Raw genomic sequence first — 126,420 nt, 5'->3', positions numbered from 1 at the left:
TTGTGCTTGGTGTCCATTGTCCCAATGACCGTTATCGGGGTCGGTACCTCCAAACCGCTAATGCTTTTCAAAAACCCAATGAGGTATCCTATGGTAGAAGCGATTTTTGGGCGAGTTAATTCTTTTTTCTAATTTTCCAATTTAACACATCAAAAACATCATGGTGTCAAAAACGCAATGACCGTTTACGATATATTTTCAGACTTTTTAAAATCACTTAAAACATTTTTTTTTACATAAATTGGTCATCAAAACTAAGAAACTGAGCCAATCTTCAATTTGGCAACACGGTCTCTTGTTTACCTTTCCTATGGACCAAGTCGTTAACTTCATTCCTTCATGTCAACTTCGGGAAGCTCCACAACGACTGTTACGGAGACATTTTACTTACTAAAAAATCAGCCCAAATCAAATGTTCTGACGAATCATCGGCCATCGATATAGCTCAAATCCATAAGATAATGTTCCGTTTAGATTACATTAGTGAAAATGTTTGGTTTTCGCTAATAATGTAACGTTCGTTTTCTGGGACACCAAACCTTTTACTGTCCACCGCAACGTGCATTTGTGTGTATGATGTGTAACGCGTGTTGCGGTGTCCACTCAGATGGATGTAGTATTCTACTACATGATCAGGTGAATTAAGTGGAAACGGTGTTTGCAATTTTATTGTTCCATGTGGTATTCATAAACATAGAAAGGAATAAGAAATACGTGCACTTACTGTGCCAACCAGGTCACTGGTGGACACCACGACAACCGTTACACAAAGTGTATTTGTACAAGTACAAGTACAAGTAAGTTTATTGTCATGTGTCCCTGTATAGGACAATGAAATTCTTGCTTTGCTTAAGCACACAGAAAAATAGTAGGCATTTACTACAAAACAGATAAATGTGTCCATATACCATGATATAAATATATACACACATGAATAAATAAACTGGTAAAGTGCAAATAACAGAAAGTGGTTATTAATAATCAGAGTTTTGTCCGAGCCAGGTTTAATAGCCTGATGGCTGTGGGGAAGTAGCTATTCCTGAACCTGGTTGTTGCAGTCTTCAGGCTCCTGTACCTTCTACCTGAAGGTAGCAGGGAGATGAGTGTGTGGCCAGGATGGTGTGGGTCTTTGATGATACTGCCAGCCTTTTTGAGGCAGCGACTGCGATAAATCCCCTCGATGGAAGGAACGTCAGAGCCGATGATGGACTGGGCAGTGTTTACTACTTTTTGTAGTCTTTTCCTCTCCAGGGCACTCAAATTGCCGAACCAAGCCACGATGCAACCGGTCAGTATGCTCTCGACTGTGCACCTGTAGAAGTTAGAGAGAGTCTTCCTTGACAATCCGACTCTCCGTAATCTTCTCAGGAAGTAGAGGCGCTGATGAGCTTTTTTGATAATTGCGTTAGTGTTCTCGGACCAGGAAAGATCTTCAGAGATGTGCACGCCCAGGAATTTGAAGTTCTTGACCCTTTCAACCATCGACCCGTTGATATAAATGGGGCTGTGGGTCCCCCTCCTACTCCTTCCAAAGTCCACAATCAGTTCCTTGGTTTTGCTGGTGTTGAGGGCCAGGTTATTGCGCTGGCACCATATGGACAGTTGCTCGATCTCTCTTCTATATTCTGACTCATCCCCATCAGTGATACGCCCCACAATAGTGGTGTCGTCAGCGAACTTGATGATGGAGTTCGCACTGTGGTTCGCTACGCAGTCATGGGTATAGAGTGAGTACAGCAGGGGGCTGAGCACGCAGCCTTGAGGTGCTCCCGTGCTGATTGTTATCGAGGCCGACACATTTCCACCAATACGAACAGACTGTGGTCTGTGGACGAGGAAGTCGAGGATCCAGTTGCAGAGGGATGCGCAGAGACCCAGTTCTGTGAGTTTGGTAACCAGTTTGGAGGGGATGATTGTGTTAAATGCCGAGCTGTAATCAATGAATAACAGCCTGACATATGAGTTTTTGTTGTCCAAGTGGTCCAGTGCGGAGTGGAGGGCCAGAGAGATCGCATCCACCGTTGATCTGTTGTGGCGGTACGCGAACTGCAGTGGGTCCAGGTTTTTGTCGAGGTAGGAGTTGATTTGCTCCATGATCAACCTCTCAAAGCACTTCATCACCACCGGTGTTAGTGCCACTGGTCGATAGTCATTGAGGCACGTCACCTTACTCTTCTTGGGCACCGGTATGATTGATGCCCTTTTAAAGCAGGTGGGGACCTCAGACCTCAGAAGTGAGAGGTTGAAAATGTCCGTAAAAACTCCCGCCAGTTGGTCTGCACAGGTTTTTAGAACACGACCGGGTATACCATCAGGACCAGGTGCTTTTCGGGGGTTCACCCCTCTGAAGGATTTCCTGACATCGGCCTCTGTGACTGAGACTGAAATGCCATCACAGCGAATGGGGGATCGGGAAGGCATATCAGTATTCTCCCTTGCAAAGCGTGCGTAAAACGCATTGAGCTCGTCAGGGAGTGATGTTACACCGACATTCGAGCTGCCTCCTGGTTTCGCCTTGTAGGAGGTGATTGCATTCAGGCCCTGCCACAGCTGCCGAACATCTGTCTCGTCCTCCAGTTTAGAGCAGTAGTCCCTTTTGGCCTTTTTGATGGCCTTACCAAGGTCGTATCTGGTCTTCATGTAGGCCACTGTATCATTGGAGGTGAATGCTCTGTGTCTGGACTTCAGGAGAGTGCGGATCTCAAAGTTCATCCAAGGTTTCTGATTGGGAAACACTCGGAAGGTTTTTGTAGGGATGCAGTCCTCCACACATTTCTTAATGAAGTCTGTAACGACTGTGGCGTATTCGTTCAAGTCCGTTGCCGAGTCCTTGAACATTGCCTAGTCTACAGACTCCAAACAGTCCTGGAGTTGTTCTTCTGCCCCCCCCCCCCCCCCCCCCCGACCAGCTCTGTGCTGTCCTCACTTCTGGGGGTGCGCTCTTCAATTGCTGCCTGTAGGCAGGAAGAAGCAGCACCGCGGTATGGTTGGACTTACCGAAGTGAGGGCGAGGGATAGAACGATAGGCATTCTTAATGGTGGTGTAGCAGTGGTCGAGGGTGTTAGTTCCTCTGGTGCAGCAGGAGACATGTTGGTGGAAGTTGGGGAGTGATTTCTTCAGGTTCGCCTTATTGAAGTCCCCAGCAATGGTGGTAAATGCCTCGGGGTAAGATGTCTGGTGTTTGTTGACCACGGCGTGCAGCTCCTCCAGTGCCAGACGGACATCTGCCTGGGGTGGGATGTAGACCGCGGTCAGGATAACGGAGGTGAATACTCTCGGGAGGTAGAAGGGACGGCACTTCACCGCCAGATGTTCGAGGTGTGGACAGCAGGAGTTGGACAGGATTGCCACGTCTGAACACCACGCAGAGTTGACCATGAGGCAGACGCCCCCTCCTCTCCCTTTCCCAGATGCCAAGGTACGGTCCATACGGTGGATGGAAAACCCTTCAGGCTGGACCGCTGAGTCTGGGGAGCTGGGGGTCACCGTTACACAACCGTTACACAAAGTGTATTTGTGTATTCTGATGCAATTTTCTGAAACTTGCCATCAAGATGCTATCTTTTCTTATATTTCTTGTTGATACTATGTTAGTCATGAACCCAATAAAGTGCTTGTCAACTTTTTTGAAGGAATTTGAAATTTGACCCCCTTTGTCACATTTTTGTGTGCAACATTGTAAAAAGACATATGCTCGTACTCCTAGATCCCTCTGCTCTTCAACACTTCACAGGACCCTACCACCCACTGTGAAGTTCCTACCCGGATCTGGCTTCCCAAAATGCAAAACCTCGCTCTCATTAAACTCCAATACCCTTTCCTCAGCCCACTCGCCCAGCTGATCAAGATCCAACTGCAATGTGATAATTATCTTTTTACAATACCACCTACTTCAGTGTCATCTGTAAACCTACTAATTATGCCATACATTCTCATCTAAATCATTGATATAAACCATACACAGCAATGGGCACAGCACCGTTCCCTGAAGCATACCACTAGTTAAATGCCTTCTGCCCAAAAAAACACCCTTACACCACTACCCTCTGCCTCCTTCCATTAAGCCAATTCTCTATCCGTATGGCTGTGTCAGGAAGGCTGAAGAGAAAGCCAGTTTCTATTGCTTTGCAAGCTATTATCATTTCAGGTTTTAAACTTAGATGTTCTTTCCAAGCAGTCTTTTTACGTTTTCTCATCTGAACCCTAACACACTGCACTCTGAAAGGAGGAAGGTGAAATCAAGGAAAGGCAAGAAATTGCAGCTGTCTTCGGAGAGATCATGGAGCTAACTATGTAGATAACTTGCCTGCCTAGATTATTGCGTTCCTCTGGAGTTTTACAGTTCGAACTTGGCCAATTTCCTTTTTAAAATGTTACCAAGGGGAATCCATAAGGATTGGTATTAGTGGACTTTACAATGTTCCATGGAGCTCAGAAAGGTAAAATCCAATAGCAGCCAGGGAAACTGCAAAATTTCAGGAGGCTGATCAAGGATCAAGGATAATGATCAACGATCTTGGAGAATGATTAAAGGATAATGATCAATAGAATGATGAGAAAGGACACACTTTTTATCGTGCCAAGTTGAGAACTAGAGCAAGAGGTAGAGGGGGTTTGAGGATTATTTTTCCCATCTAAATAAGAGCACGGTGGGTTTAAGTTACTTGAAAAGATAGGGAAGGCAGAATGATTTAGCATGTTTAAAAGGTTCCCTGAAAAAGAACAGGTTGTGCCATATTCTGTGCTGCCAGGAAGGGGGAATTTGGATTTGGCTGAACTCTCAGCTGGTTGTCCTCCGATAGAGTTAATTTCAATGGTTTTATGGTTATGCTGGTCTCAGCAATCACCTCTGGTCCCAATATACCTCAACATATTAAGCTCAACAGTCTAACATTACCTCTAATCGGGACGACAGATGGCACAATGGGCTAAGTGTTCGGCTGGCAACCGGAAGGTAGCCGGTTCGAATCCCGCTTGGAGTGCATACTGTCGTTGTGTCCTTGGGCAAGACACTTCACCCACCTTTGCCCGTGTGTGAGTGATTGGTGGTGGTCGGAGGGGCCATAGGCGCAGATTGGCAGCCACGCTTCCGTCAGTCTGCCCCAGGGCAGCTGTGGCTACAGAAGTAGCTTACCACCACCGAGTGTGACTGAGGAGTGAATTAATAATGCGATGTAAAGCGCCTTGATTATTAGAAAGGCGCTATATAAATCCCATCCATTATTATTATTATTAATCAATTTACAGCCCAAATCCAGTTCCTGACTTTCATATGCAAACCCTACCCTATCCTCTTCGACTCTCTCAACTAGGAAATAAACCAGGGAACAAATCAGTGGGATAGTTTACATGATGAATCAGAGAGACAAGCCGTCTGCTGCCAGGTTCCTTTGGCATCAATAACATTCAGACCCACTGTTTTACAGAAAACACTCTTTGACTTGATGTTTATTATTACTTTTGCACAGAAACTAATCTTTTCTTAAAAATACATCTAAACATCTGTAAAATTCTGCATTTATAAACAATCAATACAAAAAAAATCAGCTGTCACGCAGATAGAAGGAACCCTGCATACACCAAAGGAGCAATTCTACATCCAGAGAAGTGCCTACTTTTGATTATTGCCTTTTACATATCCAAGTTGCTTGCTGCTGCGAGGCACAGCTGCAATCCACATCAATCAAAAAAGAAACATGTAGCAATGCCTTTATCCAGGCCATGCCAAGGCAGTGGGGTTCACCAAGTGTCTGGAGATCTGACTAGACAGTGCTGGTACAATAATTTAATTACACCTGATCAAATGTCACTGATATCAAATAACACATTTACCATCTTCACACTTAATAATTAGATCATTCTATTTAACAATATATTAAAAAGTTATATTTTAGTGGAAAGGTAAATATAAATTAAGTGACCAAAAAGATCTACAAGTACAAACAGCCCTTCATTAAGTAATCTTACTTTATATCTAAATCAAATGCTGGATTTTTGATCACCTGAATTCAATGTACAAATAGCTAATTACGTTTTTGAAAGTCAATATTCTACAGGTTAGATGTAGCTCACAGGAACTGGGATAGAGGTCAGGCAACTCCAGCCCATCTGCACAATGGAGGAATGTAGGAAGTCTTTCAACTCCTGAGGGACTTTGTGTGCTGGAACTGAACATGCACATCAACTCTGGTCATCTAACTGAGCTCCGCTAATCTCTCGTAGCTTTGTGATCACAGTGAGAGGCAGTCGTCCAGGTTCAGTAAATATTTTCTAAAACGATGAGGGTAAAAAAAAGACATTAATCAGGACCTGTCATTACTAAAATGTGCTGTAACAAATAGTTTGACAGCAACTAAGAGAACATTCCCTGGAAAGGACACAGATTATTATTATCAGTCTGATGAAGGGTCTCGACCCGAAACGTCACCCATTCCTTCTCTCCGTAGATTCTGCCTGTCCCGCTGAGTTACTCCAGCATTTTGTGTCCATCAGATTAATATAGCATGGAATCAAGCTACTTGGCCCAACAATTTTAGTTCGCAAATTGTTAATGTGCTTTGGGCTAATTTTGCCGGCATCCCACCTTACTCCTTACACCTTCAATGATCTCAGAGACAGATTTATAAAACAGAAACAGGCCCTGTGTAGAATACTAATATGCTAGGGCAGTTTGACTATATATCTGTGTGTGTGCGTGCATGTACGCATACAGTGCTCTCCATAATGTTTGCCACAAAGACCCATCAATTATTTATTTGCCTCTGTACTCCACAGTTTGAGATATGTAATAGAAAAAAATCATATGTGGTTAAAGTGCACATTGTCAGATTTTAATAAAGGCCATTTTTATACATTTTGGTTTCACCATGTAGAAATTACAGCAGTGTTTATACATAGCCCCCCCCCCCATTTCACGGCACCATAATGTTTGGGACACAGCAATGTCATGTAAAAGAAAGTAGTCATGTTTAGTATTTTGTTGTATATCCTTTGCATGCAATGACTGCTTGAAGTCTGTGATTCATGGACATCACCAATTACTGGGTGTCTTATCTGGTAATGCTCTGCCAGGCCTGTATTGCAGCCATCTTTAGCTTGTGCCTGTTTTGGGAGCTAGTCCCCTTCAGTTTCCTCTTCAGCATATAAAAGACATGCTCAATTGGGTTCAGATCGGATGATTTGACATTTTTTTAGCTTTGAAAAACTCCTTTGATGCTTTTGCAGTATGTTTTGGATCATTATCTTGCTGTAGAATGAACCGCCGGCCAATGCGTTTTGAGGCATTTGTTTGAACTTGAGCAGATAGGATGTGTCTATACTTCAGAATTCATTATGCTACTACCATCAGCAGATGTATCATCAATGAAGATAAGTGAGTCAGTACCTTCAGCAGCCATACATGCCCAGGCCATAACACCCCCACCACTGTGTTTCACAGATGAGTTGGTATGCTTTGGATCTTGGGCAGTTCCTTCTCTCCTCCATACTTTGCCCTTGCCATCACTCTGATATGTTAATCTTTAATAAAATCTGACAATGTGCACTTTAACCACGTGTTTTTTTCTTATACAAATCTCAAATTGTGGAGTAGAGGCAAATAAATAAATGATGGGTCTTTGTCCCAAAAATTATGGAGGGCACTGTAAATTCAAAGCCCAGTGCATACCATAGGCTGCCTTTATCATATGACATATGATATATGTCATGCATTTTATATACGCAGCTGATGGAGGTCTTCCATGGCCTGCCAGTCCCTTTGTGATTAGTAAGCTCACCAATGCTCTATTTCTTCTTAATGATGTTCCAAACAGTTGATATTGGTCAGCCTAAGATTTGGCTGATGTCTCTAACAGTAACACTTTATCACACAGAGTTGTGACTCTATGGAATTCTCTGCCTCAGAGGGAAGTGGAGGCCGGTTCTCTGTATACTTTCAAGAGAGAGCTAGATAGGGCTCTTAAAGATAACGGAGTCAGGGGATAAGGCAGGAACGGGGTACTGATTGTGGATGATCAGCCATGATCACAGTGCTGGCTTGTAGGGCCGAATGGCCTACTCCTGCACCTATTGTCTATTGTCTATTTTATTCTTGTTTCTCAGTCTCATTATGGCTTCTTTGACTTTCATTGGCACAACTTTGGACCTCATCTTGATAAAGAGCAATAAAAGTTTCCAAAGGTGATGGAAAAACTGGAGGAAAGACTAGGTGCTGAGAGCTCTCTTATACCTGCCTTAAGGAGGCATTTAAACACACCTGAGCAATTACACACGCCTGTGAAGCCATGCGTCTCAAACATTATGGTGCCCTGAAAAGATTTTATTAAAGGATATTTTTATACATTTTGGTTTCACCATGTAAAAATTACATGGTCCCCCCATTTCAGGGCACCATTATGTTTGGGACACATGGCTTCACAGGTGTTTGTAAATGCTCAGGTGTGTTTAATTTCCTCCTTAATACAGGTATAAGAGAGCTCTCAGCACCTAGTCTTTCCTCCAGTCTTTCTATCACCTTTGGAAACTTTTATTGCTGTTTATCAAGATGAGGTCCAAAGTAATGCCAATGAAAGTCAAAGTAGCCATAATGAGACTGAGAAACAAGAATAAAATAGACAATAGGTGAAGGAGTAGGCCATTTGACCCTTCGAGCCAGCACTGTGATCATGGCTGATCATCTACCATCAGTACCCCATTCCTGCCTTCTCCCTATAGCCCCTGACTCCGTTATCTTTAAGAGCCCTATCCTAGCTCTCTCTTGAAAGTATCCAGAGAACCGTCCTCCACCGACATCTGAGGCAGAGAATTCCAGACTCACCACTCTGTGTGAAAAAGTGTTACTGTTAGAGACATCAGCCAAACCTTAGGCTTACCAATCAACTGTTTGGAACATCATTAAGATGAAAGAGAGCGCTGGTGAGCTTATTAATCACAAAGGGACTGGCAGGCCACAGAAGACCTCCACAGCTGATGACAGAAGAATTCTCTCTATAATAAAGAAAAATCCCCAAACACCTGTCCGACAGTTCAGAAACACTCTTTAGGAGTCAGGTGTGGATTTGTCAATGGCCACTGGCAGAAGACTTAATGAACAGAAATACAGAGGCTACACTGCAACTTATATCAGAGTGATGGCAAGAGCAAAGTATGGAGGAGAGAAGGAACTGCCCAAGATCCAAAGCATACCACCTCATCTGTGAAACATGGTTGTGGGGGTGTTATGGCCTGGGCATGTATGGCTGCTGAAGGTACTGGCTCACTTATATTCATTGATGATACAACTGCTGATGGTAGTAGCATAATGAATTCTGAAAAGTATAGACACATCCTATCAGCTCAAGTTCAAACAAATGCCTCAAAACTCATTGGCCGGCAGTTCATTCTACAGCACGACAATGATCCCAAACATACTGCTAAAGCAACAAAGGAGTTTTTCAAAGCTAAAAAATGATCAATTCTTGAGTGGCCAAGTTAATCACCCGATCTGAACCCAATTGAGCACGCCTTTTATATGCTGAAGAGAAATCTGAAGGAGACTAGCCTCCAAAATAAGCATAAGCTAAAGGTGGCTGCAATAGAGGCCTGGCAGAGTATCACCAGAGAAGACACCCAGCAACTGGTGATGTCCATGAATCACAGACTTCAAGCAGTCATTGCATGCAAAGGATATGCAACCAAAAATTCTAAACATGACTACATTCATTTACATGACATTGCTGTGTCCCAAACATTATGGTGACCTGAAATGGGGGAACAATGTACAAACATTGTTGTAATTTTTACATGGTGAAACCAAAATATATCAAAATGGCCTTTATTAAAATCTGATAATGTGCACTCTAACCACATGTGTTTTTTTCTATTACAAATCTCACAATTCTGGATAAGGCAAATTAAAAAATGATGGGTCTTTGTCCCAAACATTATGGAGGGCACTGTAAGAGTCAGGACATCATGATACAGCTTTATAGGACTTTGGTTAGGCTGCATTTGGAGTATTGCGTGCAGTTCTGGTCATGCCAATACAGGAAGGATGTGAAGGCTTTGCAAAGGATGCAACGGATATCGACCAGAATGATGCCTATATTCAGGGGTATTACAGAGAGATGTTGAAAACTTGGGAGGTACATAAAAAAGCTGGAGAAACTCAGCGGGTGCAGCAGCATCTATGGAGCGAAGGAAATAGGCAACGTTTCGGGCCAAAACCCTTCTTCAGACTGATAGGGTTGTAAACTTGGATTGTTTTCTGTGGAATGCCAGAGATTGATGGGAGACCTGATAGAAGTGTATAAAATTATGAGGGGCATAAATTGGGTAGACAGTCCGAACCTTCATCCTCGGGTGGAAATATCAAATACAAGGAGTCAAAAGGGCAAAATTCAAAGAAAATGTGCAGAACATGTTTGATGCCTGGACACACTGTCAGAGGTGGTGGCGGATGCAGTTACGATAGTGGCATTTAAGAGGATTTTAGATATGCACGAATGGAAGTATATGTATTATGTGCAGGCAGATAAGATTTGCTCTTGGCATCATGTTCTGTGTAGATATTCTGGGCCGAAGGACCTATTCCTGTGCTGTACTGCTTCATATTCTAGGTGTTCCAATCAGCTGTTAGTGTTCAATCACTGCATAAATTACTTTTTAATTTCATTAAATCAATTTCATTTTAATCCCATATACCCTTCTTGAGCCAATACCCCCTTCCTGTTTGTAAATATTAATAAGCTCCTTGTTTTAATCGCTCAACCCAGGAGTGAATATAACTATTTTTCAAACTCTAGTGTGTCAATTTATTGTACTGACCTCAATAAGGTGATTGGGGGAAGCCTTACAGACTGACACCAACCAGTGTTTCATGAGTTGTATCCCTTGCTGACCATCTATTTGGCTTGACTGTTAGGGTGAAGTGTTTAGAGTGCTGCCTAAGCTAAAATGCAAGCTTGTCAATACATCACATTCACATTTGGCATCCTGACTCACTGGGAAGAGCTTGTTACAGGTATTGAATTTTGATCTATGAATAATAAACTCAACAAGATCAGACAATAAACTCAAAAACGGCTGAAATAATCGCACCTTCATAAAACCATGACAGTCTTGGACCATAGGACCACGTGTGATCTGTTTGAATTTCTCACAGATTGCTGGGAAATTATTTGCTTCTAAAATTGAAGCCTGGTGGTACTTTATTAACGTCAAGGCCACACGAAACGTGATTTTAGATCCTTCATAGAACATACAGTCCCAGATTCGAAGGACAGTCTAGAATAATGGAAAACAGTTATCAGTCAAACAGCACAGGGACAAGGCCTTTCAGCTCAGCACACACATGGCAAACACTGTGCTGCCACCTATATTGTTGTACAATAAATAAAACTACCACAACCTCCCTGCTCTTATATTCTATGACACAACTAATGAAGGCTGGTACACCATTTGTGGCCTTCATCCCCTTTATCTACCTTTATCTTTGGACTAATATCGAGGTGCATAGTTCTCAATACTCTATAGGGCCCTACCATTCATTGCATATACTTGACCTTTAATAGTTTAGTTTAGAGATACAGCATGGAAAGAGGTCCTTTGGCCCACATCAACCATCGATCACCCATTTACACTAGTTCTATGTATCGCACTTTCGCTTCCACTCCATACATATTTGGGACAGTTGACGGAGATCAATTAACCTACAAACCTGCAGATCTTTGGGATCTGGGAGCACCTGGAGGAAACCCATTCGGTCATACCAAATAGTGGGGGGGAAGGGGTTGACAAATTGGGAGTATAAAGATGGAGTTAAAGGGGAAGTGAGTACAGGAAAAGTTACAAAAGACTCCCGAATTAATGGGAAGGAAAGTTCGAGAAGGGATAAGAGAGTAAGGTTAGGGCCAATAGTGACCGGTGTGAGAAGGGAGGTGAATACCGGTCAAAGTGTTGTATACGAATGTATAGGACATAAAGTGGATGAGCTTGAGGTTCAGTTAGCAATTGGCACGTATGATGTTGTGGGAATTACAGAGAATGGCTGCAAGAGGGCCAGGGCTGGGAACTGAATATTCAGGGGTATACGTCCCATCGAAAAGACAGACAGGTGGGCAGAGGAGGTGGGGTAGCTCTGTTGGTGAGGAATGAAATTCAGGTCCTTGCGAGGGGTGACATAGAGTCTGGAGATGTAGAGTCTGTATGGATAGAACTAAGGAATTGTAAGGGTAAACGACCCTAATGGGAGTTATCTACAGGCCCCCAAACGGTAGCCTGGATATAGGGTGCAAGTTGAATCAAGAGTTAAAATTGGCATGTAGTGGCATAATACTACAGTTGTTATGGGAGATTTCAACATGCAGGTAGACTGGGAAAATCAGGTTGGTACTGGACCCCAAGAAAGGGAGTTTGTGGAGTGCCTCCGTGATGGATTCTTAGAGCAGCTTGTACTGGAGCCTACCAGGGAAAAGGCAATTCTGGATTTAGTGTTGTGTAATGAACCTGATTTGATGAGGGAACTCGAGGTAAAGGATCAATTCGGAGGTAGTGGCCATAATATGGTAAGTTTTAATCTACAATTTGAGAGGGAGAACGGAAAAGTGTCAGTATTACAATTGAACAAAGGGGACTATGGAGCCATGAGGGAGGAGCTGGCCAAAGTTGACTGGAAAGATACCCTAGCAGGGATGACAGTGGAAGAACAATGGCAGATATTTATGGGAATAATTCAGAAGGTGCAGGATCAGTTCATTGGAAAGATTCCAAGGGGAGTAAGGGGCGACCATGGCTGACACGGGAATTCAGGGACAGTATTAAAAAAAAGAGAAGTAGTATAACATAGCAAAGATGAGCGGGAAGCCAGAGGATTGGGACACTTTTAAAGAACAACAGAAGATAACTAAAAAGGCAAAACAGAGAGAAAAGATGAGGAACGAAGGTAAGCTAGCCAAGAATATAAAGGAGGATAGCAAAAGCTTCTTTAGGTATGTGAAGAGGAAAAAATTAGTTAAGACCAAAGTTGGACCATTGAAGACTGAAACAGGTGAATTTATTATGGGGAACAAGGAAATGGCAAACGATTTGAACAGGTACTTTGGAACCGTCTTCACTGAGGAAGACACATACAATCTCACTGATGTACTAGTGGCCAGAGGATCTTGGGTGATGGAGGAACTGAAGGAAATTCACATTCGGCAGGAAATGGTGTTGGGTAGATTGATGGGGACTGAAGGCTGATAAATCCCCAGGGCCTGATGGTCTGCATCCCAGGGTACTTAAGGAAGTGGCTCTAGAAATCGTGGACGCATTGGTGATCATTTGTTAGCTAATGTTATCCCACCTTTTTAAGAAAGGCGGGAGAGAGAAAACAAGGAATTATAGACCAGTCAGCCTGACATCGGTGGTGGGGAAGATGCTGGGGTCAATTATAAAAGATGAAATAGCGGCACATTTGGATAGCAGTAACAGGATTTGTCCGAGTAAGCATGGATTTACGAAGGGGAAATCATGCTTGACTAATCTTCTGGAATATTATGAGGATGTAACTAGGAAAATGGACAAGGGAGAGCCAGTGGATGTAGTGCACCTGGATTTTCAGAAAGCATTTGATAAGGTACCACATAGGAGATTAGTGGGCAAAATTAGAGCACATGGTATTGGGGTAGGGTACGGATATGGATAGAAAATTGGTTGGCAGAGTGGAAACAGAGTAGGGATTAACAGGTCCCTCAGAATGGCAGGCAGCGACTAGTCGGGTACCGCAAGGCTCGATGCTGGGACCGCAGCTATTTACAATATACATTAATGATTTAGATGAAGGGATTAAAAGTAACATTATCAAATTTGCAGATGACACAAGCTGGGTGGCAGTGTGAACTGTGAGGTGGATGCTATGAGAATGCAGGGTGACTTGGATAGGTTGGGTGAGTGGGCAAATTTGAGGAAGGACATTCTTGCTATTGAAGGAGTGCAGAGTAGGTTATCGAGATTAATTCCCGGGATGGCAGGACTGTCATATGTTGATAGAATGGAGCGGCTGGGCTTATATACTCTGGAATTTAGAAGGATGAGAGGGTATCTTATTGAAACATATAAAATTATTAAGGGTTTGGACACGCTAGTGGCAGGAAACATGTTCCTGATGTTGGGGGGGGTCCAGAACCAGGGGTCACAGTTTAAGAATAAGGGGTAAGCCATTTAGTATGGAGATGAGACTGCCTCAGAAGGCAGTGGAGGCCAATTCTCTGGATGCTTTCAAGAGAGTTAGATAGAGCTCTTAAAGACAGCGGAGTCAGGGGATATGGGGAGAAGGCAGGAACGTGGTACTGATTGTGGATGATCAGCCATGATCACGGTGAATGGCAATGCTGGCTCGGAGGGCCGAATGGCCTACTGCTGCACCTATTGTCTCTGGTCACAGGGGAAAACATTTAGGTTTAATATTGTCATGTGTTCCGAGGTACAGTGAAAATGCTTTGTGTTTTGTCCGCTATCCAATCAGATCAGAAAATACTGTACATATATACAATCATGTCACACTCAAGTACATTAGGTAAAATCAATGTGGAAAATACAGAGTGCAGAATCTACTTCTTAGCACTGTTGCGCACCCGTTCCATAGACAAAGTCCAATGTCCGCAACAGGGTAGAGGTGAATCAGGCAGCACCTTAGCTTATGGAAGGAACATTCAGATGCCTGATAATAGAGGGAGAGAAGCTGTTCCAGAATCTGGTAGTGTGAAGAGGTTCATGTGTTGTATAAACACTCAGTTTAATATTTAAATGATACAGTTCAACAATTAGTACAAAAGGGCAAGGTGTGTTAACGTGTTGACTGTGACGTGAAGTCTAGCTCCATTGTCTGCTGATTAACCAGATTGGCATAGATTGGTCAGTCCAGATCACGCCAGGTCCACTCGAGAGCTCGAGCTCGAGAGTTCAAGTCTAAAGTGGCTCGGCCCGCCATACGACTCCCCCCCCCCCCCCCCTCCCCCTCCCCGAAGCGGAGTATTGGAGGCGGTTAGGCTGTCGAGTGAGGCGGCCTGATCTTTTGTACGCGTCTCCTGTGTTCGGGGTTGTAGCTGGTTGAGTTGAGGGCGGGCTTGGTCGTGATGGTGGATGCCCTCTGAGGCGGGGTTGTGCCACCTGCACTGCTTAGTCAATGTCCAAGTGCGCCGGCTTAAGACGGGCCATGGAGACAGTCTCGTGTCTGCTGCCCATGTCAATGATGAAAGCCGTGGCGTCGTTTTGCAGTACTCTGAAGGGTCCCTCGTAAGGCTTTTGCAGTGGTGTATGGTGGGAATCTCGGCGAAGGAAGGCGTACTGGCAGTCCTGGAGGTCGGGTGGGACGTTCGTGGTTGAGACCGTGTCAGGACGTTGGGACTGGAGAAAGAGTACCCACCTTCTCACGGAGGCGCGTCAGCATGATCGTGGGCCGTTCTTGATGTCCACGCTCCGCCAGGATGAAGTCCCCTGGGATCGTAAGCGGGTCGCCGAACACCAGCTCGACCGAGGAAGTTGCCAGGTCCTCCTTTGGGGCAGTGTATACCTAGCATGACCCACGGCAATTCGGCCATCCAGTCTGGGCCTGTGAGCCGTGCCTTGAGGGATGCCTTCATGTGCCGGTGAAAACGTTCCACTAGGCCGTTTGCTTGCGAGTGGTGGGCCGTTGTGAGGTGGAGCTTAGTGCCAAGCAGCTGGCCCATGGCTGACCACAGCTAGGAGGTGAACTGCGCACTCTGTCGGAGGAGGCATGCCAAAGCGGGCGATCCAGTGGGCGGTGAGGGCACGTGCATAGGTCGCAGTGAAGGTATCCGAGAGCGGGACAGCTTCCGGCCTTCACGTGAATCTGTCCACGATGGTGAAGAGGTGGATGACACCTCCGGATGGGGGCAGTGGTCCAACGATGTCAACGTGGATGTGGTCGAAACGCTGTGATGGGGCGAAGTCCTACAGTGGCGCCTTGATATGTTGCTGAATCGTGGAGGTTTGACAGGGGATGCACGCTCTGACACAGTTGCCGACCTGTTTGCGCAAATCATGCCACATGAACTTGGCTGCCATCAGTGCCTTTGTTGTCCGCATGGAAGGGTGAGCTAGGCCGTGAACCATGTCGAAAATCTGGCGGCGCAAAGCAGCGGGGATGATGGTTCTTGGATGTCCCGTAGACACGTCGCAGAAGAATGTGGTGTCAGCGGGCCTCAATTGCACATCCTCCAACAGCAGGCCTGAAATGGCGGCGCGGTACGCGAGCATCTCTTCATCCTCTCGCTGGGCGGCTGCCACGGCCGTGTAGTCAACACTTCGGGCCAGTGCATGGATGGCATTGATGGCGGTGCGGGACAACGCATCTGCGACCCGGTTGCTCTTGCCTGCGATCTGCTGGACGCAAGTTGTGTATTCTGAGATGAAGGTCAGGTGGTGCTGCTGTCGGGCTGACCAAGGATCAGACACTTTGGCAAGGGCAAACGTGAGTGGCTTGTGGTCGGTGAAAGCTGTGAAAACCTTGCCCTCGAGGAAGTAGCGGAAATGCCAGATGGCCAGGTAGAGAGCGAGGAGCTCCCGATCAAAACCGCTGTATTTCTGCTCGGGGGCTCTCAGGTGATGACTGAAAAAGGCAAGGGGCTGCCAGCTGCCATTGATCAGTTGTTCTAGCACTCCACCCACGGCTGTGCCAGATGCGTCAACTGTGAGAGCTGTTAGTGCGTTGGCCCGTGGATGTACCAGCATCGTTGCCTTGTCGAACGCGGTCATGGCCGCGTCGTCCCAAACGAGCACTTTCGGCTTGTTGGCCAGGGCCTTGAACAGCAGTTACATGATCCTGGCGGCTACTGGCACGAAGCGGTGGTAGAAAGTGACCATGCAGACAAACGCTTAGAGTCCCATCACAGTAAAGGGTTTGGCAAACTTGCGAATGGCCTCAACCTTGGTCGGGAGCAGGACCACTACGTGCTGTTTGATGTGGTGGTCGAGGAAGTTGATGGAAGTGAGGCCAAAGTGACACATGGCGAGGTTGATGGCCAGGCCATGCTCGTTGAGCCTCCGGCAGAGCTGCCGGATGTATGCGCGGTGTTCCTGGCACGAGCGGCTGCTGACGAGGATGTTGTTGAGGTAGACGAACACGAAGTCCAGCCCGTGGCCCACCGTGTCCATGAGCTGTTGGAAAGCTTGGGCAGCATTCTTGAGGCATGCGCAGGAACTCAAAGAGCCCGAACGGTGTGATGAGGGCCGTCTTGGGGATGTCGTTTGGGTGGACCGGAATCTGATGGTAGCTGCGTTCCAGGTCGATCTTAGAAAATACCGTGGCATAGTCCAGCTTTGCCGTGAAGTCCTGGATGTGAGGAACAGGGTACCGATCAGCTGTAAGGAACAGGGTCTCCTGCCCCCAGACGCTTAGGGGACCATGTGAAGCGAGGATGCCCACAGGCTGTCTGAGCGGGGGGGCAGCCTGGCGGTCCGGTGGTAGTGATTTGGTGCTTCACCCCATGCTTGGGACTGGCCATTGTAAACTGGGGAGTTATGATGTCAGGGAACTTGGCCAAGATCCTAGTGTAGTCTTCGGAAGTCACCGAGCCGACGTGGGGCGCAGTCAATTCGGTGTGGTGCAAGGCGATCGACTCGAACGTCTCAGAATTAACGAGACGTTGTCCTTTCAAGTCGACTAGCAGGGAGTGCGCACGGAGAAAGTTAGCGCCTAACAGCGGTTGTGGGACATTGGCGATGGTATAGGTCCATTTGAGTTGAAGTTGAGCGGGATCGTGCGGACCCCATATGTTCTGATGTTGCTGCTGTTGGCGGCGGTCAGGGGAGCCCCCTGCCTTCCGGAACGAGTGTCGTCCCCCGATGGGGGCAAAACACTGACCTCCGTTCCCGTGTCAACGAGAAAACGCCGACCCGAATGACAATCCCAGGAGTAGAAGAGACAATATTTTTGGCCGGCCCCAGTTGACGGCTGTCCGAGGCGTTTCCCGTATGTGTGGTACTTTGGTGGTAGTAGCACTACTTGTCCTTGCTGACGCCGTTCGTGACCGACGTCGCTGCCACTCCTTCCGTGGAGGCCAGGACCGCCCGTATGACCTGCCGAGGCACAGCTGCCACCCGACTGATGGTGGCTCCACCCTGCTGTTTGGCCTGCCACAGCACGTCTGCAAGGGCTGCCAGCCGTCGGTGAAATCGTCATCCGGGAGGAGCAGGCGGATGTCCTCAGGCATCTGCTCGAGGAAGGCCTGTTCAAAAAGGAGGCAGGTTTTGTGCCCATCCATCAGGGCGAGCATTTTGTTCATGAGCACGAACATGTGCCGGAGTTTTGCCACCTTGTCGCAGCGGCTGAGACCGAATATGTCCTTGAGCGTCTTGAGCCCTTCGTACTTGTTGTCGGCTGGTGGCTGGCGAAGGTAACCGATGAGGCACCCGGGGGTTTCCTGGTCCAGCGCACTGACCACGTAGTGGTACTTGGTGACATTGGCAGTTATCTGGCGGATGTGGAATTGGGCTTCAGCTTGTTCAAACCACACTTGGGGCTGTGATGTCCAGAAGGTGAGCAGTTGGAGTGAAACTGCGTTCTGCTAATCTGGGTTGTCTCCTCCAGGCATGATGAAATCCAAAAGAGGCTGTTTTGGATCGTCGGGGGTCACCACTGAAGAGGTTCACGTGTTGTATAAACACTAAGTTTAATATTTAAACGATATAGTTCAACAATTAGTACAAAAGTGCAAGGTGTGTTAACGTGTTGACTGTGACGTTAAGTCTAGCTCCATCGTCTGCTGCACCCCGTCAGCTGATTAACCAGATCGGCCCAGATCACGCCAGGTCCAGACGAGAGCTTGAGCTTGAGCTCGAGGAACGACCGTTCGAGACCAAAGTGGCTCGGCCACATGATGGCACCACAAGTGCATGGTTTCAAGCTTCTGTATCTTCTGTATACAGATCATGCTTGCTGCATTTCATAACTTTCAGCAGTGCACCTCATTTTCTTCAAGTACATCTGGACTGTGGAAATAGCTTTCATCACCCTGATGGAGCAGGGAGGGAGAGGAATGAACAGGACGGGACGTCTTTGATTATGATGGCTGTTTAGCCAATATCCAAAAGATCATTCACATCGTGTTAAAATGTTCTTACAAAATATAAAATGTTCCTCCCAAAATGCATAATCTCACATTTTTCAGGATTAATTTCCACCTGTCATTGATCAGCCCAATTTACCATCTCATCAATATCTTTCTGTAGTCTAAAATGACACCACAATTTTTTGTGTCTTCTGTGAACTGAAGGGCCTGTCCCACTTACGTGTCCTTGGCACGCAAATTACGCGACCTCGTGGTCACGTTGAGGCGTACGGGCATCGTATGGCCATGCGGGGCCGGTCCCACTTAGAAGCGCGGAGGGGTATGTAGTTGTGCGCGACATCGCGCGGGGCTCCGAAATGTTTGTAGCGAACAAAATCTTCGCGCGCCAACGGCCTGTCGCGGAACTGATGGCCAAAGTGGGACAGGCTCAAGACCCTGGCGTGACGCAACATCTCACCTTCAACAGCAGCAGAAGCAGGCAAACGATCGCCGAGCTCGGCCTGGGGCTCACGGCCGTTGCGGTCCGGATCCGCCCCCACTTTTACTCCCAGAGCGGGGCCAAGAAAATTGAAGATAGACACAAAATGCTGGAGTAACTCAGCAGGACCGGTAGCATCTCTGGAGAGAAGGAATGGATGACGTTTCGGGTCAAGACCCTTCTTTTCCGACTGAAGAAGAGTCTCGACACGAAACGTCACCCATTGCTTCTCTCCAGAGATGCTGCCTGTCCCGATGAGTTACTCCAGCTTTGTGCCCATCTTCAAATGACGTCACGCACTCCAGACGGCTGTGCGTATGCATGTAATCGCGCCCGACCTTCGCCGGACCATCGCGGCTCAACGCGACCACGAGGTCGTGTAATTTGCATGCCAAGGACACGTAAGTGGGACAAGTCCTTTACTAAACATACCTCTTACATTCTAAAATTGCTAATGGGTATAACAATAAGGTGTATTAATACTGATTTAAAAAATTGCAAATGATGGAAATCTGAAATAAAAACAGAAAATGTTGAAACACTTGTCAGGTCAGGCAGCATCTATGGAAAGAGAAAGGGTTAATATTTCATCTCAAAGATTCTTCTGTTTCATTGTAGATTTATCGTCCCTCAGACTCATTTTTTAATAATTTCCCTACAATTTACAGTAACTTCTAATGATATTATGTAGCTGTAGAGGGCAAAAAAGAGGAAACAGGGTTGCAACGGCAGCACAAATTTACCAATGGCAAATATCCAAAAGTGGGAGAGACTAGGAAACGTCGCTTTGAGTGCCAAGAATTCCAATTTCCAAGAGTTGAATGTCTCAGCAGATTCTTGTTGACTAGACGATACCATGTCACTTTTAGTCTGACCACTTTGACCTGCTAATTATGAGCATAAACTGAAAGGCAAAGTCAGGGTGAAGAAATAAATTTCCAGTCCAGATATGCTTGAAAAGGATACGCTACTGAAGGTTATGAGTGCAGCAAGCATGAGTCAAGAGTTTTATTGTCATGTGTCCCAGATGGGACAATTAAATTCTTACTTGCTGCAGCACAACAGAATATGTAAACATAATACAAAACGCAAAATAAAAGTTCAGTGAGTCTATAGACCATATATACACAATAAATAAACAGATATAGTGCAATAATAATAATAAACTTATTGTTAAGAGCATATTTGATGTTGTGTTTAATAGCCTGATGGCTGTGGGGAAGAAGCTGTTCCTGAACCTGGATGTTACAGATTTTAGGCTCCTGTACCTTCTTCCCGATGGCAATGGAGAGATGAGTGTGTGACCAGGTTGGTGTGGGTTTTGATGATGTTGGTAGCCTTTTTGAGGCAGTGATTGCGATAGATCCCTTCGATGGTAGAGAGGTCAGATGGTGAAGGACTGGGCAGTGGTCACAACTTTCCGCAGTCTTTTCCGCTCCTGGACGTTCAAGTTGCCGAACCAGGCCACAATGCAGCCAGTCAATATGCTCTCTACTGTGCACCTGTAGAAGTTCGAGAGATACCTCCTTGACATACCGACTCTCTGTAATCTTCTCAGGAAGTAGAGGCGCTGATGTGCCTTCTTTATAATTGCATCAGTGTGCTGGGACCAGGAAAGATCTTCCGAAATATGCATGCCCAGGATTTTTTTTACCCTTTCCACCATTGTCCATTGATATAAACAGGGTTGTGGGTCCTTATCCTACCCCTTCCAAAGTTCACAATCACTTCCTTGGTTTTACTGGTGTTGAGAGCCAGGTTGTTGTGCTTGCGTGACAAATGAGCTGGTGTGACAAATAGAGCAGCAATCTCTGTGTGGCAGACACAAGTTTCAGAGCTGCTGTCTCACTGTGACAGAGATCCAGGTTCGATTCGACCTCCGGTGTTGTGTCGAGTTTGCACTTTCTCCCTATGACTGTGTGGGTTTCCTTTTGTTGTTCTGGGTTCCTCCCTCATCCCAAAGACATGTGGATATGAAATTAATTCTCCCTTGTGTGTAGGAGGTGGATGAGAAAGTGGGATAATAGTAAGATTAAACGAGAACTTACCAGTTTGAAGTTTGATCTTGATTTTATGAGGAGTTACGATGAGCGATTACGTGAAGAAGGGCCATCCGTCTGCGTGCGATCTTCAAAGCAGCGGTGTTAAATCACAGATAAAAAAAGAAGACCTGAGAATAGTAAGATTGTGAAAAACTAGAACTTCCATATGACCTTGATAATATGAGGGTGGGAGCGGTGGGCACGTAATCGCTCATCGTAACTCCTCATAAAATCAAGATCAAACTTCAAACTGGTAAATTCTCGTTTAATCTTACTATTTTACTTCGGAGTCACGTGAGTGACTACGTGAAGATTTCAAAGCTCTGTGATTTCACGCTGGTTACGAATCCAGGCGTCACACACTGAATGGATTGACCATGGATGAGAGTATTATTAAAGCATTCAGACATAACGTAGTTAGTAAAGACACTGATGCTTTAAAATAAAGAAAAATAAATGTTTTATTAGCCTCCCCTCCGAACCTGTGGGAAAACTAGGTAACAGAACTTAAGATGGCACGAGCAAATACCCCTGGTCCGATAATGGGTTTGTTATAAAACCGCTGGAACGTTCTTTCGTTTACCCATCCTGCAGCCGCTAGGATGCCATCAAGGGGCACGTCCATCGTTCTTGCTGCCGACATAGATGCAGCCCTGGTGGAGTGAGATTTAAAGATATGAGTATTTATTCCCGCTACCACCATTACCTCCTTTTACCATCTGGAGATAGTTTGTGTTGACACCTTTCGGTGTGGTTTCTTGTGGCTGATGAGGACCGATTGTTCTGAGCCTCTGAGGTTCTCCGTGACTCTCAGGTAGTGGTGTAAATGTGTTACCACACACAATCGTTGGTCCTCTGGATATGCCAGGAACTGGATCTTCATCCCTGGCATTCCTGGCCTGCTCTGTTTGATCAGGTCCTTAACAACGAATGTTATGTTATTCGTATTGCTGGTCATGTAGTCCAGTCGTAGTTTTTGTAGTGTCTGGACTCTTTGGGCTGTTATTAGCGCCATCAGCATAACCACTTTCAATGTTAGTTTTGACAAAGATAAGGCCATTGGCTGTCCCCACTGACGAAGTAAGGTCAGTACCATGCTCACATCCCATGTGTCCGTGTACCTAGGCCTTGGGGGTATCGAATTGTAAATTCCCTTCATGAATTTTATTACGAAGGGGTGCGTTCCTATCGGCCCGTGCCTTGCCTCCAGTGTCAGATAGGAGGATAGTGCACATCTGGCACTGTTGATTGCGCTATAACTTAATTTATAGTCATAGTACAGGGCTGATAGGAACTCCAAGACATCCGTTATCCGAACTGTGTTGTATGTTATATCGTTTGCATGGCAGAAAGCTTCCCACTTCTTAATATGAGTGGCGTACTGTTTTTTGGTACTGTCCCTCCATGCCTTTGTGATGACATCCACAGTTCGTTTGGATAGTCCAATGTCTTGAAATGGCCTCCTCAGAATCTGCAAACCAACAAATTAATCGATTGATTGATTATACCTTTAATAATCCTTTACAGGAAATTAAAGTGCCACGACAGCTTCAAGACAGACATAACACCACACATTTCCTCAAATAGCTTCCATACTTAACAAGTTAAAATACAAGTTAAAATACAATGAATGAAAAAAAAAGTGCAGTTATTTATGCGCATTATATAACCTTATAGCAGCTGGTATACAAGACTTCCTATGTCTCTCAGTTTTGCACATTGGTGCAATCAGTCTCTGACTGAAGATGCTGCTCTTGATCACCTTCAGGGCATGGAGTGGGTGAGTGGGGTTGGTCATTATTGAACCCAGTTTGTTCAGAGTTCTGGCCTCTGCCACCTGCTAGACCGTTCGTTGCTCAGTCCCGACCACTGAGCCGGCCTTCCTGATCAGCTTGTCCAGTCTGTTTTTGTCCGCTATGCGGGCGCCATCTCCCCAACAGGCCACAGCAAAAAACAGAGCACTGGCCACCACTGAATGGTAGACACTGCACAGCAGGGGTTGGCAGATGTTAAATGACCTCAGCCTCCTTAAAAAATACAGTCGGCTTTGTCCCTTCCTGTATGCTGTATGACTCTTCCAGTCCAGCTCACTGTCAAGCTGCACACCAAGGTACCTGTGGTTGGCGACCACCTCCACCTCAGTGCCCTTAATGGTGATTGGTGTTGGTTGAGTCCTCCTCCTTCCCCTCCTGAAGTCCACAACTATCTCCTTGGTTTTTGTGGTGTTAAGATGGAGGTTATTGTGTGCACTCCACAAAGTTGCTTATTATGTCTCTACACTCCTCCTCATTGCCCCTTGATGAGGCCGACAACAGCTGTGTCATCCGAAAATTTCTGCAAAAAGCAGCTGTTGGTGTTATATTGGAGATCCGCTGTGTAGATGGTAAACAGGAATGGAGCCAGCAGTTCCTTGTGGAGCCCCTGTGCTGCTCAAGATGGTGCTTGAGACATTGTTCTGTAGGCGCACGTACTGTGGTCTGAGGGAAAGGTAATCCAAACACCACAGTACCAGTGATGGATCCACTTTCATCTTCATCTTCTCCCCTAGCAGTCGGGGCTGAATTGTGTTAAAGGCACTTGAGAAGTCAAAAAATGTAATCCTTACAGATGCATCAGTAGTGTCCAAATGTGTGTACACCCTCTGCAGCATGTAAATGAGGGCATCATCGACACTGATGTTAGGCTGATATGCAAACTGTAAAGGATCCATTTGAGTTGACACACTAGTCCTGATGTAGGAGAGGACAAGTCTCTCAAATGTCTTCATAATGTGTGAGGTGAGCGCTACTGGTCTGTAGTCATTGTGGTGAGTGGGATGGGTCTTCTTTGGGACAGGTACCAGGCAAGATGTTTTCCACAGCCTTGGAACCTTCTGTAGACGCAAGCTCAGGTTGAACAGGTGTGTTAGGATACCACACAGCTCTGAAGAGCAGGTCTTCAGTAGCCTTGGGCTGGTGTCATCGGGCCCCACTGCCTTCCCTGGCTTCAGTCTGTCCAGCATCATCTTGACCTGAGCAGTATGAAGAGTCATAGGTGGGGCTGCTGGTGGAGTGGGAGGTGGAAAGAGGGGACTCCGTACAGGTGACATCTCAGGAGTGTTGGAGAGAGGGAGGGGAGGTGGAGAGGAAGCAGCAATGGTCAGCAGACCAGGTGGGGGAGGCTGGGGTGGCGTGGGGCAGTCAAATCTGTTGAAAAATCTGTTCAGATCATCAGCCAGACTCTGTTCGCCATCAGGCAGTGTACCACCCTTCTGCTTCATGCCCGTGATCTTTCGCATTCCAGCCCATACCTGCTTCACTCCATCTTGCTGCAGCTGTCGTTCTAATTTGAACCTATATGCTTCTTTCCCCTCCTTAATCCTCACCTTCAGTTCCTTTTGAAGTTCTTTGATTTTATTCCTGTCGCCCTCCCTGAAAGCCTTTTTCTTCTCATTTAGTAAGGCCTTCAGGCTGCTGGTAATCCAAGGTTTGTTATTAGGGTAGCAACGAATTACCCTGGATGGCATGATGTCATCATAACAGAAATTGATGTAATGGGTAATGCATTCTGTTAGGCCGTCAATGTCTTCCCCATACTCCTCACAGAACACATCCCAATCTGTTGTCTCAAAACAGCACCTCAGGGCTTCTTCTGCCTCAGGATACCAGTCTCTTGATGTTCTGGTGGTGACAGGCAGCCTCTTGGCAGCTGGTGTGTAGGAGGGAGAGAGATGTAGCATGTCGTGGTCTGATCGACCAAGAGGGGGCAGTGCAGTACATTTGTATGCATTTTTCACATTTGCATACAAGAGATCCAGCGTTTTATCACCTCTGGTTGTACAGTCAATAAACTGTTTAAAAGTGGGCAAAGTCTTAGAGAGACAGACATGGTTGTAATCTCCAGACACAACAATGAACGCCTCTGGGTACTTGGACTGGAGTCTCGCTATAGTGGTGTGCAGCACGTCACACGCGACTTCCGCCTTGGCAGATGGAGGAATGTAAACAACAATGGCTACCACCACAGTGAACTCCCTGGGTAGGTAATATGGTCTTAAACTAACTGCTAAACGTTCAATGTCCTTGTTGCATATCTGTTCTTTGATAGTAGCGTGATTAGGGTTACACCACTTGTTATTGACGAGCAGTAAAAGCCCCCCCCCCTTTCTGCTTACCACTCGCTCCGGTGTCCCTGTCCGCTCGTATCGTCCTGAAGCCGGTGAAACTGATCAAAGAATCGGGCGTGTTTTCCGTCAGCCACGTTTCTGTCAGGCTAACGATGCTGCTCTCCCGGTACAATTTCTGGTACCTGACCAGGGTTTCTAATTCGTCTAATTTGTTCGTTAGACAGCGAACATTTCCCATGGTGATAGATGGAAGGGCTGGTTTGAAAGTCTCTCTCCATGTTCTCGTCAACCTCCTCTTGTTTCTCTTCACCCCTGCACGCGTTCCCCGATGTCTCCTCTGTAAGAGTTCCCTCGATATGTCATGTCGAATCCCGAATATTGAGCCATGTACCAGGCTTAGCAGTTCCTGACGGATATATACCACGGCAGTTTGCTCCGCCCGTCTGGCCGATATCAGGCACATATTTCCACTCCACTCCCGTTCCCCAGATAGTACGGCTAAGTCTTGATTAAGAACTCAACAACACGCAATAGTTGTAGCTATAACACTTATACGTAGTCTAGTAAAATACTAAATAAACATACACGCTAATAATCCTAAATAATCCTAAATAACCATACACACTACACACAGCTGCACGCAACACGCTGCCGTCTCACCAGCGCCATAATCCGGTCAGAAAGTGGATGGTTGCTCCCTGAAACTGGGTTTACTAGGAGATCTCTCCTCTTAGGTACAACCATTAATGGCTGGACTATGATCCCCAATATTTTCGGGAACCAGGCTTGTGTAGGCCAATCTGGTACTACTAAAATGCCTGTGGCTTTGTCTTGCTTGATTTTAGTCAAGCATCGGTTTATGAGGCTGAATGGTGGGAAAGCATAAATATACATTCCTCCCCAGTTTAGAGAAAAAGCATCCACTGACTCTGCTCCTGGGTCCGGCTCCCAGGACACATATCTGGGTAATTGATGGTTTAATCTAGATGCAAACAGATCCAAATCTGGAGTGACAAATCGTATAGTTATTTCATTGAATACCGTACGATTCAACATCCATTCTATATTATCATTAAACATTCGTGACCTTGCATCTGCCACCGTGTTATATCTTCCTGGTAGATATACTGCCGTGACCCAAATATCCCTCTCGATGCACCAGTGCCAAATGAGGTTAGATAATCTGTCACAGGATACAGATTTTACACCACCCATGTGATTGATATATGCTACCGCAGTAGTGTTATCAATCTGAATTTGAACATGCACATGTTGCATGTTGTTACAGAGAGACTTGAGCCCATATTGTGCCCCCAACAATTCTAGGTAATTGATTCCATATAGTTGGAGTATAGTAGACTCTTGCTCATTCCATCTTCCTCCACAGCTCCTGACTGTGTTTATGGCTCCCCATCCTAAACCGCTTGCGTCGGTTTGGAGAAACACTGATGGGCTCTCAAGTAAGATTTTTCTTGTGCTGAGTCTTATGTTTGCCATCCACCATTGTAGTTCAATAATGGCTTCAGCTGGTAACCGCATAGATTTGCCAAACTGACCTGCATGCAATTTCAATGCTCGTTCCTTTGCCCGCTGTAAATGCTGGTAATGCAAAGGTCCGTAGCGTACTGCAGGAAAGGCAGCTACCAATTTGCCAATTACACTTGCTGTTTGTCTGATAGTTGGTTTGTGTTTTCCTATCAGATCATTGCAGGCTTTCCTCAAGTCTGATAAATAACCTTTGAACCTTTGAACCTTTGAAGTCGTTGTTTGCCTTTAGGCAAAGTCACCAACATGGTTACTGTATTGATAGTAATCCTAGGTAATCAATTACCTTGGTAGGAGTTAATTTTGATTTAACTGGATGGATTAGGAACCCAAGTTTTTCAAACAGGGTTTTGGTTGCCTTGACTGTTGCTTCTGCCAATTCTTTGGTGACTCCAAAGATGAAAATGTCATCCAAATATGCCATGACTATGTGATTTTGAGATCTTAGCAGCCCCAGAATTGGTTTCAGTAATTTGGTAAACAGTCTAGGGGCTGATGTCAACCCATTTGGCAGAGCCTTGTATTGTCATAATTGACCCATCCAGGTAAACTTCAAATATCTCCTATACTCTTTGTGAATAGACACCGAATAGTATGCATCTTTGAGGTCGATGCATGCCATATAGCCATTTTTGGAAACCAACTGAGTTGCTGTTCCAAAATTGTCCATTTTAAAGTGTTTATATTGCACATATGTATTGAGTTCCGTAAGATCCAAAATAATACGGATCCCTCCATCTTTTTTCTCTTTTGGAAATAAATTGGATATAAATTGGTGAGGTTCTGTGTATGACCTCTCAATAACATTATTGTCAGATAACGTTTCAATTTCTTTTTGTATATTCATTGTCTCTTTTTGGGAAAAGACATATGTGCGAATATTAGAATGTGTTGGTGGTGGTGATGAATTCAAATTGAACTCAATTTTGAATCCTTCTATACTGTGCAGTATGAATGGATCCTTAGTAACCCAACACCATTCTTTTAAGAAGTATTTTAACCCTCCCCCCACCTGTAAGTGAGGTTCGTCTGGTATGTTCCCTGAGGAACTGGTTTGACTTACCTCTGTTGTTACTGGCAGTGTGGCGATGGTTTTCGTCCGCGAGGTTTGGGGAGCAGAGCTGGTGGTTGCTCTCTCCTCATCCTCGCTGTCGGCCTGCTGGGGCCTGCCCCTAAAAAAGACCTTGACTCGGGTGTGAATCTTCCTCCGGTGCCTGGCTCTCTAGGTGTAAAACGCCGAGAGTTGTAGGGATGGAATCTCGTGGATGGACCCCTGGGTGTGGCCTGACCTCTTGTTATGAGGCGCATGGTTTTTGCCTGGTCATCCAGGTCCCGTACCTGTCTTGACAGGTCTTCCCCAAACAGGTAGTTTGCGGGCTGGATGTCGCTAGCTTTGCAAAGAGCTGCAAACTTCGAATTTATTGCTGGTTTTATAGCCTCTTTCCGAATGCAGTTTATTTCGAAGCGGGCATTACATAGCAGTGCCATGGTATCCTGTTCCCGGTCAGTGAGGAGGCCTCCTTCCACACCTCCTGCAGACTAAGTAATTCCAGACCCCAGCAGGTTTAATACTTTTTTGGAACTTCAGTTCCTGGTTCCTGATGATGGGACCTATTTGCCCCCAAATTATACGGTTCACCGCTTGAACCTTGAGGGAAACACAGTTAGATGGTGGGGGGTACCTGTTCAGGGTTTCTTCCTCCAATCTCCCCTGGGAGTGTTCCCCCCCCTGTGCTTCCAAACTCTGAATCCGGGTAATCCCCGTATGTACTTCCCCCTTCCATGGGAAAGACATATTGCTGCCCAGAGTATGAGGCTGCTGGCACGGTCTGTAGAAGGGACTCGTGCTGATATTGCTCCTTTCTCCGGAGTTTATCATTGTGGAGCAGCTTCTCCACAAGCTGCTCCATGTGGGAGAGTCGTCCTCGGACGCTTCCCGATGAGGGAGGGTATCCCTCTTCCCCGGACTCATCCGAGTCTACGGGTCTGGCAGACTTATGGGTGGCTTTATATCCCGCCGGGACCACCACGGTGCTTTCCTCCTGCACCAAGTCTGCTGCTGCTGGTTCTGATGCCGGCGGCAATGTCGGCGAAAATGACCGTCGTCCGCTACCGGGAATGCTGCGGTCTTCGGCAGCCGGTTTCCCCGCGGACCGTCTCTTCGACATTTTTTGGGGCTCTGAAAAACAAATAATTCCTTAGCCCGAACAGAAAGCGCAGGGTAAGTGGTTCAACTTTTCTTACCTGCCGCCTTTAAAAAAAAAATCCCAATAGCTGGGAGGACGCAGTGCCTCTCCAGTCCGTTGCGCGCGTTGCTTTCAGACGTAATGACGCGCACGTAGATGGACGGCCCTTCTTCACGTAGTCACTCACGTGACTCCGAAGTAAAATTTAGATCTCGTGTGAACGGATGGTCTGTGTGATCTCAGTGGCTGAAGGGCCCGTTTCCATGCTGTATCCCTAAACTCTAAACTAAACAGCTGTACTTAGCTGGGCCAGCATCAGAAGCAGCCTGTTATGGATTGACCCGCGTCTATATTGCACAGTATCCAATCACACAAAAATATGACCGTGGCACTTTTTAATGTAAACTGGTTACTGTGAAGCAGCATAAATATGTAGATGTACAGACAGATCTGCTATAACGTGCATTTCCATACTGAGAATTGGATATAACAAGTGATTAATTAGGGAATACTATTCATATTATAAGGGACGAATTGGTTATAACATGATTTTGAGTAAACTGTAGAATCAGTTAAAACGTACTCAAAATGGGCAAGCAGAAAAAAAGCCGTCTTGGGTAAAAAGAATGTCTGATAAAAAGTTTCAATGCTACCTCCCTGCAGTAATGAGAGACCATGTCTCTCAAGAGCACAGCTGCCTCTTTAATCACGAGTGGTTATTGAAATTGACAATAACTTTTATTGACACATGTGCAATGGTACTCTATTAAACAACCTTTTATATTTTTAGTTTGCAGGAACAAAAATCAATTAAAAAGACATTCATTTTTAAAAGTCCTATGGAGAAAAATACCTTTTTGCAAGTGTCAAACTCTCTGGTCTCTAACCTGTCTCGATCCGAAACGTCACCTATTCCTTCGCTCCATAGATGCTGCCTCACCCACTGAGTTTCTCCAGCATTTGTCTACTTTCCTTTTCCCAATGACACTCTTGTCTTTACAACCCGATTCTCTATAATACTAAGTTTCGTAGGTACACAACTATTGTGAAATAGCAGAACTACCTGTAATTCTAAGCTAGAGGTACAATTTGGGATGAGGCCATTTGCAAAAATCAATTTATCTTGTGATTGTTAAATGAATATAAAAATATTTGCAGTAAGTTCCAAGATGAACTGTGGAGACGGTGCAAGTGTAGTCACCCAGGATGACGGCAAGGGAAAGGCTGACACTGTTGTACTAGCGCCCCTTTTCCACAGCACCTTAAAAACAAGATTTAAGTATGCAACTAACAAAGTTTCTCCAAGATAAATTGCTCACTCCAAACAGAGCTAAACAGGTAAACAAACATGTTGAAGCTTTAAGTATGATCCAATCATTTAGGGAAAAAAAACATGTATGTATGGAAAACTCTGAACTGCATGGTACCGCAGTACTAAGATGTCCTGTTTCACAAACTTACCTCCACAGGGAGAATATCGATGAACAAACAGATAAACCACCGTGAGACTACCAAGGTCCACATCACGCTGTGCTGTTCCATCAACTCAGCCACTGCAGGAACCTTTAACCTAACCAGGTGACCCAGAACCTCTTGATCGGTCTTAAGCCCGATCATTGTTGGACTGTAAAAATCTGGCAAAGGAAGAAATAAAAGATTCAGCAGGAAACATAAACATGTCCTTTGCAAGCAACATTTCAAAAGCGAAGGAACCTTAAGCAAAATATTCTAAGTTCTGCGTAATGATCACTGAAATCATTCTTGTGTCCTTTATGAATCAGACTGCCTTGCTTGTTAAAAAATGTCAACCCCTGGATCACTCATTTGAATGTCCGCTGGTCCTGAATGTTTTCAAAAGGTGCAATTTGAAGATTCCGCAAAGTGACGCAGGAAAAAGAATCATTAGTTTTACATAAAATACTGGGTCATAAGTAGGATTCGTACACTTGGAACAGCTATAAATTCAAGGATTTTCAAGGTCCAAAAATCCCGATTTCAAGGACCAAAATCCAGCAAACATTGATGATTTATCGGAGACTTGTATATAAATTGCTTGGTATTGGATGATTTGATTCTGTACCAAATAAAAGTAAGTAAGAAGGTTGGCTGGTCACCATCTCAGATTTGATTGAAAATCATGTTTTGCACACAGCAGAAAAATCAACTGTCAACTCAAAGTTCCTTAAAAGTTATGAACCATTAATATAGCTCGAATTATTGCCAAATATCCATTGGAATTTGGAGTTGTGACCTTGTTTTCTGTTGTGTTACTTGTGTGTTCTGATGCACAGACACTGATTTTCAGGGACATCTGAGAAGGTGATCAGTCAATCCATTAGTCCAGGTTGCACAAAACACTAAACTACTCACTCGCCCACCCACCCACTCACTCATTCACACTCATACACCCACTCACTCACCCACCCACTCACCCACACTTACCCAAACACTCACCCACCCACTCACTCACACACACCCACACACCTACCCACTCACTCACCCACCCACTCACTCACCCGCCTACTCACTCGCCCACTCACACAATAGACAATAGGTGCAGGAGTAGGCCATTCGGCCCTTCAAGCCAGCACCACCATTCAATGTGATCATGGCTGATCATCCCCAATCAGTACCCCGTTCCTGCCTGCTCCCCATACCCTCTGACTCCGCTATTTTTAAGAGCCCTATCCAGCTCACTCTTGATAGTATCCAGAGAACCGGCCTCCACCGCCCTCTGAGGCAGATCATTCCACAGACACAACTCTCTGTGTGATAAAGTGTTTCATCGTCTCCGTTCTAAATGGCTTACCCCTTATTCTTAAACTGTGGCCCCTGGTTCTGGACTCCCCCAACGTCGGGAACATGTTTCCTGCCTCTAGAGTGTCCAAACCCTTAATAATCTTACATGTTTCAATAAGATCCCCTCTCATCCTTCTAAACTCCAGAGTATGCAAGCCCAGCCGCTCCATTCCCTCAGCATATGACAGTCCCGCCATAGCAAGAATGTCCTTCCTCAAATTAGGGGATCAAAACTGCACACAATACTCCAGGTGTGCTCTTACTAGGGCCCTATAAAACTGCAGAAGGACCTCTTTGCTCAGTGTCAGTGTCAGCCTTTCCCTTGTCGACCACGGGTGAACAAAGAGGAAGATGACTGAACTTTATTGCCTTCCCTCACAGTGGGAAACGTTGATTCTGCTGTGTGGGGATGTTCATGTTAAATTCTATCATGTATTGTGTTCTTATTTATTCATATGGCTGTATGGTAACTCAAATCTCACTGTACCAATTGGTGCATGTGACAATAAATGTAACTTGAACTTGAACTATTTTGACACAGGAAATCAATCAACCAATAGCTCCATACTAGTTCCTAAAGCAATCTCATCGATCCCATCCCCTTCTCATTTTCGCTGCACTCACAATTTATTCTCTCACAAGACCGTCAAGACTCTTTCTGCTACCAACCATACTTGGGTTAATTGATTATTGTAAATGACTCCAACAGCAACACCGTTGCAGGGGAAATGTGCAAACTCCACACAGACTGCACCAGAGGTCGGGGTCTAACTTGGGTCGCTAGAGCTGTGAGGCAGCAACACTAACCGATGCACCAGAGGAATCTAAATCTCTAATGTTGATGATGGGTCATTGATCTGAAAAGTTAACTGTTTTGCTCAACCAATGATATCCAACCTGCAGAGTATTTCCAGGATGTTTTTCTATTATTTCATTAAGTCGTGTGTCTTCCCCCAATTTATCCACACTTACAACAGGAATCTGTCTTACCAACCCTGTTTGAGTGGACCAAACACATTTTTTTACTTAATTGGATCTCACCATTCCGTGTATGTGGATGGCTCAGTGTTCCTCACCGGGACCCTCCCTGCTGAAAACCAGTGGTGTTTGTTGTGTCGCAGGGGGTGGAGCATTGCTGCAACATTCTCCAGCGAGTGGCAATCTAATACATGTTGTGTGGAGACAAGGTCATGTTCTTTTAATCTGCAATCTTTATCTTTAGATCTGATTAGCAATTTAACAATTTGATGTGGATTATCATAATAAAAGGTTGCAGGTGATTGTGATGCTAGACTGTTAATCCAGTGGCCTGGGCTAATGATTTAGAATTAGGTGCTCACATCTAGCTGGGCCCATGGAATACAATACTTAAATTTAGTCAATTAAATAACGGAGGAATAAAAAGCAAATGTGATCACTGGTCACAAACTACTGGTACAAATATTTACAGATGCAATTTGAAGGAGAACTTTACATGTGACAATGTTTCCAGGCACCCGCTGCACAAGACAGCAGATGTTAAGAGTTTGGGAACTATCAAGATTTTTTAGAGCAAATCAAATGTGTCATCACACTCCTGACGTGCCTTGTAGATGAAGGAAAAGCACTCTGATCTACACTTGTAGCCAGTATACAAGACATCCGGCTAAATTTAAGGTCAATTGTAAACCCCAGGATGCGGAAGGCAGGATTTTTAATAACAGGAGCGCTGTTGAATGTTGAACAGAAGTTATTTGACGTTTTGTTAGAACTGGCCTGTGCAATGCTCAAGCATTACTTGAACTCTTCATGATGCAGCTCTATAGGACTTTGTTTAGGCTGCATTGGGAGCATTGTGTGCAGTTCTGGTCACCCTTCTACAGGAACAGTGTGGAATATTTGGAGAGGGTGCAGAGGTGGTTTACCCAAATACTGCCTGGATTAGTGGATTTCAGCTACAGGGAGAGGTAACTTAGATTGTTTTCTCCGGAACATCAGAGGTTGAGGGAAGACTTAATCGAAGTCAGAGTCATACAGCATGGAAAACAGATTCTTCGGCCCAACTTACGCACACCGACATACACATCCCATCTGCTTTTGTTTGGCCCCAATCTCTCCAAACCTACCCTATCTATGTACCTGTTTAAATGTTTCATAAACATGTAATAGTACCTGCCTTAACTATGTCCTCCGACAGATCTTTTATACGTCAACCACCCTTTGTGTAAAAAAAGTAACCTCTCAGATTCCTATTAAATCTTCCCCCCCCTTAAATTAATCTCCTCTGGATCTCAATTCCTTACTCTAGGCAAGAGACTGACCTAGCTTTGAAGAAAGGTCTCGACCCGAAACGTCACCCATTTCTTCTCTGTAGAGATGCCGCCTGTCCTGCTGAGTTATTCTAGCATTTTTTGTCTAACCTCATTCTATTCTTGCCCTCACCATTCTAGAGTAGAACCAGGCATATCTGAAAATTAAATGGCTCTCTTGAGAAGCCGCATCGCAGGATTGTGCGCATACTGAACAAAGGTCGAAGAAGAAAACAGAAACTGCCTGTTCCTTTGTGTGTGGCAGGGCTCCTCAATGGCGTTGTCCTTTGATGTTTCTCCAGGGAGCCTTGTTGCTATACTTACTACATTAAGTTCCAAAGGCAGACTCTCTCACCTCACCTCACCTCAACAATTTACTTATTTTGCCCATTTTCAACCAAGGGTAAGATGATGCAAAGAGCAAAATTATGCTGACAAACTCCAAACCGAATATCTATAAACAGATTATTGGCAAGCATTGTCCTGACACCACCTGTTCCTTTAAAACAAAACAATGAGGTGGGTTGAATTTTACTTTACTTTTGCACACAGGATATTCTGGGGCATTGTCCACCTGTTGAATATATTCTAAATGTGCAGGGGCACTGGAACATCTTGGTAAGCAGCACCACCATATCTGAAACATGTCTTCAGCACTACAGGTCCCAAAGCTTTTGCTGTTATTAGCTATTTCTGAATTAGTGAAGGGAATGGAATAACCTGAAGTTTGGTACCTGTGACAACAGGGACTTTTGGACAGGACTATGGAGTCGGAATCGTCGAGTCAGAGTAATTTTGGTGCTGCTGGAGTCTGACCTCAAGATAAATTTCAGAGACTACGTAAATCGGAAAAAAATCCCGCTTTTTAAACATACCGCACATTTTATTTCCACCCGAGAAATGGACAAATAACTAAGAAACTAGGAGTCAGAAGGGAGAGTATCAGAAAACTTATACTTGAAGAAGCCAAGAATGAAAAGGAAAAGCTTCAAAAAACTCTTAATGGGCAGTTCATGTTCATTAAAATGGATGCCACCATTCATCCCAGACTTAGCTATTTTGCCATCAATGTTAGATTTGTTGATGGAAACAATAAAATAGTAACTCGGACATTAGGAGTAAAGGACATCCAGGCACACCATGAGAAATTTATCTCCAGAACTTAGTGGAAGAAATTTTGAAAGATTTTGAAATTAAGAAAGACTAGTTTCTCTGCATCGTCACTGATAATGCTTCAAGTATGCTAAGCACAATAGAAAATATTAATAAAGTTGAAAAAGTCACTACTATAAGGCAGATCTCTGATGTAGATTCTGAAACTGAAACAGAAGAAACAGAACAGAATAATGAAACTTTAGATGATACTGTTGTGGGGGCATCTCAGCTCTGTCTAATCCAACATATGCACTGTGCTGTATGTACATTGCAACTATCAATAAGAGATGAATTGAAAGAATGCCATGCAGCAACTCTGATGGGTAAGGGGAGGCAAGTAGCCACAACAGCCAGGACCTCTAAAATTGATGCTATCCTCCAGAGATGTGCAGGAAAGGGAGATATTTTGGACCAAGCAACTCGCTGGGGCAGCACATATACGATGGTTAAGCATTTGCTTGACCTAACCCCTTTCTAGAAGACATTGATAATCCCAGTGTATTACTGACTAAAAGTCAATGGAGGTTGGTACCACAATTAGAAGCTCTGCTTGCTCACCCTTATGCAATCATCAAAAAGCTGCAAGCAGAGGATTTTACTCCTGGTACCATCCTATGGGAGTAGAAAAGGTTAATATATCACCTATCCAAAGCTGTTGGATTCATTGCTGAAGAAATTGTACCATCAATGAAGAAGAGAGGGTCTGCTACTTGACAATCAGATCTTGTAAGCTGCAGGCTACATAGATCCAATGAACTGAATCTTGTTGAGCGATGATCAAATTGCTAAAGCAAAAGTGACCCTCTGTGATGCAGTTTGTTTAAAAGGGCTATTATCTGAAAAGTCAGAACCACAAAATGAAGAAGGGAGTACCAAATCCTTCTCATCCTCTTCAAATGATGAAGTCAGATTTTGCAAAATATTTAGATAAAATTGAAGTCGAGAGCAATGCGTTCCTGTTTGAATGTGCGAAGGAATCCTTTTGATGTTAAACTATTGGAATTTAAGCAGTTTTTTTGGTGCTTTAAAAGAAGTAGAGAAATATGATCGCTCATCTAAATTTACAGTACAAGAAGTCATCCCTGCTTATCCAGAAATAGTAAAATTTGCAGATATGATAGTAACAGTCATACCACCCACAGGTCTGCGTGGAGAGACTGTTCTCTGCACTGAAAATAATTAAATCACATTCAAGGACTTCAATGAAAGAGGATCTGGCACAAGCGATTCTGTTCCTAAGGACGTTATTAATAAATTTTAGGTATGTACTTTAATAGCAAACATAACTACCTGCGCATTTACTTTTAATTTCTATTGCACTTGAGATATTTTTTTTGTCAGCATTTAGCTATTTAGCTCATACTTGTAGCCTTAGTTTAATACATTTTGGAGTAATACTTCTATCATTTTTATTTAATTCAATGGAATTTTCATTCTGTCATAGTCCTATATGTAATTTTCTTCTTTCTTTTTGCATAATGAATGATGGGGTTTTTTCAAGAATAAACAATACAAAAGCCACAATAGCATAGCTACAACCATTAGACTCAAAACTTTAAGGACATGTGTTTAAAAGGTAGCTTGATGATTCATGTAGTTCTTATGAAATGCCATCTTGTGTAATGTCATCATAGCAGATTTAGAATTATTATACCTAGGGGTCGCGGTCAGAGTCGGATACACAAGAAATCAAGGAGTTGGGTGTTTTGGGTATCGACTCCACAGCCCTGCTTTCGGAGGAAGTGAAGATGATTTGGCCACGGCGTTCTGAACCAAAATGATTACAAAAGCTTCATACCGTGGATATTCAAATTGGGGTCCAACACCAATGGTGCCAGGATGTTCTTGGAGCTCGTGCCCCCTGCTCACCATGTAAATGTATATTGACTTGCCTTCCATGACACAATAGAGGATCACGGGGCTTTGAAAATTGTTTGTAGGATCACTTAATCCCGTTGCGGCAGTTGCGCAGCTAGTAGAACCACCGCCTCACAGTGCCAGAGACCTGGGTTCAAACCGGACCTCGTATGCTGAATGTGCGGATTGCACATTTTCCCTGTGACCACATGGGTTTCCTCTGGATGCTCTAGTTTCTTCCCATATCCTGAAGATTTGTGGGGTTGTAGGTTAATGCCGTCTGTAAATTGTCCACAGTGTGTAGAGAGAGGATGAGAAAGTGGGAAAAGAGAACTAGCGTGACCAGGTAATCGACGATCGGTGTGGACTCCGAGGGCCGAAGGGCCTGATTCCATGCTGTGTCTACAAAATAAATGACCATCTCAAAGGCAAGTGCAGACCAACGATGCTGCCGGTTTTCAGGCAAAATGCATTTTTTACTGCCCTTTGTTGTGATGGGTAGGTGGTGGGGGAAACCTAGCACAGTTGATTTTCAATGATCCCCTTGATGGTATCTCTTGCAATGTGGGAGGAATGGGTCCACCCTGTGATCCTATCACAGAAGTTGAGGGGGGGGGGGGGGGGGGGGGGGGGGGGGGAGTGCCCTGCTTGAACCCTGTTCTAAACCATCACACCAAGCCTGGTTGCACGTGATGGCTTTAATTTGCTTCATATGGCCGCAGAAAATAGCCCATCTCTGAACTCTGTGCTGAATGAAATCAGTCAATATCACGGATTTCAGTCACAGAAACACTACACACTTTGTGCAGCAGACTGCACATTCAATAAAATAATCACAATAATTGGAAACAAGCTTGTGACTCCCCCCTGCAGTAGTCAATGCCATGGTTCTATTTTACACATTAAATGAACACATCGACGAGCTGATTGCTACTTTGCTTTGACAATGTGAAAAGTTGGCAGGGTTTACTGTTGTGTCCTGCAAGGGACTAACTCAATACCTGCCACATTCAATCAGTAAAGCGATTTGCTGAGTTTGTAATTTGCCCTTAATCTGCTGAGACGAGGCAGCCAGTTATTTCAGAACAGTTGCCTTGTAAGGCCATCACATGCTCTCAGCAGCTGCAAATAATCCCGTTGCTCCAAAATCAAACAAGAACTCAGAGGCACAGCAATGCAACTAAGTACTCACTTTGTGACAGCCATATCTCCTTTACAACCACAAAGCTATCTTTAATCAGAATAGTGAATGGAAAGAGGGAGAGCATTGCGACCATAAGTTGTAAAGTACTGGAGTAACTCAGCTGGTCAGGCACTTTCTCCGGAGAACATGGATAGGTGACATTTCGGGTCAGGACCCTTCTTCAGTTGCGACCCGAAAGGTCTACTATCCATGTTCTCCAGAGATGCTGCCTGACCTGCTGAGTTACTCGAGTAATTTGTATCTTTTTTGGTAAACAAGCACCTGCACTTCCTCATATCGCCATTGCTACCATCATGATATGATGCCAGTTTTAATAACCCCAATCACCATTTAGAAGTTAGATCTGGTCTGTTGAAGTTGCTGCGCACCTTTCTGCGTGCCCGCTTGTTTGCAGCTGCAGTCATCAGTTTCTCTTCCCCCGTTTTGAGATGTTGGTTCAGGGTACCTCTCCACTTCGTGTGTTCAGCTGCAGGGCTCTCCCAGGACTCCACATCAATGTTGAGCGCCTTCATATCTCTCTTGCAGACATCCTTGTAACGTAGCTGGGAGCGGCCGATGGTTCTCCTCCCAGATGTCAGCTCTCCATAGAGGATGGCTTTTGGAATACGGCCATCATCCATGTGGTGGACATGGCCCAGCCATCGTAGTCTGCCCTGCCTGAGTAGAGTGTAAATACTGGGAAGGCCAGCGCAAGACATGATCTGGGCGTTGGACACTCTGTCTTGCCAGGATACGGCGGATGCTTCTAAGGTGGAAGGTGTTGACTCTTTTCTCCAGTCTGGCATATGTAGTCCATGTCTCACTGCTGTACATCAGTGTGCTGTTGACACAGGTGTTGTAGACTGCTATCTTTGTCTTCACTGTCAGCTTTGGGTTGGTCCACACTTGAGTTGTGAGGTAAGCGAGAGTTGTAGCTGCCTTCCCGATCCTCTGACAGAGGAACTGAAAGAAATCCACATTAGGCAGGAAATGGTGTTGGGTAGACTGGTGGGACTGAAGACTGATAAATCCCCAGGGCCTGATGGTCTGTATCCCAAGGTACTAAGGGAAGTGGCTCTAGAAATCGTGGAAGCATTGGTGATAATTTTCCAATGTTCTGTAGATTCCGGATCAGTTCCTGTGGATTGGAGGGTAGCTAATGGTATCCCACATTTTTAAGAAAGGTGGGAGAGAGAAAACGGGGAATTATAGACCAGTTAGCCTGACATCGGTGGTGGGAAAGATGCTGGAATCAATTATAAAAGATTAAATAGCTGCACATTTGGATAGCAGTAACATGATCAGTCCGAGTCAGCATGGATTTACGAAGGGGAAATCATGCTTGACTAATCTTCTGGAATTTTTTGAGGATGTAACTAGGAAAATGGACAAGGGAGAGCCAGTGGATGTAGTGTAACTGGACTTTCAGAAAGCATTTGATAAGGTCCCACATAGATTAGTGGGCAAAATTAGGGCACATAGTATTGGGGGTAGAGTGCTGATATGGATAGAAAATTGGTTGGCAGACAGGAAACAAAGAGTAGGGATTAACTGGTCCCTTTCTGAATGGCAGGCAGTGACTAGTGTAGGTATGTTGCAAAGCCTACCTGAAGCGTCGCTGAAAATCTGTCGTTGCGGGTGTGCGCGATTTTGGCGCCGTTTAGAGGGGGCGGGTTTAAAACGCGATTTTCTCTAGGCTGTTCCAATCGAAGATGTTCAGCCTTGTAAAATATTTACGTAAAATCGCTGAAAGACCCCGTCGCAAAAGCTATTATTAGTTTTAAAGGCCTTGAATAATAGTTATAGTAGTTTAAAAATCAATCTCTAAACCCGCGACCACCAGCAACCGCAGGGTCTCATAAAGCAGACAACTGAAGGAAGGCTGTATATTTTTACATTAAAAAGAGCTTCTAAAGATCCCTTTATACAAAGTTTAATATTGCGAGTAGCTCATTTTGGGCCCATTATAACCCGCAGTATTTTTCTGGGCATTTGGGGGCACAAATCTACCGCAATGTGAACGTTCTAAACCAGCGCGTTCACAGGATCCCACTCGAAAGCTGATTTAAATGGGCATTTATTTACAGCAATTGAACACTAAATTCCTTCCATTTGGTCTATAAATTAATGTAAATGAGATTTTAAAATCATGTTTTATTGTGAATTATTTGTGAATATTATTTGGACATTTAGGCTATTTAAAAATGTTAATCATTTATTAAGAAATGGATAGATGTTTAGATCTAGTAATTGAAGTCTGAAATTAGCTACAATTAGGTAACTAACTAATTATATGCTTTAATTTCAGGTCATCCAAGTAAGATTATTTTATATTTGTTTCAGAATGCTTCAATCTATGATAACTGAAAATTTCATTCAGTTCTCTTAATTTTTAAGAATGTTATGGGCTTTTGACTGTTCACGATCACAGCTTTTTTGTTATGTCCATAGAAAATCAATAGGGAACAAGATGCTCATTTCCGAGTATGAAAATGGCCATAACTTTTTAAATACTTGAGATATGAAAGTGAATTAGGTGTCAAATTAAACTTATTTTTATGCTTTATCTGATGGGATAAATTGCAGACTTGATTTTTAAAATCTCAAAATTTTGTAACATTGCTAACTAGTGGGGTACCGCAAGGCTCGGTGCTGGGACCGCAGCTATTTACAATATACATCAATGATTCAGATGAAGGGATTCAAAGTAACATTAGCAAATTTGCAAATGACACAAAGCTGGGTGGCAGTGTGAACTGTGAGGTGGATGCTATGAGAATGCAGGGTGACTTGGACAGGTTGGGTGAGTGGGCAGATGCAGTTTAATGTGGATAAATGTGAGGTTATCCACTTCAGTAGCAAAAACAGGAAGGCAGATTACTATCTAAATGGTGTCAAGTTGGGAAAAAGGGAAGTGCAACGGGATCTGGGGATCCTTGTTCATCAGTCAATGAAAGTAAGCATGCAGGTACAGCAGGCAGTGAAGAAATCGAATAGCATGTTGGCCTTTATAACAAGAGGAGTTGAGTATTGGAGCAGAGTCCTTCTGTAGTTGTATTGGGCCCTAGTGAGACCACACCTGGAGTATTGTGTGCAGTTTTGATCCCCTAATTTGAGGAAGGACATTCTTGCTGTTGAGGGAGTGCAGCGTAGGTTTACAAGGTTAATTCCCGGCAGGCACGTGCCGTCAGGATAGGCAAGGTAGGCACTGCCTACCCTGATTAAAATTATAAAATGGTAATTACTAAATATAAATAGTAAAGACATGGGAGAATTATGCCTATCTAAGAGATCGATCTCATAGGCAGGCATAATTCTCCGTGCCTTTCATCTATCCACAGCACTTGTAACACGCGAAGGTCTGTGCAGCCCAGGTGCCGTCGGCGCTGCTTCAAGCCATCAATGACAAGCGGGGCTGAAGGCAGCTGAAATTCTGCCTTTGCTGTACTGCGCATGCTCAGCGCTAGTTTCTTGGTGGGTTTTTCAAATATGGATTGCCATTATCTGAAGAGTATCTTAGGAAACAAAGAGAGAAGAATGGAGTTTGTGTACCATTAATGTGGCAAGTACATTTCTTGGTGCTATATGTTTTTAAATACGGTATTTCCCGGGGTGGAGGAAGAGTTCCTTTCACAGCGTTTGGGGAGTCTGGCCCGGGGTAAATTTGCGGGGAGGGCAGGAGCGTTGTGAAGGCGGGGATCGGGATCATGCCAGTAACCCACTTGCGACGCTCCTTTCACGGAGCCACCGCATTGAGGCAGGGGGTTGAAGTAGCTCGGGTGGCTTTGCGCGGCCGCCGTGCCGATAAAGCGGAACCGGCCGCCACCTCAGCACCTTCTGCCAGCCCCCGCTCACCTCTGGCAGCTCTCCGTCTAAAAACCTCGCTCCTGCCGCTCGCCGGTCTCACGCATGTCAGCCGCTTCCCGCGAAACCTTGAATTCCGACAGCGCGATTAAGGTTACTCGGCTGTGGGAATTTAAGGATTTGCGGGAAGCGGCTGACATGAGTGAAACCGGCGAGCGGCAGGTCAGAGGTATTCAGACGGAGAGCACTGCCAAAGGTGAGTGGGCCGGCAGAAGGCGCTGAAGTGGCGGCCAGTTCTGCTGTTGGGTCCCGGCGGCCGCTCGCAGCCACCCGAGCTGCTTCTATCCCCGGCTACAATGCGGTGGCTCCGCGTCGGGAGCGCCGCAGCAGCGGTGAGTGAGTTACTGGCATTATCCCCGATCCCCTCCTTCTCAACACTCCTGCCCTCCCCACAACTTTACCCCTGGCACAGACTCTCCACACACTATGAAAGGAACTCTCCCCCCAATTGGTCCCTTGAACAAGTGTTGTCATTCAATAAGATGACAACTGATTCAACTTTTCCTTGTACTCCCGTTTTTTCCCACCATCTACAGATGCAAATTACTCATTTTAGTACCTTGCTGACACCCTCCAATTCCTAACATAAATTCCCTCCTTTATTTCGTCCCTGATTAATTGTTTCAAATGTACACATAAAAAGCCTTGGGAATTTCTTTAATCCAATTTGCCATTGACATTTCATGTCAGTGTGCTCTGGATTCTGTGCCAGTACAATGAAGTGCCTCTACATCCAGTCCATCATACAAACCAGCCATCCTCCATCAACTGTCTATTCCATCAAGTGAACTAACTGCAACCCACACCACACCACCATCATATTAACTCCATCTACACCATGCTGCCTCAGAAAACCAGCTACCACAATCAAAGGCCACTTGCACCCTCATTTCCCCTTTCCTGTCAGGCAGAAGATACTAAATGTTTGACAGCCACTCAGCTCCGCTCTGCCCCAGACTACAAGCAAATGGTGTAGTCCCGATCTCGCAATCTTCACACCGGGGCTCGGACTATTTTTATCTACACTTTCTCTGAAATTGTAACACTATAATGCTGTTGCACTCTATTCTGCACTCTGGTATTTTTCTCTTTGCATTACTTGTTATACTTATGTATGGGTTGATTGTACTCAAATGTAGTACAATTTGCCTGGATAGCTGGCAAACAAAGTTTTTCACTGTATCTTGGTACATGTGACAGTAATAAACTAGTACCAATGGTTTGACAGAAAGTTAAACTCATGATCTAGCAGAGCCGGAGGGGTAGGGAATTGAACAGACAGGTTTAACGAAGCCGACCACCCCCAACTGAATCAGTCCCCAGTGGTTCTTCACACTACAATCAGGTCTGGTACATAGCTCAACTCCAACATCAAATAATCTGATTTCTTGGTCTGCATCAGTTATCCATCTGTAAATTAGTTTGTTTTTATTTCCATTTTTCTCCCCCCACTGAGTGGAGGACATGCGCAGCCTGATCTTCCGGGTATGTCCTGCATTGCATTTCACAGTCCCTATACTCTTGTCAATGCTCACACTCTCTGATCCTGTTCTTTCCTGACCAGTAAACCTTATTTACAGCTTATCCTCATTTGGTCTCCCCAGTTTCATCCGTTCGGAGACATCCTCCTCCCCTGCCCTCCCTGCAACTTTACAAGTTTATTTTGTCTACTTCCTAGTTATAACGAAGAGCTGACCTGAAATGTCTACTGTTTCTCTTCCCACAGATGCAGCCTGGGCTGCTAAGTATTCCAGCATTTCTGCTCCTGTTTGAAAATTTTGAACTTGCCTGGAAATGCCGAATTGTTCAAATTGTTTTGTTTAAACCAGATCCATTGCCATTTACACGTGGCAGTATGAATATAAAACAGTGCAGCACAAGAACAGGCCCTTCGGCCCACGATGTCTGTGCCAAACATGATGCCAACATAGATTAATCTCACATACCTCCTCCAACCTCATCTACTGAATCCGCTGCTCCAGGTGTGGACTCTTATATATGGGCAAGAGCAAACGCAGACTGGAGATCGTTTTGCTGAATACCTTCACTCAGTCCACCTTGGCCTACGCGATCTCTTGGTTGCCAAACACTTTAACCACCCTTCCTATTCCCATACTGACCTTTTGGTCCTGGTCCTGGTCCTCCGATATTGTCAGAGCGAGGCTAAACACAAATTGGAGGCATAGCACCTCATATTCCACTTACAACCCAGCGGTATGAATATTGATGTCTCTAATTTCATGTAACCCTTGCATCCCCACTATGTCCCTACCCCACAGTAGCCGTCGCACTAGTTTCACTGTCGTCCTGCTAAGTTTCACTGATTGTATCACTCGTTATTACCTTCCCCATAGCCATCATGGACCATCGTGGGCTCTACCATTCCTTGATCATCGTTGCCTTTTGCATTCATTTTTTCCATGTACCTTTTCATATCTCTCATTTCCCTCTCCCCTGACTCCGTCCAAAGAAGGGTTTTGACCCCTAAACGTCACCTACCACTTTTCTCCAGTTATGCTGTCTGACCCACTGAGTTAATCCAGCTTTTTGTGTCTATCTTCGGTGTAAACCAGCATCTGCAGTTCCTTCCTACACATAGATTATCTTATCTGCCTGCACATGATTCATATCCTTCCATATCTAAACATCTCTTAAACAGCACTACAGCATCTGCCTCCACCACCATTCCTGGCAGCATGTTCCAAACACTCACTAACCTCAATATTAAAAAAACAAAAAAATGTCCTGCACATCTCTTTTAAACAGGAAAGGATAATTCCATCCTTGAAAGAGGTTGACTACCCTTCATATGCCTGATGATTTTATATACTTCTACCAGATCTACCCTCAACCTAAGATGCTCCACAGAAAATCATTCAAGATTGTCTAACCTCTCAATATACCCTCTAATCCATGTAGAATTCTGGTAATTCTACTCGTGTACATTAGAGAGCATATTGACTGGTTGCATCACGGCTTGGTTCGGCAACTCGAACACCCAGGAAGAAGATTGCAAAATGTGGTGAACCCTGCCCAGTCCAGCACGGATACTGACCTCCCCACCATCTAAGTAATCTATAAGAGTTGCTGCCGCAAAAGGCAGCCAACATCATCAGAGACCCGCACCGCACTGGCCATGCTCGCATTTTACTCCTTCCATCTGGAAGAAGGTATAGATGCCTGAAAACTGTAACGTCCGGGTTCATGAGCAGCTTCTTCCTTACACAGAGCTGCCAAGTTTTGTCAGAGCATTTCAGTATTCTAGTACCTGATAATCTGTAATTTGCTGAGGAAATCAGTATTTTTATGCGGTGCCATTTTGCTGAAAAAAATGTTTTTTTTATGTGTGGTCATGCCCATGTAAGAGTACAAGAATGCATAACTTTGTTACCAATTGACATGTTTTCTACGCACCTTACTTGGCAGTGCATTCATTTCCATCTCTTTGTATACTTCTGTTTGAATGACTGCTTCCTGCTTTTAGCACCAGCTGATGATGTAGAAGCCATTTTGGAAGCCTCCCTCTCCCTTCTTCTCTTTTCCTCCCTCCCTCTCTTCCTCCTTCTCTCCTTCCTTTTTTTCTCCCCCCTCTCATATTCCCTCCCTCCCCGAACAGATTATGACCCATAGCGCTGTGGCCATAGCGCTATGTGTAAAGCCCATAGTACTACATGTAAAGGCAATAGCGCTCCAGTTGGTAGTGCTATAATTAGAACCCATAGCGCTGTTTGTTTAAATTCCCATGCGCTAAATTGACAGTGCTGTTTAAACCTGTAGCAGGCAGATCAAAACTTACAAAAATAATCATCCAGATCTTTAAATTTAAAATACTAGTAGATTTAATCTGCTATAATTTTTAGAGTTACAGTATGACATTTTATATCCTTGCATTTTTTAAGCAGCAAGATGAAACAGGAAGCCAGGCCGATATTTTAAAAATCCTTATTTTACAAAGCAAATCCATACATCCGTATTATTATCGCATTTCCGTTCAAAATACGGAAATTCCATACTACATGGCAGCTCTGCCTAAAACTATCAGGCTATTAAACACTACAACCTCCAAATAGGCTCCAAACCATAGAGACTTGGGGACACATTTTTGCAATATTATGGTCTATTTATTTTTCCGTTTGCATAAATTATATAATATACTCTGAACTTTCTCTGCTTAGTATAGGTTTACATATCTGTTGTGCTGTTGCAAGTAAGAATTTCATTGTTGTTTCAGGACGTATGACAATAAAACTCTATATTTGACATAAACCTCTTCCACACCCTCTCCAAAGCCGCCACATCCTTCCCGTAATGGGGCCAAAACAAATGAACACTATAATCCAATGCTCAAAAAGTGTGAATGATACTAGCACAGTAAAATATGCACATCTGCAAGCTACTGGCATACCTGGCACTATCTTCTTAATCAACGAGTCCAACAACCAGAAGGACTTCTCTTCATCCTTAGTCACTATGAGCAAGTATCCAGCAACAAAATTCATTCCCTAAAAAAACCCAAATTAAACAAAAAGTTACAGTTTCTAAAAGAAAATGTTGACAAAAATAAAACCCATGAGAAGTTAAAATAGAAACTTGGTTAAGATTTAATTGTGGATAAAGGAAAGAAACAGCCTAAACCATGAAGGTTCAATATGGACATCAAAAACAAAACTACATATGCTGGAAATCTGAAATGAATGCTGGCAACTCAGCAGTTCAGGCAGTACCTGTGGAGTCAGAGTGAGAGAGTCAGTTAAATATTTACAGTTGAGAACATGTCTTTAACTCTGGGAAAGAGAGAAAAGTAATTTTATGGTGCAGAGAATGCAGCAGGAGGGATGGAAAGAACCAAGCAACTATCTTTGATAGTGCAAGAACAAGTCAAATGGGTTAACGGGGCTGTCAGAAGATGATTATGCTCTTTTGTCTGTGTTGTGTGTCAATTATCAGATGGATGGTCAGAAATCATACAGATTCCTAGAGGTATTATGTGGATTGTTCACATTATCCATTTCAATCCTGCACAAAATTATATTCATGCTCGTTCAAGTTTAATCTTAACTGTCGACACACTTGCTCTTCTAACTGGTGCTTGTACCAAATTCAAACACACTATCATGAATTCCAGAGGAACTGAGAATTTCTGCAGCAACTGACAGCTTTACTCTATGTTCCTCTTCCCACCCCTGCCCCATCAACGTCACTTTTTGTAATTCAAAAGCTAAACTACCCATCAATCAGGCTTCCCTTTACTGTAGCTTTCAATGCCAGAATTTTGGTGCTGTTGAGCTGTGCATGAAATGTGCAGTAATGTTGGGTGTGAACATACCTGCCTTCGTATCACGCAATGAAGACTAGCACACCAGCTTTCTCACTGCACAATGCACTACCCACCATTAACAGCTCACTGATACTATTGGATTCCATGAAGAACAATCAATTCTAGATATCAGACTTTCTGCAAAAAGTCTGGATATAAGAGATAGTTCCTTAGATATAGTACAACTCCGATAAATCTGATATTTTGTTTGGAAATCTCCATGGTTCGGCATTTGGTCATTTATAAACAGTAAAAATAAACGATTTAAATGACAAATGGTAAATGTAGGAATTAATATCAGTTACAAAGCTGCAACATTCCACACTACAACCCAAAGTAAAGCTCAGGAAGGGAATCAAGGAATATGGTTGAAGAATTATTTCATCTGTCATTTCCTTTCTCCTCTCTCTACACTTACTAGAGGGCTCTCCTTAGCCAAGCGACTGATCTCATTGCATCGAGATTAGAGTCCATATCAAATAATTTTGTGTCTATCCATATTTAAAATTTTGTGGGTACTAATTTGTGTTCTTCTGTAGTTTTCTTATTGCAAAAACCAATCAGGCAATACTGGTCATGAAACTCCTTCTACCAGGCAAGAGTGAGGGCAATATAAACTGTTTTCTCAAAGCACATTCCAAGGCAAAAGTTTTGAGGGTCTAACTGTAGAAAAATACCCAAGATTTGACAAACAAGGCAAGAATGATTTGATAACCTGACTTAAAAGTCCGACAGAAAACAGGACACAAGATTTTTCTGGATTCACAGAATTACCTGGATTTTCTCCAAAATAGTACCATCAGGAATTCCACATTGAGTTGAGAAGGTTAAGGCTCACCCCAAAAATGAGAAACAAAGACTTAGCAAATATATTTTGATGATTGAAGCTATTCTAAGGATCACAACACTCAAAATAGTTCAGTTCCTACATGGAGCACATTTAAGAAAGATAAGGTTGTGCATAATCATTAAACAACATTTCCTTCACATCAAAATAACAGGAGGAAACCACAAGAACACTTGTAGCTCTGGTAACTTCCTGGGCAAACAAAATTTAAACCACACTAAGCATAAATATAGAGCTTCCGATCATAATACTTACTACCTCATATATTCCAAAACCAACCCACTCTTGGATTCATGGAGTTGAAATATAATTTGCCCAGGAGGAGACCAGAAATTGCAACTAGCATTTACACTGTGCCTTATAGAGGGCATGATAAAGTGAACAGAGCATGGATAAAGTGAATGCTCAGTCTTTTTCCAAGGGTAGAAGATTCTAAAACTAGAGGACATGTGCTTAAGTGAGAGGGGAAAAATTTAAGAAGCACCTCAGGTGCAACTTTTTCACTGAGGGTAGTTAGAAGGCAGATACAATTTCAATTTTTAAAAACATTTGGATAGATATGGATCCAGCCTTTAGACTTGAGAGACACAGCACGGAAACAGGCCCTTTGGCCCACCGAGTCCGGGCCGACCAGCGATCACCCTGTACACTGGCACCATCCAACACACTAAGGACAAATTATAATGTTACCAAAGCGAAATAATCTAGAGACCTGTACGTCTTTGGAGTGTGGGAGGAAACTGGAGCACCCAGAAAAACCCACGTGGTCACAGGGAGAACGTACAAACTCCATACAGTCAGGATCGAACCCAGTTCTCTGGCGCTGTAAGGCAGAAACTCTACCGCTGGACCACTGTGCTGCCCCTAAAAGCAATAAAAAGGGTTTGAGGGCTTTGAGCCAATTGCAGGTCAATGTGACTAGCCCAGTATGCCAACTTGGCTGGCATGGACAAGGTGGGCCAAAGTGTCCAGTTCCATGCTGAATAGCTCTTTGCCTCTTAAGAGATGTTTCATCATCTGTTCACAGGGTCAGTTGGGGCCACAGTTTACTCTATTCCATGGATGGGAAGAAAATAATTTACATCCCCCAATATACACATTCTTTACTATTTTCTCTGCTAGCTCAGAATGGCAGCTTTTTCCCCCACTATTGCATCAACAACTGGATTGGGACTAGTTGAATCCTGCATCTCTAAAGGACTCGTTGAATCCATCAACTTTACCATTAACTTCCACCCTACTCATTGTTATAGAAAAGATGTTGTCCAGCTGGAATAGGTGCAGAGATGATTTATGAGGATGTTGCCAGGTCTCGAGGGCTTGAGCTATAGGGAGAGGTTGAGCAGGCCCCTATTCATTTATTCCTTGGAGCACGTGAGGATGAGGGGTGATCTTATACAGGTGTACAAAATCATGAGAGAAATAGATCAGAAATAATGCAGTCTTTTTCCCAGTGTAGGGGAATCAAGAACCAGACATAGGTTCAAGGTGGGGGGGGAAAGAAAGAGTTAATTGGAACCCGAGCGGTAACTTTTTTTACACAAAAGGTGGATGGCATATCGAACGATCTGTCGGAAGAGGTAGTTGAAGCAGGTACTATCGCACATTTATGAAACATACACGTACATGGGTAGGATAGGTTTAGAGGGATATGGGCCAAACACAGGCAGGTGGGACTAATGTAAATGGCACACGTTTGTCGGTGTGGACAAGTTGGACCGAAGGGCCTATTTCCATGCTGTATGACTGTTAAGGTTTCAGAGAAAAACAAGGCGACCTATGACAATAAACAAAAATAATGGTAAAGACCATTCATCGAGAACATCTGTCAAAAGAACAGACACAGAGCAAGATCCAAAATTTAAGAAAAGCCAAAAGCATTAAGCGGGATAGGTTAGATCAGTTGCTTAAAGTATTGAGCCATTTAGAAGTGTGCATATGAACCAGTTTCTCATTGTGAATTCGGAATCAAACAGATGCTATCACATCCAAGTCGTGCTTCCACACTCCTCCTCCTCCTCCTCACATTGATCCTTGTGCTAAACACTTCTGGACAGTGTTTGTGGAGATCTCCAAATCTAGGGGAGGACGACAGTTAACACTCCCAAAATGTCTGAAATGTATATTTCTGGTATTTCCCATCTAAATTTGGACATCTAGTACACTTAACCAGTACCCTTCTCCACTTATTTGTTGGTTGAGATTTAACTGGAAATAGTAAGAGGACTGAGTTACCCTCCTCTAATATTCTATATACTCTGGAAAGATTTCCTCATTGATTAATTTTAAAGTTTGGTTTAGTTTAGTTTGGAGATACAGTGCAGAAACAGGTCCTTTGGCCTACCGAATCTGTGCCGACCAAGGTTTACACCCTGTACACTACACTATCCTACGCACCAGGGACAATTTACAATTCTTACCAAAGCCAATTAACAACAAACCTGTACGTCTTTGGAATGAGGGAGGAAACCGGAGCTCCCAGAGAAAACCCATGGAGAACATACAAGCCCCGTACAGATGGCACATCGTATTGTCCTTCAAAGGATGGCATTCAGATTTTACAATCTTTCCTCACAATACGGACCCGCTTCTTGTCACCTTGGCACTACTTTAAATGCCTGGGTGTTTCTTTTTGGCAAGAACATTGTAGAGAATGACCTGCACCCAGTGCAGATCACGTGATTTTAAAGATTAGACATTGAACACTGATCTGGACAAAGCCCTTAAAGAAAAGATCTTGCATACCTGGCAATAACCAATTGTTTTGTTGTGATTTCCATATGCCACCAAAACATTAAAAAGTGGCTGCAGAAAGGAGGGGTTAGTGGTTCTGCGAAACTGCACATTGTCAGGAAACGTCCTGTTAATATCTGAAAATAAAAGCTATTTGTTATGAGGCATTATTAACCAACACTGATTTCAAATTGTTTTCCTCTTGTACATATCCATCTGACACTTTTTCAGAGCCACACCATGGTTTAGAATTAGCAAGAAAGAAAAGATCAAAAGATCTCAGTGTCTGCACTACCCACTAAAATTCTCTCTACCTTTATTGAAAGTAAAACAATATCAAAGGATCAGGAATGGTGTTTACTCTGCCTGGAGATCTACGACTGGTGGTGTTCTGTCGGGATCTCTGTTGCTTGTCATCTATTTAAATGATTGGACATAAATGTAGATGAGTTGGTGGAATCAGTTTTCAGACAACACCAAAATTAGTGGAGTTGCAGAAAGTGAGGAAAGCTGTGACAATAAAATGACTAATCAATCTCATATGGGTGCTCAGTCGAGCTAAACGAGTGTAGCTGCTACTTCATCCACTCCTGGCATGTAATGTGCAGCCTGACATAAGTATTGATAGCTGTGTAAAGGCAATGGCTGGGGTTGTTGTTCCTTCAATCATTGTCGCAGTCTGAAGGATGTCAGAAAAGGCTGTGTTTTTCTTGAAGACCGAGCAGGCTGCGACCTGAATAAGGTTATCTTGGTGGGTGGGATTTTCCTGCCAGTGGACCCATGAAGTACAATGGGTAATACTCTCCAACGGCCCTCCCTTCATGCCTGATGAGCTCCATCTCCCTCTTCTGGGGGATGAGCGGTCAGATATTACTCCAATCCCACTCAGGTCTTCAGGAGAGCAGCCTCTGTCATGTCCTTTTGTTTCAACGCCAGCTGTTCATGCAGGTGGTGTGGGAGGGGGACACCAAGGGCAATTTTGGTATCCAGTTGCAGTGTCGGGCACTTTCAGGAAAAAAAAGCCCTAGAATCCTGGCTACACCCTCTACCTCGGTGCCCAGGATGCCTAAATTGCAGGGTAGAGTGTGTCTTGGGCCGGGGTGGGGGGCTGAGGCCCGTACTGAGGGTAAGAAGGCAAAAAATAAAACATCAAGGCCACCTTAGCCCAGATGAACCCTGGGGAGATTAAAAATTGACCTAACGGGGCCAGGAAGTGGGCCAGTGTGACAGAGGCAGGGACCTCCTCCGAGATGGAGGTCTTAGGGCCCCTGAAGGCTTACAGAAAGAAAAGTAGGGGCACCCATCATCTGAAGTAGAGAGCAGCCCTGAGGTACAGGAGCTTCCTGTGGGGGAGAAATACTCAGCTGTTACAGCCGTGTGCCTGAGTCATGTCCATTGCGTGGCCCTGCAGTGGTGGGATTACCAGAAGTGATAGTTGTGGCGATGGGACCCCAGCCTGAGCCCTTTGTCCAGGCTGTGTCTGAGGGTGACAGGTGCAGTGATCCACTGGATGTGGGGCTATTAAAGAAAGCTCCGAGATGCTAGCCCTATCCACAAAGCAAGGTGCAGATGTGGGGGAGCTCCGGGTGTTGGTTCAGGGGTGGGTGACCTGGGTGTGTTTGTGGACAGGGCCCGTGAAGGTCATGTCCTCTGTTCAGAGTCCGAGCTTGCCAGTTGACAGTCCATCCTGGAGACACAGAAAGTTCCCTTGGATCATGCTTCCCCAAGTCTGGAGATAGTGAGCAATGGTGCTGTGTAGGCCTGTCTGGTCTGATGCCCAAGTTGAAGAGGGTCTTTGCCCTGCTGCCACAAGCAGACCCAAGCACCGCAGCAGAACATGGGGAGGAACCCTCTGTCACCGTCTTGGGGGTGGGATCCGTACGGTGGGGCTGGCTGGCCGGACCACCTGCCGCCCTTGCGGGTTGAACATATCGGCCGCTGGTGGTGTTTGTTCGGAGGGTGATGAGCCACCGTGCCTAAAGAGGGTAAAAGGCCGTCTGGGGGAGTCCAAGAGGAGGGGGACTGGTGGAGACACTCTGGCCTGCTGGTGGGCGGTGGAGGGAGGCAGAGTCACTGGTGGAGGCCCGTGGAGGCTGGAGTAAAGGCATGGGCCAGTGGAAACGGTGTCAGCCGCCACGGTCAGCCGGGGAGGCGGCGGCAGCAGTGTCAGTCGTCCCGGGGAGGCAGTGAGGAGACGGCGGCAGGACCAGTGTCAGAAGCTCCGGGGAGGCTTTCAATCCAACTATCACTTGTCAGCTTTTGCCCCATTCCTTTCCCTCATCTTTTTCTACCATCTATCTCTCCTCTACTCCATCAGTCTGTAGAACTGTCCCAATCCAAAATGTCACTTCTTCATTTCCTTCCACAAATGCTGCCTGACTAAGTTCATTCAGCGGTTAGTATTTTGCTCTAATACCACCATCTGCAGTCTTGTAACTCTATTTTGTTCTCTGGTACCTTCTTATGTAAACATCATGTTATTATTTTGCCTCTTTTAGTTTTTAAGATGGCAACAACAGAAAAATGCACTATTTTTTTTTGTGTCGCTTTAGTAGACCTTGGAAATAAGACAAACCACTGACACACTGGCCTTAAGATCAGAGATACCCAAACATTCCCACTTTCATGTTTCCCTTCCTTCATCTGTTCCTGTATCCTACCCCATCACATGCAACACTCCTGTGATTACATAACACAAATTAACTTTAGGACTTCATATGAGATTACAAGAGTTATTATTAGTTTAATGATATGCATCTGGTACCTGTTCTAATAGATTCAACCAGCTTTGGATCTTCCTCCATTTCCAGCAGTTTCTTGTAGTAAGTTGGATTATTTTCCATCTGTCCTTGGGCTCCACTCACAGTCATCCAGATGAGACTACGATATTCGTTTGGAATGCCTTTTCTGATATATCGTTTTACTTTTATGGGAATAAAAGTGATTAATATTTTAAACACAAGTTAACACAATAACACTCAAGATCACCTTCACTGATGGTCTCGCCATAATTTTTGATTCTGATCAAGTAGTTTTCTCGCTTTTTTAAAAACAAATTCAAACAAGTAGCAAGGAAAAACAAGTAATTCCTGAATTAACCAGGATACGGTTGTTTACTATTGTCAATTTATGTACATCCAGAGCAAGTGCTGGTGGTGCCATGACACTATCATTGGACATTATTGAAAAGAGAATGTGCAAATGATTAGACATTAGTACTGCAAGTCCTCCTCTTAGCCTCAGCATTATTGTTTTCGAACAGGCTCAGCAGAATTTTCCACAACGACAAGACCATCAGCACTCCAACAAAAACATTGTCTTCTCTAGAAGTGCAAATATATCTGTATTAAACTACATTAACCATTCCTCAGCCCATCTGCCCAACTTGATCAAGATCCTACTTCAATTTTGAATAATCTTCTTCGCTATCTATGATGCCACCTATTTTTGTGTAATCTGCAATTATGTTTTGTACATTGTTATCCAAATCATTGATATAAACCACAAACAGTAAAAGGCTCAGCACTGATCCCCGAGGCACATCACAAGACACAGGCATGACGTCCAAAAATAAAATTCCACCATCACCCTCTGCTTCGTTCCATTAAGCTAATTCTCTATCCAGTCGGCTAGCACTCCCTGGACCCCATGCAAACTAACGTTCCAGAGCAGGATTGGAACCTAAAAAATTAACTGAATAAAAATGTCAAAAAAGATTTTTTTCAATAATGTGACTAAACAGAAAAGTCTCCACACCCACACTAAGGCCCCAGGAACATGTTATTCAAGCAAGGTAATGATGGTGCTATTCAGGCTAGAAGTATTTGGCAGAGAAGTGGCTTGCTTCTCTCGGAGTTCATGAACCATTTTGGATATGATAAACATCTTTATTCAGTCATATATTTTATCTCTGGGTGAAAGAGCCTTTCAATTTCAATAGAAGCACTTCATAAATCCTTTCCCTTTCTCCTTCGTTAAAAATGAATGAATACCCTGGTATAGTGATATTATATAAATAATTTGGATGGAAGGAGCTGCAGATCTGTTTTTTCCAAAACAGTAGGATCTATGTAAACAGGCTTTCAAACTGCTGCCTAGCTGTAGGCTTTTCATATGCCAAGTTAATTGCCACAGTCAGTTAAATTTAATTCATTTCCCCACAGTAAAATCCTCACCCACTACGGTCATCCTCTAGATATTCAACAGAATCTCACGTAATAGTCCATTTTGCATAATCTGAATAGTATTTAAACTCCACAAGAGGTTTCCCACGCTATAAGCAGCTTTCCAGATGTTTTTACATCTTTCTAACCTCTGATGTATTTATATCTTATCATATCTATTATCACATCATATCTATATTACTAAAAGTCTGTTCTTGACCTGATTTGGCCTTCTGTGCTGCGATTTCCGAGAGAACGCCGCCACCTACGGCCGTCATTTTTGGCCACCTCGCTCAGAGCCCCCCTCCACCGTATGTGTGCCGAGGATTTTTCCCGTCGATGAAAAATGACAGAGATATTAATGCTTTTACAAAATTCCCCATTCTCTCTGCTGCTCCTGCTGGTGGGAGGGGGAGGGACTATAAAACCAGGAAGTGGTGTGCCCCAATCAGTCTCTACAACATGGAGGTCTGGCTCTGAATGACTGAACAAATGTCTACACAGCTGTGAGTAAGTACCCTTAATTCGGTTTGAAAATGAAAATATGGTTATGGTTAGTTTGAGGAAAAAAGCACTGCCTGCAAATGGTTGTTTGGGGGGTTTGGGTTGAGTAAAAAGGCATTCTCTCTCTCCACCTCTCTCTCTCCCCCCCCCCCCCCCGTTAATCTCCCTTTCTCTCCCTCTCCCCTCCCCTCTACCCCCTCCTCCCCTACCCCATTCCCTCCCTGCTCCCTACCTCCCCTCTCAGCACACCCTCTCTCCCCCTCCCCCACCCTCCCTCCCTCCCCTCCACACCCCCTACCCTCTTCCCTCCCTGCTCCCCACCTCACCCCCCTCTCACTCACCCTCTCTCTCTGTCTCTGCCCCTTCTCTCTCTACCCCCGCCCCCCCCCCCCCTCTAGATGTGACTGCAAATTGGGGGCTATGCATCAGTAGATAGTCGTTATGGGGTAAAAGGAGCAAATTAATAATTGTAATATAATATCAAGGGGGGTAATTAGCGTGAGTGCGGGGGGGGGGGAGATAGTTAGTGTGTGTGACACTGCATGCCGCCTCCCCCCCACAGCCGCACGTTGGGGGAACAGACCCAACGGGTCTGCACTTGGTCTAGTAACTATTAAAACTCTCTTCGTTAGTTTGTTTGTTTGGTTGTCAGTCACATCTCCTCCAAAACCCGACACGGTAACGGAGACATTTTTACATATTCCGGTAGAGATTTACCTCATGAATTCAAAAATCTCCACAAATGAAAATTTGGTTAATTTTTCCCCCGAGTTTTTTTACTAAAATTGTTTTTAAAATACAACTGAATATGAAGCGACCTGATGACGTCACAATATCTTTGCTCCTCAACAACATGGCGGCGGCCTTCATTATGGCAGCGACGCCACGGACAAGCGCAGTTGAAAAGTCGCCGTCGCGCCCGTCACAGGGGACAACCTCCTCTCCATCTCCCCCGCCCGATCGTCTGTCACGCTGGTGAGTGTGCTGCCAGCCCTCCTCTGTTTTTCAGTCCTCAGAGTGCTGCGGGCCTCGCTCTGGTCAACAACGCCAGTAGCCTACCTCGGGTCTGGCGCCCGATGGGGAGACTTGTGCTCTACGACATAGCTGCTGCCTCTATGCCATCCCCCTCTACCCCCTTCCCGAAGCAGAGAAAGAGAGAGGGGTGGGGGAAAGAGGGCCCTTCCTCTCTGCCCCCCACCCTCTCTAGGGAGTCCCCCACCATTTCCCCCCCCCCCCCATCAACCTCCCTCCCCACCCTCTCCCCCTGTATGTTTGGGGGGGGGGGGGGTGGTTAGTGTGTGTGTGTGTGTGTGTGTGAGACGCCACAGCCCCCACCCCCCCCCCCACGTTGAGGGGACAGGAACCAACGGGTCCCCCTTGGTCTGGTACATACTTAAAAGTCTGATCGTGTATGTGGATGTATTTATTTGTGTGTGTATTTGTTTGTGTATAATCACATCTTCTCGATAAAACGACGCGCTAACGGTAACATTTTAATATATTCCGGTAGAGATTTATCCCGTGGACTCCGAAATCGTCTCATCTCAAAATTTCATGCATTATTTCTCGAGCTATTAATCAAAATGTTCAAAAATCTCAAAAAACTTGGAAAAAAATAGCTGCTTATTCCCTGTCCTTACAGCTGTGACACAATGGGATTGTAACCCTGCTTGCAACATTGTTGCTCTCCAAGTACACCGAGTCCTGCTAGCCCTAGGAAGTGAAATGCATTTTTTTTTTAAAGTCACAGTACACAGAGTTCTGCTAGCTAGCAAGTGCAAGCGCATTTTTTTTTTACAGTTTAAAAATGAGGGATGGTGAATAAGGCGAAATGAGCAGCCCCTGCGTAGTTGTCGGCTATGGGTGAGTGGTGGAGTATTGCGTTGGGGAACGGGTTGCGTTTGGGGGACCAGGCCTCCCGTGGGGGCTATGGGTGAGTGGTGGAATATAGCGTTGGGGGACCAGGCCTCCCGTGTGACAGGGACCAAACCGGTCCCACTTGGTCTAGTAACTATTAAAAGTCTGATCTTGGATTTGTATTTTTGTGTGTGTGATGTTCATGTGCGTTTCACATCTCCTCGAAAAGACACGACACGCTAACATTTTTACATATTCGGATAGCAATTTACGCCTTATCTGAAAATTTCAATCATTATTTCTCGAGTTATTTATGAAAATGATCACAAATAACTTGGAAAATAATGAGATAGTCTCGCTGATGACGTCACAATGGATCTGCCTGCTTGCCGTCTGCTCGCACTGCGAGTGACGTCACCCCTGTTATGTCTTCTGTACTTCTTGGCTTCTTAACTTTCACTTCTTTGTGTGTGTGTGTGTGTGTGTGCGCATCTGCTCGAAAAAAACGACGCCCTGACGGTAAAATTTTTATATGTTCTTGTAGAGTTTTATCCTGGTGGAGTCGAAAATAGTCTTACCTGAAAAATTCATGCTTTATTTCTCGGATTACGTATGAAAATGTGCACAAATCTCAAATAACTTAGAAAATAAACGAGCTGGTGACGTCGCCCGCCTGCCCGGTCGTCCACCCCACCCGCAGCCCAGCCCCCCCCCCCCCCCCCCCGTCCCTGGATTGAAGCCGCTGAACACAGTCCTTTGGTTGACGCGCGCCCCGTTTCCCTCCTCCCTCTCTCTTTGGTTGCCCCCCTCACGCTCCCTCTCTGCCCCCTCCCCCCCAGAATGGGTAGGAGACAGGTGCGTTTTGCAGCTGGGAGCGAGCGACTATTGCGTTCGGGAACCAGCCCTCCCCTCTGATGACGTGCCCCTCCCAACCCCTCAAACTCTACCCCCTCCCACTCTGCTTCTTCCCCCTCCCCTCACTCCTTAGCAAGGAGTGACATAGGATCAGAAGATGTAGAATCCTTGCTAAGAAACCACAAGGACAAAAAGACCCAGATGGGAGTTAGTTACAGGCACCCGATCAGTAGCCAAGATATAGGGCACAAATCACATCAGGAGATACAATCGACAGGTAAGAAAATAAATATTAAAGTCGTCATGGGAGATTTCAATATGCAAGTAGAATGGGAAAATCAGGTTGGTACTGGACCCCAGGAGTGGTAATTTGTAGACTGTCTATGAGGTAGCTTCTTAGAACAACTTGTAGTTGAGCCTACCATGTCAAGGAAATTCCCGAATCGTTTAGGGAACTTATGGTAAAGGAACCACAAGGAGGCAGTGACCATAATATGATAAAATTCAACGTGCAAGTTGAGAGGGAGATGATGAAATCAGATGTGTCGGCATTACTGTTGAGCAAATGTGACTAGAGGCTTGAAGGATGAGCTGGCTAAAGTTGATTGGGATTGAAAGGGACCCCAGCTGGAATGATGGTGAGACAGCAATGACAGAAATTTCTGGGAATAATTCAGAAGAAGTATTTTTATTCCAAAGAAGAATGGTTCTAAGGGGAGAATTCTTTCTCTCCCTCCTTTTGGAAAATCTGACCACGCCGCCATATGGCAAAGAGTGGTCTTTTTCTGGTTGGCTGCCAATGTTCTGCAGGGGTCGGTGCTGGGGCTGCTAATCTTCACATAGTATATCAATGATTTGGATGAGGGAAATGAAGGCTTTGTAGCAAAGTTTGCAGATGACACGAAAATAGGTGAAGGGGCATGTAGTGCTGAGAATGCAGGGACTCTGCAGAAGGACTTGAATAGGTTGGGAGATTGGGAAAAGAAGTGGAATACAGCATTGCAAAGTGTAAAGTTGTGCATTTTGGTACTAGGAACAAAGGCATAGGCGAAGACTATCTCCAACGCCAGCACATTCTTCCTCAGTTATGCGGCCCAAATGTGCTCACAATACTCCAACTGTGGTCTGACCAGTCCTCTGCATTATATCCGTTTTCATATTCTAGTCCTCTAAAAATTAAATGCTAGCATTGCAACTGCCTTCCTTACCTCGCAAATTAACTCTTTGGGAATCCAGTACCAGCACTCCCAAGTCCCTTTAAGCCATAACACTCCCAAGTCCCTTTAAGCTTAGTCTCGACCAATAGTTTAGAAACTAATTAATGAGTTATTTCATCTGGAATATAGATTCAGGCCTCACAAGAAATGTAAGGCCATACACAATTCAGAAAAATATGCCAGTATAAAATTGGGGTGGTGCTGCAACGGCATTAAAACCAAGCAAAGCTTATTGTCTCAGAAAGCTCTACCTGGTATCAAAGCTAACAATTATCCTGCAGCAAACCTCATTAAAATCATATTATATAGCTGTTTACTTCCTGCTCAAACCGTCGAGCCCTGGCAACATCCTCATAAATCTTCTCTGCACCCTTTCCAGTTTGACGACTTTTCTATAACATGATAATCAGAACTGAACACAATGCTTTAAATGTGTCCTCTACAATCTCTTACATAACTGCAATATGACCTTCCAACTTCTATACTCAATGGTACACAAAAATGCTGGAGAAACTCAGCAGGTGCAGCAGCATCTATGGAGCGAAGGTAATAGGCAACGTTTTGAGCCGAAACCCTTCTTCAGACTATAACTGCATTTCTATAGGGAGGTTTCACGGCAGTCGGGTCACGACGCATGACCCGTACTGTTGCCACGCTACGCCAAATGGAGTACACGCGATGAACTTCAGGTAAGCACTTACCATTGTTTCCAGCGTAGCGTGCCTGTTAAAATCCGCCGTAATTGTCTATTTTTGCGCTGTAAATAATTATGGAAATCGGGATAAGCGCGAGAGACCTTTAGCCTACTTCAGAATTCCAAAAGTGAGGAGAAATTACGGTAGATAGAAGCGAGAGCTGAAGGGCCAACAACAGCCAGAGTGCTTGGCGAACATTGGCCATTTGCTCACTGCATTTCATCAACTAAGGCATCATTTGTGTTTTTTCTTGATTCCTTTGGCATCTAATAAGTTTCAGAAGTGATAAACCTGGCTGTAAATTTTTTAAATCGCCCATGGTTCTCAAGTGGGGTTTTACATACAAAAAGAAAACACCTCTGAAGCAAAATTTACAGCCAGATTTATCACTTCTGACTTTTTAGATACCAAAGGAATCAAGTAAAACCACAGATAATGCCTTACTGTTGATGAAATGCAGTGAGCAAACACTATAATTCCCAATATTTTCAATTACAATATCTGCACAACCAATGTTCGCCAAGCACTTTAGCTGTTGTTGTCCCTTCAGCTCTCGCTTCCCTTTACCTTCATTTCGCTTCACTTTTGGAATTCTGAAGTTGGGTACATGTCTCTCACGCTTACCCCGACTTCCACAATTTTTTACAGCGCAAAAATCCAACATTTTGGCATTTTTTAGCAGGTAGAACAGTACGCGTTTCTTGCATTAATAACATATACCGGAAGTTACGGATGTCCTACAGATGGATTGAGCGGCTCCGTGCGTCAAGCCCTATGACCCAGTGACCTTACGTGCACACCTCCTATATCCCTCTGCTCGACAACAGTCCCAGAGTCCTACCAGTCACTGGGTAGGTCATACCCATGTTAGTCTTCCCAAAATACAACACCTCACATTTCTCAATATAAAATTCCATCAACCATCCCTCAGCCCACCCGTCTAACCGATCAATAACCTGCTGCAATTTTTGACAATCATCTTTGCTATCGATAATACCACCCACAATGTCATCTGCAAACTTGCTAATCATGCCATGTACGTTCTCATCCAAATCATTGATATAGATGATAAACAGCAATGAACTCCAAGGCACACCACTAGCCACAGGCCTCCAGTCTGAAAAATAAACTTCCACCATCACTCTGCTACCTTCCATGAAGCCAATTTTCTATCCATTCAGCTTTCTGTCCTTGGATCCCATGGAATCTAACCTTCCATGTGCAGGTGTATAGCTTAATTGGCTCCTGTAAATTGCCTCTAGTGTGTAGGGACTGGACCCAAAAGTGGGATCCCATAGAACTAGGGCGAATGGGTGATCAATGGTCAGTTTGGACTTGGTGGGCTAAAGGGTCTGTTTCCATGCTATATATTTTAATAATTCAATAACAAACAAAACAAGTAGAACAGCATCACTTATTCATTTCAATAAATCCAGCTGATCTATAAATTTTACATTACTAAATATCCATGCAATGGAAACAAACACTCCTTAAATGTATCTCCAGCATATATTCCAAAATGTACTCTCTGTTCACATTACCCGTAAGTCTATACATCGTATAGTTACACTTAATTCATTTCCAATTGTTCGAGTACAATTTAAAATATGCGTGCCTTACATCAACATGCATGAGAGAGTAACTACCTTCTCTGAGATACATACCCAACCAATCAAGAACCTCTCCACGTTACTCCAGACGGGAAAGGACCGTGTGGATCATACAACCAACCTCAACTCTTTAGGTTCAACACTCAATACCCACAGCATTTCTAGGGAGACGGGCTCTGATATCATGATGATAGACACAAAAAGCTGGAGTAAGTCAGCGGGACATGCAGCATCTCTGGAGAGAAGGAATGGGTGACGTTTCAGGTCGAGACCCTTCTTCAGATGCTGCCTGTCCCGCTAAGTTACTCCGTCTTTTTGTGTCTGTCTTCGGTTTAAACCAGCATCTGCAGTTCTTTCTTACACATTTCGTCTGGCATCATGATGATTGGATGCATGGGGGAGGGGCGCAGTGAGAGGAAAGACAGGTCCTAACACTGAGCAAAGGGAGATGAAACGCCATTCCTATCAGAGAACAAGTGGGAGACGGACAAAAACTGGCATCTTAGGAACAATGTTGGCACTGCGGGCAGAGAAGGGAGATTGCAGGTTGGGGTAGTGGGACAAATACGAAAATGAAGGAGGGTCCGGTTGGGGCAGTGCAGGACTGCCCCGGCCGGGCGGCGAGGGCGTCAGTTGCTGGCCCAGCCCGTGACTCACCTTTCAGGCTCCGTTGCAGTCTGCTGCCCTGCAACAGTTTGCGCCATTTGATCGCCCGACGGCTCAGCACTGCCTGGTAATCCGACACCAGCTCCTCTGTATCGTTGCCAGCCGGTCGCTCGAACCCGTACTCGTCGACCCTGGAAAGAAAAGCGGCGGCTTAGACCCGACCTCCAACCGCTCTCACGCACGGCGCCGGGGAAATCACCCGATCACAACGACGCGAATTCCGGCCCAACTAGTACCTGGCCACCCGCTCCTCATCGGAACCGAAGTCTGGTACTTCCATGACCACAGCCGACCTGTTCCTGCAGTGGCAGGCCCGAGCCGCCGCAGGTAGTGAGACAGCCCTCAGCCGGCTCGGCGCACACCCCGCCTACTAAAGCCCGCCATTCCACCGCCCTCCGCACCTGACAAATGCCCCGCCCGCATTACCTGACAATCACCCCGCCCACTACAAATACAACTATTAAATAGACATAAAATACTGGAGTCGCCCAGCGCAAAGATCCTATCCCAGCATATCCGGAGAGCAGGAATGGGTGACGTTTCGGGTCGCTGAGTTACTCCAGCATTTTGTGTCTATCTTCGGTGTAAACCAGCATCTGCAGCTCCTTCCAACACGACTAAAACTATATCTCCGGTATAGACGAAGGTCGTTTAACCTGTTCCTTTTTCCAGAGATGCTACCTGACCTGCAGAGTGTTTCCAACATTTTCTGTTTTAATTTAGGTTTTCAGCATCTGCGATTTCTTTTTCTTTTTAACCTAACACCAAATAACAACAATGCAGTAGCTCGACCAGACAGGGGCCGGAGCCAACCGCGCCTTACAGAGGCCTCACCTCACCTCGGCCTCGTGCCGAACAGCCCGCTCACCGCACGCGCCGGCCTCGCCTCGGCCGTTCACCCGACCTCCCATAACCGTCAATGGCGGTCGGCTGGCCGCCACACCTCGCTCTGCCCTGCCCAAAGATTATAGAGGAGCTCCTCTATAATCTTTGGCCCTGCCGCTGGGTGTCTGTCAGGCAACAGGGCGACGCGGGCAACACTGGGGTTTCGGCCCGAAACGTTGCCTATTTCCTTCGCTCCATAGATGCTGCTGCACCCGCTGAGTTTCCCCAGCTTTTTTGTGTAACTATGATACTTGAACTGGTTAATGGTGGGCGATGAGCAAGGGGAGGGTTGTTAAGTCACGCTGATCGGAAACAGTAGAAGATGACGGGCTGATTTTGGCGGGATGTCGGTAGATGGAGTTGACGATGTTTGGGGGCTGGGACATGGGATGGAGAACTGGAGCAGAGATTTAAAATTAACACTTGTCCTGGTATAATTTGTTTGTTAAGAAGAACAACATCTCATTTTACACTTGAGTGGTCTATGTCCCAATGATATTACCTCCTGTGTTCATCTTTCTCCTTATGATCCACCGGCTTCAGTGTGAATTGGTGGAGTCAGTGGCCCTGGCCTGGGAATAGCTGGAGATAATAATAATAATGGATGGGATTTATATAGCACCTTTCTAATACTCAAGGCGCTTTACATCGCATTATTCATTCACTCCTCAGTCACACTCGGTGGTGGTAAGCTACTTCCGTAGCCACAGCTGCCCTGGGGCAGACTGACGGAAGCGTGGCTGCCATTCTGCGCCTACGGCCCCTCCGACCACCACCAATCACTCACACACAGGCAAAGGTGGGTGAAGTGTTGCCCAAGGACACAACGACAGTATGCACTCCAAGCGGGATTCGAACCGGCTACCTTCCGGTTGCCAGCCGAACACTTAGCCCATTGTGCCATCTGTCGGCATTGGTAGGTCGGCATTGGTAGGCTAGGTCTGGGAACAGCCTGTGAAATAGTGAGGGATTGCGGTGGTGGCACAAGCCTGTGAGTGGCCAGACATATGGGGAGCATTGGTGCTGTCTTCATCGGCGATCGTATTGTGGTTCATGGCTACATGGTGGTTGGGCACACAGCATGATCCTTCCAGGGGTCAAGGAGAGTTGGTGGGGGTCCCAGTCAGGAGACCGGTGAGCTTGCAATCCTTAGTGCAGGTCAGGTAGAAGAAAAAGTGTTGATTGAAGGAGTGGATGTGGCAAAGGATAAAGTGAAGGTGACGTCCTTTGCAAGTCTGGGTGAGTGAGGCCCTGAACTGCGTGAGAGACTGAGAGCAAGAAGGTACCAGCGAATGTCGTGAAAAGTGGAAGATGGGGAGTAGGTTTGATTAGATCCTTGTTTGGCCTGAACTGGGAGGCCTGGAAATGGAGCTGGAAGCCACGTGGCACAAGGTGGGGCGCAGACAAGTGCTGAGAAAACACACATTGCTGGAATAGAGAGTCCGAGCCAGAACATGGTCATAGAGAAGGGGAGCAGCAGGAATCGCAGAGGGGGAGCAGTGAGAGAGCGTCTCACAAAACTTATGTTGGAACCTCTTCAAAGTCTTGAGATTTTGCAATGGAGCAGTAAAATGTAGACACAAGGAACTGTAAATGTTGGTTTACCATAAAATACACAAAATGCTGGAGTAACTCAGCAGGTCAGATAGCATCTCGAGATGGATAGGTGACATTTCGGATCATGACCCTTCTTCAGACTTGAAGTACCTTGCTACCTGACCTGCTGAGTTACTCCAGTTGTTTGTTGTTTAAGCTCATTTGACGCCATCATTTGTTGTTGGAAACATCACACAACGTGCAGAAACTTCAATCCTTCAAGAGCCTGATGGAAATTGTTACACATCTCTGGAGTCCATGACAGATGAAAATAGTTTATATCTAATCTGGCAAATCTTCATAGTGTGTGTGGGAAGGAATAGCAGATACTGGTTTAAATCGAAGATAGACACATTTTGTTTAATCTCTCCTGGTGATTTTACTCTTGTCAGGTAAATTTCCAGCACATCTATTTGATACTTCTGCCAAGGCTAATATATCCTTCCTAAAATATGTCATACACAAAATTGTTTACATTGCTAAAGTTATATTCTACCCAGTCATAAGATCATGCTCCATGGAAAGAGGCTCTTCAGCCCAATTCGTCCAGCTGACCAAGAAGTCTATCTAAGCAAATCCCATTTGCTTACATTTGACCCATATCCCTCAAAACCTTTCCTATCGGCATGTACCTATCTAAATGTCTTTTAAATGTTGTCATTGTACCTGCTTTAACCACTTCCTATGGCAGTTTGTTCCATATACCTACCATCAATTTTTTTGATGGTTTAAAGGAAAGATACAAAGGTTCAAAGGTTCAAAGGTTGATTTATTGTCACATACACCTAGATGTAGTGAAATTCTTTTTGCCAATGCAGCACATTAAAAAAAAAGGAATACAAACATAACAATAATAAATAGCTTTAACATAAAAAACATCCCCCCACAATGGTTCCCATTATGGGGGAAGCCACAAAGTCCAGTCCCATCCCCAATGTCCACCCATAGTCGGGCCTATTGAGGCCTCCACAGTTGCCTCTACGGAGGCCCGATGTTCCAGGCCGTCCTCGCCGGGTGATGATGTTCCGGCGTCGGGAGAGTCCTCCCAGCGGCCTGGGAACCCTGGAACGGCCGCCTCCCTACTCGAGACCGTGGCTTCTGGAGCCGACAAGGCCGCACCGAATGGAGCTCAACTGGTGATCTCGTCGCGAGATCCCAGGCTCCCGGTGTAAAGTTTCAGTGCCGCAGCTCCGCGATATTTTTAACGCCGGTCCCAGCTCACCGGAGTTCCAGCGCGGCGACCCTGGCAAGGCACCGCCCGCCCCGCAATGGCGCTCCAGCGCTGCACCGCCGTCCTCAGACCCGCAGCTCCGCTGCCGCCGATGCCGCCGCCGATGCCGAGGCTCCGGACGGCCCCGTCGCTCCTCGGACCCGCAGCTCCGCAGCCGCCACCGATGCCGATGCTGAGGCTCCGGGCGGTCCCCTCAGGAAATGCCGCTCCAGGCCTGCTGGTAGGCCGCGAGGACGGGTCGAAAGTGCAGCCCGGAGAAAAGCTGCATCTCCGACCAGGTAGGGACCCTGAAAATTAGTTTCCCCCTTCCCCCCCCCCCCCCCCCACACATAAAAAAGCTAGAACTCCTTAAAAACAAAACACTAAACTAACTAAAAATATGAAAAAAGAAATGAAAAACAGACAGCTGCAGGCTAGGCAGCCATACCCCCTACAGGTCGGCGCAAGGAAACCAGCCCTTCGGCCCACAATGTCTACCTGTTCATACTAGTTCTTTGTTATCCCCCTTTTGCATCCATTCACTGCACACTAGGGAAAATTTGCAGAGGCCAATTAACATACAAACCTGGACTTATTTGGGGTATGTGAGGAAACCCATACCATCACAGAGAAAATGTGCAAACTGCAATCAGCGCCCGAGCTGTGCGGCAGCAACTCTACCAGTTACACGACTGTACTGCCCATAATTGCTCATTAGTTGCCCCTAGGGTTCTTTCTCATCTTACCATATGTCCTCCATAAACCTATGTCCTCCAGTTCTTGATTTCCCCAATCCTGGGAAAAGACTGTGCATTCACCCTTTCTATGACCATCTGATTTTATATACATCTATAAGATCACCCCTCAGTCCCCTATACTCCATGAATAAAATCCTAGTCTGCCTAACCACTCTATAACTCAGTCCCAGGGCTTTGCGATGCTTCTATAAATTTTACTCTAGTCCTCTGGAAAGGCCAGCATTTCATTGAATAATTTAATTATTTTCAGTATGTTATCATTGCTACTGTGATGAAAACTATATTCTGCATTCTGTATCTTTCCCTTGGCTCAGCTTATAGTACTTGAATTTGGATTTGTTGCATTCATGTATAGTCTCATTTGATTTTGAAGAAGGGTCTCGACCCGAAACGTCACCTATTCCTTCACTCCATAGATGCTGCCTCACCCGCTGAGTTTCTCCAGCATTTTGATTTGGTTGGATAGCATGATAAACAAAACTTTTCACTGAACACAATTCACTCTGCACATGAAATAAATAAACCTAAATATATCTCAATGATTTATGCACATGGTCTTTGAATCTAGGCATTTGTAGGTTTTCATAATTATAAAGTGCTTATCTTTTTGTATTTGCTTGTATTTTCCACAATGAAATCTGTTTGCTTTAGTTTTGCCTGTCTGTTTAATTTATAATTCTGCAAAAAATACTTTAAATTAAATACATTTTTATGATCAGCAAACTGGGATATGTGCTTTCTGTGAAACCTACATATAAATGCAGTGAATAATTGCGTCACCAACCAGTTGGGCATTTTCACAATGTGGCAATTCAACCACCTGCCTATTCTATTCTCTGTTACCTGTGGAACAACCAATTTCTTTAGTAGGTTAGTAATTTACCTTCAATTCAACTTGAGGTTCCTATGAATGCCACTACTAAATGCCATCTGTATAAATAGCATCCCCAGATGTTTTCCTACCAGTTTCTTAAGTCACCGAGTCATAGAAACTGACCCTTTGGCACAACTTGTCCATGCTGGCAAATAAACCTTTCCATGACCTGTCCAAATACAGTACCTTTTCAATGTTATTGCCTCAACTACCTTCTCTGGCAGCTCATTCATATACCCCAAAAACTCAATCAAGTTTGTAGCACATAACCTGCTGAGGACACAGCCATGTTGAGTATACCTAATTAGCCCATTCTCTTCCAAATGCGAATTAATCCTATCTTGAACAATCCTCTCCAATAGTTTCCCTGTCACTGACGCAAGGCTTATCGGCCTATAATTCATTGGATCATCCCTACTTACTTCCTTAAACAAAGAAGGTAAACAACATTGGCTACTCTCCAATCCTCTGTGTCCTTGCCTCTGATTAGAGAAGATACAGTCAAGGCCCCTGCATTCTCCTTTCTTGAATTTCTCAATAACGTGCGATAGATCCCATCAGGTCATGGGGATTTATTCACGTTAATGCCCTCAAGAGCCCTAACACCACCTCTTTCTTGATCTTAAAAAGACCACTGGGTCGCTCCAGCAATGGCTGCCTCACCAACAGTCTGTCTGTCCCTTTCTTCTTTGTTGCTTTTTTATTATGTGTTAATTTTATGTTTTTATTTTTCTTTAGCTTGTTTTATGTGGGGGTTGGGGGAATTTTTTTTTTCCCGTATAGTATCTCTGTCTGCACTGCATCCCAACATCGAGGAGTTGGCAGCCTTTGCTGGAGACCGAATTCGGGAGCTCTACTGCAGGAGCCTGCGGGACTTTAACATCGCGGAACCCGGCGCTCCCTTTGCCAGGGATCGACTTCTGAGCTCTACCGCGGGAGACTGCGAACTTTAACATCGTGGAGCTCGCGGTCTGGTTAGAGACCGACTTCAGGAACTCCAAGCTGCAGGAGCTTCGACCACCCTGACGTGGGAGCTTCGATCACCCCGACGTTGGGGCTTTGATCGTACCTGGGGAAGGGGTGATTTGGATGGGATGGGATGTGAACTAAGGAGTTGTGGAGTGAGTGGTCTCTACGGAAAGCGAAAAAGGATGGGGATGGAAAGATGTGACTGGTGGTGGGATCGTGTGGAAGGTAGTTGAAGAACCCAGCACATTGATGCAATCATAAAGAAAGCCCATCAACGCCTATACTTTAGAACATTGAAGGGATTTGGTATGTCGACACATACTCTCTTGAACATCTACAGGTGTATGATAGAGAGCATATTGATAAGTTGTATCACAGCCTGGTTCGACAACTCGATCACCCAGGAGCAAAATAAATCACCAAAAGTAGTGGACACTCTCGTCATTAATGGATACTGATCTCCCCATGATCTAAGGGATTTTATATAGCGTGTACAACTTCAAAAAGATAGCCTCCACATCAAGGACCACACCACCCTGGCCACACTCTCATTTCAGTCCAGGCATCGGGAAGACGGTATAGGTATTTGAAAACCGTGACCTCCAGGTTCAGAAACCGCTTCTAGCCAACAAAAATCTTGAGCACCACAAACACCAACTAAACTCCAAAGTAACAAACTTTTGTGGTTGCATTTGGGACTTTCGGGCTTTTGTTTGGCTTTGCACTATATTGTTTTTTTCTTCTTTACTGAACTTTTTTAATGTTTGTTAATTATGCTATCTGCATTTAAAAAACCTGTAAATAAGAATTTCATTGTTTTGTTTCAGTACATAGGACAATCAAACACTCTTGACTCTTGACTTCACTCTTGAATATTGTAGAATGACGTGTTGGATGTCGAGGCTAGTGAGGTCAAAGGTAAGGACCAAGGGAATTCAGTCCTTGTTCCATCTGGGTGCAGGTAGAGCACGGCTAAAACTGCAAGGCACAACGTATGCATTGTACGTATGGTATGATCTGCCTGAATAGTATGCAAAACAAAGCTATTCACTATCTCGGTGCAATACTAATAATACCTCACTCTCCTAATTTCCCTGTAACCTGTATTGTATTCTCTTTTGCATGCCCATCAACTCCCCTTTAATTCTTTTCATTGCCTTAGGAGCAGAATTAGGCAATTTGGCCCATCGAGACTGTCATTCAATCATGACTGATCTATCTTTCCCTCTCAACCCCATTCTCCTGCCTTCTCCCCATAACATTTGACACCCTTACTAATCACGAACATATCAATCTCCACTTCCAGCCTGTTTCAACATTGTATCACTAAAGTAAAATCTAAAGCTCTATAAGATCACCTCACATCTTAAAGCTCTATAAGATCAGGCTCCTGCGCTCCAAGGAATAAAAGTCTTGTCTGTTCAACCTCTTCCTATTGCTCAGGTCCTCGAATCATGACAACATCCTCGTGAATCTTCTCTGCACCCTTTACAACTTAACAACGTGTTTCCTATAACAGAGTGAACAAAACTGAACACAATACTCCAAATGTGAGCTCACCAATGTATTGTACAACTGTAACATAACATAGAAACATAGAAATTAGGTGCAGGAGTAGGCCATTCAGCCCTTGGAGCCTGCACCGCCATTCAATATGATCATGGCTGATCATCCAACTCAGTATCCCGTACCTGCCTTCTCTCCATACCCTCTGATCCCCTTAGCCACAAGGGCCACATCTAACTCCCTCTTAAATATAGCCAATGAACTGGCCTCGACTACCCTCTGTGGCAGAGAGTTCCAGAGATTCACCACTCTCTGTGTGAAAAAAGTTCTTCTCATCTCGGTTTTAAAGGATTTCCCCCTTATCCTTAAGCTGTGACCCCTTGTCCTGGACTTCCCCAACATCGGGAGCAATCTTTCTGCATCTAGCCTGTCCAACCCCTTAAGAATTTTATAAGTTTCTATAAGATCCCCTCTCAATCTCCTAAATTCTAGAGAGTATAAACCAAGTCTACCCAGTCTTTCTTCATAAGACAGTCCTGACATCCCAGGAATCAGTCTGGTGAACCTTCTCTGCACTCCCTCTAGGGCAATAATGTCCTTCCTCAGAATTGGAGACCAAAACTGTACGCAATACTCCAGGTGTGGTCTCACCAAGACCCTGTACAACTGCAGTAGAACCTCCCTGCTCCTATACTCAAATCCTTTTGCTATGAAAGCTAACATACCATTCGCTTTCTTCACTGCCTTGGAGCGCAGGAGCCTGATCTTATAGAATGTGTCTATTGGTTCTAAACATCTCAAGTTTTATACTCAATACTTTAACTGATGAAGGCCAATGTGCCAAAAGCCTCTTGATCCACCCTATCTACCAGTGACACCACTTTCAAGGAACTCTGTACCAACATTCCAAGATCCCTCTGCTCTACAACCCCAGAGCCCTGTCTTTCACTGTGAAGTTCCTGCCCTGGTTTGACTTCCCGAAATGGAACACCTCACACTTATCTTCTATCTATCTTCTTCTATCTTCTATCTATCTATATTACTAAAAGTCTGTTCTTGACCGGTTTTGGCCATCTGTGCTGCGATTTTCGAGAGAACGCCGCCACCTACGGCCGTCATTTTTGGCCACCTCGCTGACACGTTTAGTGCAAGGTAAAGCCAGCAATGTCCGATCAAGGGTAGTCCAAAGGACACCAAAGAGGGAGATAGTAGTTCAGCGCTGCTCTCTGGTTGTGGTAGGATGATTCAGTTGCCACATGGACCTGAAATTATATTGCCTTCCACTATTTTTCCACATTCACAATAATGGAATTATAAGGGGTGTGCAATTTCATTGGAACTGTACGGGGCTCAGTTGAGATAACAAATGAAGCAACGCATACAGTAAGATGGCCCATCTATCAGTCACAGAGCCGCCATTGGTAGAATGTCTGAGTTTGGTCTAGAATTTGCGCCTATATGATCTGTGATAGAGTGAAACCAGAAACCTCTGAAATTGAGTGATTCTCAGAATGATGACTGGAGTGTTTTTTTTTAATTTACACATAGTTTTTCTCACTGGAATGAGCTTCATGAATGAGTATAGGACCTGTTCTGCTCAGGGATTGGGCTCCTACCAAGAGTAAGGTGGATGCCTGTGCTCTCTGACAATAGCCCGTGTAGCAGTGGCTATTAATACAATGCAGACTGCAGTCCTCTCACCAGCTTCAATGTTCTCACAATGAGCACAGCACAGAAAACGGCCCGAGCCAGCCATGTGCAGTAATTTCAATTCATGATATGTGGTTTGGCATAAATGTTCTGATCTGAGCTGCTTCTGAACTAGTTATCCTGTGCATGGAACAACTTTGGCCTGTAGTATTCTTCCTGAAATGAAAATACTGGGCATAAATCTTGGGCATCCCTGCAATGTGAGGAAGTAACTGGGCATAGCGGTGTACTCGGAGATGACATTAGAGGGAGACAGAGAGAGCTAAAACTGCACACAGCAATATATAAAAATCTTGAGAGACTGCACAGCAAATTGAGAGAGCATAACAAACTGTTGCATTAGTTTCCAATCTGTGTATTTTTTAACCACAATGTTGCCTGGGATATTACATTGCAGGATGAGAAGAGACTGGTTTGGCTGGAGACACAAGAAACTGCAGATGTTGGAATCTTAAGCATAAAATAAAAGACTGGCTGAAGGCCAAAAGGTAAACTCACAGGTAACAAGAAAATTGGGGGTGTTGTTGAAAGCCAGGAGAATGGTATTAATCTGCAGGACAATATTGAGAGTTTAAAGATACAGCATGGAAGCAAGTCCATCAGCCCACCAATTCCATGCCGACCATCACTCACCCGTTCACATTAGTTCTATATTACCCCACTCTTTCATTGACTCCCTTCACACTGGGGGTAATTTACAGAGCAACGTAACCTCCAAACCTGCATGTCTTTGGGATGTGAGGAGACTGGAGCACCCATAAGAAACCCACGCAGTCGTAGGGAGAACATGCAAATTCTACACCGACAGCACCCGAGGTCAGGATCAAACCCGTGTTTCTGGAGCTGTGAGGCAGCAGCTCTATCAGCTGCACCACTGTGCCACCATGATGAGTCGGTAAGATGGAAAATGCAGTGATTGAGTATGATAGAAAAAGTGACTCTCACAAAAGTATCTTGATAAGTTCTTGAATTCATGTACTGGTGAATGAAATTAACGTGGATGACTCTTTGACAAAATCCATCATCCAATACTTCAATTCTCTCCATTACCAAAGCCCATTTTATGTTAATAGCAAAATAGAACATTTTAAGCCATATACCTGCTATGCACACATATTTACTCACATCATTGATAACAGTGAGCAATACATTAAATTCATACAGTCCAGCTTTTACTGCGAGGAATTCACCGTTCCGACTTGTCTGTCTCTGAACTCTGGTGCCTCAGCGGTCTCTCTGGCTGTCCTTACTGTTGCTGTTGCTGGCTACAACGGGCTGTTGCTGGCTTCACGGGCTGGCTGTTGCTGCTTTGCTGGCTGTGTCTCACGGCCGGGCTGGTTGTGTCCCGCTGGCCGGGCTGGCTATATTCGCGGCCTGGCTGGCTTTGCTCACGGTCGGGCTGGCTTTGCAGCGGCCGGGCTGGCTCTCTCGCGACCGGGCTGGAGACTCGGCTGTCGTTGGTGGCGAGTGTCAGACCTGTCCGTGGGCTGCACGGTACTGGATCATCACCCGACGTCGGTGGCGGCTGCTGGGCCTGGCCGTGGGCTGCACGGCACTGGAAAGCGTTCCAGGTAAGCTGACACAGTCGCTGTCCTGCTGATTAGGCTTTCAGCTTTGAGCTGCGCTCTTCGGTGACCCTTACTGCCCCGCTTGTTTTTCTCGCTTCCCGTTCCGACCTTTCTTTTCTTTGGCACCAATTCAAATACAATTTGGCGCCAAATCTTTTTGCTTAGTGGCGTTCCAATTTGTGTCACCAAATACAAACTCTTTTTTAACTTTTTTTTTTCTCTTGGCAGTACTCGTTCATTGCTTTTCTGTTCTTTGATCCTCGTCGCTAGTTGTTGTCTATTTGATGCTGGAAACGGACTTTAAATAATACCCGGACACGGGAGTAAACTAACAAGCTACTTTATTCTGAACACCACCATGGGTCTCTCCTGCAAATGCATACCATTGCGCAAGACATCAAATATGTTAATTATATTTCATACATAACACAACCCTTTTAATCTTCCAACTTCAACCACTTTGAATCTCTTATCCTTTCTTATTGATATCACTCTATAGGTGTTGCACGATGTAAAATATTGCATTGATCTATAAAGTTAACAAAACTATTGAAGGGCCACATCAGGCTATTGGAGTCATCCAAGCTGTTTCATCCAATCCATGCTGCTAACTCAGACTGTGCCCAAGGAATTGCTGCTCTAGAAAGAGGCAAGCTACAGAGGAATACATTTGTAGCAGTTCTCCTGCACTACAAGTTCCAGAGGTCTTGAATTGCCTATTACTCACCTTCAGTTTGGGTTCAGCTTACATCCAGAACAATTTTTTAAATTTCTATATTCAAAGATGGTATGAGATCTGTCTCATCACATCTGTCTATGTTGATGTTGGAGATGTTGGTTTGGGTAGGAAGGGACAAATTGACCAGGGAGTTACGGAGGGAACGGTCTCTGCGGAAAGCAGAAAGGGAAGGAGATGGGAAGATGTGGCCAAGTTGTGGCCAAGTTGTGGCCAAGATTTGGCGTCGAATTGTTGGACAAAAATCACTTATTACTGCTTTATAACAGTTAAGTTACTTTAAGACCATTTCAGAAATGATGGCACTCAACAAACAATCAACTAACAAATTAAAGCAAACTAAAAAGAAATAACATGTTCCCTTTCCTGACTCGACCTCATAAGTACTTTAACGCTGTTAACAGAGCAAAGGGATATTAATCTCAAGAATCAAAATGGGGAAAGTGGGGGCAATTTTGCTTAAATGGTAATTCTAAGCCCATTCAGATCTTCATAGTCAGAGTTATACAACATGTACGTGGCTGGCCCAATTTGTCCATAATGATCAAGTTGGCATTCTGCGTGCCCAGGGACTGGCTGCCATTCCCAGATCAGCTCGCGTCCCAGGGACTGGCTGCAGTTCTCAGGTCGGCTCGCCTGCCCCGACCCTGCGAAAACGAATTGAAAAAAAACGTGGTTTTTTGGGTTACGGGCCGGATTCAGCCCGTGTGCCGTAGGTTGCCGAACCCTGTCCTAGATGTTTGGCCTCATTGTGCTCCTCCCCATGTTTTACAACCGATTCACCTGGTTAGTTTTATCTCCGGCTGCTTCATGTTGTCGGCGGCTGCACATCCATCCAAGAAAGAAGAGAAGAGAAGAGATGCGACGTCACTCACAGCCGCCAACTGACGCGCTTCCCCAGACTGCACAGATCGTTGTGATATGGCGCAAAAAGACAAACTGTCCAGGGACTGAAGACAGCATGAGAATTCTGTCATCAGCGTGAGAATTGGCTGAAATGCGTGACTCTCACGCTCAAAGCGTGAGAGTTGGCGGCCCTGTCTAAGGCCAGGATGTGACACAGACGCACAGGGAGACACATACACAAAGGAAGACACACACACACACACACACACACACACACACACACACACACACACACACACACAGGGAGACAGACACACACACAGGGAGACAGACACACACACACACACACACACACACACACACACACACAGGGAGACAGACACACATACACAGGGAGACAGACACACACACACAGGGAGACAGACACACACACACAGGGAGACAGACAGACACACACGGGGAGACACACACACACACACGGATACACACACACGGACACACACAGGGACACACACACACACACAGGGGAGACACACACACACACACAGGGAGACACGCACACACACACGGAGACACACACAGGGAGGCACACACACACACACACAAGGAGACACACACAGGGAAACAGACACACACACACCCCTTTCCTTCCCCCCATCCATCCTCCCCCCATCCCGCCCTCTTTCCTCCCCCTCTCTTTCCTCCCCTCCCTCTCTTTCCTCACCCTCCCTCTTTTTCCTCACGCTTCCTCTTTCTCCCCTTTCTCCTTCCCTTCCTTCAATCCCTTACTACATTCCCTCCCCTGTCACTCTTTGCCTCCATCCCTCCCTTTTTTTCTTTCTCTCTCTCTTTCTCCCCTCCCTCTCTTTCCCCGACCGCCCAAAGGGGAGTCTGGTGGGCACGGTGTAGCGTGGATTGGCGGCGCTGGCGCTGCCGTGTGAGTTGAAGGGCGGGAGGGAAGGAGCGAGGTTGCCGCGGCAGCTGGAAGCGCAGCGCTCGCAGACGGCGCACAAAAGCGCTGACACCCACTGTCCGGGACCGACGCGCTTCCCCAATCCGTGCAGATCGCTGTCATGCGGCGCAAAGAGACAAACTGTGCAGCAAAGATCCTATAGCTCCGCTATAGGATCTTTGCTGTGCAGGGACAGCCTGTCAGCGTGAGAATTTAATCTTCAGCATGAGGGCGTGAGAATTGGCTGAAATGCGTGAGTGTCACGCTCAAAGTAGGTATGTTGCAAAGCCTACCTGAAGCGTCGTTGAAAATCTGCCGCTGCGGGTGTGCGCGATTTTGGCGCCGTTTAGAGGGGGCGGGTTTAAAACGCGATTTTCTCTAGGCTGTTCAAATCGAAGATGTTCAGCCTAGTTAATTATTAACGAAAAATCGCTGGAAGACCCCGTCGCAAAAGCTATTATTAGTTTTAAAGGCCTCGTATAATAGTTATAGTAGTTTAAAAATCAATCTCTAAACCCGCGACCACCAGCAACCGCAGGGTGTCATAAAGCAGACAACTGAAGTTAGGCTGTATATTTTTACATTAAAAAGAGCTTCTAAAGATCCCTTTATACAAAGTTTAATATTGCGAGTAGCTCATTTTGGGCCCATTATAACCCGCAGTATTTTTCTCGGCATTTGGGGGGCACAAATCTACCGCAATGTGAACGTTCTAAACCAGCGCGTTCCACAGGGACCCTCTAGAAAGCTGATTTAAATGGGCATTTATTTACAGCAATTGAACACTAAATTCCTTCCATTTGGTCTATAAATTAATGTAAATGAGATTTAAAAATCATGTTTTATTGTGAATTATTTGTGAATATTATTTGGACATTTAGGCTATTTAAAAATGTTAATCATTTATTAAGAAATGGATAGATGTTTAGATCTAGTAATTGAAGTCTGAAATTAGCTACAATTAGGTAACTAACTAATTATATGCTTTAATTTCAGGTCATCCAAGTAAGGTTATTTTATATTTGTTTCAGAATGCTTCAATCTATGATAACTGAAAATTTCATTCAGTTCTCTTAATTTTTAAGAAAGTTATGGGCTTTTGACTGTTCACGATCACAGCTTTTTTGTTATGTCCATAGAAAATCAATAGGGAACAAGATGCTCATTTCCGAGTATGAAAATGGCCATAACTTTTTAAATACTTGAGATATGAAAGTGAATTAGGTGTCAAATTAAACATATTTTTATGCTTTATCTGATGGGATAAATTACAGACTTGATTTTTAAAATCTCAAAATTTTGTGACATTGCTACTCAAAGCGTGAGAGTTGGCAGCCCTGTGATATAAATGCTAATGTTGAATTTGCTTTTCTTACTCCCGATTCGACTTGCTAATTAACTTTTTGGGAGCCCTGCACCAGTATTCCCAAGTCCTTTTGCACCTCGGATTTCTGGATTCTCTCTCCAATGAGAAAATAATCTACGGCTTTATTCTTATTACCAAAATGCATGATTCCGCACTTTGCTATACTGAATTTCATCTGCCACAGCTCTGCCCACTCTCCTAATCTTTCCAAGTCCTTCTGCAGAGTCCTTACTTCCTCTACACTGCAAATATTGGAGGGTTGACAAATGTTGTTTTCAATCGAGGGCTGCACTGGAAGGTGAAAGTGTTCAGCACTGCCATCTAGTGGTCAGGGTTTGACATACCATCACTTTCATTAAAGTTATATGGACAGTGACAACAGAAAAGTAGGTGCAGGAGTAGGCCAATCGGCCCTTCGAGCCAGCACCGCCATTCAATGTGATCATGGCTGATCATCCCCAATCAGTACCCCGTTCCTGCCTTCTCCCCATATCCCCTGACTCCGCTATCTTTAAGAGCCCTATCTAGCTCTCTCTTGAAAGTATCCAGAGAAACGGCCTCCACCGCCCTCTGAGGCAGAGAATTCCACAGACTCACAACTATGAGGAAAAAGTGTTTCCTCGTCTCCGTTTTAAATAGCTTACCCCTTATTCTTAAACTGCGGCCCCTGGTTCTGGACTCCCCTAACATCGGGAACATGTTTCCTGCCTCTAGCGTGTCCAAACCCTTAATAATCTTATATGTTTCAATAAGATACCATCCTTCTAAACTCAAGAATATACAGCCGCTCCATTCTCTCAGCATATGACAGTCCCGCCATCCCGGGAATTAACCTTGTAAACCTACGCTGCACTCCCTCAATAGCAAGAATGTCCTTCCTCAAATTAGGGGACCAAAACTGCACACAATACTCCAGGTGTGGTCTCACGGGGGCCCTATACAACCGCAGAAGGACCTCTTTGCTGCTATACTCAACTCCTCTTGTTAAAACGGCCAACATGCCATTCACTTTCTTCACTGTCGGCTGTATCTGCATGCTTACTTTCATTGACTGATGAACAACGACCCCCCGTACAAAGCTGTGCAGACTATCCCTAAGCAGCCATTGTCTATCTAAATGCATCTATAGGAAGGAACTGCACATGCTGGTTTACACCAAACTCAGCGGGACAGGCAGCGTCACTGCATAGAAGGAATGGGTGACATTTCAGGATGATACCCTTCTTCAGACTTTTGAAGAAGCGTCTCGATCCGAAACATCACCTATTCCTCTATCCAGAGATGCTGCCTGTCCTGCGGCATTACTCCAGCATTTTGTGCCTATCTTAAATGCATGTATATCTTGTTCCTCAGAATATTCTCCACTAACTTTCCAACGACAGATGGTGTACTCACTAGCCTAGAGTTCCCAGGTTTTACCTTGCAACTCTTTTTAAATAGAGGCACAACATTTGCCACCCTCCAGACTTCTGGCAGTTCCCCCATATTTGGTGATGACTCGTAAATCTCAGCCAGGGCACCTGCAATTTTGTCTCTAGCCTCCCATAGTGTCCTCAGATATATTTGATCAGGCCCGCGATTTGTCTACCTTCATACGTGTTGGGACGTTCAACATTTCCTCATCTGCAATACTGACTCCCCTCAAGACATTTCCATTGACTGGCCCAAGTTCCCCAGTCCTGTGTCTTTCTCCTTGGTAAAATCAGAGGGTAAATATTAATTGAGGACCTTGCCCATCTCCTGCCGCTCCACTGCAGCTGATGACTGCTTTGATTCCTGGTGCGCCGTACTCTCCCTTTGATTGCCCTTTTACGCTTAATGTACTTATAAAATCTCTGGGTTATCCTTAATATTATCTGCCAGAGCTATGTCCTGCCCTCTTTTATCCTCCTAATTTCCACCTTTGGCATGCTGCTCATTTCCCAAAACTCCTTCAGGGATACACTTGATCCCAGCTGCCTATACCTGTCCCCTGCCTCCTTATTCTTGACCAGAGCATCAATTTCTCTTGTCATCCAAGCTCCTGCTGCCAGTCCCTTCTGCTGGCCCTACAACTCCCTATTTTCCTCCTCAGTTCTATCCTTCCATCTCTGTCATCCTCCATCTCTGGATCCTTCCGTTCTATCTTTGGGCCTCTCCTAATTCTCTCTATTTCTATTGCTCACAATGGATCAGACTTTCAGAAGCGGAGCACGATGTATCTCTATATTGCTATTGGTTTATTATTGTCACTTGTACCAAGATTCAGTGAAAAACATTGTTTTGCATGCTATCCAAACAAATCATACCATAAGTAAGTACATCGGGTAGTGCAAAGAAAATAGACGGAGTGCAGAATATATTGTTACAGCTCCAGAGAAAGTGCAGGTAAAAATAAAGTGCAATGAGGCAGTCAAAATGAGGAAATTCATTTGAAAACTTTAGCTTTTGTTGAAGGACTGTTATAGCCAAAAGCAAGAATTATCTATTTCCTATATTTTGTTGGTGATTTTTCATGTCTGACATATGCTGTTGATCTTGTGACTTAAATTGTAATCTTGAAGAAATTGATCTTTGACATTAATCTTTAGATTGCTTGTATCTGACATTAGACGAAAGGTTGTCCTGGTGAATCCTTATGGTAGATAAGCACAGTGGCACACCTGTAGAACCACTGCTTCAATTGCAGCCAGAGTCCCAGGTTCAATCCTGACACTGCGTGGAGTTTGGACATTCTCCCGTGACTGAGTGGATTTCCTCGGTGCGTCAGTTCCCTCCCACATCCTGGAAATGTATGTGTGTGTAGGTTAATTAGCCACAGTAAATTGCTCTCCATGTAGAGATAAGTGGTGAGTCTGGTTGTGGGGGGTTGGGGGGGGGGGGGGAGATAGTTGATGCAAATGTAGGATTAATGTAAATGGGTGGTTGATGGGCAGTAGAGACCTAGTGGGCTGAAGGGCCTGTTTCTGTCTGTATCTCCTCGTGACTCTATCAACATCTGTAATGTTGACAAAACAAAATGCTGTGAGCCTTAGAGATCAAGTGAAGTCTGATTTGCTGATTCTTGTTGCTGGACTGCTGTGATAAACTTCCTGTAATAATTGGTATCACAAGAGAGTTGAGTCATTGCAAGCCACAATCCTCCTAGTAATATGATTTTTACAAATCTCCTACTCTTTAGATTCTGGAGTAGTTCCTGAGGATTGGCGGGTAGCAAACGTAACCCCACTTTTTAAGAAGGGAGGGAGAGAGAAAAGGGGGAATTACAGACCAGTTAGTCTAACATCGGTAGTGGGGAAACTGCTAGAGTCAGTTATTAAAGATGGGATAGCAGCACATTTGGAAAGTGGTGAAATCATTGGACAAAGTCAGCATGGATTTACAAAAGGTAAATCATGTCTGACGAATCTTATAGAATTTTTCGAGGATGTAACTAGTAGCGTGGATAGGGGAGAACCAGTGGATGTGGTGTATCTGGACTTCCAGAAGGCTTTCGACAAGGTCCCACATAAGAGATTAGTTTACAAACTTAAAGCACACGGCATTGGGGGTTCTGTATTGATGTGGATAGAGAACTGGCTGGCAAACAGGAAGCAAAGAGTAGAGTAAACGGGTCCTTTTCACAATGGCAGGCAGTGACTAGTGGGGTACCGCAAGGCTCAGTGCTGGGACCCCAGCTATTTACAATATATATTAATGATCTGGATGAGGGAATTGAAGGCAATATCTCCAAGTTTGCGGATGACACTAAGCTGGGGGGCAGTGTTAGCTGTGAGGAGGATGCTAGGAGACTGCAACGTGACTTGGATAGGCTGGGTGAGTGGGCAAATGTTTGGCAGATGCAGTATAATGTGGATAAATGTGAGGTTATCCATTTTGGTGGCAAAAACAGGAAAGCAGACTATTATCTAAATGGTGGCCGACTAGGAAAAGGGGAGATGCAGCAAGACCTGGGTGTCATGGTACACCAGTCATTGAAAGTGGGCATGCAGGTGCAGCAGGCAGTGAAGAAAGCGAATGGTATGTTAGCTTTCATAGCAAAAGGATTTGAGTACAGGAGCAGGGAGGTTCTACTGCAGTTGTACAGGGTCTTGGTGAGACCACACCTGGAGTATTGCGTACAGTTTTGGTCTCCAAATCTGAGGAAGGACATTATTGCCATAGAGGGAGTGCAGAGAAGGTTCACCAGACTGATTCCTGGGATGTCAGGACTGTCTTATGAAGAAAGACTGGATAGACTTGGTTTATACTCTCTAGAATTTAGGAGATTGAGAGGGGATCTTATAGAAACTTACAAAATTCTTAAGGGGTTGGACAGGCTAGATGCAGGAAGATTGCTCCCGATGTTGGGGAAGTCCAGGACAAGGGGTCACAGCTTAAGGATAAGGGGGAAATCCTTTAAAACCGAGATGAGAAGAACTTTTTTCACACAGAGAGTGGTGAATCTCTGGAACTCCCTGCCACAGAGGGTAGTCGAGGCCAGTTCATTGGCTATATTTAAGAGGGAGTTAGATGTGGCCCTTGTGGCTAAGGGGATCAGAGGGTATGGAGAGAAGGCAGGTACGGGATACTGAGTTGGATGATCAGCCATGATCATATTGAATGGCGGTGCAGGCTCGAAGGGCCGAATGGCCTACTCCTGCACCTAATTTCTATGTTTCTATGTTTCTAAACTGAAAGCCATTAAATATGTTTTATTACAATTGTATTGCTGACTGATGATATAATTAAATAATGTGAAAGACTGAGAATAAGTTTAGTATTTTAGTTTTACTCTCTCCTGTTAATTCTGATGGCATAATTCTTTAAACCTATTCCCAATCAGAAGGCATGATTTCTGAAACCAGAACGGATCACTTAAGTGGAATGAAAACAGGTAAATCTCAAGTCTCTCAATGTGTTAAAATAATTGTACGCCACCAATTGCCCTGATTTGCTGACCGAGACAAAACATTGCTTCTGTGGCAAGTAATGGGAAAGGACCTGAATCAGCAATATACAGAAGTGCAGTTCCATGCCGATTTGCGCAGTTGAATGAATGACTGTCCTCTAGTGGTGCACCATTTCTGTAATACTGCTGAGACTTGGCTGCTGCTGCTATGGTGAGTCATGGTAAGTGGAAATAAATAACAGACTCAAAATGTTTTAACTGTGTACAAATACTGTGAAACACGATGTCAATCTCACAGCTGAGACTGTTATGTAGTTTCCGTTTATGTAAAAAATCATATGTTTGTCTACATTCAATGCTGCCATTTGATTAATATCCAAGTATTGCAAGAAATATATTTGTACTGTATGTAATGCATTAAATCTGGAAATGTCTATTACACTGAGGTCCAAGCTTTCTGTAATCTGTAGATTATTTGAAGATAGCACATGCTTAACAATAACCAACGGGAAAAGAAATCAAAGCTGATTTTCTTCAATGATAAATTTTACAGAGGAATACAGTGAACACTATCATCACCCAGTTAAGTAATTTTATATTCTATCCATTGACAGATATCCTATTAGATGGCAGAAAACAAGCATTGTGTTAGTAAGGACAATGTGGTTATCTGCTCTGCAGAATGCTGTTTGCCTGCAGGAGGGAGATTTGCTCTAATCGCACCAGTTGTCAGAATTTATTCTACTTTTCTCTTGCTGCAGATTTATCCTTGAAAGCTGTCTTCTATTCGGATTATTGCAGAAGATGTTTGCTTCTGCTGATCATTTCCTAATGATACAGATGATTATTTAAAAGAAGAACTTTCACAAATGTTTCATAGAGGAATTCTCAGCGTGAAATGTGTATTTTGAACAAAGATACAAATCTTATTACAAGAAACTTCACTGCAATTGATTTGATGCTTTATAAGGGGACCTCAGCCATTGCTCATCTCACTTCCAAAGATAAACTCAAAGGGACATAACGAAAGAAGATTGTCTGGTGAGCTCTTCATTCAATTTACACTGTCTGGATTAACAATAGTAGTTTAATTTCTCTGCCTTTTTGTAATCTCAGTCTCTAGTATCCATTATGTGTGTGATTGTCTTTCTTTCAAAATGATGCAACTATACCAATATTCCCCACTCCTAACCCCTTTGGAATCCATACAGAAGTTGGTCTTAAATGTTGCTCCCTTAAATCCTATGCTTGTTTCATGCTGTTTGATAGAATATTCATGTCATGGTGAGCATTGATACATGCAGCATTAACCCCCTAGTTGCTACAAGATTAAGGTGTCAGGTAAAGGTTTTTCTGATAATAGCATACATATCAATTTAATATCAATGTGAATTCAATAATCTGACTAATCTAATGACAAGGGTTAAGAAGTCCAATAAAATCAGCAGAGCAAGATTTATTTTCTGGAACGGAAAAGTAGAATAGTTATGCTAAATCTGCATGGAATATTGGTTAGACTAAAGTACTGGTTATCATTATAGTTGCCAGGATGCAAAAATTATTCACGAGGAAATGCAAGATTGTAGTTATGAGAAGATAGTTATGAGAAGATGATCAATAGGTTACATCTGTGGTGATCAAGAAGAGACCTTTAAAGTTATTTATTATAATGGTAGGTGCAGAAAAAAAAAAATCTTTAGTGAGAAAAATATCAGAGGCATCACTTTTAAGTCACCAATATGTATTCAGAAGAAACCTTCTTATCTAAAGTTTTATGTGGATGTTACATTTTTAATCCCAGGCAGTGTTTAAGGAAATTTTATAAAACAAATAACTACCAAAAAAAGAGAGTGAGGGTCTTGATAATCAGAGTTAAGGGCAAAAGACTGAAGGGATCTTAAAATGGATATTGTGGTTAATATGCTTTAATTATGTATGTTCATCCAATTTAAATGAATCTTTAAAGGAAAGTTTTGTTTTTAAAAGGTCTAAGCAAACATTGCAGCTTTAGAAAGTTACAGATGTATGCAAGTGCTATTATGTAATTATTTGTATCTTCAGGTTTCAAGGTAGAAATAACTTTCTAGAGGAGTAATCACAGTTCTGCCGCATACTAGAAATGCTAGATAAACCTGAAGAATATTTGCAGTATGAATATATGAAAGATGTGTGTGTAGAGACTTTATTGTGGAATATTAGATCTAACTCTGAAGAAATATCTACAGTAAGTGTAAAGTTAAATATGTATATCAACATTTTCTCTCTCTCACTGTGTGTGTGGGTGTTTATTTGTCTGCATATCCATGTACTAGAGTCATTTATTCACTAGCATCATTTACTGCATTGATATCACTGCAGTGTGCATTGCAGTGGGAATACTTATTATGCTATCAAAGTTATGAGTACTATCAAGTTGCATAGCTGTGGCATCGAAGTTCAAATGGCAATATTTCAATGTTAGACAATTAATGATAAATCAAGAAATGGAGAGGAATATGATAACATTAATTTCTGTTTCATTTTTGTCTGGAAAATCAACTCTGTCGCCAGACATTTTTTTGGCAGGACCGTAGGCAGTGACCTTATTGCAGTCCTGTGCAGTGCTCCCTTTACATTATCGAAATGAACCTTAGGCCACATTATCTGCAGAGTGACCATTGTTTGGTTGTCACAGGACAAATCTAAACTTCCGATAGCAGCATTACATTTCGATTTCTTATGGCCTTTCCCACATACCAGTCCCCTCCCCAAATCCATGTCCTTAAGCCTGAATACCCATGGGGCCTAAATTTAACAAAACACCTGATTTTTCTTTGTTGACCCCCCCCCATCCCTAATGATGCCAGGGTTGCCAGTATAGGCTTTGATCTCCAATCCAATCCTGATAATCAGATTGGATTTACCATAATATTATGGATAAGTTGTGGTTGCCAGCAGAGTCAAAATGAAGGTTGCAAATCCAATTATTTTAACAATTACAACCTTTGAATAAGGTTTTGGGGAGATCACAGCTATAGTATTGCATGCAGTTTTGGTCTATTTATGAAATAAAACTTGTTCCTGCCATTGAGGGAACAAAGTTTCATTAACTTGTTTTCAGTGGTGGTGTTTCTGTTGTATGGGGAAAGGTTGGAATGAGGAGGCTATATTCACTACAATATGAAGAATGAGAGCGGATCTCATTGAAGCAAACAAAATTTAGTCTGCACTGGAAGTGGGAAATGTTTCCCTGGGCTGGGGGTTATAGAACTGGGATCACAGTTGGACGGTAAGAGGTTCAGAAATGGGGTTCATTGGTCGGCTGCATTTTATTTTTCCACGCAGAGGGTGGTGAATCCTTAGAATTCGTGACTGCAGGAGGCAGTGGAGGATAAATCATTGAATATATAAAGAAGGCATATGAATTACTGGACATAATATATATCAGGGCTAGACAGTTTATTTTATTTTAGTTTAATCTAGTTTTATTATTGTCACGTGTACCGAGGTACAGTCAAAAGCTTTTGTTGTTGAGTGCTATCCAGTCAGCGAAAAGACTGTACATACTTAGATTCAAGTCGTTAGCAGTGTACAGATACAGGATAAACGGAATAACATTTAGTGCAAGATAGAACCCAGTAAAGTACAATTAAAGATCATTTGAATGTCTCAAATGAGGTAAATGGTAGGTCAGGCCCGCTCTCTAGTTGGTGATAGGATGTTTTAGTTCAGCGTTCCAATGGACAACTACTCTAATCTTTCTATGCTTCTGTGTTACTGTTAGGGCTCACACTTTTGCTGCCTCCTGGAGTCAGAATCACATAGTAGGGAAATAGGCACTTCAGCCCACCTTACTCATGCCGACCAATGAACCCCATCTACGCTAGTCCCACCTGCCTGCATTTGGCCTATATCCCTCTAAATCTTTCCTCTGCATGTACATGTCCAAATGTTTTTGTACTTAGCTGCAGATGTTGTTTTTATTACATCCATTATCTCAAATCATTGTAGGTTGACATTTAAAGTCTCATTACTATTTTTAAATGTTATTGTTTATTTTCCAGAGCATGAGTGATAGGAAGAATTTTCCCTTTCTTTTTCTCTATGCGTTCGATATTTGTTCCAATGATTTTGAAGCCTGTCACACAGGTTTTTAAAGTAAACTACACAATCACGCAACTTCTTGGGATTTCAAACTCATAGCTGCACAATGATAACCAGATAGCAAGATGAAAGTCTTGCTATGAAAGTTTGAGTGATGATGTGTGCATTAATTTCAGTGACTGACTTTCAGCTAGCATGGCAGAGGGTTAGATGTACGACACAAGCAAGCTGTGGGCATAGCTTCCAGCAGCCCAGAGTGGTGACTATTAAAAAGAGATTAAAACCATCAGCCACATCATTCGCTCTTATTATCTCCCCTCTCCCCTCCCCCTCCCCCCCTCTCCCCCACTCCCCCCTCTCTCCCGCCCCCTCCCCCTCCCCCTATTCTCCCCCCCCTCCCTTTCTCCACCACCTCCGCCCTCTCCCCCTGTGAGTGTGGGTTTTTTTTGTGTTTGTGTGTGATGCCGCAATCCCCCCGCAACCGTGTGTGTGACGCCACAGCCCCCCCCCCCCCCCTCCGGTCTCGTAACGGTTAAAACTCTGAACTTGGGTGGGGGGGGTGGTCTGCTAGCTAGCAAGTGCAAATGCATTTTCTTTTTAAGTTTAAAAATGAGTGCGGCTGAATAACGCTTTGATAAAAGTTGGAACTTCAAGCACACGTGGGGCAGTGGACAGCAAGCATGTGGCCATCCGGTGTCCACTCAAGGGAGGTTCAATATACTTCAATTACAGAAGTTCCATTCAATCGTACTATTAGCTGTGGTGGACAGCTGTTCTTTTAAATTCAGTGTATTGCTTGTTAAAATGTATAAAAATATATTCTTTTAAAAACACATTGCTTGTGTTTAAAAAAAAAATTTAGATTCATCAAAATGTATAAAAATAATGTTCTTTTAAATTCAGTGTATTGCTTGTTTTAGTGTTAGATTCGTCAAAATGTATAAAATTAATATCCTTTTAAAAGCAGTGCATTTGAAGTGCTTGTATTTGTTTTATCAAAGTAAATGTAAAGAGAGACTTTAAATACAGTGCATTCCTTCCTTGCGTGTGTGACCGCGCACTTGAATGACTGTGCACTACGTGCAGCTGTTTACATACTTTTTTTTTGCAATGAGCCAATGAAAATGACCAGTCAGCAAAGGCAATTAACTAAAACTACCTACGACTACTTCAACTACCTACAACTACATGGCGACCCCACTACAACTGCACCTACGACTCCAGGATTCTCGATAATTTCCATGGCTTCCAATTTTTGGTCGCAGTAAATTTTTAAACATGTTGAAAATTTTGCAGCAACCATAATGAGGCAGCGACTAGTTCCCAGAATGCAGGAACTCCTTGCGACCGTGAAGGAGACTCACCATAGACCACCAGCGAACATGTGGCGACCGCAGAATCTCCTGCAGTCGCTTAAAAAATCGCCTAAGTGGGACAGGCCCATTATAATGATCACTGATCAGCCCTTTGTGCTTGCTGGCCCATGGTTTCTCAGGACCAGCTGCCAGAACAGAAGTATAGACAGGTTGCATTGTGCAGGGAATGGATGTCATTCGAACCCGCTGGTCAGCACTGGTGTGCCTATTCTGTTTCCCTCTTATCTTACCTGAGGACTAGAATGTTTAAGTGGTTCATGCAGAGAACTGGTCTGTTGCATTATCACCTGAAACAAAATTCCTGGATACAAGATGAGCAGAAGCACCTGCAGCATTATTGCCAACTGTCTTTCACCATTTTCCATTGTACAAACGTTTCTTTTATTTTCCCCCTATTTTGTTCCTTTCTCTGTCTCTCATGTCTTTCATCCTTTTTATATATCTCTTTTTTCCCCTAAAATTCATTTTCCCTCTTGCCTCATGGATCGCTCTGATTTTCTCCAGAACCTTTGTACCATCCTTGTTTTTTTTTCTTCATTTTAGTTTAGTTTAGAGATACAGCCCCGGAAACAGGCCCTTCGGCCCACCTGGTCTGTGCCGACCAGCGATCCCTGCACACTAACATTTTCCCTCTTGCCACATGGATCGCTCTGATTTTCTCCAGAAGCCTTTGTACCATCCTTGTTTTATTTCTTCGTTTTACTTTAGTTTAGAGATACAGCACGGAAACAGGCCCTTCGGCCCACTGGGTCCGCGCTGACCAGCGATCCCCGCACACTAACACTATCCAACACCGACTCACGGGGAGAATGTACAAACTCGGTACGGACAGCACCCGTAGTCGGGATCGAACCTGGGTCTCTGGCATTGCATTCGCTGTAAAGCAGCAACTCTACCGCTGCGCCACCATTACTGCTCAAATCCAGAATTGCCTTCTCCAAAATGTTTGGCTCGTTGTCTGGGGTGGACCAGGAGAGAGGCACAAAAAGCCACCAAAATCCAGCATACTTTGCAGCAAGTGCTTAGCATATCTCTCTCCACCCTCCAGTGAGGTAAGCAGCAGCACAATGCAGCCACTGGAATAGTTCATTCATTCACTGCTTCTTTCAATTTCTGATTGCGTTGATGAAATGGTCAATGTAGGTTCTACGCTCAAATAATAATTAGTGGAACCAACTTATATTTCCTCCATCTAGTTCTGCATCTCTCAAGTTAATACAGTGCATTGCACTAATATCTATATTACTAAAAGTCTGATCTTGACCACTTCCTGGTGTTCTGTATATTGATATTAGATAAAACGCTGCCATTTATGGCTGATTTTTGGCCATCTTACTCAGAGTCCCCCTCCGTTTCGCAGGACAAGAGGATTTTTCCCATCGATGAAAATGAAAAGAGTTATTAGTGTTTAAAAAAATGTTGAGATTCTCTCTCCTGAAGGCCACGCCCCTTCCGGAGGGTCTATAAATCCAGGAAGTGTTGAGTGCCTCAGTCCGTCTCTGTAAGATGGGAGAGCGAGAGGGTCACGTCTCTCAGTCTGAGCTGTGAATAACACTGAACACATGTCTACTAAACTGTGGGTGGTTTTACTGACCTCTCAGTGCCCTTAATGAGGTTTAAAAATATAGTTCGGAAATGTTAAAGCTGTGTTGCCTTTGGTTTGGAAATGCTAAAGCTGTGTTGACTTTTGTTTGGAAATGCTAAAGCTGTGTTGCCTTTGGTTTAGAAATGCTAAAGCTGTGTTGCCTTTGGTTTGGAAATGCTAAAGCTGTGTTGCTTTTGGTTTGGAATTGCTAAAGCTGTGTTACCTAATTAATGTTGCCTTGCCTAATTAATGTTGCCTTGCCTAATTAAAGTTGTCTTGCCTAATTAAAGTTGCCTTGCCCAATTAAAGTTGCCTTCTATATAATTAAAAGTCTAATCTTGACCACTTCCTGTTTGCGCTTTATATTGATTTTAGAAAAAACTCTACCATGTACGGCTGTGATTCTTGGCCATCTTACTCAGAGTCCCCCTCCGCTCATCAGGTGCCAAGGATTTTTCCCATTGATGAAAAATAAAATAGTTATTAGTGTTAAAAAAATGTTGAGATTCTCTCTCCTGTCATTCACGCCATGTAGGCCACGCCCCTTCTGGTGGGAGGCGGGAGGGACTATAAAACCCTGAAGTGTGGGCATGGATCAGCCTCTGCAAGATGGAGGAGAGAGAGGTCGCGACTCGCTGTCTTTAGTGGCCTTGCACGCTGCTTGCAATGGTATGAAACTGCACTTGAATTTGGTGGCCTTGCACCCTGCTTGAAATGGAATTTCAAGGAATAGCCATGAGTCAACTGCCAGCCCGCCAACCGTGAGTGACTGAGCCGCCAGCCCAAGAATCCATTCGGCCCACAATGTCCATACTAGCCTTCTGGAAACCAGTCCCTTCAGCCCACAACACCCATACTAGCCCTCCAGAAACCAATAGCATGGTGGACTCTTAATCACCCTTTGAAATGCTCTCAATACTCTCCCTGTCCTTCCCCTCTTGCTTTCTTCCATTCCTTGCCTTCCTCCTTTCTCCTCACTGCTGAAAAACAGTGGGAGAATTGGGCGATGTCACCATCGATTTACATAAAGGAAATTTACATAAAGTGTGTGACCAATCTGCCAATCTATCTATTAGAATGGATGGGAAAAACAGTGGATGTGGTATATATGAATATTCAGATGTCTTCTGACAGAGTTACGTTTAAGAGATTAGCATGTAAAATTAAAGCATGAGATTGAGGGTAATGTACTGAAATGGATAGAAAACTAGTTTGCAATTAGGAATAAATGAGTTATTTTCTGAGTGGCATTAGTGACCATTAGTGTGATGTGTGATACTGTAGGATTCGGGCCTTGGATATAAATGATATGGATGTCAAGTCAAGTTTTATTCGTCACTTGCACATAAAGTGCAAGTGAAATTAATTTGCCAGCAGCGGTACAATAACAAAAGAACAAACAATACACAATAAAAAATTAACACAAACATCCACCACAGCATTCATCACTGTGGTGGAAGGCACAAAGTTTGGTCAGTCCTCCTCCATTTTCCCCCGTGGTCGGGACCGCAACCCTCCGCAGTCGCCGCTGCGGGCATCCAGATGTGCAGACAAGGTAAGTCCAGGTCAGTCCCGAATCGGTGCTTCCCCACTGGAAACCGCGGGTTCAAGATGGTGCAGGCTGGCGGTCGAAGATCTAAAGTCCCTGCAGGGCCGTAGCCAGAAGCACCGCAGGGCCGGCGGTCGGAGCTCCTCTCCATGGATCTACGGCAAGTGATCCCGCTCCGGGTGGTAAGTCCCCGCCGCGCTGACTTCGGTTAGAAGTAGGCCGCAGGCCGGTGGTCGGAGCTCTTCTCCTCCGGGGTCCCCAACGAGGGATCCCAGGCTCCGGACGCCACGCCAGCTGGAGCTCCGCAGACCCCGGCTTCAGGCTGCCGCGAGCCAGCGAACAGAGCACTCCCCCCGGCGAGGGCTCGCCCACTCTGCGACAAAGAGTCCGCGCTGCGGCCACTGCTGAAGCCCCGGGCGCGTCTCCAGGAAAGGCCGCACCGATCCTCTATGTTAGCCCACGAGGGAGGCGACATGGAAAAAGTCGCCTCTCCGTGGAGGAGGCGACCAAAGCGGTTTACCCCTTACACCCCCACACCACCCCCCACACAAGACACAGAGAAACATTAAAAACACACATTGAGACACACTAAAAAAACAAAATAAGTAGAAAAAGCTAACACTGCTGGCAGGGCAGCTGGCTCGCAGCACCCCCACTGATGAGAGTGTTAAATGTAATATCTCCAAGTTTGTGGACAACATAAAACTGGGTGTGAGTATGAGGTGAGGGAGATGCATTGAAGCTTCAGTGATTTGAATAGATTGATTGAAATGCATGGAAACTGAGGTATAGATAAATGTGAGGTTATCCATATTAGTGGCAGAAATGGGAAGACTGATTTTTTTAGCAATGGTAACCAATTAGGAAGGAGGGAGGTGAACCATGATCTGGATGTTCTTGTGTACTAGTCCGTGAAAATAAGTACAGGGGTGCAGCAGACAGTTAAGGAGGCAAGTGGTATGTTGACCTCCATTGTGAGAGGATTTGAGTACAGGAGCAGTGATATCTCGCTGCACTTGTACTGCTCTTTGGTGAGACTACACTTTGAATGCAGTATTGTGTGCAGTTATCTGAGGAAAGATGTTCTTATTATATAAGAACTTTCCCCTCATTATCCTGCATCTTTGGACAGTGACCTCCTGGTTCTGAACATTCTCACCATCAGAAACAATCCTCCTGCATTTTGTGCAGAATTCCTATGATTATAGGACTGGTATGTGCGTAAAGATTAGGTCAATTGAGCCTGTATTTGCTGAGAAGAATGAGAGGGGTCTCATTGAAATTGCACAAATAACCAAGGGCTTAAAATTGGACATTAGCCACATCAGAAAGTACAAAATGGAAGAGCAGTCAAGTCATTGTCAATGCTGTGAACTGACAAAGTGGATGTGCAGTATGGTGTGCATTGTGAATAGTTTAATCCAGCACTTTTCAGAGGGTTTGGATTGTGTGTGTTTGTTTTTGTTTTGTTTGTCTAAGGCGTATGGGTGGGGATTTATATATGAGTATGTATGTGGTTGGTTGGGTTGAGTCAGTGGACTTTTTGAGTTGCAGAGATATCTAGATAGAGAAGTATGAACCAAAAATGTCTGGAAAAGTAATCCTGCTGGTCTTGTGCTGACAGATGTATTCAATATTTGTGGACTGGCGTATCCAGGGATACACTTCCATTATAAAATTTTATGACACTACAAACATGGGCATTGTGGTAGTTATGTAATTTTATATGTCTGGTTTAGCCAGGAGTAATCTCTAACCATATATCCTGCTTTTAATAGCTTTGGTTAACAAAAATCTTCGATTCTTGTGTATCAAAATTCTTAGGCTTAGAATTAACTAGACCAAGTGGGACCCGTTGGACCCATCCCCTTGCGGGGGGGGGGTGGCCTGTGGGGTCATACACACACTAATCACCCCCCCCCCCCCACACACACTAACCACCCCCCTTGATATTATATTAATACTAGGCTAAGTGGGACCCGTTGGGTCCCAGCATCACACGGGAGGGCTGGCCCCTCAACGCAATATTCCACCAATTCCAGTATTGGTGGCCAGTGGGGGGGGCTTTCTGGAGCGCTAGTATGGGTGGTGTGGGCTGAAGGGACTGGTTTCCAGAGGGCTAGTATGGACATTGTAGGCCGAATGGATTCTTGGGCTGGCGGCTCAGTCACTCAAGCCTGTTGTGCTGGCAGCTCACTCACTCACAGTTGGTGGGCTGGCAGTTGACTCATAACTATTCCTTCAAATTACATTTCAAGCAGGGTGCAAGGCCACCAAATTCAAGTGCAGTTTCTTACCACTTCAAGCAGGATGCAAGGCCACCAAATTCAAGTGCAGTTTCTTACCACTTCAAGCAGGATGCAAGGCCACTAAATTCAAGTGCAGTTTCATACCATTTCAAGCAGCGTGCAAGGTCACTAAAGACAACGAGTCGTGACCTCTCCCTCCTCCATCTTGCAGAGACTGAGCCATGCCCACACTCGAGAAATAAAGCATGACATTTTCAGATAAGGCAATTTTGGACTCCAGGGGAAAAATGTCTACCGGAATATGTAAAAATGTTTACCGTTACTGCGTCGTTTTTTCGTGAAGATGTGATTACACACAAACACACACACAGATAAATAGACATTTGTAATTTATTCATACATATTCATGTATATGTTAGTGAGTTGGTATTCAATATAAGCAGGAAATGTTGGGTAATAAATCTCTCTCTCGTGATCCAGGCAACCAGCATGTAAGTTGTTATTCATTCTACCGTCCGGAATATAACAATATCCAAGATCAGAGTTTTATAACTATAGAGATAATCAACTCAGCTACCACTTGAAGTAATTCACAAATCTCTACACTGCTCTTACTTTTTTTATGCCTGAAAAATCAGGCTCCAGTTTTTGGACTACTTGTCATATATTTTTTAATTTTCTTATGATCTAGACACGGCCATTTGGCCCATTAAGCCTATGCTACCTTCAGAGCACTAGAGTCATAGAATCATACAGCATGCAAACAGGCCCTTCGGCTCAACTTGTCTGTGATGACCAACATGCCCCATCTACACTAGTCCCACATGCCTGCTTTTGACCCGTATCTGTTTAAACCTGCCCTACCCATTTACCTGTTTAAATATTTCTTAAACGTTGCGATAGTGCCTGCCTAAAATACCTCCTCCAACAGCATGTTCCATGTTCCCACCACCCTTTGTGTAAAAAAAGTTACCCCACAGGTTCCCATTAAATCTTCCCCCCCCAATCACCTTAAACTGTATTCTCTGGTTCCCGATTCCCCTGTTCTGGGCAAAAGACTGTGCATTTACGAGATCTTATCCTCTCATGATTTTGTACACCTCTATAAGATCACCCTCATCTTCCTGCACTCCAAGAAATGAACCCCTAGTCTGCTCAACCTCCCAACAGCTCAGTCCCTCAAGCCCAGGCAACATCCTGGTAAATCTTCTCTGCACTCTTTCAAGCTTGACAACTTCTTTCCTATAACGTGGTGACTAAAACTGAACACAATACTCGAAATGTGATCTCACCAACATCTTATATAACTGTAATATATTATATACTCAATATTCTGACTGATGAAGGTCGATGTGCCGAATACCTTCTTGATCACCTTATCCTCCTGTGACGTCATTTCCAAGAAACTATGCACCTGCACTCCTGGATCCCTCTGCTCCACAGCACTCACCAGAGCCCTACCATTCACTGTGCAGGCCCAGCCCAGGTTAGACATCCCAAAATACAATATACCTGGGTGGTACGGTTGCGAAGTGGTAGAGCTGCTACCTTACAGTGCCAGAGACACATGTTTCATCCTGACGTTGTTCAAGAAGGAACTGCAGATGCTGGAAAATCGAAGGTAGACAAAAATGCTGGAGAAACTCAGCGGTTGAGGCAGCATCAATGGAGCGAAGGAAATAGGCAATGTTTCGGGCCAAAACCCTTTTTCATCCTGACTACGGGTGCTGTCTGTACAGAGTTTGTACGTTCTCCCTGTGACCACGTGGGTTTTCTCCGGCTGTTCCAGTTTCCAAAGATGTACAGGTTTGTAAGTTAATTGGGTTTGGTAAAAATTGTAAAATTGACCCTAGTGTGTAGGATAGTGCTAGTGTGGACTCGGTGGGCTGAAGGGCCTGTTTCCACAATGTATCTCTAAACTAAACTAAACTAAACTCTCATTTCTGTATATTAAATTCCATTAACCATTCCTCAGTCCATTTGCCTAACCAATCTAAAAAAAAGACAAAGTGTTGGAGTAACTCAATCTGTCAGGCAGCATCTCTGGAGAACATGGATAAGTGACGTTTCGGGTCAGGACCCTTCTTCAGATTGTCTTTAATAAATAAAACACACTCTGTTACTCCAGCACTGTGTCATATTTTGTAAATCAACACATGCAGTTCAGAACATTCTCATGAGTCTCTTTAGGGTCTGTCCCACTTGGGCGACATTTTCGGCGACAGCCTGAAAAGAGATTGTCGCATCGTGGTCGGGTCGTGACGCATGGTGACGCATGTAGTGACGAGCGGTGTCTCCCTGTCGCCCCTGGATTTTGGAATGTTCAAAATCCAGGGGCGACATCTGGGTGTCTCATCGTGTGCGCCCTGTCACACGCTGACGTATGCTGTCCTGCGGGTGACGCCCGGTTAGGGTTAGGGTTAGGGACCACAGATGGGCTTAAAATATTCTTCTTTTAATGCATGGATTTTAAACATTAATATATTAAAATTAATACAATAAAATCAATTGTGCAAATGAAAAGATGTCCGAGTCGTTCAGTTTTATTTACAGATGTATTGGTCCGCTTCCAGATCCAATCAGTCTCTAACTTTTCATAGGGATGGATTCAGTGAGTGTAGACTGAACTCCCCTCTCCCCTCCACCCCTCTCTTCCCCTCCTCCCGCCCCCATCCTTCTGTCTCCACTCCCCCCTACCCTTCTCCCCGCCCCTCTCCCCCCCTTCTTCCCTCCCCCCCCCCCCCTCTTCCTCCCTTCTCCCCCTTCCACTCTTCTCCCCTTCTCCCCTCCCCTCACATCCCCTTCTCCCCCTCTTCCCATTCTTTGGGAACAACACCTCCCACCCCCCTAACCAAAACATCGAATGGTTGTAGCTGAGCTTTTCATCTTGGTATTCAAGTCTTTATATAGAGATCAGCATTTCAATGATCTTTCCAATTGATTGTACACCTGATCATAACACCTGCTTGGACTTCCACTGTTATACCATAATGCGGCACTGAAAGAGACTACTCAACCCATTCATGCACTGATGGCTTTCATACACCTACCACCCTTTGTGCAAAAAAGTTATCCATCAGGTTCCCATTCAATCTTACCCCCCCCCCCCCCCAACCCCATCCCCCCCTTAACCTTAAACCTTAAACCTATGTCCCCTGTTTCGTGATTTACCCTATTCTGGGGAAAAGACTCGATTACCCGACAGGCCCTTTACCGTTTACCCAATCTATTCCTTTCATGGTTTTGTGCATATGATTGAGCTTTATGTTGAGACTATGACCCTGGGTTCTAGATATCCCAGCCAGGGAGATATCATCCATATCCTGTTAAGTCTTACATGTTTCATTGAGATCACCTCCCAGTTATGGGAGTGGATGATCAGCCATGATCATATTGAATGGTGGTGCTGGCACGAAAGGCCGAATGGCCTACTCCTGCACCTATTGTGTATGGTCTATTGTCTATATGACAGCGTAGATGTCTCGGACAAATCCATTATTCCCGAAATTAATCAGATGAACTTTTGCAATAATGGATTGGTCCTACACTCTTAACTGGGATGTGATCATTGAATGATCAATTGAGGCTTTGGAAATGGGTGTAGAGAAAATTTACCATATTGTTGCCTGGATTAGAGGGTTTCAGCTGCATGGAGAGGTTGGATAGACTTGGATTGCTTTCTCAGGAATGTCAAAAGTTGAAGGGATACTTGATAAAATCATGAGAGGCACAGATAGGGTAGACAGTCCAAACCTTTTTCCCAGAGTGGAAATGTTCATTATGCTCACTAGAGAGCATAGCTAATAGGTGAGCAGGGGAGAGATTAATGGAAATGTACAGGTTAAATATATACATGGAGTGGTGGGGGCCTGGAACGCATTGCCAAGGGTGGTGGTAGAGGCAGAAGGGCCCGCTCCTGTGCTGTATTATGTTATTTATTTATGTTCTTTGATACTGTTTTTGCAGTATCTTTTGTTTGATATTGTAAATTTTCTTTGGGTACTTGGCCTGGATTTTGGTGTAACCTTGCTAAAAGTGATGGAGCTTGAATCCTCAATCAGAGGACACGCTGGCTATTATTCTCAGAACAATATCACCTGACAGGATCTATTAAATCCACATAGGGGCCCTTAGGGAGGTTTTAAACAATCGACCAAAAGCACAGGTGATTTTACTTCTGCTTGCTTAAGTTGTTAATGTGAGATTATTCCTAAAAACAGGAATTGTAAGTACATTTATCTTGATCGTCACAAGGTTTTAACAAGTCTAAGAGGGTTACACATGTGTGAGTGTGATTCCACCATATTCAAATAGACCCTAGAGTCATACCCAGAGTGCCGGGTGACTTGTACAATATTCTCTGGTGTGTAGTACGGAGTGAGACATCAGTCTTGTTGCTGTTGCTCAATGCGAGAATGAGTAGCACCACTCCTAAACTGTTTATCTAGTAAATTGGCACAATGAATAATAACCCAGTTTCCTCTTTGTATAAGAACAGTGCTGAAACGTGGCGGCAGCTGAAGTACATGACAGGTGTGTTTTGCAAGCGATGCTTCTTTCATTTTTATTTGGAGCTTGAATGACTGCAGGTGTTAAGTATCGCAGGAGTTGATGGTAATGTAAGGTCAGTAACCAGAGGTCTATCGGGTGGAGGGACAATTCTGTTTATTGGGATGAGAAAGTGCTTGCTGTGGTAAACACATTATCAATCTATAAATGTGTCATTAATGGTGGGAAGGGTCTTCTGTGTGATATTGTTGGTGGACGGATCTATCTGCCCCGCAGTTAGTGGAGCAGGAGTTGTCAGTGTTACTGTCCTTGAAGCAGGATGTGTCTGCGCACTAGAACAGTTTCTGTCACGGACGGTGAAACTGGTCAGCGTCTCGGATGGCAAAACCACATAGTGACATAGTCATAGTCATAGCATGGAAACATGCTATTCACCATGCTGACCATTCTCCCCGAGACTATTGCTATCCATGTACTGTGATGGGAGGGGGGCGGGGGGGGGGGGGGGGGGGGACAGTTGGATAGCATCACAGAGGAGGAGGTTGTATCCATCTTAGAGTGTATCTTAGAGTAAGCCAGGATTTTTAACTCTAAACTGTAACTTTAAATCTCTGTGTGGAGCTGCAGGGGATGGTCAAGGTCCTGAATGAGTATTCATTCCTCTATTGTTACTGTGGAGAAAGACATGAGGACTGGGGAACTTGGGGCAGTTAATGGAAATGTCTTGCGGACCATCTGTGCTATGGTCTAGGAGGTGCTGAATGTCTGAAAGAGTATGAAGGTAAATAAATCTCCTGAGCCTAATCCGATATATCAAAGGACACGGTGGGAATCTGAGGGCAACCTTTTCACACGTGGATAAATAGCTCAAGGTGCCAGAAGTAGTAGTTGAGGCGTACCATAACAACATTTAAAAGGCATTTGGAGAGGTAATGGATAGGAAAAGTTTTGAGGGATTTGGGGCTAGCATGGCCAAGTTGGGCCGAAGAACTTATTTCTATGCTGTTTGACTCTATAACTCTTGTTTTGTACAATGAGGGAAATGAAAATATTACGCCGTGAATTAAGGAAAATGTGTTCCATGGGTCGTGCATATATTTTCGATGAGATGGGTTTTTATTTCAGCCGTAGTTCACAGTTGGTTTGGTTAGTTTGATTGAGGATCTGCGACAAAACTGTGATGTGGAAGTAACATCAGCAATAGACAGATATAATTGAATGCAATTTGCTGCAATACAAATCGCAATTTTGGCTTACACATTGTACTTGGGGCTAGAGATACAAACTTATTTGCAAATTATCAAATGCTAAATCTTTAATGTGCCAGGTATTGTTTAACTTTTTTTTTAAAGATTTGTCCAAAATATATTATTGGATGTATTAAAGAAAGGCAACCTTAAAGAAAGGTAAATTTAATGTAGCTGAAAATAGATTTATCACAAAAAATAAATCATTGTTAATCTGTTACCAGTGAGTTACCTATTCAATTCAAACCGCTTTCCAATTATATGGTGGCTTTAGTCAATACATAAAGAAAATCTTTGAAAAGCATTTAAGACATGACTGAATATACTCAAGTTCAAGAACGTGCAGTCTATTTTTTTTCATCCCTTGGATAGTTGGCAAGTGGGTGGAAACAAGCTTGCAGTGAGAGTGTGGCTGGGTTTGTGGGATGGCCGGTTTCTAGTATGATGCTTTAAAACTAAAGGAAAATAATTCTAATAACTATTACACTGAACTCAGAGCGATAACTTCAGACACAGCAGTGCTGTACTCCTGAAGATATTACCGCAGTCTGAAGTTATGAAGATTGAAGACTGAGTTTCTAATTGTTTGATGCATAACCAAAGGAGAGGGTGTAACGAGACTCCCTTGCAATCTGAACTGTATATTACATATATTCCTCGTATGTTATTGCTGAAGGGAATCTATAAGACCATAAGAGTGGGATATGAACTACCCAGTGTTACAGGCAGTTAATGAACAAATGGGGTCAGAACCATATTTATATCTGGCCTTGATTCATCCAGCTACAGAAAATGTTATAACATGATTGATGATTAATGATATGGTTGTTTGTGAGAAAGATTATTTATAATCCTGATTAACCCTGGGCTTTGTCTTTGCTAATGCCGGCTAGATCCCCAGCAGCTCGCTACTGTCCTTTGTACTCTACTTTGGGCTCCCAGCCAGTGGGAGAGTTATCCCACCAATCAGACATTTTAAAAGTTCCCCAATCTGCAAACTGTAAGAATGCTCCATAAAATAATAGAGGCATTATCAGGTCTGAGAATTAAATCTCCATCTATTTTCCCCATATAATCCTCTCCAGCACCATGCCTCCCACATTCACCGCTCTCGTCACCCAACCAACACCAATTTTAATAAACACTGCTTAATGGGCCTCCAGTAAGACTATTTCCCCTGTTGTGTTAGATTGTGACATCAATACAAGGTGGCACACTGGCATAGCGGTAGAGTTGCTGCCTTACAGCGCTTGCAGCGCCGGAGACCTGGGTTTGATCCCCACTATGGGTGCTGTCTGTACAGAGTTTATACGTTCTCCCCGTGACCGCCTGGGTTTTCTCTGAGATCTTCGGGTTCCTCCCACATTTCAAAGATGTACAGGTTTGTAGGTTAATTGGCTTAGGTTTGTACACATGGTATAAGTGTAAATTGTCCCATGTGTGTTGGCTTGTGCTAATGTGCGGGGATCGCTGGTTGGTGCAGACTCGGTGGGCCGAAGGGCCTGTTTCCGCGCTGTGTCTCTAAACTAAACTAAAGTAAATTGAGTCATTGCAACTGGCCACTTTAGTGACTCGAAATGAGCCACATGAAGACCCGAAGAGTAGATATAAAAACTCTTTATTTAGCACAAGCGGACATTCAGGAAACATGGTGGAATAATCTCCAAACAGAACTAATTTCTCCGTAATCTCACTGAACTCAAAGAACTTTGAGGTTTTGTATTCTTCAAGCATAAAAATAATAGCAGGCGACTAAATACAATTTCAATAGTTGGAAAGGATGTTTCCAGTTGTGGGAGAGTATTGGGCACAGCCTCGGAATAAAAGGACGTAATTTAGAATGGAGATGAAGAGGAATTTCTTTAACCGGAGGGGTTGTGAATCTGTGGAATTTATTGCCACAGACGGCTGTGGATAGCACGTCATTGCGTATTTTTAAAGCGGAGATTGATAGGTTCTTGATTAGTAAGTGGGACAAAGGTTAATGAAAGAAGGCAGGAGAATGAGGTTGAGAGGGCAAAATAGATCAGCCATGATTAAATGGCGGAGTAAACACGATGGGCAGAATGGCCTCATACTGCTTCTATGACTCTAGGTCTATAGAATAACTGAAGGCATCGACAAATGTTTAGCGTAAGCTGCAACAATCATGAAACGCCGAGTTTATTTTTTAGAAAACAGAAGGTGAAAAGTTGATCTAATTAAAATGATAAAGAGGGCTTAAAAATATTTTGAAGTGTATTTGATGATCTGTAACCTGCACGGCTACGGACCTGGTGAGGAAATCTGACATTAGCACGGATTATTCCTTTACGAACAACACGGAGATAATGGGCCACATGGCCTCCTCCTATCTTGTAAATGTTGTATTTCCATATAGTTAATCTCTAGAAGCTATTTTCAATGTGCGAAGTCTAAAACTGGGGCTGATAGTCACTAATAAAGGAATAAACTCAAGGGGGGGTATGAAACAGACAACTGTATTGAACAGAAACTGAAAAAGGCTAAAAACACTCAACAGGTCAGGAGAATCTATGCATGAGAGAAACAGTTAACATTTCAGGTCTAGTACTCTTCATCAGAACAGAAAATGAGAGAAACAAGCTAGTATTGTTAGAGTAGTTGGGGAGGAGTCTGGTATTGGTATTAGTTTGTTATTGTCACCTGTACTGAGATATAGGGAAAAACTTTGTTTGCGCATGACATAATCAAATCACGGTATATGTGAGTACTATTAAGCCATTACACAAGTGCGACAGGTAGTGCAAAGAGAAAAATATCAGAGTGTAGAATTTAGTGCTAGAGGAAACTCATGCAGTCTCAGGGAGAACGTACCTACTCCATACAGATAGCAACTGTAATCACGATCAAACCTGGGTCACTGGCGCAGTAAGGCAGTAACTCTACTGCTGCGCCATTGTGCTGCCCTTGTAGACAGATTATGATGGAGGCAGAACCACAGGGTTGTTGTACTGGGTGACGTTAACTTTCTCAATATTGACTGGGATTTACTCAGGGCAAGAAGATTAGACGGGGTAGAATTTGTTAGGTGTAACCAAGAAGGTTTCCTTACACAGTATGAGGATAGTCCAACACGAGAAGGGACAATATTGGACCTTGTATTGGAAAACAAACTTTGCCAGCTGACTGCTGTTATGGTGGAAGAGCATTTTGGAGATAGTGATCACAACTCCATAAGTTTTAAGGCGCAGTCTGAAGAAGGGTTTCGGCCCGAAACGTTGCCTATTTCCTTCGCTCGATAGATGCTGCTGCACCCGCTGAGTTTCTCCAGCATTTTTGTGTACCTTCCATAAGTTTTAAGATTGTTTTAAGTAAGGATAGGTCTGGATATGGGGGAAAGTACACATTGTTGCCTTACGGCAAGGCAGATTATACTGTCATTAGGCAGGAGCTAGCGAGGTAGATTGGGAGCTGTTGTTGGGTAAATCCACAGATAATGTGGGAAACTTTTAAAGTCCAGCTGATCAATGTGCAGGGTCAGCAAGTACATTCAAGGAACAATGTACTTGCACTCCTAGATCCTTCTGTTCCACAACACTTTCCAGAGCCCTACCATTTACTGTGTAGGTCCTGCCCATATTAGACTTTCCAAAATACAACACTTCACCATCTCTCTCACACTACCCCTCTCTGTATTGAATTCCATTAACCATTCCTCAGCCCACCTGGCCAGCCGATCAAGATCCAGTTGCAATTTTTGACAAACATCTTCACTATGGGGATGAGTCAGAGTACAGAAGAGAGATCGAGCAACTGTCCATATGGTGCCAGCGCAATAACCTGGCCCTCAACACCAGCAAAACCAAGGAACTGATTGTGGACTTTGGAAGGAGTAGGAGGGGGACCCACAGCCCCATTTATATCAACGGGTCGATGGTTGAAAGGGTCAAGAGCTTCAAATTCCTGGGCGTGCACATCTCTGAAGATCTTTCCTGGTCCGAGAACACTAATGCAATCATCAAAAAAGCACATCAGCGCCTCTACTTCCTGAGAAGATTACGGAGAGTCGGATTGTCAAGGAAGACTCTCTCTAACTTCTACAGGTGCACAGTCGAGAGCATGCTGACCGGTTGCATCGTGGCTTGGTTCGGCAATTTGAGCGCCCTGGAAAGGAAAAGACTACAAAAAGTAGTAAACACTGCCCAGTCCATCATCGGCTCTGACCTTCCTTCCATCGAGGGGATCTATCGCAGTCGCTGCCTCAAAAAGGCTGGCAGTATCATGAAAGACCCACACCATCCGGGCCACACACTCATCTCCCTGCTACCTTCAGGTAGAAGGTACAGGAGCCTGAAGACTGCAACAACCAGGTTCAGGAATAGTTACTTCCCCTCAGCCATCAGGCTATTAAACCTGGCTCGGACAAAACTCTGATTATTACCAACCACTTTCTGTTATTTGCACTATCAGTTTATTTATTCATGTGTGTATATATTTATATCATGGTATATGGACACATTTATCTGTTTTGTAGTAAATGCCTACTATTTTCTGTGTGCTTAAGCAAAGCAAGAATTTCCTTGTCCTATACAGGGACACATGACAATAAACTAACTTGAACTTGAACTTGAACTTGAACTATCTGAAAAAATACGTACTTTTGTATAATATGTACACTTGCTAATCTTGATGTGTACATCCTCATCTACTCTAAATCATTCACATAGATTACAAACAGTAATGGGCCTAGCATCGAATCCTGAGGCACACCTCTAGTCACAGTCCTCCTGTTCGAGAAGCAACCTTCCACCATCAGTCTCTACTTCCTTCCATGAAGCCAATTTTCTATCCATTCAGCTATCTCATCTTGGATCGCATGCGATCTGACCTTCCAGAGCAGCCTACCATGTGGAACCTTGTCGAATGCTTGAAATCCATATTTACATCTACAGTAAAAGATAGACACAAAAAGCTGGAGTAACTCAGCGGGACGGGCAGCATCTCTGGAGAGAAGGAATGGGTGACGTTTCCCATTCCTTCTCTCCAGAGATGCTGCCTGACCCGCTGAGTTACTCCAGCTTTTTGTGTCTATCTTCGGTTTAAACCAGCATCTGCAGTTCCTTCTTACACTATACATCTACAGTTCTTCCCTCATCAATCTTCTTGGTCACATCTTCAAAAAAACTCAGTCAGATTTGTTTTATGACCTCTTATGTATCACTCTCATGGGATTGTGGTATAGACCCTCCAATACCCAACCCAGGTGGAGGGACAGATATGTGGACAGATTACAGAAAGAAGCAATTTTGACTAACTTCCACAATAGTGATGGGTCTCAGTGCAAAAAGCTTAGACGAGGCAGAATGTGTTAGGTCTTTCCAAGGGGATTTCCTGAAACAGGATGGGGATAGTCCAACTCGAGGAGAGACTATACTGGACCTAGTGCTGAGAAATTAGCCTGGCCAAGTGACTGGTGTTTCAGTGGAAGTGTACTTTGGAAACAGTAATCACAACACCATAGGTTTTAAGATAATTATGAATAAGGATAAGGAATAAGAATCTGGACCTTAGAGTATGGCAGATTACAACATTATTTGGAGGGAGCTAGTGAGAATAAATTGGGAGCATTAAAATGAAGGCAGAAGGGACTGCAGGTACTGGATCAAGTATACTGGATCAAGTATTTATAAATACATAAGGGGGAAAAGGGTAACTAGAGAGAGAGTCGGACCCCTCAGGAATCAAAGCGGTCACCTCCGTGTGGAGCCACAGGAGATAGGTAAGGTCCTCAATGATTATTTCGCCTCTGTATTTACTGAGGAGAAAGGCAGGAGGACAGAGGAACTTGGGGCACTCAATGGAAGTGTCTTGAGAGCAGTCAGTGTTACGGTCAAAGAGGTGCTGAAGGTACTATCGTGTATGAAGGTAGACACATCTCCAGGCCTGAGGGGAGAAGGCAGGAGAATGAGGTTAGGAGGGAGAGATAGATCAGCCGTGATTGAATGGCAGAGTAGACTTGATGGGCCGAATGGCCTAACTCTACTCCTATTCCTTATGACTGATCAAATATATCCAAGGACATTGTGGAAAACTAGAGAGGAAATTGCCAGAGCTCTGGTTTAAATTTACGAGTTGTCTTTGGCAAATGTTGTGCCTCTATTCAAGACCGGCTGCAGGGAAAATACTGGGAACTATAGTCCAGTAAACCTAATATCTGTAGTTGGAAAGTTACTAGAGGGTATTCTCAGGGATAGGATATACAGACATTTGGATGGACAAGGGCTGATTAGGGATAGTCAGCATGGTTTTGTCCATGGGCGGTCGTTTCTCACAAATCTTATTGAGTTTTTTGAAGACATGGCCAAAAGGGTCGATGAGGGCAGAGCTGTAGACGTTCCATACATGGATTTCAGTAAGGCATCCAGGTTTCGCATGGTAGGCTGCTCTGGGATCTCATGGGATCCAAGGAAATAAATCTGAATGGATAGAAAATTGGCTTCATGGAAAGAAGCAGAAGATGATGGTGGAAGGTTGCTTCTCGGACTGGAGGCCTGTGACTAGTGGTGTGCCTCAGGGTTCGGTGCTGGACCTGTTACTGTTTGTCATCAAAATCAATGATTTGGATGAGAACATACAGTATATGGCAAGATTAGCAAGTTTGCAGATGATACAAAAGTGGGCAGTTTTTTAGATAGTGAAACATTGAAGCAGGATCTTGATCAATTGGCCACGTGGGCTGAGGAATGGTTGATGGAATTTAATAGAGAGAAATGTGAGGTGTTGGATTTTGGGAAGTCTAACATGAGCAGGACCTGCACAGTGAATCGTAGGGCTCCGGAGAGTGTTGTAGAGTAGAGGGATCTAGGAGTGCAGGTACATGGTTCCTTGAAGGTCAAGTCACAGGTAGATAGGGTGGTCAAAAAGGCTTTTGGTACATTTGCCTTCATCAGTCAGAGCATTGAGTATAGAAGTTGGGAGGTCGTGTTGCAGTTATATAAGACGTTGGTGAGAGTATTATGTTCAGTTCTGGGCACCATGTTATAGGAAAGATGTTCTCAAGCTGGAAGGGTACAGAGAAGATTTACTAGGATGTTGCCAGGACTGGAGGGTCTGAGCTATAGGGAGACGTTTAGGCTGGGACTATTGCCTGGAGTCCAGGAGGATGGGGTGATCTTATAAAGGTGTACAAAATCATGAGAGCAGTAGATCGGGTAGATGCACAGAATCTCTTGCCCAGAGTAGATGTATCGAGGACCAGAGGACGTAGGTTTAAGGTGAAGAGGAAAAGATTTAATAGGAATCTGAGGGGTATCTTTTTCACAGAAAGGGTGGTGGGTGTATGAAACAAGCTGCCGGAGGGGATAGTTGAGGCTGGGTCTATGCCAATGTCTAAGAAGCTGTTAGACAGGTACATGGTTAGGACAGGTTTGGAGGGATATGGACCAAATGCAGGCAGGCGGAACTAGTGTAGCTGGGGCATGTTGGCCGGTGTGGGCAAATTGGGCCAAAGGGCTCATTTCCACACTGTATCACTCTATGACTCCATGACTCTAAGTGCTGGAGTAACTCAGTTGGTCAGGAAGAATGACGAAGGTAGATAAAATTGCTGGAGAAACTCAGCGGGTGCGGCAGCATCTATGGAGCGAAGCAAATAGGCAACGTTTCGGGCCGAAACCCTTCTTCAGACTCCGTAGAGTTGGAGGGAAGGGGGAATCGTAGAGTTGGAGGGAAGGGGGGTTTCGGCCCGAAAAAGTTGCCTATTTCCTTCGCTCCATAGATGCTGCCGCACCCGCTGTGTTTCTCCAGCAATTTTGTCTACCTTCGATTTTCCAGCATCAGCAGTTCCTTCTTGAACATGGTCAGGAAGAATCACTGGAGGACATGGAAGGGTGACATTTTGGGTCGGGGCCATTGCAGTTATTTTTTAGTAAGTTCACATCTAATATGTGGGAGTCATTTAAAGGCTAGCTGATAAGAGTAGTGGGCCGGCATGTTCCAGTATGAAGGAAGGATAAGGATGGCAATGTAAGGGAACCTTGGATGACTGAAGAGGCAAATGTTGTCAAAAAATGAAAGGAAGCATGTATGTTTAGAAAGATGAAATCAGACAGGGCCTTTGTGGAATATAAAGCAAGTAGGAAAGAACTCAAGGGGGCAATTAGATGGGTCAAAAGGGGCCATGAAATATCAATGGTAACTCGGATTAAAGAAAATCCCAAGACTTTTTATACATACATAAAAACAAGGTGGTAATTAACGAGTAGGTAGGACTGCTCGAGGGTAAAGGAGAGTATTTATGCTTGGTCAGAGAATATAGGCAAGGTAGTAAATGAGTATTTTGCATCTATATTTCCTATCTAGAAGGACATGGAGGAAAGTAAAATCAGTGAGAGCATGATGGAGGTTGTGTTGGGATTCTTGAAGAGTATAAGAGTGAGGAAGACATGTCACAGCTTTGTTGGACTTTGGTTGGACCACATTTGGAGCAATGCATGAGATTCTGGTCATACTATTACTGGAAAGATGTGGAAGCTTTGGAGAGGGTGCTGAAGAGATTTCCAGAATGCTTGTCTGAATTAGAGGATATTAGCTATAAAGAAAGACAGGACAAACTTTGATTGTTTCACCTGGAGCATTGGAGGCTGAAGTATACTACCTGCTAGTAGTATATAAAATTGTGAAGAGACATAGATAGGGTAGAACTTCTCCCTCTGCGGAAATGTCAAAGACGAGGACATCACTTTAGGTTGGGAGGGGCAACAGTTAAAGGAGATGTGCAGGCATGTTTTTGACACAGAGATGTGGGTGCCTGAATGCTCTGCTAAGGCTGGAGATGGAAGCAGATATAATAATGGCATTTAAGAGGCTTTTAGATAGGTACATGGACATGCAGGAAATAGAGGGTTATGGATTGCATGCAGGCAGAGGAGATGATTTTAAACAGGCATCATGTTTGTCATGCGAAGTGTGAGCCTGTTCCTGTGCTGTATTGTTTTAGGTTTGTAGATGATACCAAAATAGGTGGTGTTACAGACAGTGATATCGTGGACAACTCTACACCAATAACCACAGGGACTCGAAAATGACCCCAAATCTGGCCACTCTGAATACTGTCTCAGTCTACTACTACTATACACTTGCTGGAAGTAAGAATTTAATTGGTCTCATTTTGGGACATATGACAATAAAACACTCTTGACATTTTCCTGTAGAGTAGCTACCGATAGAGATGCATGGGTTATTACCACAGCAACTTCTTTTGATTGAAATGAAAAAAATGTGGCAGTTTTACACATACACATATATTGTGAGAATACTTGCAAATGAGAGCATTAGTAAGATAACTGAGCTGGTTGGATACAAATTAACATGTTACCCTGAGATCATGAATTGTAGACATCTGGAAGTAATTGGGACTTGCAGGGGTTGTGATTACAATTATACAATACAATACAATTCAATTTATTTGTCATTTGGACCCCTTGAGGTCCAAACGAAATGTCGTTTCTGCAGCCATACATTACAAAACAAAAAAGACCCGAGACACAACACAGTTTACACAAACATCCATCACATCGCTGTGATGGAAGGCAAAAAAACTTATCTCTCCACTGCACTCTCCCCCCCGATGTCAGAGTCAGAGTCAGAGTCAAAGTCAAAGCCCCCGGCTGGCGATGGCGATTGTCCCGCGGCCATTAAAGCCACGCCGGGTGATGCAAGGTCGCACACCGGGTCTAGTTGTTAGAGCCCCCGGCGTGCGCTTGCAAAGTCCCCCGGCCATTCCAAGCCGCGCGGGGCGATGGTGTAAGGCCCCGCTCAGGTGCTCTTCAACCCCGCAACTCGGGCGGGAGAAGTTGCCGTTGTGGAAGCCCCGAAAAGCGGTCTCCCAGCAGGGACCCGCGGGCTCCCGGTGCCGCCGTCCGCCAAACCCGCAGTAGCAGCCTCCGAAACTCCGGTGGTCGGGTGGCAGCAGCGCTCCACCACAGCTCCACCCGCTCCGGACTCGGCCAGCCCCGTCACGGTGAGTAGTCGGCAGCTCCGCAGCTGGAACCCCAGGTCGTTCCTGTCGGAGGCAGCTCCACGTTGCAGCCCCAACGACAACGGAGACCCGACAAAGAAAAGGTCGGGTCTCCCGTGCAGGGGAAAGATTTTAAAGTGACCCCCTCCCCCCCACCCCCCCCCCCCCCCACACACATACCCCAACAAAAAAAATAACAAAAACTACATAAAAACGAGACAAAAAATAATAAAAACACAAACGGACTGCAGAGGCCGCTGCTGACGAGAGTCGCGCCGCCCACCGCCCACCTTATAGGAGGAAGTCACCAGGAGGACTGAACATTAATGCCTATGATTGTGCCATAATTTAAATTAGCGTGAGGAACAAGCAGATATAATTAATAGTTGAGACTTAATAATATTTGAAAGCAGTTTCTGAGAAACTTTTGAGAATTAATTATATACTCAAAAGTAATAGTAATTCAATAGTAATAATAAAATTCAATTATGATTGAAAATAGTTTCTAGGAAATTGTGCTGTAATTTAAAGTTATTTGAATTTAGTTGCAATTTTTTACACCTTCAGGAACTTTTAAAATTTACAGAATATACATCTAAATTTACACAATGAGCATAGGTCTATGTTTTTATTGATGAGTGATAAAATGATTCTCTTCTTCATTAATACGCCACATGATACCAAATGAGTTTGATTGATGCAAGAGATAAACCAATTACTGTTTTTGGGACTTAAGATCAAATCATCCATTTGTTATGATCAGATTAATAATTATAATGAATAACAAGTACATAGTTGGATCAATGTGATACACCAATGGAGTGGCTCGATGCAGTTGTAAAATATGGCACTGCATTTGTTTGCATTCATTATGAATATATTCAAAACTATGAGCTTACTTCACAGTGGTTCACTGTATATTTAGGTATTACAATATGAAATATTTGTATAAAGGTTTCAATTTAATTGCAAGAAAGAGGCTTTTAAATTTTGTTAGAAATAGCAGTAGATTTGAGGATCTAAAGCATTTTAGAAATGTGAATGGAGACCAAGATAAAGAAAGGTGAAATAGAAGACTAGAAATATAAGAGCAGACTGTTAAAGCTTTTGCAGGTTACTTCAAAGGGCTTACAATTGCCTATTTGAGACAAAGACCAGAGAGTTTATAATGGAAAATTAAGGAATTGGCAAATTTAACAATCACTCCACAGAAGATATACAAAACCTGCTGGATTTATTCAAAAATTAATGTAATAGTGAGAATAAGGCACAGCAGTATTAGTAAAAAAATATCATTAGATTGATTGGAGAACCTGAAAGCTGACATATTATAAAACTTACAACAGTACAGCACAGGAACAGGCCTTTCAACCCACAATACCTGTGCCGAACATAATGTCAAGATAAAATCTTATCTGCCTGCACATGATTCATATCTCCATTCCCTGCATATCCATGTGCCAATCTAAAAGCCTCTTAAATGCTATTATTATATCTATGTCCACCACCACGCCCGGAAGTGTGTCCAGTCACCCACCTCACTCTGTGATGTGCATACTCTACACATCACCTTTAAACCTTCCCCTCTCCACTTAAATCTATACCATCTAGTATTTCAAAGTCAGTCGAAGTCAAATGTATTCGTCACATGCACCCGAAGGTGCAGTGAAATGAATTTGTCATTTGCTATTTGCATCCTTGGAAAAAGGGTCTGGGACTGTCTACCCTATCGGGATGTCTTGGAGCGGCTCCAGGACAAGGGGTGGGTGGGTGTGGAGAGGTAGGGGGAGAGGGAGAAGGAGAAGGAGGGAGGGAGAGAGAGGGGGAGGGGGGGGGAGGGGAGAAGGGAGAGAGTGGCCTGAAGTCATTGTGCATGTTGGCACAAATAACATAGCTAGGAAAAGGGATGATATCCTGCCCAGTAAATATAGGGTTAGGCAAAAGGTTAAAATGCAGGACCTCGTGGGTGGTGATCTCTGGATTACTATCGGTGCAAGCTGGTGCGTGGTCGAGGAGTTTATGTAAGGGATAGGGATTCATATTTTTGCACAATTTGGATCTCTTGTGGTGTGGTGGTGACATGTACAATGGGGACAGGTTACACTGTGTGGAGGGGCACTGGTATCCTTGCAGGGAGGTTTGCCAGTGCTACTCGACAATGGCAGGGGGGTGGGAACCACAGCAGCCGGTCAGCAAATGGTGGTCTTCTTTCGCCGGCACCGGGGGGGGGGGGGGTTGGCCGGTGGCGGTCCCTGGCCCATCGGGGAGCGGGTTCCTCGGGAGTTGGAGTGGGGTTGGGCTGGAGTTGGCACTTCTTCTCCGCGCTGGTGTGGGCCTGAGGCCGTTGGTCTCGTCGGTCAGGGGTTGCCCCGGACGACTCCGGCTGCCCCCCGTGCGGGGATGTGACACTCGGGGTGAGTGGGGGGGAAATGGTGCGGTCCAGTGGCAGTTCGTCAGCGCTTGCAGTGCCGGAGACCCGAGTTCGATCCTGGCTGCGGGTGAGGCGCGGGTCTGTATGCTCGATCTCCCCTGTCTCCCACTCGCATCTGCCCCCTCTCTCTCGCTGTTACACCCCATTCTCCAGCTATCTGTTCCTTTGGGGGGATGAGTAGTTGACCACTTATGGCAGTCTCTCTGGAATCGAGAATTTCATTGCTCATTCGTATTCATAGATGAGGCTGAAGAATTCCATTGCCTTGAAATGAGCAGAATAGTGAAATTCTACTCAGAAACTATCATCGTTGTGTTCCAGTCTTGAACACATTAATTTTCCTATAATGTGACCACACGGCACCCCCGTTCCTCAGATTAAATATATTTTTACGTATAAATTATGAATAAAGATAATAATCTATACAGTTTCTTCAGACAGCACTCCGTTCGCTTTTTCTTCATGGTGAATGACCTTTGACAAATCCCATGATTCTTTGCGTTTTTCAGAATACTGAACTCGCTTATTGTTGATGAAAGTTATTTATGTGTGTATGTCCCTTTAAGGATGCTAATGCGATAGTGTGATAATATGTTACCAAGTTAGATTAGCTAAAGACAGGCTTTAGACGTAATGAAGTGCAACTGACTTCAGTAACAGGATTTGTACTACACAGCAATCTGCTTTATCTTGAATGTCAATCAGAGTTCCGTGCAAATTAAGTTTGGGAAGTCTCCACCTAACTTTTAATGGCTTCAGCAAAAAAAAAACATTCTGATAATTGATGTTTGAAGTGTTCAGTTGGATATGATCAGGAAAAAGACTGGGCTCCATAGCAGGCTCATAATTGGTGTTTATTTAGGATCAATTATTTTGTTCCTAATTAAATGGAAGCCTGAAATAATTACGTTCTACACTCTCACAGTTACCAATCCAATAATACAGATTTCATGAAAGCATGTTGCATTAGGACCCTTCTCTTTTTTTATCACCTATTATAGATTTCTAATAGTGTCCTGGAGCAAATGTGTCCATCTGTTGGAAGAAGCAAGCACAGCAAGTCGACTGTTAGCAGACTTGTAACCTGAGGGCTCCATCTGACCTTCTCCTGCATTTAACACAACTCAGAGGTCAGAGCTGAAGAACAAGATTTTCAGTACCTTTTCACATTGTTTTATATGGGACCTCTGGGCACAAATTGGCTGCGATGTTTCGAACAACTGGGCACTCTTCAGAATTACTTAATTGGCTGTAAAGTATTCTGTAAAGGCATTATACAATTGCCAGTTCGTTATCTCATGCTGAGAGCTGACATGGCTTCAAAACACAATGGATTATTCCTCAGAATATGCTGCTCATATTCAAATCGAAAAACATGGCCTACTTTGCATACCGCTCCAGCACGGCTCTGCGGCTGACACGTAAAAGCCACAATCCTGCCGGTGTAAATTACAGCCTTTGCTGCAGATGGTGCATCCCCCGATGTCGACGAGTCTTATTGTTTGAGTTCCTCAACATAAGGTCTGTGTTTAAATTTAGCTTGGTTATTATTCACCAGGAAGGAAGCCTGTACACGCAGAGCCTTCCTTCGGGCAGCATTGTATTTGATGTTGTAATTGATTTTTAAATAAGATGAATGGCTGCCTTAGCTTTACCACAGTGCTTCATATCAGTCCTGCAGAAGTTATAAAGACTATTGATTACCTCAGCTTTATTATATGAAGGACAGGGTTGACTGGATCTTGTATTCGCTGTTGAAAAGTTGGATAAATGACTAAATTCTCCTAGCTTGTTTGTGGTTCTATATTACACTTGACTGCTCTGCTGATAAGAGAACATTGGAACCTGGACAGCAAAGTGAGGTAATTTAACGTCAGTAGTAGTGCAATTGAAATAGAAGCCTGATAAATAATAACTTTCCTGAATGACTGGGTGACTTGATCTTATTGAAGCAGCTTTTGAAATGACATGCAAACTTTTTAAATGTAATTTTGTTCATATTAGGTCAGTAGTCAGTGGATAAAGGTCTTGGAAACAGCAATCCTAGAAAAAAAGTAACAGGCACTTGGAGAGGTTTGAGTAAATGTAGGAAAGATTTAGGCACAGATTTGTAAAAGACAGATTGCATTTGAAAAACATAATGCAATTATTTGACGACACAGAAGGTTAATGAGGGAATGCAATGGATAGTGCCAGTACGGATTTTAAGAAAGAATTTGACAAAGCATTACATAGAAAGCTGATTAACAGAATTGAAGTCCATGCAATAGGAAGGTCAGTCTCAGCCTGTTTTTAAAAAACATCGATGTAGAGAGCAGTAAAATATGATTTTACATGTTGAATGATGGTATACAATGTTTGGACCATAGCTATTTATTAATACATATCTGAATTACTTGAATGTTGGTGTCATTCGTACATTTTAAACTCAGCGGATGGCACAATTGATTTTGCAAAAGGACATAGACAAGCAGAAAATATAAGAACAAAGATCAAATTTAAAATGGAAGTATGGGGTATTGGTTTTGGTATAAAGGATAATGAGCAACAATGAAGACTTAATAGCATTTGTGCAGGATCTGGAGGTTCACAGGGATTGGGAGCATGGTCATGAGCATGCACGGAAATCGCTGTCAAAACATGGGGGGGACACAATCTCTTGGCGGCCGCGTGCATGCGCGCACACACGTGAGGCTTCGGCCGTGGACCCTGTCTAGTTTCTTTGCTGTGGACGGTAACATTGGGAGCTGACCTGGTTGGTGACCGACACCAAACTCCAGCAACACCAGCTTCGTCCGCCCTGAATCGTGGGGCTTGAATCGGCGCGTTCACGGGGCCTTCCATCCCCCGGCTGGGGGCTTCAACATCGGGAGCCTCGATTGCCTCAACGGAGCAATTAGACCGTGGGGCGATGGAAGATCCCGGCTGCGCCGGGCCGGGCGGTGAAAAGCCCCACGAACGGGCTCATTCAAGCTCCGCTCAATGATCTCCATGACTATGACTCATTTAAAACCCAACGGTGTGACTAAATGCTTGGTGTTTTAAATAATCATAACGTCAGACGGGAGCGGCGCCTGCAGTCCCACAGCCAGCGCAGACAAGCAGCGTTAAATCTAGCTGAACTCTGCCTGTTAACCTACCAGCCCTACCTGGACTTACGAGAACGACGGCCCAAGCTTACGGCCATAGCGGAGAAGCAGCGCTAAATCCAGCTCAACTCTGCCTATCTCGCCGGGTTAACCTACAACCCTGCCTGGACTGACGGGACACCAGTCCAGAGCCATGGAGCTAGCGCTGCTTCTCTGCACTGGCTGTAAGCCTGGGCCGTCATTCCCGTAAGTCCAGGCAGGACTGTAGGTTAACCTGGCGGGACAGGGAGAGTTGAGCTGGGTTTAGCGCTGCTTCTCTGCGCTGGCTGTGGGCCTGGTGGCACCGCTCCCGTCTGACTCCCGACATCTCTGGCCACCCCCGGGCGTGGGGGGGGGGGGGGCCCTCGGGTGGGGACGGGGATGGTCCAGTGGCGGTTCGGCAGCGATTGCGGCGCCGGAGACCCGGGATCGTTCCTGGCTGCGGATGAGGTGCAGGTCTGTGTTCAGGGCTGCCGAGAGTGTTTTTCGTTTGTGACCTATGACCTGGGCATGCAATTCAACCATTTGCAGCTCCTTGTGTCTACTTTGCTTTTTCCTCTAGCTTTCTCTCTTTCCCAATTCCGATGAATTGGATGAATCCAGATCCGATGAATTAACTGACTCTCATTCCACTAATGCTGCCTGGCCTGTTGAGTGTTTCTAGCAAGTAGGATGAGGTGCAGGTGCAATGGAAATCTTGCTTGCACCAGCATCATCAGCACATAGATTCAAACAAGGGTCAGGCAGCATAGCATTGTACATGGCAGGTCGTGTCTTATTAGCTTGATCGGGTTTTTTGAGGAGGTGATGAAGGTGATCGATGATGGTAGGTTGGTGGATGTTGTCGACATGAATTTTAGTAAGTTTGCAGATGTCTGGAGGGATCTCAGACTGTGAGGATGGCTTTCAAAATATACAACAAGATATAAATCAGCGACACAGTACGGCAACACAGTGGCGAGGTGGTAGAGCAGCTGTCTCGCAGTTCCAGAGACCCGGGTTCAATCCTGACTTTGGATTCTGTCTGTGTGCAGTTTTCACGTTCTCCCTATGACCACACGGGTTTCTGGTTTCCTCCCACATCCCAAAAGACGTAGATTAATTGGCCTTGGTAAATTGTACCTGTGTGTGTAGTGGTATAACTCGTGTAAACAGGTTGTCAATGGTTGGTGTGGTCTTGGTGAGATGAAGAGCTTGCTTCCATGCTGTATGTCTAAACTAAACTAAATTAAACCATAGAAATGGGTGGAGAATTGATAGATGATGTTTAATATGAGCAAGTGTTTGTAAGGGGAAAATATGCAATTAATGGCATGACCCTTAACAACATTGATGTACAGAGGTAACTTGGGGTCCAAGTCCATAACTTCCTGAGAATGACACACATAGATAGAATGGTTAAGAAGACATATGGTATGCTTCTTTCATTGCTAGGGACATTGAATATAAGGGTCAGAAAGTCATGATGCTGCTCTAGAGAAATTTGGTTAGGCTGCATTTGGAGTATTGCATGTAGTTCTGGTCGCCCCTTTGGGGCAAAGATGTGGAGGCTTTGGAAAGGGTGCAGAGGAGGTTTACCAGAATGCTGTCTGGATTAGAAGGTTTCAGCTACAGGGAGAAGTTGAATAGGCTTGATTGTTTTCTCTGGAATGTCGAGGTTGAAGGGGAACTTGATAAAAGTATATAAAATTATGAGAAGCATAAATGGGGTAGTCAGCCAGAATCTATTACCCAGGATGCAAAAGTTAAATACTATAGTGTATAGCTTTCAGGTGAGAGGGACACAATTTAAAGGAGATGTTCAGGACAATTTATTTACACAGGCGGTGGTGAGTACCTGAAACATGCTGCTGTGTTAAAGCATTTAAAAGATTTTTGGATAGGCATATGGACATGCAGGGAACGGAGAGACATGGGATATGTGCAGGTAGATAAATAATGCTCTTGGCATCATGTTCGGCACAGACATTGGGCCAAAGGGCCCGTTCTTGTGCTGTACTGACTATTTTATGTTCTCACACACCAAAAACATAAATTATACAAGACTGTGAAAAGAAAAAAGCTGTGCAAAAACAAACATAAGTGCAAAAACACAATTAGAAAACAAATCCATGGTAGTGTAACAGATGGTTGGTGATGTTCCATTGCTGAGATAGAAACATAGAAACATAGATAGGATTAGATAGGATAGGATTAGAATTATGCAGGTCGGCTGAAGGACCGATGGTTGTAGTAAAGTAGGTATTCCTGAACCTAGTGGTGTGGGACTGTGAACAAGTTAAGGAGATTTAACAAACATGAAAACATGAATAATTAATTTCAGTAAGAAGGAGCCATTAAGCTGGAACTTTGGTCTACGTTGAAGTGCCAGCAGTTATGAATTCAAATGTTGGAATGTTTGAGACATCTGTGTAAACGTGTGCAGATGTCCTAAACATGTTGTAGACTCCCAGGTGAATGATGCAGGTGAATCTGGCTACTGAACTGCTGACAGGTTAGACTTGTCTCAGGAGTGGTACATCTTTTAATTTGAATGGAGGGAAATCGGCTGCAGGGAACAAGGATAATTTACATTTATGCTAAATAATCCTTCATGTCCCAACTTAATCGATTAAAATCTGTTTTTGATTATTTTCATTCGTGTTTAGTCACGTCATGATTAATGAATATTAATGAATGTCAGAAAATTTGTGTTCAGGTAAATAAATTCTATTTTAAAAAGGTCGAATTGGTGCATTTTTGTAAAATCCCATCTTGTCACAAATGCACTTCAAGGAATGAAAACTGGCATCCTTACTACAGATATTCCAATATTGTTGACTATAAAACTTTCCTCTGAAATGATCTTGCAAGACTACGACACCTGGGTGGCAAATGTTGGTGGCAAAAGTTGGCCTTTCCATCTACACCAACATCCAATGAATGAATAAATACAAGTGTTCAAAATCCATAATAGTTTTGCTAATTGACAGAGCTGGTGGCTTGCCTTAGTCAGTTTGCACTTGGTGGTGTCAGTACAGCTCCTCCTCAGGTTATACAGGGTTCCTTTTCTGAGATCTGTTTGTAACCCAAACAGTCAGAAATGTAATATGTTACCACCTGGTAATATGTTTCAGTTCTTCTTATCGAGTCCGCACACAAGATTAGAAGTTGTCCAGCCAGAGCTGAACACACTTCTCGACATCTGCACAATGGTGTCTGTCTTGCGCTTCTTGTGCTTCTTGTGCGTGGTGGTGGAAAGTTTGGTGAAAACAGGGCTGCGATGTGAACGCTCTTTCCTTGACCCCAGTATGTTTCAGTACAAAACATTGACCAACCAAGTGTGGTTCAAATGGCCTGAGATGCCAACAAATCCATCCCGCTGGTTTCCCCAACACTTGTTAACATCCTTCGGTTGTACAGTAGTTGGCCATTTTGATTTTAAATATTAAGAAGATATTATTTGGGTATTTAGTATTTTAATTGAGTAGAAGAGTACAGCGATCTGAGAGTACATTTTCCAAATCACTTAAAATTGTTCTAACTGTGCAAACAGTTTAAGAGCTTATTTTTGCAGACAAGACTGAAAACTAATGCTACACCGACACTGATTCTTGTCTCGTGCATGCTGTGGAATGATCACACCACAGAGATGGGCTTCTTCTGAGATGTCCATACTGACCTTTTTGCCTATCTACACGTCCCATTTGTCTGCATTAGGATGGTATCCTGCTGTGTTCAACCGAAGATAGACACATAATGCTGGAGTAACTCAGTGGGAAAGGCAGCATCTCTGGAGAGAAGGAATGGGTGACGTTTCGGGTTGAGACCCTTCTTCAGACCCTGGTATCCTCTATGCCTAGCTTATTATATCTGAACCCACTACCTCTGGCAGCATGTTCCAGATATTGACGGCTGTAAAAAAAAAAGACAAACCCTCAGATCCCTTTAAAACGACTTATTTTTATCTTAAACCTGTACCCTTTTGCTTCTGATATCCCTCATATGGGAAAATATTTGGACTATCTACAATATCTATGCCTCGTAATCTAATATACTTATATCCCTCAGCTTTCTTTTGATCCTGGGAGCACGTTCAACCTATCCAATCTCTCCGCTGAACTAAAGTCCTCCAGTGCAGGAAAATCCTGGTGAATCTCCAGCACAATCACGTCCACCCTATAGTGTGGTGATCAGAATTCCACACAATAGTGCAAAGTGCAGCCTTTTGTAAAGTTGCCACATAACATCCCAACTTTTACACTCTCTGCCCCAACCTATGAAGTCAAACTTACCATATGTCTTCTCCATTCTATTAACCTATGTTTCCATATTCAGGGAACTTGTATCCCCAAGAGCCCATTGTTCATTGACACTCCTTAGTGCCCTACCATATGTCCTGCCCCTTTTTGAATCCCCAAATCATCATTTTGCATTTGGTTGGATTAAATTCTAACTGGTAGTGCTCCGCTCAACGTTACGATTGATCAATGAACTAATATGCCTTAGACAACCTTCATCACTCTCCACAACACCGTCTGTTTTTGTGTCAAATGTACTGATCATACATCGTACACTCACCTCTAAGTCTTTAATATCCATCACAAACAATAGAGATCTAGCACCAATCCCAGTGGTACACCATTTGCCAAAGATTTTCAAACAAGAAAAATATCCTTCCACTACTACCCTGCATCCTATCATCACACAACTTTTGGATATAGTTAGCCAGCTCGCCTTGGATCCCATGTGTCTTTTGGACCATCCTACAACTTGGAACCTTGTCGAGTACCATAGAGGCAACATTACCCTGCCTTCACCAATCTCCTTTGTTACCTCCTCAAAAAACTCATTCAAGTTAGTGAGACAGTATTTTCCCTGTGCTGACTATCCTTGATCAGTCTCCGCCTTTCCAAATGTACATGAATCCTGTCCTTTAGAATTTTGTCCAGTAATTTTCCTAATAGTGACATAAGAATCACCAGCCTGCAGGTACCTGACTTGCCTCTTCCATAACTACTTTGACACTTGTGCTTACTGTTTCTATGTTGTTTCCTAACTAAGACATTCACCACACATCCTAAACTAGGCTGAAGAACAACCGCTTGAATACTAGGACAATCCGCATATTGTTAAATATGGTCATTAAAATGCAAATGTTTTTTAGGCTGTATACATGGAGAATGCTTCCTCTCTGGGGAGGAGCAAAACGTGAAGTAATTCACATGTAAAAGGCACTTGGAAATCAAATAGGAAATTGAGTGAACCTATTTTTGTCCAGAGAGAGGAGAGAATGTGAAACTCAGTATTGTGTAGTTGAGGCAGCTATTGGAGATACATTTGAGGGAAGCTAGTTAAAACAGATATTTGTTTTGTTTTGCAGATCAGATCATGCATCAAGACAATCCTTTATACGCTGCTGACATCACCGAACAGCTGGCCAAACAATTTGCCTTTCGATCAGGTAATGAATCGTGTATACTCCACATCATTTCCTCATGAAGGTTTTATCCCAACACCATATGTGGAACTAAACTAAGATTCCAGTTCCTTTCTCTATTCCAGATGCAAAGACATGGATTGTAAATATTGCAACATAGCAACAAATTGCCTTTTAAAACTTGGATTTATATTAACTCCATTTATTCAGGTAACTAAATCTGAATGAAAATTTATATTTTTAGTCTTCCTAAAGCAGGGAATTACTTAAAGAGTGCCCCACTGACAGGAAGGTAAAGGAAAACTGAAAATGTTCAAACTAAAATAATAAAGTTCCGTTTTTGATTCAGAAGCATTTCTTGCAGAGAAGAACTGAATAATATTAAATAACGGCAGCAACCGATGGGTGCTTGATTTAACTAATTATGGAATCAGTGCATTTTTAGTGGGGACAATTTACGAAGGAACATGAGTGAAGTTTGTTGCAATAGTTTTACTTTATGCTTTCTCATATTTCACTATCTGTTGTTAAGTTGTATCTTTAAATGGAGCGTTGACGACACTGATCCCTGCTGAGATTATCAGGTTTATGTCTCCTAAGAGCTCCATAGTTTGTGCAGGGTAAACTGCACTAGTGATTATGTGATTGTGACTAAAATAAAGTTGGAGCCTGATGTAGCAGTATTTAGAAATTGGTGGCTAGTAGATTGGGTTGCCAGATATTTATTTTACTGCTTGATCTTTGCAAATCACTGATGAACTACAGTGACATGACGGGTAGGTCTACAAGTGGCTCACAAGAGTGTTACCGTTAACCCGAAAAGTCTGAGAACTGCGAGTCACAGGAAGCTTAGATAGGAATCCTCTGCAATGTGTATCAGTTATATTATTTTCCTTTATTCAAAAGGCTTTTATAAGCACAGCTAACTCAATTTCGCAAAATCTCTTAGTGGTGTGGGTGAGGTTTCGGGCCAAAAGTTGAGGGGAGGGATTTGGAGGTAGGAAAAGGCCAGAACTAAGTAGGGCCGGCAACAGATGACCAAGGAAGGGTGGAGCTAACGGTGGCCCATTGTTGGCTGGGGAAGAGGTGGTAAAGAGATACAAGGATGTGAACGATGAAACCGATAGGACGACTAGGGAGAGGAGGAGAGATTTCAGGGGTCACTTGAAATTGGGGAAATTATTGTTCATACTGCTAGGCTGAAAGCTGCCCAAGCGAAAGATGAGGTACTGTTCCTCCAATTTGCATGTGGCCTCACTCTGACAGTGGAGGAGGTCCAGGACTATGAAAGGTCAGTATGGGAAGGGGAGTTCAAATGTTTGGCACACGGATCACATATGTCAAGGTGGTCTGAGCGTGTGTTCAGCAAAATGATCACCCAGTCTGCGCTTGGTCTCGCCAATATGTAGGAGCCCACATCGAGTACAATGGATACAGTAGATGGGGTTGGAAGAGGTGTATGTGAACCTCTGCCTCAGCTGAAAGGACTGTGGGGACCCTGGATGGAGACAGGTATTGCAGTTGCACGGGAAAGTTCCTGGGTGGCGTTGGTTTCGTTGGGAAGGGATGAGTGAACCAGGGAATTGCGGAGGGAACGTTATCTGCGGAAAGTAGAAAGGGGTGGAGATGAGAAGATGTGACTCATTGTGGGATTCCATTGGAGGTGGCAAAAATGTTGGCGGTTGATGTGTTGTATGCAACGGCTGATGGGCTGAAAGGTGAGGACTCGGGGACTCTGTCCTTGTTGCGACTGTGGGGAGGGGGAGAAAGAGCCCAACTACGGATACAGAGTAGATATGTGTGAATGCCTCATCTGTGATAGAAGAGGGGAACCCCAGTTCCCGAAAGAATGAAGACATTTCCGATGCCCTGGTATGGAACATCTCATCTTGGGAGAAAATGCGGCGGGGACGGAGGAATCTGGGAGTAGGGGATAGATTAATTGCAGGAGGCAGAGGTGGAACTATGAGATACAGAAGAGACACATGTGGGGGCCTCATCTGTGATATCTCCGACAGTCCTTTCAGGTGAGGCAAAGGTTCACTTGCATCTCCTCCAACCACGTCTTTAGTCAGAGGGCAGTTAATCTGTGGAACTCATTGCCACAGAGGGCTGTGGAGGCCAAGTCAGTGGATATTTTTAAGGCACAGATAGACAACTTCTTGATTTGAACGGGTGTCAAGGATTATGGGGAGAAGGCAATAAAATGGGATTAGGTGGCAGAGATCAGCCATGATTGAATGGCGGAGTAGACCTGATGGGTCAAATGGCCTAATTTTACTCCTGTAACTTGTGAACTTGTTTACCGTATCTCTTGTTCTCTGTGTGGGCTCCTATATTTCGGCAAAACCAAATGCAGACTTGGCGATCGTTTTATCTAAACACCTACTTCCAGTCCGCTTTGTTCTAGGTGATCTCCCGGTTGCCAAAGATTTTAACACCCTTCCCATTGCCATACAGATCTTTCTGTCCTGTGCCTCCTCCACTGTCAGAGTGAGGCTACACGCAAATTGAAGGAACAGCACCTCATATTTTGCTTGGGCAGCTGGCAACCCAGCGGTCAATTTCTCTAATTTCAAGTAACCCCTGCATTCCCTCTCCCCACCTCCACCACCCTAGTCATCCTACTAGTTCCACTTGTATCCTTGTATCCCTTTGTTATTACCTCTTTCCCAGCCAACAATGGGCCATTATGTGCTCTACCCTTCCTTAGTCATCTGTTGCCAGCTCTACTTTGTTCTGGCCCTTTCCTACCTCCAATTCCCTCCCCTCTACTTTAAGTCTGAAGGGTCCCAACCTGAAACATTGCTGCCTGACCCCCAGAGTTATTCCAGATTTTTGTGTCTGTCCGATATACTGTAAACCAGCATCTGCAGTTCCTTTTTCCATCTATCACTTGCCAGACTTTGCCCCGCCCCAACCTCTTTTCCAGTTTTCTCCCCCCCACCACAATGTCTGATGAAACAACATCTATCCATGTTCTCCAGAGATGCTGCCTAACCTGCTGAGTTACTCCAGCACTGTGTCTTCTGATTGGTACGTTCTGTGAAAATGAAGCTCCAAACAAAACTTCATGCAAAGTTCTCAAAACCATAAAATATTCTTTAAGCAATTTGCATGTTGTTTGGTTGCTGTATCTTGCTGCTTCATATGGACAAGTGCTTCTAAATGCGAATAAAACATCACGAAGAACAGTAACAACAACACCTGAGACACACTTTCCTAATCCTGGAGGATTGTTATGTGAATTCTGGACTAATCTTCTGTACATTGCCCTGAACAAGCCAAAAGAAAAATCATAAAATGAATGAACAGACTATTTTATTAATTTACTTTGAACTATATAGATGATCAATTATATCAACTTTAAAGATCCACCTATCACTCCCATGCCCCCCTCTCTTCCAGCTTTCTCCCCCCCCTACTACAATCAATCTGAAGAAAGGTCCCGATTTGAAACATTGCCTAACCATGTTCTCCAGACATGCTGCCTGACCCGCTGAGGTTCTCAAGCACATTATGTATTTTTTAAAGATGGGGTGGTGGATAAAAATACCCCACTGGATAGGGAGTAATTGCAGAAATACATCCAACTAAAGAAAGCAACTCCACCCATTTGCCTGCAGTAAAACCTATTTGGACTGCTTCAACTTATCGAGGAGTGACAACACTGATCCTTCAGACCCTCCATATCCTTCATTTGCTGAAGGTATATGGCACCAATCATTGCCATACGTTTTGGCATTCTTTCTCTTGAAATGAAGTAAATGACCTTGCAAGGCAACAGTTTTAAGTTGTAAGGAGAGGTTAAGGAAATCTGTGAGCTAAAGTTTTAATGATCATGAGAGGAATTAATGAAACTTGAACAGGATAGTGTTTCACTAAAGGTTTCAAATGCCAGTGGCTAGAAGTTAAAAGTGGAGTAGTCAGTAATATGTGGCTGAAATAAAAACTTCCCCCGTATATCCATGCACAAAGGTATTCAACAAAAAGTTAAAAGGTACAGTGGTTGTTTTGAACAATTTGACTTCAATTTATATAATGCCTTGAATGTATTGACAATACCTCCTGTATATAGTGTATCCAATAATACTCGGCACCAAGGACATAATGAAATCACAGTACAGACTCCGGAAGTGGCGGTGCTGCCCAAGCAGCTGCGGCTCACCTGCAGTCTGTCTGTCTTTTCTTTTCTTTTTCTCTTTTGTCCTGTTGTTTAGTTTATTTCTTTTATTTTAGTTGTGTATGTGTGGGGGGGTGGGAGAAACTGTTTTTGGTCTCATCCTTCGGGGGGGTTGCAACCTTTTCTTGTCGTATCCCCCCGTCTCCGCTGAGGCCTAATCGCGGAGCTGTCGTCCTCGAACTGGGAACGACCTCGAGGCTCCGGAGGCAGAGCCAGGACTTTCCAACGCGAGGCTGGCCGACTTCGGGGCTGTGGTGACGTTGCGGCGGCGGCAACCCGACCGGAGCCTCGGAGGCTCGGCCGCGGGCCCAGTGGACGACAACATCGGGAGCTCGCAGGTCCCAGGTTGGTGACCGGTTCTCCGGAGCTCCTGCAATGACAGCTTCGTCCGCTGGACTGGAGGGTGGCAGCTTTGGCAGCTTCGACCGCCCCGGGCTGCGGAGTTTGAACCAGCCCGTTTGCGGAGCTCGGATGTGGCCGCTGGACTTACCATCACCCGGCGGGGTCCCAACATCGGAAGCCTGGATCGCCTCAACGCAGAGGGAGAACAAGGAGGGAAGAGCCAAGGACTTTAAGACTTTTGCCTTCCATCACAGTGAGGAGGTGCCTGGTAGACTCACTGTGGTGGATGTTAAACTGTGTTAAGTGTGTGTTTTGTTATTTTATTCTATGTTATGACTGCAAGGTATACAATTTCGTTCAGACTGAAATGTCTGAATGACAATAAAAGATACTTTACTTTACTTTACTTTAGATAGTCAAGAAGCTGAAATTGGAACAGTGCAGTGATCCTGAAAGGGAGTTAGGCTGAAGAATATTATAGTGGTTGCGAAGAATGAGGCCATGAAATGATTAAAGTACTAACTTGGGGGCGGAGTCTGTCAATTTGGGTCACGCAGTCTGTCAATTTGTAGGTCAACAACAATTTGTGATGTGTTATTCGGACATTTAAGTATTAGAATGTAGGGAAAGGTTTTCAAGATTACAGGACATCAACTGTGCAGTTGATGGGCGGCAATGTGGTGCAGCAGGGAGCCACAGTGGCATAGCGGTGAAGTTGCTGCTTTACAGCGACAGAGACCCCGGTTCGATCCTGAATATGGGTGCTGTGTCTGTACAGAGTTTGCACGTTCTCCCTGTGACTGCGTGGGTTTTCTCCAGGTGCTCTGGTTTCCTCCCACACTCCAGAGATGTGCAGGCTTGTAAGTTAATTGGCTTCGGTAAAATTGTAAATTGTCCTTGGTATGTGGGATGGCGACAGTGTATGGGGTGATCGCTGGTCGGCAAGGTGGGCTGAAGGGTCTGTATCTCTGCTGTATCTGAAGCCTTAACTCGTGGGATCCATCCGGAAGGCCATTTAAGTGGGGATTTTTGAACACAGAACAGTACAGTGCAAGAACAGGCCCCTCGACACACAATATTTGTGACAAACATGATGCCATGTTTATCTCCTCTGCCGGATCCATCCATTCACCTGCATATCAATGTGCCAATCTAAAAGCTTCTTCAACACTATTATCTGCTTCCACCAGCAGTGATGGCACCAACCACTCCCTGTGTTTTAAAAAATACTTATTTTTAACTTTCTCCCACTGTGCTAAACACTATGCCCTCTAGTCTTTGACATTTCTACCCTGGGCAAAGTTTCTGATTGTCTACCCTATCAATGCCTCTAATAAATTTATATAATTCTATCATATTTTTCCCTCAATCTCCAATCCAAGTTTGTCCAACCTCTGCTTATAACGAATGCCATCTGATCCAGGTTGCATTCTGATAAACATCTTATGCACCCACTCCAAAGCCTCCATAGCCTTCCT

At 44.3% G+C, this 126,420-nt stretch overlaps 2 protein-coding genes across 4 annotated transcripts in view; one reads left to right on the top strand and one right to left on the bottom strand.

The window, feature by feature from the left end:
- Positions 1–5,432: 5,432 nt before the first annotated feature.
- grtp1 (growth hormone regulated TBC protein 1) lies at positions 5,433–63,429 on the bottom strand. 2 transcript variants are annotated; one of them, XM_033032967.1, is made up of 8 exons: positions 63,253–63,420; positions 63,008–63,147; positions 54,214–54,372; positions 51,462–51,586; positions 46,958–47,054; positions 30,868–31,040; positions 11,078–11,263; positions 5,433–6,271 (listed from the first exon to the last, which is right to left on the bottom strand). In XM_033032967.1, exons 1-8 carry the CDS (start codon positions 63,294–63,296, stop codon positions 6,182–6,184), a joined length of 1,014 nt encoding a protein of 337 aa, XP_032888858.1. In that variant the 5' UTR covers positions 63,297–63,420; the 3' UTR covers positions 5,433–6,181. The 2 variants fall into 2 exon arrangements, with proteins under 2 accessions (XP_032888858.1, XP_032888859.1); XM_033032968.1 differs by lacking the exon at positions 11,078–11,263 and having other exon boundaries at positions 63,253–63,429.
- Positions 63,430–98,093: 34,664 nt separating this feature from the next.
- mcf2l (MCF.2 cell line derived transforming sequence like) overlaps positions 98,094–126,420 on the top strand; it is a 108,958-nt gene continuing 80,631 nt past the window's right edge. Inside the window, exons 1-2 of one of the 2 annotated variants that reach the window (XM_033032965.1) lie at positions 98,094–98,237; positions 120,361–120,441. In XM_033032965.1, the coding sequence (XP_032888856.1) occupies positions 98,165–98,237; positions 120,361–120,441 (154 nt within the window). In that variant the 5' untranslated portion in view covers positions 98,094–98,164. Of the gene's footprint in view, positions 98,238–112,943; positions 113,392–120,360; positions 120,442–126,420 lie in introns of those variants that run through there. The other variant, XM_033032966.1, reaches the window with a different exon arrangement.

This window comes from Amblyraja radiata, chromosome 14 (assembly GCF_010909765.2).
Source record: "Amblyraja radiata isolate CabotCenter1 chromosome 14, sAmbRad1.1.pri, whole genome shotgun sequence".
Classification (NCBI taxonomy): Eukaryota; Metazoa; Chordata; class Chondrichthyes; order Rajiformes; family Rajidae; genus Amblyraja; species Amblyraja radiata.
Note: the sequence above shows the minus strand (reverse complement) of the source record. Positions and strands in the feature narration are given on the sequence as shown.

Bases quoted from the DNA above. Each gene is read 5' to 3' on its own strand.
- grtp1 (XM_033032967.1), bottom strand. From the start codon at position 63,296: ATGGAAGTACCAGACTTCGGTTCCGATGAGGAGCGGGTGGCCAG. The intron at 63,148-63,252 runs GTACTAGTTGGG...TTTTCTTTCCAG, and splicing joins GATGAGGAGCGGGTGGCCAG to GGTCGACGAGTACGGGTTCG. The intron at 31,041-46,957 runs GTATGCCAGTAG...TTCCTTTGCCAG, and splicing joins GATTAAGAAGATAGTGCCAG to ATTTTTACAGTCCAACAATG.